This window comes from Lygodium microphyllum, chromosome 5 (assembly GCF_053477565.2).
Source record: "Lygodium microphyllum isolate KBCC chromosome 5, Lygodium_microphyllum_v1.1.10, whole genome shotgun sequence".
Lineage (NCBI taxonomy): Eukaryota > Viridiplantae > Streptophyta > Polypodiopsida > Schizaeales > Lygodiaceae > Lygodium > Lygodium microphyllum.
The window spans coordinates 168,312,652-168,456,830 of record NC_141139.1 but is presented as its reverse complement, the minus strand read 5'-3'; the positions used below and the strand labels follow the sequence as shown (position 1 = coordinate 168,456,830).

At 41.7% G+C, this 144,179-nt stretch overlaps 2 protein-coding genes and 1 pseudogene across 4 annotated transcripts; 2 read left to right on the top strand and 1 right to left on the bottom strand.

The window, feature by feature from the left end:
• Positions 1–43,616: 43,616 nt before the first annotated feature.
• LOC148036669 (uncharacterized) lies at positions 43,617–107,064 on the top strand. 3 transcript variants are annotated; one of them, XM_087678712.1, is made up of 21 exons: positions 43,617–44,254; positions 63,871–64,109; positions 64,509–64,565; positions 99,812–99,839; positions 99,920–100,042; positions 100,214–100,325; positions 100,933–100,970; positions 101,082–101,135; positions 102,364–102,432; positions 102,658–102,774; positions 103,086–103,154; positions 103,975–104,054; positions 104,181–104,309; positions 104,410–104,680; positions 104,762–104,857; positions 104,968–105,147; positions 105,237–105,352; positions 105,602–105,746; positions 105,993–106,126; positions 106,215–106,409; positions 106,536–107,064. In XM_087678712.1, exons 2-21 carry the CDS (start codon positions 63,943–63,945, stop codon positions 106,576–106,578), a joined length of 2,223 nt encoding a protein of 740 aa, XP_087534838.1. In that variant the 5' UTR covers positions 43,617–44,254; positions 63,871–63,942; the 3' UTR covers positions 106,579–107,064. The 3 variants fall into 3 exon arrangements, with proteins under 3 accessions (XP_087534838.1, XP_087534839.1, XP_087534840.1); XM_087678713.1 differs by lacking the exon at positions 63,871–64,109 and having other exon boundaries at positions 43,618–44,254; XM_087678714.1 differs by lacking the exon at positions 43,617–44,254 and having other exon boundaries at positions 64,039–64,109.
• LOC148036670 (uncharacterized) lies at positions 55,166–56,562 on the bottom strand (annotated as a pseudogene).
• Positions 107,065–140,273: 33,209 nt separating the features above from the next.
• On the top strand, positions 140,274–142,216 carry LOC148036668 (uncharacterized). The gene has a single exon (XM_087679184.1). The coding sequence runs from the start codon at positions 140,595–140,597 to the stop codon at positions 141,888–141,890; it is 1,296 nt and encodes a 431-aa protein (XP_087535310.1). The 5' UTR covers positions 140,274–140,594; the 3' UTR covers positions 141,891–142,216.
• Positions 142,217–144,179: the final 1,963 nt, after the last annotated feature.

Below are 144,179 nucleotides of genomic sequence, written 5' to 3'. Positions count from 1 at the left end.
GTAAAAACTAACTAACATTAATAGCTAATAATTTTTATTTAATTAAAAATATATTTAAAAATCGAGAGTCGTAAATCTGATATTTTTCTCAAATTGACAAGGACCGTAGCCACCCTTCACGGAAGTTACAACATGAACGAGACTTATGAGCCATATTAGTCACTAGTATTAATATGTATAGTTTGGATGGTTCAAAAATATTAGATTTTGGGCAAAACTAGCATATTCTAGATATTTTAGACATTATCCTAAAAAGATAGAACTGGATGTCATTTAAAAGAAAAGAAAAGTTATGTTTTAGTTAGTTTTGGAGATTTTATAAAAATAAAAAAATAAAAAAAAGTGATTGGAGAAATCGCCCGCACTGCGATCTCAGTCTATAAGCAGTAGACAACACTTCAAACAAAGAAAAGAAGAAGGAGTGAACTGAGAGCTTTCTAAGCAAGTGTCTTGGAGTTTTACCCCCCTTTTGGAGCCAATGCAACCATTAGATTTATGAGTTAAGCATCAGATCACTGAGTTTTCCAAGAGTCCCTCCACCAAGAACTCTTGTTCTCAGCCTCATCCCCTCCTCTCTAATTCGTTATAAATATGAGGCATGGGGAGGCACAAGGGAGCATAAGGAGACCCCAAGAGACTACGAGAGAGAGGTAGAGAGAAGGATACCCCTCCAAGATATTATGAGAGAGAGCTTGAGAGAGAGAGAGAGAGAGAGAGAGAGAGAGAGAAGAGTTATCCTAAGAGGTTGCACAAGAGAGAGTTAGCTCAATTACCTCTATCTCGATCCTCGACTTAGCCATCTTCTCCTACACTCTCCCATCTCGAATCTATTCAGCCTTCTTAATCTTGAGTCTACTTGCGGATAATGGCCTCTAACGAAGAATGTCACATGTGGATGGCAATCCTACAACCAGCAATGAAGCTTTGGGCAAAGGTATCATTGTCAATCCAATTGCGGTTCCGATCGTAAGTAATGCATTTCTAAAGTGATAGATGCTTGCTTTGATTCTCGCATGAGATACGTTAGGCTCCATACTCTGATGTACAAGAATAGGTCATGGGAAGGGATAGGCCTCTTCTCACAAATTCAGAAGATGGAGTTTGCAAAGAGCATGTATCAAGGGAAGTTCATTGCACTTGGTTGCATATGGCTTATTCGTTGATAGAGCAATTGGTCAAGGGTTATGAATAGCATAATCATAGAAAGAATGACATTAAGAATTGTGCATACAAGTAATAAGTAACTTTTGCATAGAATCGCTCTATGATCGTAAGGGAGAGAGCAAATATGCGATGGAATTATTATCACGTCTATTCTTGTATTGTTTGGGAAAAATACATGTAGTTTTCTTGGGTGATTTAACAACACCCTAAATGTTTTTTTTTTTACAATCAATTGATCATTGCATTGTGGTTTGGATGATTATTCCAACTGATTGAACAACACCCTAAATGTTTTTTTTACAATCAATTGATTGTTGCATTGTGGTTTGGATGATTATTCCAAGTGCTTGTGTTTGATGGTAAATGCATGGCAGGGGTCTGTAATGACAAGTTGCCATGGGAATAAAGAAATGTTTGCCTGGAAGATGATATTAGGGCTGATTGCCTTGATTATGCTTGATTCTTAATTGGTTAATTAAGGAAGGATATTTGCACGACTGAATCATCTCCAAGATCGCACCGCGGATTACCCCGAGAGGGCACTACTCGATTCATGGGCCGAAGGTCGAGTGGTGACAAGGTCAACCACGAAAATGGTATCTCACTCCTAGACTGCTTGTGGGTCAGGTGTGGAGCTCTGGACACCCCTTTCTTGTCCAGAATGGAGTTGGAGATTGTTAAAATACGCAGGGAGCATGGCAGATGCAGAAGCTATGGAGGTTGAAAGAGGAAAAAGAAACTCATGAAGACATTGACCCTAACAATGAAAAATTGTTACACAAGTGAATTAGGTTCCAAGATTAAGCCTTAGACTCATAAACACAATCTTGTGTATCGACAGTGACATGACCCTTTACTGGAAAGAAAGGAGTATTATCATTGCATTAGAAAAAGAGTGCAAGTACAGTGCTTTATAGGAATTGAGTGGTGGTACTTTCTCCTATTGTGCATATGGGATTCTGGTCCTGAGTCCTCACTGCTCCTCACAAAGGGACTAAAGTAGATGTGATTCCAAATATTTCAACACCCCTCCTCAATCACAACCAGAAGTGCAAAATGTATAGAGGCTTTAGTGCAAGCAATACTTGAAAAGTGTGGGCACACCATAAACATGACAAAACTCCAGAGGCTATCGCAGAAAGGCTAAGTGTGGGTACCACAAACATTATGGACATCCAGAAGCTGTAGTAGGGGCCTCACAAAGTGTGCAGAGGCTGTAGTACAAGGCTAGCTGAGGAGTTTACAAGTTTATGTCTAAGGCATAAGGGCTAGGAAATGCAAAGCTAAAAAATTCTATCTGAATAAAAGGACTGATGAGGTTTGTCCTTCTCCTAGTGGTCTTCTTCTTCCTTTGTTCCGTTTTCTTTTTCTTCTTTGACTGCAACTAGATAGGCCTTTTTGGACCTTTTTCTGGCATGGCAGAAATTCTCGGTGTGTCCGGTCCTTTTGCAAAAGTCATAGAAGAGCTAATCCCTCTTGCCTTTGTACTTGTTGCCAACATACAATGCATGTTCATCTCTAGAGATGCTTGGTTCTTCCTTAGTTTTTAGCTTCTTTTTCTCCTCTAACAGTGATGCCTGGATATCAACAAGTTTAGGATTTGGCATGTTGATTAAAGTTGTTAATACATTATTATATTCAGGAGGCAAACTCTTAAGTAAAACACCGATGCAAACATCTTCTTCCATTTTAATGTTGATTCCTGCAAGTTGGGTTAGAAGTCCTTCCATGTAATTTAGATGCGTGGCAAGTGATGTGTTGGACTTCATTTCAAGCCTGAAAAACTCAATTAGGAGACCATACTTTGATGATTTAAACTGTGCACCAAACAAAATGTCAAGTCCCTTCCATGTATCCTATGAGGTCTCACAATTATCCACATGATGGATATAGGTGTCATCTAGCTCCAGTTTGATAATGGCCTAAGCCTTATCATCGTTCTTTTGCCAAGTGACAACAAGATCCACATCACGAGGCTTCTTTTCTTTTCCAGTGGTAATGGCCCAGAGGCCCTTCTTCATCAGGCTGAGTTTGATGCGAGTCTGCCAGGTGTGAAACCCGACTCCTTTGAAGCGAGCAGTTGGAGAGTCTTTGCCCATGTTAGACTTGTGGGAACATTAGCAAATCAAGTTCAGACTTATCAGATTTGAGTAGTAGAAGAGTTGGTTGAGATGTGTCAAAAGACACAAGTGCTAAGAGCACTAAATGAGTGTCAATGGACACTATGTTTCTTCCTCTTGAGTCTTCCAAATCTGCAAAATCCTTCAAGTTCTTTCAAATCCAAATCTTGCCCTTCTCGATTTGATGCTGGGACAGTAGATCAGAGTGGTAGTGGGTTATTCTAGTGGCAGAAGAGAGAAAATGATGAGATTTTTGAGCTTCAATGAAGTTTGGCTATGGCTTCCTAGATTAGGGTTTTGACCCATCCCTAGTTTTTTGCTAATTGTGGGAGCTACATTGGTCTTTTTTTTTAAAAAAAAAATTATCAAAATGAATCTTGAATGATGGGCTATCAATATCCTATAATGATCGTCAACATCGCACCATGTAACGACGATAGCAATAGCACGAACAACAGCAGCGCATTCTAGACAGCGACCACAAATTTCGTCAATGCTAAGCTCTAGAGTGGCCAATGTCAAGGTGTCAGGTGATAAGAATATTCTCCCTAAGAAAAGTAACAACTCTCTAGAAGGAATCTTCCAAATATATGAGCTCTATGATGAGATATGAAAGCTCCAAGTCCAGCAGGTCCTGACTAGCTATGGAGACCACAAAACAAAACCTGAGAAAATTGACAATGTTGAGTAGTGGATGAGGCAATGTCAAGTTTTGAGATGATAGAGAGAAGCATCAGTAGCAGGGAACCCTTTTCCAAAAGGAAGCTTGGTATGATTTGGCCTGTGGAGTGAGATACAAGAGCTTCAATCTGACAGGGTGATGTTGGTTATGGCAGCCATGAAGGCAAGCTTGAAGGTGGAGATGGAAAGTGAGTTCATAGACTAAGACTGAGCTGAGTAGAGATGGACCAAAGGTGAAGATATAATAAAACAAGCTAAGCAATGCTTAGCTACATTCTGATACCATGTTCAAATACGTAGGATCTAGAGCATGGCAGATGTGGAAGCTATGGAGGTTGAAAGAGGAACAAGAAACTCATGAAAGACATTGACCCTAATAAGGACAAATTGTTACACAAGTGAATTAGGTTCCAAGGTTGAGACTTGTACTCATAAACACAATCTTGTGTATTGACAGTGACATAACACTTTACTAGAAAGAAAAGAGTACTATCATTGCATTAGAAAAAGAGTACAAGTAGAATGCTTTATACGAATTGAGTGGTGGTACTTTCTCCTACTATGCATATGGGATTCTGGTCCTGAGCCCTCACTGCTCCTCACAAAGGGACTAAAGTAGGTGTGATTGCAAATATTTCAACAGAGATCTCGTGAGCCCAATATCTGGGACGTTGAAAGATCCTATTCTAGATAAAGCATGGAAATTATGGTGCCATGAGATTTGGACCAGGTACTTCTATTGGACAGAAGGAATACATAATTCTCCTATATGGGCAAGAGACAAAGATTAACTTGAAGATAAGTTGAGGAACTTGTTTGACAAACGGAATGCTTGTTTTGTTTTCATGTCTGTGCTATAAATTACGCAAAACGAACCCTGTGCCCTAAAAGGCTTAATTGATGAAGTTGATTTTAAATGTCGCACATAAATGTGGCAGGATCTAATTAGAAAACTAAAGCTATCAAGGGAAGTAGGTGGGCAGAATCTCCAACAAGTCCGTCCTATGGCAGGGTGGTCCCAGAGAGACTGGGAGGCTTCTCACAAGGATTTATTGTCGTTTGACTTTAGATATTGTTAAGTTAGAACCCAATTCATGCCATTTTAGGGGACCAAAATGGGACTATGCCCTACGGGCAGAGAGATTGAGCGACACATCCCTCTCGTTTCCCATTCTCTTTGAACCAAGTGCGGCATGGGCCTGCTTCGGCTTGGGTATCTCTGCATAAAGTAGGATGTCCAAGATCCGATACTAGAATGCTGTTAGGAGACCTTGGCCTCTAGGAACCCAAATTTTAGATCGATCCTAGTGGGTTCATCCGTGAACGTTCCATTGCGAGGCAGACTCGGGAAACCCTAGGCGGAAAACCCCAAAACATTCCCTGGGAGTGCCGAGCAGTGACACTTAGATTCATTTCTTGATGGACCGCTAAAATGTGCTTGAACAGTCGATAGGCAGGCACGTTACACAAACAACCCCATAGCCTCACAACCACTAGGAGCATCTGGAGATTACACACACTGATTTAACTTAGCCATGCATTCTTATTGTTAATAGTCCAATGAATCCCTTCCCAACTCCAAGCAATTGGAGTTTCCAAACAAATCGGTGTCTAGCACCTTGTATCACATATATAAGGAGCACCCCCTAGAATATTTTTGTGGCCCCACTACGGCTCTTCTACACCTCAAGGATTTGCCCCAAGATGCACCATCCAAACATATAGCACATGCATAATATAGTCCTCTCTTTATATCCATTCTAGGAGATAATTCAATCCTTACAAAATCAGGCCCCAAAGGGAATGAATGTACTATCCTATAGCATGGGACTCCTTACACTCTCAACACATGTCAATGATTGTAACAATCAAGTGTAATGCATTCAGGATTTGTTTTTCTAATACCATGTATATGTAATGCAATGCAAAGGTGAATGTCCTTAAGTGCATAAATATGGAAACTTATAGATCAAATAGTGTGGATTGTGTGCAAGCAATTCTTTTCATGACTTCACTCTAACACAATGCATCGTTACTAAGGCAGCACCGAAGTAATTCATGCTAATGTCCTTCTTTAAGCACTTAAAATGAAAAAATCATATAGGTAAGACATACATAAAAACAAATTTCAATGGATTCTTAACACCCCACCATCCTTTCTCCCTATTGTTTATGGTTTTGCATTCGTTGGTAGGTGTAAAGAGGATCCTTTATAAATTTCTTATATATATAAAGCAATAGATACACACTTTAATATTAAAATGGGGATAGACTAAGGCTAAACCTCATGGCCTAGCCCCACCATACACTCACGAATACATTTATACTTTTTTGTAATTTTTTGGTGCTTAAAATCTATTTTTCTTATGTAAACCTATTTTTATTGATTTATCTTATTACTTATTGTTTATTTTTTCTATTTTCAAACATGTAGAGCTTGCATGAACCAAGATACATCATTATATTTCATATGACCCCATGTGAACCCCAAAAGAACCATGAAAACGCATAAAACCCTCAATTTTTCCAAAATCTCGCAATTTCTACATTCGGGTTTTCTCAATTTTTATTTTAATTATGTGAACATCAAGAACCAACTGAGAATTCTGTTTTTTCAAGCACTAGAAATCATGTGCAATCATTTGAAACCATTTTTCAAATTATACATGGAAGATTCATCATAAAATAATAAAAATGAGTACTTACACGCTTAATTTAATCTGCGATCTTCAATTTATGCTCCATAACACTTCAGCATGATCATGTGTCCAAAATCTATCACTTCAGTCCATCCCTCTCTCACATAGATTGAGCCATAGGAACCAGATGCAAAGAGGAGAGAGAAAGATTGAAATCAGGGATTTTGACTTAGTGCACCATTTTGTGAGTGGTCTATGGCAATACGAAGTGAAGAAATTCTTTATCTCAAGCCCAGACTATTCCTCTCATCTCCAATAGTTGCAAAATCAAGATATCGATGGATTTGAGGGGGCGTAAAAAAATTTGTGTCCCCCTCTCCCCACCTTCACGTGACAAAAAACGTTTTGTATTAAGCCCCTAGCTTATTAAAAGTAAACCGGTTCAATTTTTTCATGTTCACACTTCCCAGAAGTTGTTCTAATGTAGATGAAGAACCAAATGAGTTCAGAATCATGAAGGGATTCGACGCCTAGCTTTGTGGTGTCGAAATCTATCAGTTTGGCCTCCATCGCACTCTTTTTGGCTCCCGGATCCGATAGCTACTTCATAATACCAAACCTTGTGGGGATGAAATAGGGAGTCAAACATACCCCCGATCTATGAACAACGACTTGCATTAGGTTCCTGGCATCGAAATCTATCTAAGAAAACTCCAACTCATCAATCCGTGCTCATTTTATTTTCCATGAAAGTTTACTCTTTTATGCCTCTCATGCCACTTTTGTACTCAAAAAATGGGACTCAAAATCTAGCTCTCACAAAGATTGTAAATGTAGTATGAAAAAGTTATCATGGTGACCATGAATGCAAGTTTATATGCTAGGATATGTCATTCAATGCTTGAGTTGTCAACAAATTAAGGTTGAGAGAATCAAGTTTCCATGAGAGATTCACCCACTCGATATACCATAAATGAAGTGGGAGTGCATCAATATGGATTTTATAGTAGGTCTTCCAATAGTGCAGGGTGGGTAGGACCAAATTCTAGTAGTCATTGATATACTAACGAATGTTGCTCACGTCATTCCTCTAAAGACTACCTTCAAATCATGTGATATTGCTACGTTATTTGTCAAATAAATTTTTTGGCTACATGGGTTACCAAAAAGGATTATCAACAATAGAGGCTCATTGTTCATTTCTAAATTTTTTACTTATCTCTTTCAAGCCATAGGTGCACAACTCTATTTCAGTACCACCTATCATCCTCGAACAAATGGGTAGAATAAAAGAGTTAATTAAGTATTGTGAGACATTTTAAGAGTATATTACAGTAGGGAGCCTAAGCAATGGATAGAATAGTTGCATTTACTGGGGTTTGCCTACAACATCTCATATCAAAAAGTATTGGAATGACTACTTTTGAGGCATTGTATGGGCAAGAATGCTTGTTCTTGCTCAATTTTTTTGACCCAATCTTGAGCATCCAAGCATCCCAAAAAATGTTGAAAGAGATAGAAGAGTAGACCAAGGCTATCTAATAGGATATCAAAGTAGTAAAAGATGAGCAAAAGGCCTACACTTACCCTAAGAGAACTCCCTAGACGTTCAAGGATGAAGACATGGTATTCTTAGTAGTCCAACCAAAGAAGAGTTCTTTATCTCTTGGGAAATTAAAAGAACTCATCCCAAGTTATTCTCGACCCTACAAAATTATCAATTGTCTTCGTAGGAATGCCCATAGACTAGAACTTCCATCTCATCTTAAAGTACATAATGTATTTCATGTAAGCCTTCTGAAGCCCTATCTCCCCAACCCTCATCATATGCTAGATGGTGAACAAATTGTAATGACAAATCAAGGAATTTTAGAAGTTCAACTTGATAGAATCTTAAAGGTCAAGTAAAAGCCTCATAAGAATCATACTCTCTATGAGTGCCTTATCTAGTGAAAGCATTCCTTGAAGAGAATGATACATGGATCGAAAATCCATCTAAAGTGCATGCAACATCTTTATGATTAGCAAAAATATATTTCTTTCCCCAAACAATTTATCTTAGGCAAGATAAGTTATTTTCCCAACCACACCATTTGTCACAACTCATTGAATTACTCATGCTAGGCATAATATCTTGGGCTCGTCAATTTCATTTTGCCTTTGCATGATGAGTACATGCATTGAAGACAAGGGATAAATTCCATGCTCTACATGCAAACTAAAATAATAAAAAATTAATAAGGTTGAAAAAACTTTATAATATTAAGAAAAGGAATAAGAGGAGAGGGGTGGAGCCCCCCTCCCAATATAATTGTAAAAAAATGAAAATTGTTAAAGCCTCTTTTCCAATTATGATATCTCTCCCCCCCCCCCCCCCCATCTTGAGAAGCCGCCACTAGAAATCCCCCCCTCCACATCACCCCCTATTGAAGTGACAACTCTCCCCCCACCCTAAATACAATTTATATACACACATACATATATACAAATATTAATATATAATGAATGTGTATATATATAAATCTCTTACCTCCATCTTATCAATAGTGTAAATAAACCCCCCTCCCCCATACATTCAATTTTTTTAAAGATACAAGGTAACCCCCCCTTCCCCTAGATTTTGGGATAAAAGTATCTAAGAAAAATAAAAAATGTACTCTCCATCACCCTTTAACTAACATGTCAACCTTTCCTCAAATTTTGATATTAATAAATTGGTTAATCCAAAAACTCTTCTTCTCCCTTTTGGATTTAAAAATCCTCCAAAATTCATTGTTCCCCATACACCCTATATCACGTGCAGACTTTTGTATCTAACTCCATGAGTAGGAATCCAATGTAAAAATTATTAATAAATAATTTAAATGTTTTAAAAGGACTATCTTTACTATTTTCATGTTGTTGGCTTAAGAAAACATTAAACGAAATCAGTGTTAAGATATAATTAAGTAATATGTTTTTAAATGTCAAACAACCTGGTCGTATACTATGCTCACAAAGCACATTGGCTAGGCTAGTGTGGTTACTAGTATGGCTAAGCTAAATGCTTATTGAAGTGGGCTCAAGGCAAGCCCAATGATGCCTTGATAAAGTGTCAATGGGCCCTGGTAGGTACTAGAGTAATGGCAAATCAATACATACCTTGAAGGTTGAAGCTATGGCTGCCCACCATGATTATGAACTGCTATAGGTATTTGAATGTAAGATGAGACAATGCCAGGTCGAGCTCAAGATCTTGGGAAAGATGGCCCTAATATGAAGGGAGTGAGCTTGGAGTGGAAGCATGCAAGAAGAACCAAGAGCTATAGTGGAAGGAGCGAGAGAGAGAGAGAGAGAGAGAGAGAGAGAGAGAGAGAGAGAGAGAGAGAGAGAGAGAGAGAGAGAGAGAGAGAGAGAGAGAGAGAGAGAGAGAGAGAGAGAGAGAGAGAGAGAGGATGTGGAAACTTCAACAGTCATAATGTGTGACTCACCTTTCCTTTATTCAAATGTCACTAAAAGAATAAAGAATGAAGTGACGGTGATGGACACTCACCACCTGCAATGTACAAGTGTGCGGGTACTATTAGTGTAGTAATACACGGGCAGCTAGGCACAGGGTTCTTTACCCCCAACAACTCCACCTAGGCATAGGGGCCTTTACCCCCAACAACTCCAATAGTCACAATATGTGACTTGCCTTCACCTATTCTATTTTCACTAAAATAATAAAGAATAATGTGATGGTGATAAATCCTTGCCACTTGTAGCGTATAAGTGTGTGGGTTTGTATACAAGTAAATATAGGCAACAACTAGGTACATGCATTCTTCAATCCCCAACAACCTCCCACTTAAAGGTGAATGTGCCTAAGTGAGTAATGAGAGACGAAAAAGAGAAAAGTACAATATGTTCATAGAATACAATGTGATGAGGAAAGATGTCATCTCATCCTACACCCATTAGCTTCCTAAGGAAAGAAAAGGTTGTATGAAACATCTGATATGAAGGACTTAGGGAATCCATAGCCACATTACTAATATGCACATTATGCAAGATCAAGATAAAAAGATACTCTATTTGTCTCAAAAGAAATACATTGGGAACATGTTGGAGTATTTCCATATGGAGAGCAAGAAGGCTATCAGTGTTCCATTATCTCCATATTTGAAACTTAGCCAAGAGAAAAGCCCCAAGTTAGATGAACAAAAGGATAAAATGGCTAAGGTTCCTTATGCATCTATAGTTGGTAGCTTGATGTATAGCATGATTGCTACATGTCCAAGCATTGCCTATGCAATGGGAGTTGTTAACAAGCCTACGGCAAATGTTGGGAAGCAGCATTAGACAAAAATAAAGAGTATCACAAGATACTTGAATGGCACTAGATCTATGTGTATATGCTTTGGAAGGAATTATTATTTTTGTGTTCTTCACTCTCTTAAGCCTCTTGCATTCCATAGCTTTTATCTCACATCCCACCATTGCTTATCTCTAAATTATGTGTGGTCCCATCCTAACTAAAGTCATCAACATAGCCTCAGGTATAGTTGACACCACAATATTTATTCCTAGACCCCCAACTCCCATATAACCAATTCCACCAAAGGAAGGCACCACCTCAAAATTTGTAGACCTCAACACAAAAAAAGAAAGAGGAACAAGAAGGTAAAGGACAAGGAAAAATATCAAGAGAAAAAGAGAGAGAATCACTCCATGCATGAAACAGATAAGGAAGAAGGGAAGAAGGGGGGAAAATTAAAAGAAAGGATTGATAGATCAAGATAAGACTACAATTCACACGACCATAAAGAAATCTAAAATGAAATGCTAGAGGAAAAAGCTTATCAAGGAGCAAGGGGGGCTAATTTTACTGCCATATTTGTCCATCTCCCTTGGAAGACTTGCACAAAATGGATGAGATCATAGTTGAGAGAGTGGAAGTAGAATTGTCATGACAAGAATAGAAGCTCTAACAAGGATAAGAAGAAGATAAGCTATGATGATAAAATGCAAAAATTTATACAAATTGTGCTAGATTACAATGCTAATTTCTTGAAATGTAGAAAAAAACATAAGTGGTGGAAGTCACTATCACATTATGGGGAAATTGCCAACATTCAACTAAGTTTGCCACCATTGATTCAAGGGAATAGTTTAGCAATCAAAAGATAGAGTAGCTTGAAAAGGCCAATAAGAGGGATTGTGATCCTACCTAGAGCATTTGTGTGAGAAACTCAAAAAATGACAAATCTTAAGTGGTCAAATAAGGATAAGAAATGTAGCTCAAGCTAGATGTAATAGTAGGTATACTATAGCTTACCACCTAAACAATGTCACCCAACAAGATGAGGTATTGCAAAGTTTAAATCATATTTATGGTTCAAAACTTACAATTCTGGGAGACAAACAATTCATATAAGAGAAAGAGCATTTAGCTCTTTTCCCAATTGTTTTGCCATTGACTTTGAACGTATATCTAGGTGATCTATTTTCTAGTAGCTCAAGGGATGGAATCCCTTCGATCCTTTAGAGTCCAATGGATGTAACATTTACCTCCTTTTCTTCTTCATGTGCTATAGCTTGCACCTTAAGTTTAAAAGGCATGCAATCTATATCAGAATCCAAGGAAATCCAAATTTCTAGTTTAAGTTTGTATCCCCTATTCTCAAATCCCAAAGCAAGAGTTTTTCAAGTGATGTTATAAGACAAAGTCAAGGATTGGGGGCATACAATACACCTCATGATATTGCCCTTATGACCATCCTCTTAAGATTTCCAAAGCCTTCCTATAATGTCTTCCAAATGCTCTTCTGCAAAATTTCTACTTAGCCAAGATCATTTATCCTTTATAGAGGTGCTATTTTTGAAGTACACCACAAAGATATGTAAAGGTATAAACCATGATAGTCATGGAATTTTGAATATCCTGAGATATTTTGAATTTAAAATTGTGCATCGTTGTCTTATCTTCAAGAATCTCCCAATCTAGAGATGAAAGACTTGGAAATGGCAAATCCTTGATATATCCATATGTATCTACTCTAGAGGGAGCCACATACTATGCATAATATATAAGGACCCTACCCTCACTAAAAGAACTGTAACATGCCCGCCTATCGACTGTCTAGGCACGCTTTTAGAGGTCTATCGAGAGAAAAATCTAAGCAACACTGCTTGGCATTCCCATGGAATGTTATGGGGTTTGTCGCCTAGGGTTTCTAGAGTCCGCCGCGCAACAGAACATTCGCGGCCAAATCCACTAGGATTGACCTAAAATCTGGGCTCCTAGGGGTCAAGGTCTCCTAACAGTATTCTACCGTCAGATTTTGGACATCCTACTTTATGTAGAGATACCCAATCCAAAGTAGACCCATGCCGCTCTTGGTTCAAAGAGAATGGGAAACGAGAGGGATGCACCGCTCAACCTCTCTACTCGTAGGGCATAGTCCCATTCCGGTCCCCTAAAAGGGCATGAATCGGGTTCTAACTTAATAATATCTAAAGGTCGAAATTGTGAAATATTGTGAGAAGCCTCCCAGTTTTTAGGGACCACCCTATCATAGGACAAACCCGTCGGGGGTTCTGTCCACCCGCTTCCCTTGATAGCTTTAGTTTTCTAATTAGGCCCTACCACATTTATGTGTGATATTTAAAACCACCTTCCTTAATTAGGTCTTTTAGGGAACAAGGTTTATTCGCATAATTTACACCATAGACACGAATATAGAGAAAGCAATCTATTGACAAACAAGTTCAAACAAGTTCATTAACTTATCTTCAAGTTAATCTATGTCTCCCACCCATACGGGAGAAATTATATTTCCCTTCTGCCCTACGGAAGTAACTGGTCCAAATCACATGGCACCATAAATTCCATATATTTCCGACCCAGGAAAAGATACACAAAATTCCACGAGGGTATTCTGCCCACCAATACTCCACCCTTGTTAACTAGTATTTAGGATTCCAGGATCCCATCTTGGGGAAAAGAAATTCAGTCATTACATTCTCGATGAAAATGTGGTATTTTATACGAAGGTGGAGGGGTTAAGGCTATTGATGAATAAGTTGCAGCTATCTGACTCTCTAACAAAATGGATGATCACCTTACAAGAGTTTGACTATGAAATTAGGAGTAAGTTGCTGAAGTTAAGACATCGTTGAATATCTTGTGGTTGGATTTCATGGAGCCGAAGGAAGTCTTAGCTGAAGATAGTGACCTTGAGGATCCATCCTGGTATGCTGCCATAACACATTATCTATCTATAGGAGAAACTAGAGTTGCTTTATTAAAGCCTGAAATGAGAAAATTTAGTCAAAAAGCCTTGAAATTTTCCTTGATTGTTACAAAAACACTATACCGATAAGGTATTGATGATGTTTATCACCACCGATGTGTCCTACCTAATGAGGTCCCATTTATCTTGGAGGAATGCCATGACTTCGCTTGTGGAGGTCACTTTGTTGGACAATTGACTGCATAGAAATCTTTGAGAGTCAAATATTGATGGTTGTCCATTTTTCACAATGCTTTTGTGTATGTCAAAAGATGTGATACATGTCCGACACATGATAGTAGGAGAACAGGAAGTGCCCACTAACTCCTATCATGGCTATACTACCATTTGAGAAGTGGGGCATTGATTTCATTGGATCTATACATCCTTCGTCAACTACACGGAAGCATTATATCAATGTTGAGAGACAAACTACTTTGTAAAGTGGTCTAAATCTTTAGCTACAATGAAGGACAATGCCAAGGAGACAAGTAGTTTTATCATGGAACAAATTGTCTACCCTTTCGGTCCATCAAAAGAGTTAGTATCTGATTGTAGAACACACTCTAAAAATTAAACACAATAAAACTACCCTATATAATCCCCAATCCAATGGACAAGTAGAAAGTATCAACAAACAGCTTGTGCGGATCTTACCCAAGACAGTATTTGAGGGTAAGCTCAATTGAGATCAGAAACTCCATGTGGTTGTTTTTGGGCTTATAACATGACACTTAAGAGAGCAATAGACCACACCCCATTCAAATTGGTATAGCCAGGGGTATGTATAAACCCAAGGCATATACCATTGTCAAGCATGAACCATGTCAATGAGTGCATAATTTCAAAGCTCTTCCAAAAGCATCCGAAATGAAATCCAAGATTGAAGTCGTATCTTGAAGATCAATACTTCATGGCATATATCCAAGACATAGGCCGGAACCAATAGGCATAACCCAAGGCATGTGTAATAGCTTCAGCCCGCTTTTATTACAGCATGAAATGATTGTAAAAATTGAGAAATTTCAGTCCCAAATTAGTGCCAAAATGATGGCATAACATGTGCAATCCATCCCCAAGTCGATCAGCATCCAATAGGCATCAAACCGGTTGACTATGTATGCCTAGACAAGCATAGCATTTACTCTCAATGTAGCATCAGCATAACATGACTGTGAACTACTGTAAATAGTCCCAAACAGTGTTTGAATCAACCCCAAATCAATGTCCAATGCTCAAGCCTTCAAGATCAAGCCATAGACCATGTCAAGAGTGCATTATGAAGCCCAAACATCATGCCAATGACCACTAGGAAGTAGGGGGCTGCATTGTGCTGTACACAAACCACAGGAAATTTGTGCAAACTATCCAGATCTATAGGGGAGGCCTATTGCTCACGTGGCTGAAGTTTGAGGTGTTGGGGGGGAAGAGAAGTCACCAATGGTGGCCCACAATGAGCCCCAACAAGTCTTGTTCAAAGGCAAGTGAGATATGAAGCAAGGGAGCTTTAATGGTGGCTGCCCCAATCTTGTTTACAGCCTGTGAGACTTGAGAACTGAAGTAAACCCTGAAGAAAATGATCAAATACCTTTGCTTGAATACCCTGAGGGTGCCTCAATAGACCGGGAAGAAGCTCGGGAAGCCGGGGAGTGACGGGAGCTCGAAGGAGTCGGATATGGCTGCCGGGAAGGAGACCCAATGCGAGTAGGGAGTCAATGGGAAGCTGAGAATGCCACGAGCCAAGCTCAAGAGTCGGGAACCCGAGCTTTGATACCAGTTGAAAGGTGAGAAGGATCGAAGCTTGCACAGCTATGGCAGGAGAGCAAGAGTAAGAAAGAGAGAGACAAGAAATGGGAACTCCAACAGTCACAATTGTGACCGGGCCTTCCTTTATTCAAACTGTCACTAAAAGAATAAAGAATAAAGTGACAGTGACAGGCGCCCGCCACCTGCAATGTGCAGTGGCGGTGACTGTCAGTGTAGTAATACACGGGCGGCTAGGTGGAGGCGCCTTTACCCCCAACATCTTGGCCTTTTTGAACTCCCTACGATCCTTCTACAAGTCTGCCTTCTCTTGTTTCCTCCTCTCCTCTTCTTGCTTTCTTAGCACAATTTTCTTCTTTATCTTCTTAGCCTTCCCTCGGCTTGTCTGCTCTTCTTGTTCCTTGTCTTCTTCTTTCTCACGCAATGTCCTTTCACTCGACTGCGCCTCCTGTTCCTGGTGAGATGGTGACCTGCTTGGTGTTTCATCTACTCCTTCTCCTACCTCTTCTTGCCCTTATCCCAAGGCTTCCCTGATGATCGTGATGAGGACCCCATCGAATCCAATAGTTGCAACCTTTGAAGACGAAGCTTTTCTTTTAGCCTTGGTGGTAGGAGATTCTCCTCCGCCAGGCTATTCTCATGTTGCCAAAGCCTTTGTTGAGGTTTCAATGGTCTTCCTCACAAAATCATTGAGGTTCACTTCTCCAACGACCTTGGTACGATTCTCTCTAGCAAGGGAACATTAATGCGGCTCATGATGGTGTTGTACCTCTGACTAGAAAACAAGGCGTGCACCATCTTGGCTTGGAGTATATCCGCCAAGCTGATGACATCATTGGTGTGGGCCTTTACCTTGTCCATTCCTAGCAAGGCATATACATCTCTCTTTGGCTTGATCTCTACTTTTTTCGCCAAGCCCAATGCCTTTTCCACCAGCTCTGGGGTCAATTCAATCTACACCTGATGAGCTTCCTCTCCCTCATGCACAGTTACAGTGCCGCAGTTCCTATGGAAAGTCCTCAGAAACTCTGCACAGTGAAAGTAGTCCACCCCCTCCACATATTTCTACAGATTGCATTGCTCAATGATCTACCTCACAGCCCATTCTTCAATGACCACATCTTCTAGGTTGAAGATATGCCGAAACTTGAACTAGTTAAAGGCTCGTGTTTCTAGTAAAAGTCTGTATTTTGCTTGTTCTTCTTCTAAAAAAGGCAATTTGCCAGCCTTTTCTTAGCCTACTATGATGGGTGCATGTCATGGAACCATGTTCATCATTAGTGTTATTCAGAATAATCACAACAAAAGGAAACAATTACATATTTGTTGAATTGAATTGCTCGAGTGCAGAAATCGACTTTTCTTCCAATTAGTCTATTGATTTCAAATTTTATTGACCTTTTTCGCACTCACAAGTTATTCCATCCTACCAATGTGTGCCTCTCCTTTATTGTTTTCCTTGTGTGTTTGGTTTGATTTACCTTACCCTTACCTTTGCCTTACCTTACTCTTACCCCCTTTCCCTTGGAATTGAGAAGAACCCTTCCTAGGATTGAAGGTAAGAGTGTAAAGGATGCATACACATGGATATAGTGCGTTACTTCCGTGGGACTCTTGGACAAACCTGTAGTGAAGGAAATATGGATGTTCCCTTGTTCTTGGGAAGAATCGAAATTTGTGTTTGTCAAATCTTCTGAAGCAGTTGTAGAGCTAATTGCTACCGAGGTTTCCCGCGAACAAGTGCAGTGACAATGCCGCATCACTTCATATGACAAGCGCCAGCCTGTGCTAATGATCAAAAGATAGAAGACTTGAAATAGCTTGCAGCCAACAACTCCCATTTCTTGAAAAAATGGTACACTCTTCGCCTCCAATGGGAGCTCGAGGGATGTTAGGTCATGACAAATGCTGAGCAATTAAAACATCGGAATACGACCCAACTTATGTTGCTCCAACCTCTTATAGAGTATTAAAGACCATTCGTGCCCAACCCACGGAAAAACATATTCAAGGACACCCCTACTTAGATCACATCCTTACCAAGGAGGAGCTCCACATTGCTAGTCACATGGACTCCGATGACTTCTTGCTTGATGTCCTTACTTACATCACCCAACTTGGCATTCAACCTTTCGACATGGACCGGTATGCTCACATGGAATATAATCCAAACTTCTATGCTTGGCTCATGCCAAGCGGTCATTGCTCTTAGCAAGTGACATGAAAGTTGCGTCTAAGCGTCTAAGGCAAGCAATCAAGTCATCTCCCATATTTTCAGTTAAGTCGACCAAAGTTAGAATTGATCACCGCTCATAAGAGGGTCTAAGGCCAGTAGGTGGTTGAGGTTTGATAGAACTAGAGAGTTCAACAGCTAATGGTCACAGCTTAGTTTGCCTCTTAGGTTGTAGCTCGGCGGCATGTTCGATGAGTCTTGTTGTGGTTGTGGTTGTCATGCTACTAGATGTTTCTAAGGTTTGAGAGGTACCATCAACTTCAGATTTGGGCATTTTGTTAGTAGCAAGCTGCGATTTTGGGCGATAGATTGGTTTAGGTACTACTGATCTAGGTTTTGGCAGTTCTATGGACTTGGCGGCCCAAATTCTCTTGTGGCCCGAGTGTCTCTAAATCATTGTTTCGTGTGGCCAAGCTCAAGGGTGGCGCTTGAGTAGGACTTTTGGTTGGTTTGGCTTTAGGGAGCCAAATCCAGGGGTTACCCTCATAGTAGCCTTGCGCTTGCAATAAAGCTTTGGGGACCCATCGCGGATTGCCCGTGCGTCAATGTTTACAGTTTCATATTGGGCTCCTAGGTTTTGAGTGTGAGGCCTTAGCTTCGCAAGGGCATGGGTGTCTGCTTTGAGGTGGTAGTCCTTGACATTTAGGCACCCATTTGAATTGGGGTCTCTTAGCTTCAGTATTGGGTTCAGCAAGTTGCCGGCATTGAGGTTTACTGAGTTGTGACGAGGCACGACCCCCCTTCTTAGACTTGACGGTGGGGTTCTCTACCAGTGGCCTTGTGGACTTGGAAGGAGTCACACTGCCCTCACTAAAAGATGTAACTATTTGCGCGTTGCCTATGGCTAGGTGGATACGTTGCGACTCGTAGTCGATAGTACAACGAGCTCACTTCTTGAAGGTTCATCCTAACAGCGATTTTGTGCATGCATCCTTAGTGTTGGGCAACACATAGAAGATTGTCGGCATGCTTTTAGACTCGATAGAAACTACAACCTTGCACTTTTCCAAAAGTGTGTAGGGTTGGCCTCCATAAGGGCTAAGCTTAGCATTAGTGGGCTGCAATTGCGGTTTGCCAATTTGGGTCCAATGGTCATGGGTTAAGACATTAAAATTAGCTCCCTCATCGATCAATGTGTTGATGGTGCATGTGTGCTTGGCAGTGACCATCATGTTTAGGTAAGTTGGTTCTACTAGTTCCTCATCCTCATTGTCCATCTTAATGATAGTGGCTACTCATACGTGGACAGGAGATGCTAGCATTGGGGGCTCATGCAATGGGTGCGTAGGAGGGAAGTACTTCTTTATGCGGCTGCCACTGAAGAAGTCTATGCCCTCACCCTCTAGGGTTTTGAGTTCCATGTTGCCAGTTTGGTTGATGGTTCGAACCTTAAAAGGTCCTAGCCCCTGAAACTTCAGCTTTTGCTTATGTCCTTTGGCTAAGTACAACAGTACTAAGTCACCCTGTTCGAAGTTGCGCTACTTGACATGCTTGTCAAACCAGCTTTTGTGTTTTGCCTTCTCGCATATTAGCGCATGAGTGGCTAGAAGCCGGGTTTTTTATAAGCGTTTGAGCTCAATTAGGCATTCCGTCCATGCCTTCTTCCCATCCCGTCTTTCTTGCAAGGCTATCCTGAGGCTAGCTATGAAGAACTCCAAGGATAGAATTGACTCCGTACCATAAGTCAACCTAAAGGGGGTTTACTATCTTGTAAGCCATTCGATAGGCCCACAAGGGCCACTATCAACTTGTTATTCCAATCACTGCGCGAGGCAGAGATGACTTTGGTCATGATGTTTACTAAGATTTTATTTGTGGACTCAACTTGACCGTTTTGCTTAAGGATAATAAGGCGAAGATTTTCAATGGATGATTAGGAAGGAGGATAGGAGGTGAGCTATCACTTCATTGATGAAGTGTGTGCCTTGGTCATTGACTAGTACGATGGGGCAGCCGAACTGCGAGATCACCTACTCCCATAAGAACTTGGCAATGGTCCTAGAGTCACTTTTTCTCGTAACTTGTGCTTCTGTCCATTTTATTAGATAGTCAGTGGCCACAATGATATATTTGGCTTGTGAATACTGTGCCACGGGACTAATGGGTCCGATGAAGTCAATCCCCCATTTCTTGAAGGGTTGTCATGCGATAATGGGGGTTAGCTCCATATGATCTTTACGAATAGGGACTTTAGTTCGTTGGCACTCATTGCAATGCTTCACAAATCATGCTACATCTCGGAAGAGAGTAGGCCACCACAATTGGGACTGCAACACTTTTCGAGCTGTCGCATCTCTATTGAAATGTCCTCCTACAATGCCACTGTGTGTCTCTGTCAGTACATCATGCATCTCATGCTCACACATGCATCTACACAGTAACCCATCTTGTCCCAACCTGTAGAGTTGGTCTGCTATCAACTAATAGGGTTGGATCTTCAGGATGAGCCGCCTAAGTCAATGGGCCTTTTCTATTGTTCGTTTTAGTAGTCTGTGCTCAAACACTTGAGCTATGTCATCTACCCAATACGACATCATGTTGGCTCTAAACAAATCTCTTTCGCTGGACAAGCTGAATAGATGTGCGTTTGGTAGTTCATCTACAATGCCTTGCCCAATGGATTCTCCTTAGGGATGCAAGACATATGGTCAGCCATGCAATGCTGCTTCCCTTTACACACCACCACGAAGAAGCCAAACTCCAAAAGCAGAAGTAGCCATCCAGTGATGCGTCTTGTAGTGGAAGGTTTGTTAACTAGATACAACAAGGCTTGATGGTCAAAAAAAAAGGTAAAAAGTGTAGCAAGAAGATAATGCTGAAATTTCTTTATATCAAACACCATGGCCAAGCCCTCTCTCTCCATTTTTGAGTAATTCATTTTAGTCTCAGTGGGTTGTCTACTAGCAAAGCTCACTAGGTAATCCAGGTTGTGTTCACCAGGTTGGTACAACACTGCTCCTACGGTGAATTTCGAAGCATCAATGTGCACATGGGACGTGAGTGCCCAATCTAGGGCTCGTAGAATTGGTGCCGTGGTCACCACCTTTTTTAGTTCCTCATACGCGTGTTGGCATTCCTCAGTCCATTCAAATATGATCAATAGCTTGTATAGAGGTCTAGCAATCAATGTATAGTTCAACACGAATCGTCGATAATACCCTGTATGTCTTAAGAAGCACTGAACGCCCTTGTAATCAGTTGGGGGTGGAAGGTCGACAATGTCCTAGGATGCGTCCATGCTTCACCCAAAACTGGCACTTCAAGCTGTTCAACGAGAGATGGTATAGTCGACATCGTTCAAAGACCTCTCGCAGTCTATCTAAGTGTTCTCTCCAAATAGAGTGAACACACAAGCCATCCACAAAGACCTCTAACTCCTTCCTTAGCATGTCTTTAAATATCATACACATCAGTCGTTGGAAGGTGGCTGGTGCATTAGTCAACCCAAACAACATGACTATGTAGACAAAGACTCCCCATTCAGTGGGGTGAATGAGGTCTTATGCCTATCGTTAGGATGCACTTGCACCTGATTGTATCTAGAGAAACCATCCAAAAAACTATAGGCCTCTTTGCCAGCCACTCTCTCGAGCATGTGCTCGGTGTATGGCAGTGGGTAATTATCTCTCTTCGTAACTGCATTTACCTTCTTGTAATTGACACACACTCTAATCTTTCCATTCTTCTTTAATACGATGACTATGGGGCAAACCCAATCTGTGTGTTCAATTTCATAGATGAATCCTGCTCTCATTAGCTTGTCAATTTCTTCCTTGACAGCGTGGGTGTGCTTTGGATTCATGGGATATGGTCACTGCTTGACCAGTGTTGCAGCAGGTATCATGGGTAGGTTGTGATTCACCACACTCGAATCTACCCCTTTGAGCTCTTCTAGGGACTATATACTCTCGCAAGAGAGTAACGAGACTTGCTTCATCTTGCTCAGTTAAGTCATCGGCTATAAAGACAGGTCGTGGGGTCTCCCCTTCCCTTGCTAAATTGACCTCTTTGACCTTAGTGGGTCCCTCGATTGGTTCGCTTACTTGCCCTTGTCATTTGGCTCCTAGCAAGATCACCACCCTATCTCCCTTTTTAAACTTTGTGAATCACTTTGGCAGGTCTTGCAGCTTTTGCTGCTCTTCTATCTATGTTTCTTTAGGTAGCTTCCATCGTTCCTCCCCTAACCGTCAATGTCTTAGGTGGATGGGTAGGTCCCCCTTAGTGCATCTAGTCTTGGGAGGTCGAGGTATTTCAAGATCACTATCTGAGCTACCTTTCGACTCAAAATCGAACTCTTTGTCTTTGCTAGAAGAGGGGCTCTCTTCGGGTGGTCATAGCTTAGAAGGTGAGTCTATTCGCAGCAGTGGTGCATCACTCGGTTGCATTAGGCCTTCCTGCTCGTAGTTGATTGCGCTTGTGTGCTCCAACCAAGTTCGATCGCAGTCCTATGCATGTCTCCTTTCTCTACTCTAAGGGCGCTCTACTTGTGTGGTCTGGGGTCCACTCATATTTGTTTGACTATACATCCCCCAATTTCTATAGTATCGATTTTCCTTTCACTCTCATCACTGAAGGAACAACAGTCCTTGTATTCATCATCAAAGCCGTCTCTGTCCAGTTGTGCATCATTCTCCAAGTTTTGATATATCTCTTCTTGTTGGTCTAGGATTAAATCCCAATTGTACCTCAAGTTTAAATTGTGCACCTTGGACCATCGCCATTTAGGCTCGTCTAAGAGATCTTGGAGTGGCTTGAGGTTAGTTGCTGGTCAAGTACCCTAAGATCTCCAAGAGCTCTCGTCTATTGTTCGGTACTAGAAATGTAATAGGTTTGGGCCTTCCGCATAGGCTTCTAGTCATCATGTAGACTAGCACTGAAGATGTGTCCTTGGGCTTGCCGATTACCTTGATGACTTGCTCGTATTTATCATTTTTCGAGAATGGTAGGTCGATGATAGCAAGAACATGCATCCAGTCTCGCTCCTCCTCAGGGCATGGAATATACTTGGTAAGGGTCCCATAGGATCTCCTAATATGTCCATCACCCTTCAGCATGGTGGAGATGGCATCTAAGTCAACTGGCATGGAATATACTTGGTAAGGGTCCCATAGAATCTCCTAATCTATCCATCACCCTTCAGCATGGTGGAGATGGCATCTAAGTCAACCGGCATAGTTTTTCAAGTGTCCATCTCTACTCTTATAGCCTCCATTAGATTGCCTAAAAAGATGAGACCATTGCCCCAATCTTCTATGACTATCGCATTGTGCATCCAGGGTCCAGCCTAGCAGGATGTCGTAGTCCACTCCCTTCATGACTATAAAGTCAACATAGAATTGGATTCCTGCAATCTTTACTTTCAACACTCCGAATGATTTCACCTTCCTTCTATTAGCCAGTGTGACGTTGAACCTAGCAGTCTCAACCGATGGGTTACCCCAAGTTTGGAGTACCGCATGGCTTAACACACTCACTCTTGCCCCCATGTCTATGATTCCCTTTCTTCTGACATCCCCCAGAGCTAGGACTGGTAGGACTGCATGCATTTTCGTGCCTTCTCAAAAAGCATTGAAGTGTAAGGATTTAGGCATGGAGTGCAACATCAGACTCGGTATTTGCGTTTTTGCATCGTGCTCAGGCAAGTCTGTGGTAACTAGCTCATCTGATTCCTCAATCCACTATTTCAACTCCTGCCACAGTGTTGGATGTTGCGTAAGCAGATCACCTAAGCTTAGAGTCACACAGGTGGTCACCAATGTATTAAGGAGGTTGCTAGCTGCTTGCCTCTCTCTTAAACTCTGCAGTTCTTGGCCAATGGCCGTGACTGGTTTGCTAGCCTGAAGCATTTAGACTTTGTCTAGGTAGCCCTGCTTATGGTGCCATTAGCTCCTTTGATTTTGGTCATGGGAGAGAGATTGGTGTGCTTATGCTTGAGAGATCATCGATCTCGTCTTCTAGTAGAGGCTCAGCGTCTTTTAGGTGCTTCTGGGTCTCCTTCACCCACTCTTTCACCTTCTTGATGGCTTCAAGTTGGCGCTTCGGTTTAGGACATTCCCCAACCTTAGAACTTCCCTTTTCAGCCATCCGTGGAGCCAACATTTCTTCCTCTGCATCAATGACTTTCCTTTCAAGAGGCAGTGTTGTGGCACTTTCGGTTTTGAGGGTGACCTTAGCATTTGGTCTTTTCTTCCTTCGTCTCTGAATCTTCTTTCCAACTGAGGTTGCATCAAGGTTGCTAAGCCCTGGCAGTGATATGCCAGTCTGCTTCATCTGTATGCAGGTCATGACATGCAATGGGATAGGCGTGGCCTCCCCATTGAGTGTCTCGACACCAAACAACCCCAATGGAACCGATGGCTCGTTTGCCAAGCTAGAGGATGGCCTCCACCTAGGGCAATCGACAAAGAGATGAGTGATTCCACACTCGACGTATCTCAGGTTAGTCTTATCTCTATTTGCTTGCTGCCTCTTGGGGCAACGCGAAGAAATGTGTCCTGGGTGACTGCAAGTCCAACACACAATTAGGTCTTGGGTCTGTGCTCCTAGGCCTCTGCCTCTCCCTCTATTTAATCCAATCATCGGTACTGTTCAGTAGTCCATAAGGATTGTGTTTCCTTCCTCATCGTACGACACATATGGGTTTACATAAGGCTCGTCGCCGCTAGACTCGTCCACATAGTGGACTAGAGTATCACTCGGTGGGTGGGTCATGTATGGTCTAGGTAGTCTAGGGATACCTGAAGGATTTATTTCCATCCTAGGGATGGATGGCTTAGCGTCATTAGATGCCAACATAGCCAATGGGGCTCCCCTTCCAAAGAAGTTCGGTGGCTTGTTCGCAAGGTGGGTTGACCGTAAGGCTGCAGGTATGGGAGTCTTTGAGGTAGTCAACAGTGCATGGCATCATGGCTGAACCTACCACAATTAGCACAAGGTCATGACCTAGGATCCAAAAACTCTGCTGGCAAGTGGTTTCTGCCACAATGCATGCATTGAACATGTGGACGTGTTGATCGTCTCATCATCTCCTGCAGTTTGGCTATGTCCATCTTAATCTCTGCCAGCTCTTGTCCTAAATCAGTGCCCTTCCCTTTGTCTTGCACACTTGGGCTTGCTCTCTCACTCGGTGTTGAGGCCCTCTCGAAACTCCTGGCGTTGGACTCTTCTCGAATCGAGCCTCTAGAGCTTCTTTCCTTGAGCTGGTCATCCACTCTAATAGCTTCTTCAAAGACCCTTGCCATTGCATCTCGCTGTAAGCTCGAGTTGTCGACCAAGGCTTCGTAGAGCTCTTCACTTCGTATTCCATTGATGAATACCATGGATACCTCTCTTTTGATTGGTCTCTCACCCATAGGGATTCTCTTGAAGAGGCTCCTCACATGGGTCACATAATCTCGAATATCCTCTTTCTCTCTCTACTTGACATTCTCAAGAGTCGCACTAGCAGGTTATCAGAATGCCCAGGTTCGGAAAATCTCTTAATAAAGAGATTTTTCAAGCCATTGAAATTGGCACACTCTACAACATCCAAACCCGTGTACCATGTCCACTACTTGTCACCTAAGTATAGTCCGAAAGCTTGGGAGCATTGACTAGGATCAAGACCAGCTCGACACAATATTCTGTTCAGCTCATTCAAGGTCAAGTTGGGGTCTTACAACTAGCCCACAACACTAGACATGTCAAGCTTGTGAAAACATGCTATTGTATAATTCCTAACTGTTCGATTACGATTTCTAGGTCTGTAGCTACTTGTGAGGTGTTCAATGGATTATCCCAGCACACGTGTCACGCTTCTCATTGGCTAGGGTTTGTCAAATTTCTAGATTTTCTCTCTTAGGTTGTGTCTGATTTACTAGAGTCTGATTTTGAAATTTGGACATCTGATTTACCAGTGCCAGATTCTAAGAATCGAACAGGGCCAAGTTCGCGATTGTCACAATCAGACAAGGTGTGTCCAATCGGACGGCTTGAGTTGGTCTGATTGGGATATGTCCGATTCTTAGAATCGGACAGGGGTGCTTAGTCCGATTTGAATGTACATCCGATTGGGCTGGTCATTAGGTCCGATTCTGTGGTCCAATTGTTGTGATCGGACGAGCAAGAGTCTAATCAGACAGGGTGGTGTGTTCGATTTCTTCTCATTTGATTCTCGAAATCAGACGAAGGTGGTGTGTCCGATTATGAGTTGGATTGATTTTCCAAATCGAACGGATATGTTCGATCGGACTGGATGGGCTTATCTGAGTCCAATTCTAGGAATCGAACCGAGTTCGATTCTGGGAATCGGACATTGTAAAAAGCATCGATTCCACCGGCCGAAAATGCGTGTCGATCACGTTTTGCTAAAAATCTCCTCTCTAATGTCGCCACCACCTACAAAAACTTCTAGGAATCAAGCAAGGGTGTAGGCCAAGAGCATCCTATACCTAAATCTTGCTGAAAGCTTCGACACACTCTGATCGATTCGAAGTAGACTCATGACCTACAAGCTCTCTCTCTCTCTCTCTCTCTCTCTCTCTCTCTCTCTCTCTCTCTCTCTCTCTCTCTCTCTCTCTCTCTCTCTCTCTCTCTCTCTCTCTAATCCAGGACTACAAATGAGGCTTTCCCTGGTCACCCAAGACCTTAAACCCTTGTTGTGTACCACCTTAGCCTTCCCGATCACTCCCCTTGCGACTTCGACACAACTGAGAACTTTTTTTTTCCATTTTTTCCCTATTAGTGCCCTGTTCAGGCCTGTTTTACAGCAACGAACCCTAAGCTTTCCACTCTGATTTCTCCCTCCTATCCTACTCTAAATGCAACAAAAATCAAAAGCAAAGTACTGAAATGATTTCTCCTACTCAACTAATCATCAAAAACCAAAATACTTACTTGTAGCACAAATTAAAAACCCAAAACCTCCTATCTATCTCAAGCTCCAGTTTGGGGATGAAACCCTTACTTCGATACTCGATTTGAAGCACGCAAGCGCTGAAGCTTAATCCATCGCCCTGGCAACATAATCAAAATGTAGAGCTAAAACCACCAAGACCCACTGACCACTTATTCTTTCAAGCATTTCAAGCGAGCACTAATGGCTACCTCTCACATAGCCGACGCGCTATCCCTCTCTACGAGTGTAGATAGCTTACCTTAATGCCTGATTGAGTTACTTCCTCTCTCAAGCACTCCGATAGCTCCACAATTCATGATGCACACTCAAGCATCCTCAAGCCTCTTTCTCCAAGCTCCATCCACCATAACCACATGCGAGACGAGAGAAGAGAAGAGAAGAAGAAGAAGAGAGGAGATGGTGGAGGGCTTCACCTCCAAGATCTCTCACCCTCACACACTCACTCCCTCACACTTCCTCCCTCAAGCACTCACAAGCAAGCAATAGAAGAGAAGAAGAGAAGAAGAAGAGTCCACTTTGCCACACATCAAAGAATGAGCTCTCATTCACTTTTTGATCTTTATATACAAAACCCTCTTTCCCTTGGGCGTTCATCCCCTTTTTACATGGCCAGCCATGGCCTAGGTCCTTTTTTCCATTGTTCTCCTATCTTCCTAGCTTCCTTCCTACTGCCCATCTACCTTTACAATTTGCATGGGTGAGATCCCTGCTGGTGCTCTTAAAATAAATCATGATGTACCTTGCACTCTTTTACAAAAGTATTGACTTGCGCTTTTTCTTGTACACCTTTCTCCTTGATTTAGGACTCTTCTACACTTCTTGTGTTTCCATATTTTTCTTGGCATGCCTTCGTCTTCTACTTTAGATTTTCTGGATTTTCCACCTTGTTTGTCTGAGGGTTAACACCTTGGTCCACCAAACTATCATCATTACCAAGTTGCCTTCACAATTAGCTAACATGAAAGACTCAATGGAATCTATCGCATCATGTTAGGTCTAATTTATATGCAGCTTCACCAACACATTTAAAGATTGTAAATGGGTCATAATACCATGAAGATAACTTAGGAACTGGTGGAGACTTTAAACTTCTTGAATGTTGTAGACTACTATAATGTGCCTACCTTATGCATATTGATAGTACATATTTTAGTAGCCCATCAAGAAGTAATCAAGTCCACAGTCCAAAACTTGTTAGAATAACTAGACATTTGTAATCTTGAGCTACTTGAGTCTATCCCATAGGAGAAGCTACATCTCAAACCCATAAGAATTGACTTGAAATCAAAAACCTAACTTAAATGCTATAGTCTCCCATCAGCCATCTAGCATTAGCTTCTGAGGTGATTGCATTGCTATCATCCCTCAAGCCAAAGCAATTCATTGCTGCACTTAGCTCAAAGAGAGCGAGAAATGAGGGGGAGTGATATGCATCAACCCCTCTACCCATAGGGTAAAGTCTCAACTTCGACCCCCTAAAATGGCATTGGTTAAATTCTAAAGATGAAACATTAGGATAGTTAATACTCGACTCTTTCTAGACTTACCTAATCTAGCACTTGAATTGTGATGAAAACCTCTCAATGAACTGAGACCGGCTTGCCTTTGGCAAGATCCCTAGCTACCCTTTCTCTCTAAGGTTTTCCTTAATTTGCTAATTAAGCCTAACATACTTTAATTTGATATATAGAAATAAGATTCATTAATTAGCCCTTTTAAACAATATTTATTCATGTAAATTAGGCACGAACACAAATAGAATTTCAAACAACCCTTTGAAAATAGTTACAAGTAGTATATTTATCCACAACTTCTCCAAGGCACAATGTTACGCTAGCATTTTTTTCCTTACACTAGGACTTATATTCAAAGTACTTGTATACCCATGCATATACACAATCCACCAATCCACCCTTATCTAGCATCAAGGTCTTTCACAAAGACCATCCTAGGCTCATAGGGATTAGGCTCGTCCTCGATGCCCAAGTAATTTACAACCAAAGCTTGCCTAACACCCTTGTCATCTCCTAGCCTAATATCCTCCCTACGGAGAGACCTCACACATTTGGGGCTACTTCTAGCACTCATTGCAGACAAATCTAGCCCTTGGTAAAGGGCTCCACTACTAGTCTTGGGGGAGGTCTAGGATATATCCAAGAATTTGCCCATGTGGACACACTATCTCTTTTCCCAAAATCCACAAACAAGGTACTCCAACCTATTCTCAACTAGGAAATCATCTTTTCTAAGCAAGAAGCATATTTCATGACATTGCATCTGAACCAAAATAGTCTAAGAGCGTATACAATCCACAACTTATTTCTCCTTAAGTTTAATCATATTAAAAAATACTTGATAGTCCCCCTATTGTTTAAGATGCAATACTCCTCAAATCCCTTCATATTTTTCAAAGGTCATGATGCTAAAGTTTCCTCCTCAAGTTAGTATGCAATACTTTAGTATGTATATACCACATTAACACACATGAAAAAGGCATCTACCATTACTCCTAGTAGCTTCATCCTTTAAGGGAATAATCATGATTAGTTCCTAATGGATAATTAATTTTCGTATTCTAAGGATATTGTAAGTTGGAATTGTCTCTAAATGCATAATAATTTAAGGATAGTTAAGGATGCACAAAAACTACTCTTTACCCTTCATTAATGCAAGTAGTAATATTAGCCAACTAATTAATCAATCTACTTAATCAAAATTACTTTCAATCTATCCAATGGCACTTGAGTATAAGTTGGTGCAGATGGGACTTCATTCACACATGTAACTTCTTGTCCCACTCCAACTCTCCATCTCTTCCCATCGTAGAAAGTAAACTTCTTCTAATACATTCTTTGCTTTATCCTTTCATGGACCCTTATACCACCTCTGAATCTGTATGACTTGAAGTAAAATAGGGTGAGGCAAACTAGATTCTTAGAACCTAGCAAAGCAAGACAATTTATAGGCTAGGATGAAGGGATAATCCGAGTATTGTTTCTAGGCTAGGAGGAAAGGATAATTAGAGTGTTATCTCTCTCTCTATTCCACTCATTTTCAACTATCTCTCTTCTCTCTAGCTCTCTCTAACTCCCTCTCTTCTAACTATTTTTCTCCCTTCATACTCTCTCTCTAGCTCCCTCTCTCCCTACCTCTCCCTCTAATTCCTCTATTGTTATCTCTCTCTCCCTCTCTACTTGTATGTGTGTGTCCTCTCTCTCTCTCTCTCTCTCTCTCTCTCTCTCTCTCTCTCTCTCTCTCTCTCTCTCTCTCTCTCTCTCTCTCTCTCTCTCTCTCTCTCTCTCTCTCAAAATAGTACACTACTGAAATAAGCAATGCTATTAAGCCTTAGTAATAATAGGCTTTATATAGCCTTTGGCTAACTCATCACTAGGCATGCTTTGCTTGCTATGTACGAGCTTTGAGGAGACGGATTTGCCACGAGTTTTATGCACATTGCTTTCAAGCTCATGATGTGAGCTTTGTGCATTGACACGGAGGATGATCACGATGACGTAGACAATGTTGAGATGGCAAGCTCAACACATATGGACATTGATGATGGATTGCTTGGTTAGATAGATCCACACATCTAAATAAAGGAGTTGTCCTACTACAAAATACGTTGGCCAATTACCAAATAAAGAATAAAGAGTGTGCCCATAAATTAGGCCATGGATGCACATGAACCTATGATATGACCACTATTAACATTATGACCTCTAAAGGGAGTCTTCCAAATAACTTTGGGATTCATGCACAGCCTCCCCTATCAATTTTGTTAACAAAATATGGCATAAATACAAACTACTCTCAATCTTACAAGTTTGTAAAGAATGAAATGAAACTAATTTACATCTTGGACTAATCTCACACATACTCAACCACAAACAACCTACTGCAAAGCATTAGATGCTTAACTAATTCATGTATTCGACTAAAACCATGAACAGCCCATTGCAATGAACCATTGGCCTAATTTATATGTCTCGAGAAATGTGTGTGGCATGAATGTGCTGAATCATTAAGGTTTGAAACCAAGACCTCTTTGTTTAAATTATAAATTGAATGCTCTTTTGTGTTACTATCACAAGGAACTCATGGTACCAATGCTATATTGTGCTACCCAATGATTCCACACATAGTACATGATCATATCTAAGGATATGCTTAACAAGTGAATCTCTAAACCAAACCTATTTTTAGATCTTATTTATGTATACAATTTGATCTATCATTTCAAGATATAACTTTTTGTTTTTACATAGTCCTTTCATTTCTAGCCTCTTGTGACTTGCATGTAAAGCCTCAAATTCACTCGAAGGAAAATAAAGGATGCTCTTTTAATCAACTCCCAACCTTGATATGTCTCGCAAGTCAATCATGCATAAGAAATTGCAAACACACCAAAAAGAGCACAATGGGAATGGTGTGGGGACTACGCTCGTGCTATCAACACCCACACCCACACATACACATAATCAATGATCATGATAATTAGACACAAATAATATGCAAATGATATTCTACAATATACATCCACTTTGGATATTTCCCCCCTTTTTTAAACCCATACCATTTTTTGTGCTATTATCTTCATTTCTATGTATATTTTGTGATTTGAATGCATGAAACTAGATTTTTATTGTTCAAGAAAAAGGAAACATGTAGTACAATTGGAAACATGCCATAGGATCATATTAAACACTATGAATAATCCACTAATTCAAGAACATGGAGCTTACATGATAAGATCACATTATTGTACTTAAATCCTGTAAGGAGAAGTCATGACCCTATTGACACCTTACACAACTGCTAGCATGTCATGCATTGCTCCATATCCACTTAGACACACTCCATTTCACTTGATTTCAGCCCACCTCTTAACACTCACTTTGTGTGTGTGTGTGTGCGTGTGCGTGCGCGTGCGCGTGCGCGTGCTTGCGCGCAGGCGTGCACGTGTGCGTGCGTGTGCACGTGTGTGCATGTGTGCGTGTGAGATAAAAAAGGAAATTTAGCATCATAAGTCACAAAAAAAGAAAGACATGTGCATGCTTTTGTCCTTCAAAGAGTGGATCTATGTCAAGCTCAATTCTCATCCATCTTTCATGTAAAAGCAATATCATCAATCTCCCATCAAGATGGCACTCGAAAATTACATTTCTTCATCTCCACGCCTCTTTATATTGCATGTTCTTTCATTTGCAACTCATAGATTTGCATTTAATTACATTTATTAATTGGTCCCCTCCATGTTCATCAACTTTTAATCTTTTTGGTATATCTGTTGCATGAATTTAGGCTAAACGCGATGCAAATGATGTGGACTTGACCCAACATTATTGTTGAAATGGTAATGCTACCTTGATTGCTTCTAGAATTAAATTTGGCATAAGTCAGTCTCACCATCTTAAATGAGTGGTTGTCATCTTGCAACTTTTAATCACTCTAGCCTTCAAATAGGTGGAACGGCCTAAAATGTCACTATAATATGTATCGAAGCCTTTAAAATACTCTCCTAAAACGTTGCTTCGTATGCCATAAGAGCTACTTGGTAAAAGTAAATCATACAAGAATAGAATAGCTCCCTTTCTTTTCTTCTTGTAGTAGAGGCCATGCTCTCCTTTTTGACATATAGAGTAAACACTAAAAGAATATAATAGCCCCCTTTATTTTTTGTTTTTTTTGTAGTAGAGGCCATGCTCTCCTTTTTGGCATATAGATCTATTGGTATTACATGCATTAGGTTTTCCATCCTTGAGGATCTTCTTAATGTGGATGTTGTAGATGACACAACAATTTTCTTGGGCAAATATGAGAGCAACTTCATGGCCTTTGTTGCAGCCATGCAAATTTTCAATAGAGCAACTCATGCTTTGATTAATTAGCATGCCACATGGATTTTGACATTTGACACTAGACAATTGCACTAGGAGGCCTTATGAGGACTTAACTTGTGTTGCCTATGGGATGACCTTGAGATATATTGGATGTTATATGGGCAAAGATATTACTTCGGAGCAACAATTAGCATTTCTTCTCTTGAGCATCAAACATACGCTATTGTATTGGAGCTTAATGAGCTTTCTCTAGCTTGGAGAGTGATGGTTGTTGATTGGGTTCTTCTTGTAACCATGTGGGATATCACTTTTTGCTAGGCATTCTCTATGTCATGCATTGGTAAGGTGAAACACATCATCGAGAACTTTATTTGTTCAAGACGAGATGGGAGCTTGGTTAGGACAAAGCTCGCTTGGGATGTTATTATTTAACTAAGATCAAGAGAAGGCTTAAGGATCATATACCTAGATAGCCAAAGTGTATAACCTCATTAGTTAAGCTCGTTTTGACGAGTCCTCTTTAGAGTGAAGATCCTTGGAAGAAACTCTTGCTATGGAGGCTGTTCTTGGAGGACCATAGCAACCTATCATTCACTACAATTTCCAATAGAATAGGACTAGAGCCATGGGAGACCAAAGACTTGGGGAGGAGCCTTGAGGCTCAATTTCAGTTTCCATCATCACCCTTCAATAGAGACATCATCCTTCATGTGGGGGATTTTCCATGCATGTTTCTTTCTCAGTAAGAGACAGGTTTTCTTTCCATGAGCTACTACACGGCTCTAGAGACAAAAACTACAATGTTAGAGGCTATGGAATTGTGATACAAGTAGTATTAAAGGGAGTTCCTCCGAGTGGAGGATGAATACAACCACTTCTTAGACATGGATATGTATTTTCTCTAGAGGGGATATCCTTCTTGGGGTCATTGTGACTGGAAGATGTAGGATCTTCACTTTTGTGGTGGAGGAGAATGGGTAGCTTTAGAGATGAGACTTGGTTTAGACAGGGTTGATGGGCTATTCTAGACTAAGGATTAGAGTAGTGGCACACAACAAGAGGAGATGGTATATAGACTTGAACCCAACCACTTGATTGATTGATGGATGGAGATACAATGCTTATCATAGGAGGCCTCTTCAAAGATTCCAATGGGATCTACAAGAATGGGATTGGGAAGATCTAGTTTAATATGGACCATGTAATGTGGACTTCTTTAGCTATATCACTAGGCTAAGGAGGAGGATTTTGATAAGCAAGATCTTTGTAATACCAATATTCACTCCTCACTTGCATAGACAAGGTATCTTAAATCCCATCTTGTTTGACTTTGGAGGCAAGGCACATATAGGTGTAACATTGTAACAAGTTTGTATTGCTAGCTATTGATAGGACTATAAGTGCCATTATTTTAATCATTTGAGTGATTGTTAAGTGAACACAACCTAGGAGAATGCAAGGAACAAACTTCTACTAGCTAGATGTACATTGTTAGCTTGGGAAAAGGATTTTGGAAAACATAAACAAAGAAGGAGAAAGATGCAACTCATGATGGATACATGGATGCAATACTTTGGTGAATCTACATTGCTAGGACAATTTATGATTGTGCATTTGACACAACTTAGTAGAATGCAATGAGACAACTTTTGTTGGGTGGATGTAAGGGCTAACCTATGCAAGTTGCCAAAGCAAACAATGATTGGTGTGTATCTTGTGGTTGTCTACTTGTATCTCTAAATTTTGGGTTTTGAATAGAGTGCACAAAGCACCTTGAAAAATGGGAGTACTTCGTTAACTAATCACTCCATATCTCTCCTTTGTGTAGCATGCTAGTAGTAGGCTCCACTTAGTTTTGCTAGTACATGGACTATACGGATCCTAGAACAAGTTAATATGATATAAAATTATTGAATAAAGAAGAATGATTATTGGTGATCATCAAACATATTTTTTGCTTCACAAAAATGCAATCTAGATTTACAAATTGAAAAGAACATATGAATTTTTCATTTTATAGGGCCAAAATTTTGGCATTTTGCTCTTGCTATGAAGTTATAGCATGCTTTTAATAGCCTCTAGCTAGTTTCCTTTGTGTTTTTCTCTCCTCCATGCAACTACCTCATTAATCATGAATTTCACATTATCATTTTCCTTGTCTCACATTGTAAAAACTTGAAGATTACTTACTAGCCTTGCAACTTTGAGAAATCATGGAAACTTGATATAGATGAGCAAGTCCAAAGATATATCTCTAAGGCAGAGCTCAAAGTGAAGGTGCTTGAGTGCCCTCATTCATGTCAATGAATCTAGGCTCTCAATTATCAATCTAGGAATGATATTTTAGAATAAGAGAAAGAAAAAGATGACAACAAGCTCATGTGAAGCTACTTCATGTTGGTTATACACCAAATGGTGGATGCCCACTTTGCAACAAGTGTTAACCAATCAAAGAACTTCTTTAGGGGTTGGGCATTCATAATTCTTTACTTGCTAGAGAGGACATGACCTATTGTTTGCCTCCTAAATAGGTGAACTCCCTACCCACTTTTGGACAAGGAGTCTCCCTTGCCCAATTTGTAAAGTGATGGACAAGAGTGCACTTTTTGCATTTGCAACCAATCAAAAAAATTAAGAAACATATTTATTTTTACTTTTTGCAAAATGTCATTTTTGGTATATAAAGACTTCACACCCATGTCTGAGGCCAATTTCAAAAATTGCATGCCCACACTCTAGGTAGAGGTTGGGCATTTATCATTTGGTGTGTAACCAGCCTCGGTCCCTTACTCACATCAATGGACCCATGCTTGGATTCTCATTTTAGGAACAGGATTTTATGACAAGAGATAGAGAAAACTAGGTTGACACATTCAGCTAAGTAAAGGAGCATGAAGTTCCATATGTAATTCTTACATGTTTATTATGTGGCAGTTTTATTGATGATGTTTAGACATATGACATATTTTAAAGTGAAGTACGTTTGTAGATAAGACTCAACATTGTTTAAATACATGGAGAATCTCAAAAGGAGAATATGTATACTTATATAGTTTAAGTCAATGATCATGAGTTTGAAAATTCACTTTTTTTTTGCTATGTAAAGTGAAGTTTCTTCTCTTCAAAAAATAATACTTTTTACATCTTGTTGGATGTCTGTATAGGTTGTTGTACCTTGTCACGGTTGCATTTTTCTTATGGATGGTAGCCTACTCAAAATTCCTAGCCTTGTCTATGCTATCAACTATTACTTCTATGTTAACCTTGAAGTTATCCTCGAACGGGTAGAATGTTTCTATGTCTTTCTTCATTTTCTTGATGGGATTTCTTCGATGTTGTTAGATTCTTTTCTCGATGTTGGTCGCCTATCCTACGTACTCGTTTCCGTTTTTCTTACATCTTATGTTGTAGATGAAGTGCCTGCTTTTGTGTCTTTTGCATTGGCACTTCTGGACTGGCTCATGGGTTTTGATTATAGATGGTGCCAAATGATATGGAAGTACTTGGGTTGGTGGTAGGACTTGTAGTGATTGAGGTTGCAAGCTTGGTACTTGCAGAAGCTTGGTTTCTTCTTGGTTTTCTTTTGTCTGCATTTCTGCAAGAAAAGTTGATATTGTTAGTTTTTTTTTTAAATGTTTGAGAATAAGTCATGTTTGAGAATTTGTATGTTAAGTAGATTATGTTGCTGGATGGATTGTAGTTGAAACTAGGTGTAGACCTCTCTACTCAATCGATATGTAACCTTCTTGATCATTATTGTAGGATTGTCACAATCGTGATTGTAGTGGTTCTTTTTCATGTAATCTTCTAGCATGTCCTTGCCTTCTTTTTTCATGACTTCTACCAACTAGTCAAGTGAGATGTTAAATCCATAGTGCAGAAGCTCAATTGGGTATGTTCTGATGCCGTTCGTTCTTGTATCCAAAAGTGCTTGGGTCGTGCTTGTTCTCGTAGTGGATTGTCAACCGAGTTTTCGTACTCAAGTTCGAGTTTGTTGAGTATGTCTTTGAGGAATCCTACATGTTAAGTGCATATGGCTTAGTGTTGTTGTGTCAATTAAAAATAAAGGTTCCGAAGTTTGTAGGAGGTTGTGTGCTAGTTGCAATCTTGTCATTTGATGCAATACATAATTCATTGTTGAGAATTTGAGTGGATGTGGCCATCAATTTTTGGAGGTCATTGCAGGAGGTTGTGTGCTAATTGCGATCTTGTCATTTGATGCAAGACATGATTCATTGTTGAGAATTTGAGTGGATGTGGGCATCAGTTTTTGGAGACAATTGTACGTTGTGAAGCCATTGACGTATGTTTATGACTTTTGCCTAGTGACTGTGGGAGCTTTCGCTCAACCGCCAAGACCCACGGACCGCTTATTGTTTCAAGCGTTCCAAGCCGAGCACTAATGGCTACCTCTCACATAGCCAACGCGCCATCCATATCTACGGGTGTAGTGAGCTTAACTCCATGCCGTTCGAGTTACCTCCTCTCCCACGCACTCCGGTAGCTCCACGATCCAAGTGCAAGCTTCAAGCAAGCTCCATCCTCAAGCTCCACGCTCCAAGCTCCATCACCGCGAGCAAGAGAAGAGAGGAGAAGAGAAGAGAAGAAGAGAGGAGAAGATGGAGAGCTTCTCCTCCCCACGGTCCCTCACCCTCACACACTCGCTTCCTCACACTCTCACACTCCCTCTCTCAAGCACAAGCTCAAGCAAGCAAGAAGAAGAAGAAGAAGAAGAAGAGGAGAGCCACTTTTTGCCACACACAAGAATGAGCTTCTCATTCACTTTTGAACTTTATATACATGCCCTCCCTTCTTTGGGTGGTCATCCCCTTTTTTACATGGCCGGCCATTGGCCTAAGCCCATTTCTCATTTCCCACCATTCTAATTTATCCTATTCCCAACTAATGCATATAATTTGCACAAGAGCGAGCCTGGCACTCTTTTACAAGGATTCGGGAGTGCTTCCACATTTAATGGTGCGCTTTTACTCTTTTGCTTTCTCGGGGCGACACTGAGACTTTTTGGGGGTCGTGCCCGAACATTTTAAAATTTTAGGGTCTGGTTACCGGTCAAGGTTCCTTTTTCTTCTTTTATCCTGCGTCTTTTTTGCTATTTCCTTTTTTCCATTTTCCCACTCCTCTGCTCCATTTTTTCACTCCTCAGTGCTGCGGTAAACACGGTAAACAGCGACATTTGCCATTCTCATATGGTTTATCGTTACGTACTTGCGATTTTGTGTATTTGTAAGACGGTTCTTGATCTGGCACTGGGTGTTCCTATGGTTTTGAATGTATAGCTGGAACATTTGCATCCATAGGTGAATGTGGTTAGGTCAAGTAATATATTTGTATTTTTATACATACTAGGTATCATTGGATTGTGCGTACCTTAGTTGAAGTCATGTTTGCCTTGATGGATAATGTGTATTTGTAAAGAAGAAAAGGAGGAAAGCACATTATCTATTAGTAGGAGAAGAAAATCATAAAAATACATTAGTATATTAACAAACAACGTTTGAAAGAAGGTTTAGAAGATTGATTTATCACTTGCTACAAGAAGCGTATGAGATTGTTGTGTGATAGAATGTGTTGTGTTTAATCTTTGTTTGTTTTTTGTTGATCTATGTTGTTTCTTTACTTGAGTCATGGTGTCAAGAAAGGTGTCAGAGTGAAGGTTGATGGATCTAGAAGGCCAACAATATGCAAATTTCTTCTTTTAGTTTACAAGGGAGAGCATTACGTAGACTAGTGTAGGCATGAATATGCTTCTTATATGTAGAAGTGCTTTTTGGTTGACTGTAGCTCCTTGCGATTTGTGATTGGTGATTGAGTATGCGAATGTCAATGAGAACGTGGATTTAAGGTACCATTGGTTATTCAATGCCTTGCGTTGGTGCTTGCTACACTGCATGATGAGCTATCGGTTCATTGGTTGGACCTGAATTCTTGATATCATTTTGTCATTTGATGTGTTGATTCGGTTGATCTTATATATCATATTGTTTGTTGCACCTATGGTGAGATCAACGTTCTTAGTTATAATTGCAATTGCCCCAACTACTATCTCCTCTATCTCATGGAAGTTCTTGCCATGTCATCAGGTCTGCAATGTGGGCTCGTCATTTGCATTCATCTGAACTTTGACAGTGTGGATCTATTCGGCTATGTAGTATTTGTGTAGTTCTTGCCACATTGTCAAGTCTACAATGCAGACTTGTTATTTGCATTCATTTGAACTTTGATGATGTGGATTTGTTCAGCTATGTAGTATTTGTACAGAATTTGCTTGTTGTAGTTGTGAACATCTTTCTTGTGTATGTATATGATTGTTGTTTTTCGATTGATGAAATCTAGGACGTCCTTCTTGTCGATCATGCAATGATGTAAGCATTCATGCATCTCTCGCTTTGTTGGACGACGATGCCTGATCACTTGTAGAAACTGTAGGAATGGTAGGTCGAGTGCATGTTGAACTGAGATTTGGAGGAGTGTTAATTTCCATGTGCCCAAGTTGATGAGGAGGTGATGTGACATTGTTCGCATAACTCAGTTTAATGGTTACACTAGGCAGTAATTGTGTAAAATTGCCAAATAGTATCATGAGCTCCTTTTGAATGGACTAAGCAGCGAGCCTTAGCAGATGCTCATTATATGGCACACTATTATATCGAACGTTGTCCTTGTTAACATGGACATCTCATTGGTGATGATTGTGTCAGCTTCTCTTATTGCAATGTAGCATTCATTCATCTCTTGCAACTATATTGGATATTGTTGTGCATATACTGGTATCTTGAACTAATAGTGGATCATGGTGGATAGGCTATGTAGTCTAGTTGTAGCTGCTCTTGTGCTTGCTATTAGCAGTACACTCTTATTCTTGGCAATGAGGTTGTAATTGTAGTAACATATCAGGAAGCTCTTTCCGCCTGGTGTGCCTTTGACGATGTGTAGGCCGTATGTCGCATTGATGAGGTGGTTGTAGACAGCTTGTAATTTTGTTGTTAACGTACTGTTAAGAATTGTTTGAAACGCTTTTGTAAGTTGTACTATCTTTATCCGTATTGATGCAATGCTACTTTTGTAGTCAGAAGCTGGTGGAGGTACTATGAATGTTACTGGGTTGTCTTTGATAAAAGGGATCCTTTGAATGATCATGTTCATCAGCACAGGCGGGTTCGGTTTGAGAGGCGAGCAAGTTTCTTTGCATGTAGTCCATGGTGAACATTTTGAGGTCTTCCTCACTGGCCATGAGACCACGGAGTTGGCACTCGATGTAGCATGATTGTGCCAAGTTCTTAGGGCCTATTAGTTCACTGTCTCTAACCTAAAACTTGTTCATTGTAGTAATATGCTAAAGAAGAAACCTTCAGTTTGGTGGTCTGGGTGAAAATCGTTGAATCATACCAGTCTAGTATGCTACTCCACGGTATTGCCATAAGCATTGCACAGAGTAGGTTTGAGATCTGATGCAATGACGGATTTGGTGATGCTGTAATTTTTGTGGTAGTGATGGAATGTTACGTGCTCTAAGCTAGATGGTCGAACACAATAAAGGTCTATAGGGTGCATGATGATATTCATTGTCCTTGTGAGCTTTTGCTATCGTATTTGTGCAGGGGAGTTGTTGATGCACTCAACAAACTCGCTTCATGTGACTATCAAGATCTGCATGCAATTTAACACTTCTTTGGTATGTGACACTTGCTTACATAATATTATGGTGGAAATTACTTTTTACTCGTTTGAGTCCAAGTCTTGTAGTCCTAGTCTCTTGGTATCTTCTTCATGGAAATTTAACTTTCTGATCGGCTTCTTCTTCATTGCGTATTTGAGTTGGTAGTATGAGTGGAAGAGTTTGTTACTCATTGAATATTCATATGTGCTCCCCAGAGGAGCTGTAGCATTATGGCACAACATTTCGATGCTCATCTCTAGAATGGTTGTAGATATATCATTGAGTTTCAGGGTCTATTGTTGGTTTCGGATCATCACATGAGGCACACAACTTGCATTTACCATGACCATTACTTTTGCTTATGTAGCAAGCATGATGGTACCTACGAATTTGCTTTGCCATGATGAGGGCTCTTAGTTTTATTGTCAAACTACAATGATCATCGTTTGGATGGAATGCACATGCATATTGCTAGAGTCATCACTTGGACAGGCAGGTGCCACACGGTAGGCAGTCGGCCAGCTGGATAGTAATCAGTCAGACTGCACCAGATGCAGCCGACCTATATTTTTTAGGCATGTTTTTGAGGGGAACCTCCAACCTTGGGATTTCCTATCTAGCAGGTACAGGTGCTTCCGATCTTGTTCTTGCAGGTTGGAGTGATTTGGATTGGGTTGGCGATGTGGACCATAGGTGGTCTACTACATGCTATTGTTTTACCTTTGGTGTAGGTGTTATCTCTTGGAGTAGCAAGAAGCAACCCACATTGGCCCTCTCTTTGACTAAGGCGGAGTACCGGGCCGCATCTTCTACCACATTGTGAGATTGTGTGGTTTTGGCGATTGTTGGAGGAGCTAGGCTGCCCCCAAACTCATCCTACTATTCTAAGGTGCGATAAGAGAGTTGCATTGCCTTGGCACGGAATCCCGTATTCAATGCTCGGACAAAGCACATAGAGATCCAATATCACTCCATCAGGGAGAAGCTTCTGGATGAGACCATCGATATGGAATACTGTAAGACCAAGGACAATCTTGTAGATTTGTTTACAAAGGCACTTCCCCAGGCTCTACTTCGTCAACATTCCAAATCCCTTCGTATTATGCCTTGTCTAGGATTTGAGAGGGGGTGTTAGAGTCATCACCTGGATAGGCATGTGCCACATGGCAAGCAATCGGTCAGCTACCATATGGCAACAATTAGTCGGATAGTAGTTGTTTGCAACCGACTTGTATAGTTTTAGGCATTATTTTCTGCCTATTTATAGGCTTTGTCTCTAGCAGTCTTGGTCAGTTGTGTCTCACAGATTTCAGGTTGCAGACAGTGGAGACTGCCCTCGGGGCTGATGGACATTGAGATATTTGAGGTGAAGACATACACACATATTCTCTCTGCACCTATGTATAATTCTACATCCTTATATATCATTCTTCACTACAGAATTTCTGTGTTTCACACACACACACACACACACACACTCTCTCTCTCTCTCTCTCTCTCTCTGTGTTCACTCTTTGTCTTGGTCATTTGCTTCCGCATTGTTTTAGTCTAACACATATCTCGTTTGTCATATTTGCAATGTCTACCTCACATAACCATAGGTTCGCATGTGCATGTAAGGAGCCGCTATATTGGATCTCATACCTAATGACATAGTGTTGGACACACCCAACACAAGTAGCTCTGTTAAAAATGTACTGGTTGTTGAAGAAAAGATGAAACTTGGTGTGGAAGAGGATGCCACACTTAATGGGGCAGTCTTTCCATGGGAATTCAGGATTGAACTTCTTTGCAATTCATTCCAACTTGTTGATCTCGATCCACCTTGTACTGGTGGTAACCTCGTTTGCAATAAACAACCATTGGGATAAGGTCCTTCAAGTTATGCCGATGCGGAGATGGGAATCACGGTATTGAAGTGAAAACATTGTAGCGGAGGATGTGTTTGACAATCTCCTCATTGGAATTGTTATTGTTTGAATGCTCGTAGTTGATGATGTCCCTTTGTAGGCAAGTTGTACTTATGCTGTTCGCAATCAAGACAACCTATTTTAGCTAGTATAGAATCAGGATGTCAGGCTTGTGTAAGGTGTACATAGAGAATAGGGTTGATGTCTACTAAGATAGATGTTGCCATTGTAGGCGTCATGGCCAAGTGGGAATAGGAATGAAAACACTGTATTTTCTAAGGTAATATCTAGGCACAGGGCGAGCTTCTTGCAAGCAAACCATTCGTCCTAAACGTCATTGTTCTTTCTACGAGATGGTTATGATGCATGCAAACTTGTGTTGATAGGCTCTTTGGAATGCTTGTCACATCGGCTTGGCTTGACTATATTGTTGAGCAAACTGTAATCTCCTTCATTCTCGTATTCTACTTGGAGCATTGGGTCGAATGGAGAGCTTTCATGGTGGAGGTCTAGAAAATTTTCAATGGATTGCTTGCTAAGGATGCAAAGCCTTGTCCTTGGATGTGGACGTTTTGCTATAGCCATGTACTTCTGGATCAATGGATTATGTAGTATATTGAAAGCAAACACATTCGCAATATCAGATATAGTCAAGTCAATTCTAGTAGATGGCTACAAAAGCGATGCATCATTCTAAGAGACTAGAGGGTTGTTGAGAATTGATCGATGGTTTAAGGTTCCGTTCACAATCACTGTTGTCGTTTTGGAGACCGAGATGGATGTATCAATGATGCTCAAGAGTTGAAGTTGTAATGGCTTTGCATTGAGAATTCGTTTTATGTAGTTTGGCAATAGTAAGACCACATATTTGTTTTAGTCTTTGTTTGCAAGGCACGATCGGCATTTCGTTATCATCATGTTGACTCCATGTTGTTGGCATGCAAGGATGAGAATAGTGATTGACAAAGCTATTGTTAGTTGTGTTTCTTCTGTAAATGAATTGTGCCTATACCACATGATGTGTACATTATTAATGTACATTATAAATTTGTCTGTGTCATACCAAGTTGCAGCAAAAAGGTTTTAATGATATTTTTCTACAAGCCATAGTTTTTATTTTTCTAGAAGTCATGAAGGATGTCTTGCAACTTTGTTTTTGTGTAACATCTATTGATGCTTATAGGAATAACATATTTTTATCATTCAACTACATTACACTTGTTCATGAAAACAACATACTATACTTCGTAATTACATTTTTTTATTTCATTCAAATTTTAAAATTTTAAAAACTTTACAAAACCAGGTAAGAAAACTAGGAAAAAGATTAAAATAACGATATACTTTGCAAAACCCGGCAAAAAAAACCAGAAAAAAGAAAAGAAAAACGGTGTAAAGATGACAACATTAAGGTATAGCTGAATGTTTCCTCCCCTTCTGTCTCTCTCGTGTGCTGCAAAGCGTTCTTGTGTCTGTGGGCTTTTGACGAGGCAATAAAAAAAGAAAGGAAAAGAGCAATCGAAAGAGAAGATCACGACATTGCTTCGATCTCCATCTCCATACGCATCTGAAGCTCGCCGTGTCTTGCTCACCTGCCCCCTCCATCGCCAGCGCCCTCCCTTCGCCCGCACTCTACTACTCTCGTGGCCCCCATCCCATCCAACAAGTGCTTGCGGATGACACGTCCCTCTGAACGCGAATGGTGACCGTAGACGAAGGCGGAGGCGATAGAGATAGCTCCAGTGACACGGCCTTAAATCCTCCCTTGGCCCTCACAAGTGCCAGATTCGCTCCCTTGGAGTCATGCTCTGATGCACACAGGCTTGCCTCTGTAAACAGATAGGGGACTACCAGATCGCTTTCTTCAAGATGCCTCTTTGTAGGGGTAGTGGAAACCCTAATCGTGCAGGATGATGCATCTTTCCGTTGATGAATTTGTTTTCTACATCCATGGTGCCTTAAGCACACAATGGCCAGTAATCCTGTCGATGGAGGCGCTGAAGCGAGCATAGAGGCTCGATTCGAGTCATTGGAGATCATTGGCAAAGGCTCATTCGGGGATGTATTCAAAGGGTACGTACAACCTCTACCCACATTGATATCTCTAAACCACAATGTGTTGCATTCTCAGATAGGGAAAACAATTACACCTTTCCAAGATCAGTACATTTTTTCATCTCTAATTACTCTGAAAATACACAGTGTTCGGACAACACGTAAGTTTATAGTGAGACTTCAAGAGCTTCAGGCACTGGAGTACAGAGGCAATGTGGAGATCTATGCCATTGTACTACGTTCTACTGCTAATGACCACGAGTTAAACTTGTAGGCGATATCTATGTGTTTTCTAGTCCACGTTGAACTTCTAGTTTCGCTTTAAGACCTTGAGGCTGCAAGTTTTGCTTGAGGTCCAGAGGACCCAGTAACCAACAACATTACTATTTTAAACGTGTACAAACAAACAGATGGATACTATCAGACAGAGAGGGCGATTAGTGGGAGAGGGAGAGGGATAGCTACATATAGGTGTCCAGGGATAGGTAGAGAGTGTGAGTAGTTAATTGGATGGATTCTGGAAGTGGAATTTTCACCCATTGATGCTGAGAACTAGGGAGCATTTTTTGTTGAAATGCAGCTAATTTCAGTACGAAGTCCTTTTTTCCACTAATCTTAGCTGAGCAAGCATATGAGAGCCCTATGTTCTGACTTGTTGATACGGATCTCTTGCATAATGGATTGGGGGAGATTTGCGTGGGCTCATTAGCTCTTTACAACATGTTCAATTTGCAAATTTTTAGCTAGAAAAGCTGGTGTGTTGGACAAGAATGAAATGGTCAAGAAACGACATAAAGTGCTCCTACATGACTCTCTCTCTGAACTGACAGAGTTGGGTAGGATAGGAGTCAGGACAGTTTGACAGAAGGGTTTGTGGTGCCATGCATGGCAATCCAATGAAATCATGTTAATCATATTGGGCCCAATATCATGTGAATCAGAATTCATGCATATTGATTCTGGAATCCTACTTCATGGAATCAACATCGTTTTGCACCCCAAGTAATGCAAGGGCCTTTCACTTTCTGTTTAGATGGAAGAGCTCCAGTATCATGCTTACAGTTTGGAGTCAAAAGTGACTTCTATACCAAAATCTGAAAAGTGGATGATGTGCTAATCAGTTAGGCACTATGGCTTAGGCAATGTGGTTCTATATAGTTGTGTTTGTTTAGCTCAGACTTGACACTACTGCAGACTTTTGAGCAGAAAATAGAAAGAGAACATGTTTGAGAGAGGGTTCGATGGTCCCAAGCTATCCAACGAAGGTATTCCTCTCAGAGTTGGTTAGGTATTTCCAAGCCTTCTCAGCTGGCAACAGCCCTTGTAACATTGGCGACAGCTCGCATGCTGTACCTGATCAGGGCGGCCCTTTCTAGGCAGATTCGGAGCATCACCAACCTTCTGCCAGCTGGATTTTTGCTGTAGCAGAGGTGCTGATGCTATGTTCTCACACATCTGGACCTGTTGGTGCTGCGTTTACCATCTCCTCAATCTGCTGGTTCTGTCTTTTCCCTGTTTGGGACCTGCTGCTGTGGCTGCATTTTCTCCTTCTAGGCACTGCTAGTGCTGTGTTTTCTAGGTTTGGTAGTGCTAAAGGCTATGTTTCTGCAGTCTTTGACCATGTGTACTGAGTTTGGACATCCCCATTGGCCAGCCTGAAGGTCTTGTATTTTTGGGTTGATAGTCCCTTCCATCTTAAGGTGTCTTGTGTTTGTGATACAATGCAGCAAGACATACATGACATCTGTCAAAAGATGACGTACCAGTGAGACAGTAGGGTTTGCGGGGAGGAACACGGAGTGAACTCGGCAAACATGGAGAAGAGAAGAGAAGAGAGACAAAACTCTGATGAATGGAATGATGAAGATCTGAATCATGGAGTGAATGTGATACAAGGGAACAAGGGTGCCGTAGCACAAGGAAGATGATGAAGACAGCCACGAACCACGAACCGCAATGTCCTCCTGAAGGGGTGTGAGGTTAGTGGAGAGGCTGGAGAGAAGAGGTGACGGACTGAATGAATCAGTCGTAAGGAATGAATGAGAGAGTGGCCTATAAATAGGCATAGCCAGTCTAGGATGGTGCCCCTTTTTGGGGTTGCAAACCCTAAACGCAAAACCTAAATGCAAAAACGCAAATTGCGGGTGAAGAGTTTCTCAACACCCCCTCTCAGGCCGAAAAAGGGGAACAAGAGAAGAGTAAGGTGGAGATGCAATGCTTATTTTGAAGAATGCTCATGCAGCAGGTGCGACTTGGATAGTGTCTCTCGTGGAAAAATTGTTCACTTGCCCAAGCGCCCTAGTACAAAGATGATGAAAACATGCAATGCATAGGAGGAATGTCGAACTTTGTGTGGTGCCGAGAACCATAAGGATATGCTTGTTAGCAGATATGAGTCAGCTCATGGTGTGAGTCTGTGTGCAGAGGCTGGGCATTTTATGCAGTATTTTATGGCACATTTTTGTGGCCATTTATGATGTATTTTTTAGCATTTGTTGCTGGCCAACCAGCATTAAATGCTGGCCGACCTGCATTTTATGCTCCCCACTTTTGTGGCTATTTATAGGGCTTCTCCTCCACAGTCTTTAGTACTTCAGCCATCAGTGGAGATCTTTCTGGGAGAGAGGAGCCGGTGCTGAGGAGCCCACGCAGCCAGTGACTCACCGTTGTATGCTGCTGTCTCGTGTTCGATATGGATTCCATTTCCCGAGCATACATCTGAGTTCTCATTTGTCTACTGTGTTCATTCTTTCTTTCTTTCTTCTGTCTTGTGTTTCAGCATTTATTTCAGCATATTCTTCACGCTTCCATTGCTGCACCACTTCTGACATGGTATCAGATTTCAGGCTGTAACCTATTTGTGCTGTGTTTTCTTGCTGATTTCAGGATTTACACCTTTCTTGCTGATCAGCCAGCTGTCCTTCCTGCTGGCGACTGCTGATTTGCTGCTGGCGACTGCTGATTTGCTGCTGGCGACAGTGTTTCAGCATTTGCGTTTTGCGTTTTTCTGGACAGATTTGCGTTTACTGCTGTTCCACTCTTTGCTGCCCGTGTTTCCTTCATCAAACTGCTGGCAACAGTCTTTAGCCCCTGTTTATTCAGTTTGCACCCTGTGTTTTGCTGTTTACAGCATTATTTTTGCCTGTTTTTCTGATTATTCAGGCCGTTTTTGCTGTTTTTGGCAGTTTTAACCTGATTTTTTCACTTTGTGCAGCAGCTTTTGGCTTATTTTGGTCAGCCTTTGGGTTATATTGCATGTGAACTCACTATTTTTGGTGTTTTTGGTTGCGTTTTGGCTGTGCTCACTCTCCCAACGACCCTCTTTTCTTCTACTTCTCTTCTTATCCTCTCCATATGGCTCCTCCGTGCACTTTCTACAAGCTCCCCCCGGAGTTTGATGGAGTGGCCAATGCTATGCGGGCGCAGACATCATCGACTCCTGTCAGTTTTACACATATGACCTCGATGCTTCTTGAGCATGAGGCATCCTTGAGATTCCAGGGGCGGCTTCCGTCACATTATGGAGGTGAGGCTTATGTAGCTTCAGAGAGGGGTGACGGGAAGAAGAAGTCGAAGGCCCAGTGTTACCACTGTGGCAAGAAGGGACATTTGCGGAAGGACTGCAATAAGTTAGCGGCTTCCAGGAAGAAGGAGCAGAAGACGAAGCGGGATGCTGACTCTACCGATGAGTCCTCTCCTTCATCAGACTCCGACTCCGATCCTCCGACCAAGGAGAAGTCCAAGGCGCGGAAGGGATCCTCTTCTTCGGATCGCGGGAAGGGCTTGGTGGCCCCTTCCTCGGGTGCTTTCTAGTGGTGGTGATGCGGTCATCCCTCACGACTCCTCGGTGCCAGAGAGGGAGTGTGAGCGGGTGTTGGTGGGGCTGTAGTGCCTCATCTATATTTTGATACAGGTGCACAGGTTCCAGAGAGGGACGTCCCTGACGCATCGACGGTATCTGGCAGTGAAATCCTAGAGACTGGTGTTGATTTCTGGGTTCATGATGAGCTGTTCTTCTTGACAGAGAGCGAGAGGCTTTCGTCTGGAGCTCACATGAGGGGACGCTTTGGTGGTTTGGCCAAAGGCGGGGAATCCATGGTCACATGTTCAGAGACATGTTTGGCAGATTGGCTTTGTATGTCCTGAGTGACATAGGTGACATTACACAGAGAGCTGCTATGAGTCTTCTCTATTTTCCGGTGTTGTTGGTACGATCGACATCGACATCAGATACTCTCCGAGGCATCTTGGTGGTGGGTTGGCCACTCACCGCTTGGACATCCATGGTCCTTCTGGTGTTTCTTTGTTGTGTAGTTTATGATTCTCCATCATTGTACTATTTTATTGTATCAGATCACACATGATCTGAGAGAGGGTGTTAGCAGATATGAGTCAGCTCATGGTGTGAGTCTGTGTGCAGAGGCTGGGCATTTTATGCAGTATTTTATGGCACATTTTTGTGGCCATTTATGATGTATTTTTTAGCATTTGTTGTTGGCCGACCAGCATTAAATGCTGGCCGACCTGCATTTTATGCTCCCCACTTTTGTGGCTATTTATAGGGCTCCTCCACAGTCTTTAGTACTTCAGCCATCAGTGGAGATCCTTCTGGGAGAGAGGAGCCGGTGCTGAGGAGCCCACGCAGCCAGTGACTCACCGTTGTATGCTGTTGTCTCGTGTTCGATATGGATTCCATTTCCCGAGCATACATCTGAGTTCTCATCTGTCTACTGTGTTCATTCTTTCTTTCTTTCTTCTGTCTTGTGTTTCAGCATTTATTTCAGCATATTCTTCACGCTTCCATTGCTGCACCACTTCTGACAATGCTTGTACTCGATCTTAGGAGGTGGCTCCAGGCTGACCAAGTGACCAAGTCAAGAAGATGTAGAGGACCCCTAAGATCCAAGATTTCCACCGGAAATGGCACCTGCAGTAAAGAACAGTAGACAGAGTGAATTGGAGAACCCGAAACTCAACCTTGGGAGAGAAGCCACTAGCTCTGTGCATCCATGCTGGAAGGAATACGAAGGCCTCGTCACCAAAAGTCGCGGTTGAACCTCCGAGGTCCCGATCTAGGTGGTACTTGAAGATCGTGGGTATCAGTAGAAGAGATGACTGGTCGAAGATAGCCACCCCAAGAAAGTAGAGGATGGGTGAAGAACTTCATGTGGAGTAAGTTCCCCCTCTGAGGTGGGAGGTGGAGGGGCCTCCGCTGAAGTCAAAGAAGAAGTAGATATCCCCTTTGAGGACAAAGAAATAATATCCCACCTCTGAATCCCCCTCTGAAGTAGATACGGAATCCAAAAACTCATGGATCACGGACTCTGAAATGTCTAATGACGAAGGAAGTGCTGTCGGTCGTGTTGAAGAAGGTAGCTGGGGTGCCGAAGAGCTTCCAAAGGTAGCCTCTCGAACTTGAGGAGTTGAGGGAGGGGAAGGGCGGGGCTTAGAAGGAGCAAGAGGTGGGCAACAGTCATTGTCTCTCTGTCACGAGGACGTGAAAATTTGAGGCTTTGCTTATGTTTAATTGACATTTGATTAAAGGATTAATCAAATGTGCAATTAAAAGATGCACATGTGTTGCACATTGCGGTGCAAGCCACTTTTTCACAGTTGAAGGCCGAAGGACCCTGTGAAAAAGATTGGTGTCAAAGGCAAAAGTTGTAACAAGTTACACTTGTTAGATTCTAGGTGAATTTTGGTGTCAACTTGCCCCTAGGACCATTAATTGGCCATTAAGTGTCAGTGGTGACACTAGGGACTAGGCATTAATTAATGGATTAATGCTTGTCCAAGGGTCAATTAATGCATGGGACCACTTTGGGTTGCAAATGGCCTAGCCAATTAATTTTTGGATGGGCAAGGTTAATTTTCTGGGCATGGATTAAGGGCTGAATTAATTTTTAGAATTAATTAATTCTGAAAATTAATTAAATGACTCGAAATTGCTGAAAATGGATTAAGAAAGTTGCCACTTGGCAAAACTTACCCATGCAAGTGGGGGAAATGTTAAATAGGGCTGAAGGGAGAGGGAAATCTCGTTTTTTCATTTTGGAGCTGTTGGAAAGAGGTGTTGGATTGTTGTTGCCAACTTTTGGGGCCAATTCCCAGCCATTGGAACCATTTTGGTGATGGAGATTACATATTCTTGATTCTTGACCTTGGGAAGCTGGCAATTGCTGTTGATGCACTTTCTCCTGAAGATCATAGTCTCTGATGCTCCTATTGTTGTTGGTGCATCCGTTTGGGGCTGGTACAGCAGGGCAGCAGCTGATTTTGATCAGTTCTTCGTGACAAATCTCAGAATTTTCTCTCTTTACAGCATTCTCTCATCTCCTTCAGCCTATGCTCAGCCATTCTCAGCAATTCTTAGACATTCGGAGGAGATCTCAGCCATTTTTGGTGGGCTGATCTGTAATTTTTGCAGTAAACCCTAATTTACAGCAGAAAGTAGGGTTTAGCAGCCACCTTGGGATCCGTGCCAGAGATTGAAGGCTCAAGGGACTGAAATCAACAACTGATAATTGAAGATTATCAAGGGATTTTAGGAGCCAGCCCATCTCGAATTGATTTGGGGCAGCATTTGGCCAAATTGGAGAAGAAATCCTGGGTGAATCAAGGGGCAAATGATCCAAAAGGCTTGCTGGTCATTTATGACAGCAAGAGCAATTGGTTAGCAGGAGGAGATTGAAGAATCTCAAGTTGTACTCCTTCCAGTTGAATGAAAGCTAAAGAAATACCACAAGGGGCGCCAGTTTTGGGGCCAACAAGGAGTTTACTGTCCAAGAATGTTATGGTAAAGTGTGTATTTCATTTTATGTGCATTTATTTATTGCTGTAATTAACTCTTAAATCAGGTTATCACCACCCATTCCAAGAAGGAAGGCTGGTTTCACTCTCAGTGGAGCAGATTGGGTAGTCGAAGAAGAGGAAGGAGTCGAGCAGCCACTGTCTGTTGAAGGAGCAGACTGATGAGGAGACGGTATCAAACAATCACTGTCTCTTGATGGAGCGGACTGTAGAGCTGTAGGTCGTGGAAGCCATTGTACCTGAAAATAGTGGGAGAAGAGTGCCGCTGGCATTGCGACGATCTCCAGGAGGTCGTAGCGCCAATTGATCCTCCATGTGCTCAAAAGGACTTAGTGCACAACGGATGCGTCTTATTGCCTTGAGCATAGTACTTTGATAGCCGATGCAGAACAATCTTTGTGGCCCAGAAAGGAGAGGTGGCACAAGGAGTGCCTGGTGGAAGACGCATGTACTCCGGAGGGGTGGGGAGCAAAGGTCGAAGTCGGTAAGCATCGGTGGTGTGTCCGGTGATGCTGCAGTAGGAGCACCCAGTAGTCTGGTCATCTATTGGTAAAGAAGCCATGGATACCAGTGTGCCTTGCTGAAGAAGGAAGAGGTCAGCCATTATGAACCACGAACCGCAATGTCCGCCTCAAGGGGTGTGAGGGCAGTGTGAGGCACGAACTGCAATGTCCGCCTCAAGGGATGGGAGGGTAGTGGAAGGGCTGGAAGTGAGCTGCCAGTGGAAGGAGGATGTGACCAGCAATAAGAGACTGCAACCAGTAGAAAAATGCAGGTGAGGAGAGAGAAAGACTAAAAACGCAGGAAAAACAGCCTGTAGGAGAGAGAAAGACTAAAAACGTAGGCAATAGGTGAGAGAAAGACTAAAAACGCAGGCAGCAGATGAGAGAAAGACTAAAAACGCAGGTAGGACAGCCTGCAGGAGAGAGAAAGTCTAAAAACGCAGGAAAAAACAGCAGCAGCAGTCAATATACTGAAATCAGCTCCGAATAGTGTGTGATAGGCTGGAAACAGGCGCCAGACTGTTGTAGACAGCAATGGCCAGCTTGGACCGCGATGTCCTCCGCGTTTGGGGTGTGGAAAGCAAGCTGAAATACCTGAGATCTGCAAAAACGAGATTGTTTTCTGAATGGAGAGTGATCAGCAACAGTTGTTCTGCTGTAAACAGCTGCAAATTGCAGGTGGAAGGCTGGAAACAGGCGCCAGACTGTAGATAACAGCAAGGGACAGCTGAGACTACGATGTCCTCCGCGAAAGGGGTGTGGGCAGCAATCTGAAAACACCTGAAACCTGCAAAAACGAGATTTTGATACAGTGGAAGAAGAAGAGAAGTGGATGCCGAATCCGCCACCGGTCTTTGCCTTCACTGGAGTGGAGGATCTTTGCCACTGTTTGAGCAGATTCGGCTCTAATACCATGTCAAAAGATGACGCACCAGTGAGACAATAGGGTTGGTGGGGAGGAACACGGAGTGAACTCGGCAATCATGGAGAAGAGAGGAGAACAGAGACAAAACTTTGATGAATGGACTGATGAAGATTTGAATCATGGAGTGAATGTGATACAAGGGAACAAGGGTGCCGTAGCACAAGGAAGATGATGAAGACAACCAGGAACCACAAACCGCAATGTCCTCCTGAAGGGGTGTGAGGGTAGTGGAGAGGCTAGAGAGAGGAGGTGACGGACTAAATGAATCAGCCATAAGGAATGAATGAGAAAGTGGCCTATAAATAGGCATAGTCAGTCTAGGATGGCACCCCTTTTTGGGGCTGCAAACCCTAAACCCAAACCCTAAACACAAAACCTAAACCCAAAAACGCAAACTGCGGGTGAAGGGTTTCTCAACAACATCTACAGTCCCTTCCATCTTAAAGCATTTTGTGTTTGCAATATAAAGGTAGCAAGATGTACATGACATTTGAGTACTTTCTAGTTTCCAGAGCTGCTGTGTATGCAGGGCAGCAGCAGGACAAACATGTGGTGTTATGCTGCCATGGTAGGCCTTCTTGCATTTTGAGCGTTTACCTCTGTAGCTTATTGTTTGTGTCAATATCTCGTAAGATCCAAATTCAACTAGGAAATTAAGGCCAAGACCAACTGTAGGGTAGCCATCTTGACTACAAGAGAAAGGACTTCATTAAAGTCAACACCATACTCGTGCTTAAAACCCTTTACAATCAATCTAGTCTTATATGTTGGCTTGGGGTGACCAAGGGTACTCTTTAACTTGTATATCCATTTGCATGGCAATGTATGTTTCCCATCAGGCAAGGAAACTAAGTTCCATGTATGGTTCGTATACACCAACAAATCAAACTTAGACCACATAGCCCTCTCCCAAGAATGAGAATCATCTGTACGCATAGCCTCCTCATAATTAAGTGGCTTAGCAGAGTCCATGTACGGTTCTTTTGCAGCAAATCAAACTCAAACTGCATAGCCCTCTCCTAAGAATGAGAATCACCTCTGCGTATAGCCTTCTCATAGATAAGTTGCTTAGTAGAGTCTGTCACCATAATATAATCCATGGAGGGCTCATGGCGATCAGGAGGACGTGAAGCTCTATTAGAGTGCCTCAATGTTGGTTGTGGGGTTTTTACGGCATGCTCTCTTTGTCTAACAACACGATCCTACACAATGGGTAGATCGTGAACCACTATATTATCAACAACTATAACAGATTGCCTCATTGGGATTGGCTGTATGGTAAGTGGAGGCTCCTCTTGAAAGACCACCTTGTGAAAGAACATCATGGCTATGGATAACGTTTCGACCCTACGGATCCCAAAGGCGATAGCCCATCTTATGCTCATCTATTAGCTTGAGTGCTTAATTAGGTTATCTACCACCTTATCCGAAGAGGAAGGCTGGTTTCATGGTTTCATTATCGGGATACCATCAATTCGCTTGACTTGGTGGGCCCGAGGCACAAGGTTTGCTCTAGGGCTGAAATCGTATTTAGCTTAGTATTACAACAAGAATGTCTTCAGATGGTGAGAGGGGATTAAGCAAGAATCATAGCCATCAGAAACGTTTTGTCTTGTTTCATGTTTCGAGGTTTTGTTTCACGGACCACCTCGAGGTTTTAAGATTTCAAAAAATATTAATTATAATAATTAAAATTACTAATTGTACATACAAATTATAAGTACCTATAACCTAAGTCCTATATCTTGACTCTAGAGTCAAAAGCTCAAAGGCTAGAATATGAATATTCATTTCAACTTTGATCGAGATTCTAAATTATACTAATTTAAAGATTAGCATTCATGATTTATGAATCACAAATCACAAATAACACATTCTCTCGAAAAAAAATCATGATAATTTATATATGACCACACATATACAATCCATTTAACATAGTGCAAACTTCAAAATAAAACTGAAAAGACCAAACTAATATTAATGAATCATGACTCATGATAATATCAAAATACATTAGTACATTTTTACATAGATGATAGATGGTAGAACAGAACATAAAGTTTAGACTTAGAAAATGTGAGGAAACAATCAAGAGTCAAAGACTTAAGAGTTAAAGCTCTTGGTTGAATCCTAATACAAAATATAACAAAAATCTAGTGACCAATCACAAAACACATCAATCATAAAGTCGTAAGTATCATGTATGTAGCAACTAGCTACTACTCTTGGCTATCAAAAGAGCCATTGTCATTGTCATTGCCACTAATGGATGAAGTAGCTTGACCCATCTGAGGACTCTGATAATGGTAACATCTCTTGCTTATGTATGAAGCGCTGCGACCATGACTACGGCCCCGATCATTGCCACAACTATGTCTAGGAGCATCCTTGCCTCTACGGACAGTGCTAGTGGAGGCTGGTGTATCATCAGCTACGCAAGGAGAGAAGCTCTGTTCAATGCCATGTAGGTGTGACTTCTCTATCATGGCAGCCATGGAACATGTCTGGGCATGGGTTACGAGTTGAAAGCGTAGCTCATCCTCTCGAAGGAAATCATAGGCAATATTCTCATTAGTACGCCTTTGGATGAAAGCAAGATCAACTACCTCTCCTCGTCGTAAGCCCGCCTCCAGCTTGGCAATGACCTCGTTATCAACCTCTTTTACCTTCCATTGAAGCACTTCTCCTCCCTTAAGATCTTGGCCTTGTAGCTTCTCCAATAAGCGCAGATTGGTATTCACATAGATCAATTTCTCTAGTTGGCTTGTCATTGCCACTAGTGGATGAAGTAGCTTGACCCATCTGAGGACTCTGATAATGGTAACATCTCTTGCTTATGTATGAAGCGCTGCGACCATGACTACGGCCCCGATCATTGCCACAACTATGTCTAGGAGCATCCTTGCCTCTACGGGCAGTGCTAGTGGAGGCTGGTGTATCATCAGCTACGCAAGGAGAGAAGCTCTGTTCAATGCCATGTAGGTGTGACTTCTCTATCATGGCAGCCATGGAACGTGTTTGGGCATGGGTTACGAGTTGAAAGCGTAGCTCATCCTCTCGAAGGAAATCATAGGCAATATTCTCATTAGTACGCCTTTGGATGAAAGCAAGATCAACTATCTCTCCTCGTCGTAAGCCCGCCTCCAGCTTGGCAATGACCTCGTTATCAACCTCTTTTACCTTCCATTGAAGCACTTCTCCTCCCTTAAGATCTTGGCCTTGTAGCTTCTCCAATAAGCGCAGATTGGTATTCACATAGATCAATTTCTCTAGTTGGCTTGTGTTCAACCTGTAAAAGAGGATTTGATATTTGTGAAATTTTAGAAATAAATATCTACACATGACTGAAGTACAAATTCACAATGCATTTAAATTTACCAGTGTAAATATACGAGATTGAAAAAAAAGTTTTTGTTTTTTTTCTTAGTATGAATATCCGCACATATGTTCCAAATACGCTCTGTTGTACCACTAGTCCACTCTTGGGAGAGCATCCAAATACACTTTGTTGTATGACTAGTCCACTTTTGGGAGAACACACGAAGAGCTAAGGATTGCACCTCCTACCGAGACACTGCAAGATGTCTTCTCTCATGCCTAAAGGTGACCTCTTGTGCAAAATAATCATGATTATGCATAAAAAGAATCACCTCATCCTCAATCCCATTCATAGTCCAATAGTAATAAAAAATTAGTTTATACATATAATATATTACATATTACAGTCACCATTAGGCATTTATTAATGATTTAAGTTACATACATAGCAAAAAATTTTAAGTCATAAGCTAGAGAGAGAGAGCTTACGGATCTCTTTTCTCAAACTCAAAGAATCGATCAAGATACTGAGTCCATCCTGACATAAGCTTTCTGTCACTCCAATGGTTCGTATCCTTATACAAAGGATGAAGGAGGTATGAAACAATGTGGATTGGTTTATGAAATCAATCCCATCTCTCGTTGCATATATGGGTAAGATCACCAACTCTATAAGTTGCATGAAAACTCTCATTAGTAGTTTTCATTAGCAGATGGACAAACAAGGTATCTTCCCAAACATCTTGGGTATAATCTTTGTAAGGAGCCATGAAGATCCAAGTTCAGAGCTCAAGTCTTAAGGTGGATGGAAGAGGAGAGAGAGATGGAGAAAAGAGAAGAAAAAGGAGTAGAGTAGATAAACGAGGGAAAAGAAAAGAAAGAAGAGCAGATAGAGGTGTAGAAAGAGATGAAGTAGAAAACGATGGAGGAGAAGGAGAAAGCGATGGAGAAGGAGGTGGCTGCACTTCAAATGGGTTGGCGATTGTTGTGAGACGAAATGGAGCAGAGAGACTCCCGAATTTGGAGAAAAAGTGGAGAAAAAGCAATGTTTCAACGTTTTGTACAACCCTAGGAATTTTCATTACCGCAGGATAGCTTTTTTTCAATTAAAAAATTAAAGCTTAAAAGTTTCGTTCTCTGAAATGAAACAAAACGTTTTGGGGTTTGACTACACGTTTTTTGGTGACTATGGCAGGAATGATGTCTCTCAATTTGAAAATTCACAAAGTGTTGGGGAAAATGCAATGCCTGATCTTGAACAAGGCACATAGCATAGCCAACAAAGTGATAATGTTGGTTTAGACCAAAATGTGGGTTCTTCTAGGCCTTTAGAAGTTGATGATCGGCAAGAGGAAGAGGAATTTGATGATCAAATTAAAGATCAGCTAAGGACAATAGCTGAAATGTTTATGCAATTGGCAAATGATCCTTAATTTTTGTGTGCTTTTTGAACCCTTAAAGGAGGGCAACAAAGGCAAGAAGAGAAAATCGTCTTTAAGAGCTCCGAGACAATAAAATACACCGAAGGAAGAGCCAATACAATAGCATGATGTTCCAAATGCGCGTACTGAGCATAAGCAAATGATGTCAGTGGGGTAATTGATGCATATGCAAGGCCAACTTGGAAATGCCAATCCAATGCTTTTTTGCATAAGGATATATATGCAATGATGGGACAGGTGGTACTTTGGTGGTGGCACTGGTTTCCATGCTATGGTGGATCAAAGACATCAGCATCTGTACAGCCTGCATTTTGGTGCCTCTGTATCTCCTCTTGGTTGGGTGCTTGCATTATTAGGCCGTTTTTGCTGTTTTTGACTGATTTTTTGATTTTTTGCAGCAACTTTTATCTTATTTTGGTGAGATTTTGGATTATATTGTATGTGAACTTTTCCTTTTTGCAATCTGTGCTCGTGTTTTGGCTATGTTTCCTCTCCAAATACCTTCTTTTCTCTACTTCTCTTCTCAATCCTCTACAAATGGCTCCTCCATGCACATCCATTGATGATACGCTACATGGAGATTCCCGTGAGGCTCTTGCAGCTTCAGAGAGGGGTTGGAAGATGAAGTCGAAGGCCCAATGTTACCATTGTGGCAAGAAGGGTCATTTAAGGAAGGACTGCAAAGAGTTAGTGGCTTCCCGGAAGAAAAAGGAGCAGAAGACGAAGCGAGATGCGGACTCCTCCGACGAGTCATCATTTGCCTCAGATTTCGACCCAACTCCTCTGGCCAAGGCAAAGTCCAAGGCGCGGAAGGGATCCTCTTCTTTGGATCGTGGGAAGGGCTTAGTTGCCCCTTTCTTCGTTGCTTTCTAGTGGTGGTGATGAGGTCATCCCTCACGACCTCCAGTGCCAGAGAGTGAGTGTGAGAGGGTGGGGAGATGGGATAGCGATGCCTCATCTATATTTCTATACAGATGCATAGGATCCAGAGAGGGACATCCCTGACGCATTGATCGAAGTCTGGCAGGTACAAATCCTAGAGTTGGGATTGACATCCGGGTTCATGATGGGTTGGTTACTTGACAGAGAGTGGGTGGCTTTCGTCTGGAGCTCACATGAGGGGACACTTTGGCGGTCTAGCCAAAGAAGGGGAATTCATGGTCATTTATGTGCTGCGGCATTGGTGACAGGATGGTCATGTATGCTACATCAGAGGCATTGTTGACAAACATTGAGAGCTACTATGATCAACACTGACATCAGGTTCTCTTCGAGGCACCTTGGTGGTGGCTTGGATACCCACTACTTGGGTATCCATGGTTCTACTATGATGGACATCAGTGTATGTACTATGATGCAACCTTATCATTGTATATTGTATTGTATCAAATCACCCATGATCTGAGAGAGGGTATTAGGAGATTAGTCAGTTCATGGTTGAGTCTGTACATGTGGTATAGCAGGCTGGGCACAGAGATATTTTAGGCATTTTATTTGCCATTATTTATTGTGTTTTGACATTATTTGCAGCCAGCCGGCCAGCATTTAATGCTGGTCGACCAGTCATATTTTATGGCATTTATTTGGCCTATATATTCTCAGGCTCCCTCCTTATTCATTTATCACCTGACAATTCTTGGGAAGAGGGAGCATGTGCCAGTGTCTCCATAGCTGGTGACTCACATTGCTTCTGTACTGTCTTATGTCTTGGTATATGGATTCCATTTCCCAAGCATGCATTGGTTTACGATCAGTTTGGCATAAGTTTTAACCTCAGTTTTGAGACAAAAATTCTGATAAGTTTCAGCTCAGTTTTTGATCAGTTTGAGAACCATTTATGGTCACTTTTGGGATTAGTTTTGCATTAGTTACTGATCAATTTTTGCAATCAGTTTGTGATCAGTTCTTAGATTAGAATGTGATCAGTTTATGATTAGTCGATACTTAATTTTCAATGGTTAGTCGGTTTCATGGTTCGTAAATTCCATTGACAGTTTTAGCCATGGTTTATGCTGAGAATATGCTTTACTATGGTTTTGAAGTCGGAACAATTGAGAAACATGAATTATGGATGCATCCAATGGGTTTTTGGCTATAGTTTTGAGTTAATTCTTAGTATTATTTGATGTTTATAATGGCTGGAAATTTTTAGTAAGGTTTGGGGTATGTGGCATGGTTGGACAATAGTGACCGATGTTGTGACTGTGATGCCTTATGGAAATTCCGGTGTTGTATGCTTTTCCTTTGGCACAATGCAGTGTAATTGAGGACGATTGCAAGGATTTCAAAGGGGAAGGTTTGTTATGGAGATGTAAAATTTTGAGATGCTTTAATCTTGTCAATAACATTTGATTAAGTCATTAATCAAATGTGCAAGGTTGTTTAGCACATGTGATGCACATGATAGTTATTTCATGGTAAGAGGCCAAGGATCTCAAGGGTGCAATGGGTGTCTAAGGCAAGAGTTATAATAAGTTATGCTTGGCAGGTACTAGGTTGTATCCCGTGTGAGATTTGGGCTTAGACCAATTTATTGACTATTGATGTCAGTGGTGATATTAGAGATTGGGTATTAATTAATTAATTAATGCAAGTCCTAGGGTCAATAATTTCTTAGGGATACTTGGGAGACAAATTGACGTAGCCAATTTAATTATTGGTTGGTGAAATTAATTTTTTGAGTACTACAATTAAATGATATTTCATAATTAATATTTTAAAAATTAATTGAATAAGCTAAACAATGCTGAAAAATAGGATTAGAAGGCTGTCACTTGGCGAAACTTACCTATGCAAGTGGGAAAAACGTTTTTAGGGGTCGGTGAAAGTCTATTCTAGCCATTGTGAGAGAGAAGGAGACTGTTTAATAGCAAGGAGAGGCTGTTGATGTGATTTGCAGTCACAAAGAATTAGTTCTACAATACGTGATAGCGGTTTGGAGCCCTATAAGAGTAGGTGATAGTAGTCCAAGGTCCTTCTGGTGCAAATGATACCATACAAGAGGGGGTAGCAGCCTTTCTAGTGGTCCTAAGCTATAGGCGACAACTTTTGTGGCTATCTGAGTAGGGCAGTAGTAGCTTTTCAGTGTGCATGCTTAGAATTGAGGGATTAGAACTTGAATTCCAATAACTGAAATTGAGGAATTTTAGGGAGATTCAAGAGGCCAACCAGTCAAAATCAAGTTTGGGGCTGAATTTGTCTTTCAAGGAGCAGGGTGAAGGCCAATCCTTAAGTAAACCAAGGAGCAAATTGGTTTGGAGGCTTGCTGGTTTTTTTTGATAGCAAGAGGCACTTGGATTAGTGGAGGAGATCAAAGGATCTTAGCTATATTGTCATCACGTGGTGATACTTTTTGCAGTTGTTTTTCTTATTTACTTATATAAATATTTTATTTTTCTTTTCTTTAGTTGCTGTTGCTTTTTATACCCAGAGGTCTCTTGGATTAAGCCAGGATCTTTGCATGGCCAGAAGAGACAGCCATTGGGACAAATTGGACTAATGGTTTATGTGAGCCTTAGGACGGGTTCCATATTGAATGGACACTGAAGAATAGAATGCTAGTGGTTTGGGACTATGTGCTTAGTCACTGGAGATGGTACACGACAATGAGCCTGGCAAAGATAGAAGATGCACATATGAGAATGCTCACGGAATAAAAGTCATCGTAATTGAGCCACATTACACTTTTTGATGTGGTTGCAATGATAAAAGTTGCTTAGAACAACTTGAGGAACGCAGGGTTCGCCATTCCTAAAATTCAGGGAGTTACTATTTTTGGACCCCAAAATCAGTTCGTGTCATTATCTTTGTTTTTGCACGAGAATTAGTTCTCTGGTTTGTGCCAAGGTCAAATTTTGCATCGATTATGGAGAATTTTAGATCAGAAGGTTTAAACGAGAAAATTGTTACATATATGCCATGTGGCACAAATTTCAGAGAGAGAGAGAGAAGCATTAAAAAAACGTAATAGGCATGAGAGGTAGATTTGAGAATGAAGTTTTGAGGAGCTGAGGGTAGATTGTTGCAAGTTCATCAGCTATGGAGAGTACTTCTTCGTCTCTGACTCATGTATGGAGGTACAACTTGCTCCCTCTGGTCAACTCTCTCTCTATTCTCAAAGGAAATGCTCTGCATGATGGATTGATTCCATCGAATGTACAGTTTTGTATTTTCTTTGCGCTTTTGCTGAGGCAAGAGCCTCACTGTCTAGGTTCAGGAGCAGCTGTTGGCTTCTCCAATGCATGAACTAAAAAAAGTGATGACCATGCTACACAGGAATAGGGTTTTTCTTTAGTGTTGTTTGTGGGACTGTTTTACTACTGAAATGATACTAGGGTAAAAGGGATGTTGTTTTGGATATGCTGGACAGTAAAAACAGTAAATACAGAGTTCTGCAGACTGCAATTCTACACATGAATCATTGAGTTATGGTCACAGAAAATGCTTTCCTACAAGGAATGTTATTCTGGATATGTTGGATAGTAAGAATACTAAATACAGAGTTTTGCAAACTGCAATTATGCACATGAATCATTGAGTTATGGTCACAGAAAATGCTTTTCTAAAAGGGGTGTTGTTTTGGTCATGCTGTACTCTCCTTATGGAGCTGGGATTTACTCAGAAAAGATGAAAACCAATTGTTCACAGGTTATGTATTTTGGAACATTTCTTTTTTGTAACTTTCCATCTTTTAATTGATAAAGAAATACTGAGAGGGGCGCCAGTCTTCGGGGCCAATCTGGTGTTGAGCAAGGGAGTGAGGTCTTTGTTTGTGTGTGTGTGAGAAAAGACCAGGTATTAATTGAAGGAACTACCGCTTTATGTGAGTCATAGACTAGTTTCATATACTCCTTCCATTTGCAATATAAGATAAAGAAATACCGCAAGGGGTGCCAGTTTTGGGGCCACAGGGTATCCAATGTTTAAGATTTAAGTGGTAAAGTGTGCATTTTCAGTCTATGTGAATTTTGTGATTGTTGTGATTAGTGCCTAATCAGGTTATTTAACACCCTATTTGAGGAGGAAGGCTGGTTTCATTATCCCCATTGTATCAATATTTTTCTTAGTCAATTTAGTATTTTTTCTTCATCTTTTGCTTTCTCTCTTTCTCTCTCTCTCTCTCTCTCTCTCTCTCTCTTTGCTTCTCTTTGTGTTCGTGTTTCTCTTCTGTTGCGCACTCTTACAGCATCACCATATCCAAGCTATGGTGATTGTCACAAGGATGTGAAATTTGATGCTTTGCTTAGCATTTGATTAAGTATCGATTGAATGTGCAAATGTAGGTGCACATATGATATGTAAGTTAGTAATTTGACAATGATGGGCGAAGAACCCTAAGAAGTCAATGGGTGCCAAAGGCAAAAGTTGTAATAAGTTATACTTGAGAGGTCAGATTTTGGCCTAGATCAATTTACTAGCCATTAATGTCAATGGTGACATTAAGAACTAGGCAATAGTTAATGAATTAATACCAGTTTAGGGGCTAATAAAATGCTTAGGAATACTTGGATGACAAATTGGCCTAGTTGGTTTAATTGTTGGTTGGTAAAATTAGTTTTAATAATTAATTTTTAAAATTAATATTTTAAAAATTAATATAACATTGCTAAAAAGTGCTTGAAACTGCAATTAGAAGGCTGCCACGTGGCAAAACTTTCCCATGCAAGTGAAGGAGAGGGTATTAGAGCCTGGTGGAGGGTCATTCCAGCCATTCAGTGTATTTTGGAGGTTGAGAGACAAGGAGAGAGTGCTGTCCAAGTAGGTACTCGTAGGTTTTGGCCATTTCTAGCTAGGCAGGAAGGCTCTTATTGCAGGCAATAGCTCCAACAAGGAGGGCAGCAGCTGCAGATTCACTCAGGTTGGGTGTGATCCATATGAGGCTTCTAGGCTGTTGGGCAATAGCATTTACTGCTGGTTCACAGCAGACATCAGCTGGTTCTAACATTTTCTCCTAATAGAAATCAGAAATTTCTCTCTCCTCAGCATTCTCTCTCATCCTCCAACCATTTCTTGAGTCTTAAAGTTATCTCAGCCAATTTCAGTCATTGGAGGTGAAGAATTGAGAGATTCACTGTTGTAAACCCGAATTTACAACAGAAATTAGGGTTTCACAGCCACCTTAGGGAGCATGCTCAGAATTCAGGGTCTAGTACTTGCAATTCAGTAGCTGATTGGGGATTTCAGAGAATATCAAGAGGCTAGCCAACCAACATTAAGTTTGTGTCAGAAATTGTCTTTCCAAGGAGCCAATTGAAGGCCAATCCCTAAGCAAACCAAGGGGCAAATTGGTTTAAAAGGCTTGCTGGTCATTTATGACAGCAATATCCATTGGAGAGCGAAGGAGATTGAAGCAATCTTAGTGTATCTCATCCAATTGCAATAAATGATAAATAAATACTGCAAGGGGTGCGATTTATGTGGATTTAATACTTGCTGTAATTTGAGGTAAATAAGGTTTATACCACCCTTGCCAAGAAGGAAGGCTGTTTTCAGTGATGGTGGTTGTATTGGCTTTGGTTGCACACTGATGGATGCAGTCCTGTTGACCTGTTTGGTCTTTATGCCTCCAGGTGTTTTGATTTTCGTCTCCATGCCCTTGGATCTTATGTTTCACTCCATATTTTTCTGTTTTGACAGCATCAAACACTTAAATGGAGTACTAGCATGGACTTGATGGTTCACTAGCTTGAACCATTGTATATCAAATTCATGACACATACTGCCCAATCCTTTGCCTTGCAGCTCAACCAAAATGTGGTGGATGACTTCAATAAAGATGGATTTTTGCTATCCAATCTAGTCGTAAGACATGCCCTATTGATGGTACCCACCATTGAGATGTATCTTGGAAAGTCCTTTGCGTCAGTGCATTTCAAGTATGCAGCTTACATGACATTATATTGATGTGTTAATTTTTTGTTTATTGAGGCTCTAGTGCACATATTGTGCTTATTGAGGCTGTAGTGCATGTGTGTGCCTAATCTGCACTAACCATGTTAAGTAGAGTAATATTTACTGTATAATCATCTAATAAAGACCACAATATGAATATGATGTAGACTGTGTATGCATTTTAACTCTATGTGAGATCTCAGCGCTTTTATAAGGAGGCTTCTTGTTTATAGGAGAAAAGCAAACACTTCTAACCAGCCTAGGTAGCTTCCCATTCTCTGATTATGAGGTTCAGGATTAGTGTGACTTTATTATGGTGTTAGATTTACATGTCTGTTTGAATCACATGCCCATTTTGTTTACTTTTTTTGCCCTTTTTACAGATTTGATAAAGAGCTTAACAAGGAGGTTGCCATAAAAGTTATCGACCTTGAGGAAGCGTGGGTGTTCTCAACTTTTTGCAAAATGTTGTCCACATTTTTTTTGACAATGTCTGAATGATAGGTGCAGGTTGAGATAAATTGTTGTTTTTAAAATCTGTGTATGGGCCCATCTGCTTATAACAACCTTGTGCACGCCAATAGGTCCTGTGTTGCTAAGTGCATCAACTAGTCGAGGGACTTGTTTTCCCACCTGCATGGTTGCATTGTTAATCTAGGTTTATCTGATAGGAATGGTTTTGTGTTGTTATGGCAGCATCCTTAATGCAATAGCAATGTAGGTTTTCAGTTTGGGGTCTCAGCAAGAATTTGTGACATATGCAGCCAAGGGGCAAAGCTTCATATCATCGAATATGCCTCAAGCTATGTGGAGGCTACCAATATCTCTAGAATTGTTCTATCTGTACCTTCCCCCTTTTGAGTGTGGTGTTTGATTTTTAGTTGCATGATTTTGATTTGTCATTCGACTTGTTTTCCTAGACAGAGCTTCATATCATTGAACGTGCCTCAGGTTATGTGGAGGCTACCAATATCTCTAGAATTGTTCCTTCTGTACCTTCCTCCTTTTGGGCATCATGCTAAGTTTGCAATGGATTTTCGGGCGAGATCAGCCTGGCGCAACTTTTAGTGTGATATGTCAAGCAAATGATGACATAGATAATGACGATGGTGATGAGAATGCATGTTGTTGAAGACAATTACACTTTTTCTTTTCTTTTCTTTTTTAATCTCTTCTTTAAAAAATATTATAAGGACATTATAGATTCACATAAATAAATGCCCATAATCGATGGTAGAAACTTGTTACGTGACCTTAGAAGTCATTCACTATACAAACAAGAATGTTTCCTAATCCATCTGGTGCTTCTAGCATGGTAGGTATACATGAGAGGCTAGTCAATTGGATGCAATGTTGCATATTAGTTAAGTTGGAATTGCAGTAGTGTGAAAGTATAAAGCATCACAATGCTTAAGGGGAAGAAAGACATATGATCTAGTGGAGGTTTGAGGCAAGTAAAGTTAGAGGTAAAGTTTCCATATTCTTCTTGGTAAAAATTCAACATTGTTTCACCAACAGATGCAAAATGGATGGAAGAGGATAACTTGGTAGACCATTCTGAGTTGTTGCAACTTTATTGAGATGCCTTTCAGTTAGAGCTGATGGGCTCAGTTAGGTTCAACAAAGCAGGGGTTCGGAGCATTGTGTAATGCTCAAGGGGGATGTAGCACTTCCACTCCGTCAATTGTGAACAACTCTCTTATGTATTGGATCTCGGTTGTATTTAGCATGCATCCAAGGTACTGTGCTGACAGTATGTCTACCATGAGGTCAATACTTAGTGTACTAGTCATTGTGAGATGTATGTAGATGAGGATGAGTTTTACCTAGGCACTAAAACTATATTTTTGCATTAGTTTGTGATCAGCTTGACATAAGTTTTAACCTCACTTTTCAGACAAAAATTGTGATCAGTTTCAGCTCAGTTTGAGAGCAGTTTATGGTCACTCTTGGGATTAGTTTTGCATTAGTTATTGATCAGTTTTTACAATCAGTTTGTGATCAGTTTGGGATCACATTTGTAGCAGTTTGTGATTGGTTCTCAGATCAGCAAGTAATTAGGTCATGATCGGTCTACACTCGGTTTTCAATGGTCTATAGCTGATTTCATGGACATCAATCTATTAGTAAATGCCATTGACAATTTCAGCCATGGTTTATGTTGACAATACACTTTACTATGGTTGTTAAGTCAAATAGTTGAGAAACATGAGTTATGGATGCATCCAATGGGTCTCTAGCAATTGTTATGGACTAATTTTCAACAGTTTTATGTTATGTATATGTTGGCTGGAAAATTCAACAGGTTTGGGACATATGGCATGGTTGGACAATAGTGGCCAATGTTGTGACTATGATGCCTTATGGAAATTCCAGTGCTGTGTGTTTTTCCTTTGGCACAATGTAGTGTAATCGAGGATAATTGCAGAGATTTCAAGTAGGTGGTTTGTAATGAGGACGTGAAATTTTATTGCTTTGCTTAGTATTTGATTAAAAGTTAATCAAATGTGCTAATGTGACTTGTACATGTAAGGTGTAAGTCAATTATTTCAATGTGGGACCCAAGACCTTGAGATATCAGTCCGGTGCCAAAGAAAAAAGTTGTAATAAGTTATGTCAAATAGGTACTAGGTGCTACACAGTGCCAAATTTGGGCATAGACAAATTTATTGGCCACTAATGTCAGTAGTGACATTAGAGACTGGGCTTAAATAATTAATTAATGCCAGTCTAAGAGTCAATAATTACACAAGGATACTTAGAAAACAAATTGGCATAGCCAATTTAATTATTGATTTTTGGAATTAATTTTGTAATTACTTGAATAATTATCAATGAGTTCTTAACACTAAATCATTACATATGTAAAAGTTAAATAATAACTTACTTGTCTTGGGATAAAAAGCTATTGCAAAGCAAGGCCGTGCCAAATTTACCTAGATACTTGTATAAAAGTTCCAAAGCACTCCCCTCCGTATGAGTGATGTGCAAATACAATAATAGGAGTGAGTCTTTTCACCAATGCCGACCCAACAACCTCATGTGATGACGAATAGAAGCCTTGGGCAAAGGCTTTATGAAAAGATCAACCACATTGTCCTTTGTGGGACAATGGTCCAGTGCTAGCTCGAAATCCATGATCTGCTTGCAAACATAGTGGTACTGAATCTCAATGTGCTTCGTATGAGCATGAAACACCGGATTCTTGGCCGGAGCTAGAGCACTCTGGTTGTATATGCGCTCAATAGAGTGCTACTTTTAATGTAGTGCAACAACTTCGTAGGTCTTGTTTGTGGAAAGCCAATCTCGGCCAATATATGATGGAGCCAAACTATCTCCATAGCGATGGAACATAATGCACGATACTCAGCCTTTGTAGAAGAAAAAGCCACAATAGGCTGCTTCTTGTCGCTCTAAGAGATAGCTCTTGATCCAAGGGAGAAGACATAACTTGTAGTGGACTGTCTTGAATCCACATCACTTGACCAATTAGAGTTACTCCATCCAAAAAGAGTAACCCTCTCCATACATGATCCCCTAGGATCAAGTCCCCTGTAAATACTGAAGAACACACAAAACTGCTCTCCAGTGATCTTGAGTAGGAGTTTGCATAAAAGAAGACAAAAAAGCCACCACAAAAGAGATATCCAGTCGAGTGTAGATGAGCTAGATTAGGGAACCAACAAGACACCTGTAATGGGTGGCATCTGTAAGGGAAACTCTTGCTATTACAAGTTTGGACTCGGGGTCCATGGGGCAAGAAATAGGCCGACACTCGGCCATACCAAACTCTGAAAGTAACTCGGAGATATAGCTGTGCTAGGAAATGAAAATGCCCTATGCCATCTGATAGATCTCTAAACTAAGAAAGAAGTGTAGGATCCTAAGATCCGCCATGTTAAACTCTTGTCTCGAAATGGCTCTAGTACGATCAACCTCTGGAGCATCGCTCCTTGTAATGATGAGATTATCCACACAGAAAATGACCAAAACACATGTCCACCCTCAACCTTGAAGTATAGGTTGGGGTCATGTTTTAATTGATGAAAGCCATTCTCTGAACAAAGAATTGATCAATCCTTTGGTACCAAGCTCTAGGAGCTTGCGTCACGCCATAAAGGGCCTTCCACAATTTGTAGATATGGTACTCCTTCCCCATGCACAAGAAAACCTGGATGTTGTGAGACATAGATCTCCTCCTCAAGGATGCCATTCAAGAAGGCGGACTTGACGTCTATCTGATAAATAGGCAAGCGGTGGTGGACTGTAAGAGCCAAGATAGCTCGAATAGTAGACATCCAAGCTGTAAGTGCAAAAGTCTCAAAATAGTCCAAACCTGCCCTCTGAGTAAAACCCTTGGCAACAAGCGTTGCTTTGTGCTTGTCCAAGGAACGATTTGTGTGGTACTTGGCCTTATAGATCCACTTCACATCTATCATCTTTTGCTTTTGGGGATGTGGAAGCAACTCCCAAGTTTGAGTTCGCTCGATAGAGTTGAGCTCATCTTGCATAGCCCGTCGCCAAACATCCTGTGTAAGAGCCTCATCAATTGTAGTAGGCTTTGAATCCTAGAGAATTTGTGACATAAGGGCATAGTTTACATAGAGTGAACTATCCCATTGGGCTTGTAATCGGGCTGATTTGTATGGACTTGAAGGAGTAGCAGGAAAGTGAGTAACATTTGAATCTTGCACGAGTTGCTTGTACGAACGAGGAATTTGAATAGACTCTTGTTGCTGCAAGGGAGACCGAGTAGCCTCTGGAACCTGTAAGGCACTTGTTTGTGTAAGGGACTCCCCCTCAATGAGGGAAGGTAGATCCTTCTCATCTACAAAAGGTGTTAGAGATGCCATTCCCTGGATAGCCAAGAGTGTTGTAGAGCAGCAGGCAGTACAGCCAGTCCACCACAGGAGCCACGTCAGCAGTCGGATCAGATGCCATGTGGTAGGTGCAGTCGGACTGGCAGTAGCAGTCGGACAGTTTTTTTATGCAGTCGGCTGCAGCCGACCTGATGCTGGCTATTTTTCGTGGTATTTTTTCTGCTATTTATAGTAGTCCTGTCCAGCACTTGATCACTGGTATGTGACAAAGATAGCTTGTTAGTGCCAGACAGCATGTGGGCTGACTGAGATCAAGGTCCTCAAGGCGGAGACATATGCAGATATTCTCTTTGCACCCATGTATATTTCTACATTTCTATACAACATTCTTCACTGCAGATTTTCTGCATTTCACTGTCTCCTCTCCCTCTCTCCTCTCTGTGTTCACTTTCTCTTAGTCTTGGTCCCATGCTTCCACATTGTTGCACTCTGACATGGTATTAGAGTAGTGAAATCAAACTAACTAAGTCAAGAACCTACCTGAAGAAGAGATTTCAGCGTAACTCAAGGCTGCGTTTCCAGCATTCGAGGGCGAGCAAGAGGGCTGCGCACCGGAACAAGACTGAAGCGAGCGTGGGCGTGTGGGAAAGGAGTCTAGTTGATGAATTTGCTGCAGGTTGTTGCTGTTTGAAGGGCAGGAAGGTTGCATTTTTGGCCTTCCATTGTAGATTTTACCTTTTCATCGCCTCCAGCGGTTGAAGAAGGTTTGGGAAGCGGAGGAAAGAGCCCTAGCAGGCCGTGTCTTCACAGTTAGAGGGGGTTGCTTTTGTGTTTGTGCAGGCATTGCAGGTGAAAATGTCTACAGAGACCGACTTGGAGTTCCAGGCGATCATGGACCGAAAGGTGTCTGCTGTCCTCCCGGCTCTTCCATCAGATCGGAAGCTTGATGGTGACAATTATCTTATCTGGCGTGTGATGATGTTGGCCATTTTAGAGTCTTATGATTTGGCAGAGCTTGTGATGGAGGAGAAGGAGATTAACTGGCCCTCTGTGAGAGATGAGTTCAAACTCTCTTCCAATGCTCATGTGGAGTTGACCAACCTAGTCTCATTGGGACAAATTGAATGCCTAGATTCATTCTTTTCTTTTTTTGTCTTGTACTACAGCCGTGATAGCTTACATCGAGCACTTGACGGTGACTCGAGAGATATGACTGGAGCTTGACCAGATGTATAACTGGATGACCCTGATGAAGAGGGTTTCTTTGGAGGTGCAGATGCGGACCTTGTCCGTAAGTAAGTCTTTTTCACTTCGAGAACACATCAACAAGCTTCAGCAGCTTTAGATGTAGGTTCAAACTGCGGGGAAGCCTATTTCCTCTGAAGACATGGCAATCACTTTATTGTCCCAATTGCCGCCACAATTCGATACTTTTTATTCCGCTCTTATTGCATCAAGGTGGGAGTCGACTATTCTCCTATGATCTTGGACTAAGAGGAACAATTGAAGGGACAAAATGCTTCCAAATCGGAGACATTGGTTGGTCAAGTCTCTTAGAAGAAGGGGAAGGACCAAAAGAAGGAGGACAACAAATCCAAGAAGGACTTGGAATAAGGAATCGACTTGCCATGTTTGTGGTAAGACCGGTCATTGGAAGAAGGATTGCTCCGACAAGGACAAGGACATCAAGAAGGACTCCAAGGATTTTGGAGCGGTGGTTGTACCCTCATCAGCTGCTTTTCTATACTTAGCAGTCATTGAGGACCCTACACTGAAGACTTCTGATGCTACGATGACAGCTCCCCAGGCTCAAGAGTGGATTGTGGATAGTGGTGCCTCACGGCACATGACTCCTTGCGTTGGTGTTACCCATTTGTGACCTTTGTGTGGGCAGATTCTCATTGGAGATAACTCTTGTGTGTTTATTGCTGCACAAGTTGAGATGCAGCTGATTCTAGATGGACGTGGTGGTACCCACACTTTCGAGGTGTTGCATGTGCCAGGTTTAGGGTATCGTTTGCTTTCGGTCCATAAGATTTGTTCTCTTGGTCTCTTGGTGGAGTTTGACAGCGATGCTGTTCAAGTTCTTGATCGTGGATCGAGGAAGGTTCTCTCTTCAGGGTATGAGGAGAATGGCATTTGCAAATTGAAGTCTTCTACAGCTCTTACCTCTCTTCTTCTTACCTCTCACTCACAGTTCGAGCTATGGCATGCTCAGTTTGGCCACTTGAACTATGAGTGGAAGGTGTCGCGAGGATCATTTGCTCGAGGTTTGCCGAACATAGTGGTGAGCCAACAGCCATGTGTCTCCTGCATTCGTGGGAAACTGCATAGGGATGCGATTCCTAACAAAGCTTCGAGGCTGTCTACTTCACCTATGGAGCTTGTATCTACAGATCTTTGTGGCCCAAGGAGGACGAAGTCCCTGAAGGGGAGCTTGTACTTCATGTTGATCGTAGATGACTACAACAAGATGACATGGACCTATTTCTTGATGTTGAAGTTAGATGCTTTCTCCCACTTCAAGGATTGACTTCTCTTCGAGGAGAACCGATTTGGCCGGAGACCGAATACCTTGCGATCAGACAAGGGTGGTGAATTTGTGTCTAATGAGTTTACTCGTTTTTGTGCAGATAGGGGAATTTACCAGGAGTTTGCTAACATCAACAGTCCTCGAGAGAATGGTATTTTGGATCGGAAGAACTGAAGTGTGATCGAGATGGCACGCACCATGATGGAGCACCGATAGACACCTCAGTTTCTATGGGCGGAGGCAGTGGCTATGGCAGTTCATATCCTCAATCGATCTCCCACTTTGGCCGTTGCCAGGATGACACCTTTTGAGGCTTACTTTGGGACTAAGCCTGATGTCTCATATTTCATGATCTTTGGGTGTGACGCCTCTGTGCACATCCCGAAGATGCAGCGTGACAAGTTTGAGGTTGCTTCCCGACGATAGGTTTTTGTTCGTTATAGCTCCCAGTCCCAAGGTTATCACTCGGCAGTTCACATTCTCAATCGGTCTCCCACTTTGGCCGTTGCCAGGATGACACCTTTTGAGGCTTACTTTGGGACTAAGCCTGATGTCTCATATTTCATGATCTTTGGGTGTGACGCCTCTGTGCACATCCCGAAGATGCAGCATGACAAGTTTGAGGTGGCTTCCCGACGATAGGTTTTTGTTCGTTACAGCTCCCAGTCCCAAGGTTATCACTCATTTGATCCCGTCAAGCGGGATGTCTACACGAGCCGAGATGTGCGGTTCATGGAAGTTTCGGCCACAGAGGGGGGTGAGGAGCACCCCGTCCTTGGAGATCTAGGGGAGAGTTGGGCTCTCGAGACATTTCCTTTGGAGCCAAAGCCTCTTGATGGAGATTGTTCTTCTGATTCAGCGTCTTCCCTTCCACCAACCACCCCAGTGGAGCTTCCGCTGGTGGATGTACTCGAGTCTTCAGTAGATGGAGAGCGACGAGGAGAGATCCGGTCTCCTCCTTGTTGGGCTTGTGACACACTCCGAGATTCAGGGATTGAGGGGGTCCTTGAGGAGTGGGAACCACAAGATGGACCATGGAGATCACGGAGGAACCATGCACATTCTATGGAGCTTGTTTGCTCTAACTATTGTTTGATGACCCGTGTTATGTAGGATCGAGAGCCCACTTCCGTGAAGGAGGCTTTGCAGTTTGACCATTGGCGGGAAGCTATGGAAGCGGAGTTAGAGGTTATTAAGAGGAATGGCATTTGGTCCCTTGTGCTTCATTCCTCTCACAAGAAGGTGATTGGCGTCAAGTGGGTCTTCAAGACCAAGTACCCTAGTGATGGTTCTTTGGACAAGCACAAGGCCCACCTTGTTGCTAAAGGTTTTACTCAGTGCCTAGGCATTGACTTCCATGATACTTTTGCCCCCATTGCTCGTATGGCAACTATTCGAGCTGTTCTTGCCTTGGTTGGCCATAGGAGATGGCCTGTCTATCAGTTGGATGTGAAGTCGGCATTTCTCAATGGTGACTTGAAGGAGGAGATCTATGTAGAGCAACCTCTTGGCTTTGGATCCTTGGATGGGAAAGTATACAGGTTGAAGAAGGCCTTGTATGGCCTAAAGCAGGCTCCGCGTGCATGGAACGAGAAGATTAACTCGTTCCTTCAGACAAAGTTGGGATATCGGCGCTCCAAGGCCGATCTGTAGCTTTATATGCACACTTTCGAGGCTGGTCATGTGTTGTTTGTGTTGTATGTTGATGATTTGATTCTTACAGGGTGACCATGCGCAGAAGGTCTTAGAGACAAAGACAACTTTACATCAAACGTTCGAGATGATTGACTTGGGGCTTCTTCATTTCTTCTTGGGTCATGAGATTTATCAGTCTCAGAGGGGGTTCATCTCTCAGTAGAGATATATTCAGGAGCTCTTGGTGACTTTTGAGATGGAGACTTGTTGGACCATTTCTACTCCTATGGATTCGAATTGGAAGGCCACTTCACACTCAGCTTCTCCCTTGACGGATGCTTCCCGCTACCGTTAGCTGATTGGATCCTTGATTTGGCTACTCTACACTCGAGTTGATCTTTGTTTTGTTGTGGGTCTTTTGGGTTCATGAGTGAACCCAAAAGGTGCATTAATAGGCTGCCTTGAGGATTCTTAGATATTCACGGGGGACCTCTGACTTAGGGATTTCTTATCCCGTAGGTACAGATGTTTCAGATCTTGTTCTTGCAGGTTGGAGTGACTCGGATTGGGCTGGCAATGTGGACCACCGATGGTCTACTACAGGCTATTGTTTTACCTTGGGTTCAGGTGTTATCTCATGGAGTAGCAAGAAGCAGCCCATGGTAGCCCTTTCTTCTACTGAGGCGGAGTATTGGGCCGCGTCTTCCACCACATGTGAGGTTGTGTGGCTTCGAAGATTGTTGGAGGAGCTTGGTTGCCCCCTGACTCGTCCTACTCTTTGCGGTGTGACAACAAGAGTTGCTTTGCCTTGGTATGGAATCCTGTATTCTATGCCCAGATGCAGCACATTGAGATCCAGTACCACTTCATTTGGGAGAAGCTTCTGGATGGGACCATTGATGTGGAGTATTGCAAGACGGAGGATAATCTTGCAGATTTGTTCACGAAGGCGCTTCCCCAGGTTCTTTTTCGGAGACATGCCAGATCCCTTAGTCTTTTGACCTCTCCAAGAACTGAGAGGGGGTGTTAGAGATGTCATTCCCCGGACAGCCAGGAGTGTTGCAGATCAGCATGGAGTACAGCCAGTCCAGTGCAGGAGCCACGTCAGCAGTCGGATAAGATGCCATGTGGCAGGTGGAGTCGGACTGGCAACAATAGTCGGACAGTTTTTTTATGCAGCCGGCTGCAGCCGACCTGATGCTGGCTATTTTCGTGTTATTTTTTCTGCTATTTATAGCAGTCCTGTCCAGCACTTGATCACTGGTATTTGACAAAGACAGCCTGCTGGTGACAGATAGCATGCGGGCTGACAGAGATTGAGGTCGTCAAGGTGGAGACGTACGTAGATATTCTCTTAGCACCCGTGTATATTTCTACATTCCTATACAACATTCTTCACTGCAGATTTTTTGCTTTTTACCGTCTCCTTCTCTCTCTCTCTCTCTCTCTCTCTTCTCTGTGTTCACTCTCTCTCAGTATTGGTCCCACGCTTCCGCATCACTGATAGAAGGCTCCCCCTTTGACGGCTCAGTGGTCCTAGAAGACTCTTGAAGAGAGGCTGACGGGGTGGAAGTATTTGATGAAGTAGTCGCTCCAAAGGTGGAAGGGAAGCCGATATAGAGGGTGAAGAGGGAGGAGTGGGAGGGGGAGGAGCCAAAGACGAAGGAGGGGTGCTAAGAGGCAATCTCGAAGGAAGGAGAGGAGCTGAGGGTTAGTTGATGATGAAGAATCACTTGCAATAGAACCATCAAGAGGATCTTCAGAGGCCGCAGCCTTATCAAAGATCACATTTTTGCTTACCTCAATCTTCCATGTCATCAGGGTCATAGAGCCAAGATCCCTTCGTGGTAGTGCTATATCCCATGAAGATCAGCTTCCTCGACTTGGAGTCGAGCTTTATTCTCCTCTTCTTCTTGTTTACATGGACATATGCATCATGCCCAAAGATGCAAAAATGAGACATGGAAGGCTTCTTTCCAAAGAAAGCTTGATTTGGAGTCATGTTCTGTAAGGCAAAAGTCGGAGATCGGTTATGGATGTGAACCGTAGTAGCCACTGCCTTACCCCAAAGAGAACGAGGAATACCCCTAAGCTCCCACATCGATTGGGCCATCTCTAGCATGGCCCGATTCTCAAGCTCCACCGCACCATTCTCTGAAGGTGTGTTCGGATGAGAATACTCCGCCTGAATGCTGTGATCCTTGCAAAATTGAGAAAAGAGGTGAGAAGTAAACTCAGCACCATGATCTACTTATATGCCACGGACTTTGGAAGTAGTCTGCATCTCCGCAAACACCTTCCATTCATAGAATCGGGAGTACGCCTCGCTCTTGTACTCCAAAAAATAAGGCCACACATAATGACGGAAGTCGTGTACAATTAACATCAGATACTTGGCCTTCCCAAGGGAGGCCATGCCCATAGGTCTACAAAGGTCGGTGTTCACCAACTCTAGCGGTGTAGAGGCCCTCCTAGTGGCAACTTGTGGGTGGGGTTGCCTATGTTGCTTGCCCTTCAAGCAGCTAGGGTGCAAAGTGTGAATAGGAGGGAAATCAGGAAATCCCTCCACCATCTTCTTTTGAGAAGCCCACTAGATCACATCAATGTTGAGATGGCCATAATGAGCATAGAAGAATCCTCCACTATAACTGTTGTGAGAGTGCGCAACAGAAGAAGAAACACGAACACAGAGAGAGAAAGAGAGAGAGAGAGAGAGAGAGAGAGAGAGAGAGAGAGAGAGCAAAAAATGAAGGAAGAAATACTGCACTGATTGAAGATGAATGCTGAATACAATGGTGTGGACTGATCAGTCCTTGCGTGCAGCCCAAGGTGTCAGTGAGGGCACCAAATTAGACTGAGATGATGGTAGCACCAAGTCGGAGAGTGTTAGGGAGCTAGCGTGTGCTGAAATCTGCAAGGAGTGGTTAGCCAAGTGTGGGTTGTGGCTATATGTAGCCAAACTCCTCTTAACTGGCTGATTGCTAAAAAGGCCTCTAAGTCTGGCCGACCTGCTGAAATAGGTTATATGACTGCAATAAATGCAGTCTGACTACACATAAAAAATGTGCTCCTTTATAGAAGGAGAGTCATCAAGACTGAGCATCTGCAACTTCTTCTCAAGGGAAATCTTGTGGGAAAATGTCTTGTGTTGTTACAAAGCCGCTAGCTTACTCCACACTTCGGCTATGGTCTTCAACTTGTGAACATGCACAAGGAGAGAATCTTGCAAACTCAGAGAGAGCAAGGATCTTGCTTGAGAATTGAGTGGATACCATAAGGCTGCACCATCCAGTTTGTCTTCTGTGGGCAAGGAAGGTAGAATAGACACCTAAATAGATGGAATCAAGGAAGGCATCTTCACTTCGGACAGAGCCTTCACTTTAGATGGGGCTCTCTATGATAGATGAGCAGAAGAGGGATGGATTCGAGGAGACTCCTCTCGATGACGATAGTCATTAAACTCCCGATAAACACGTCTCCGCTCAGAAGAGTGGCTAGACAAAAGCTCCTCATCCGAGTAATCAAAGCCTTGAAACTAGTAAGGCATCCTTGTTGACACCCACCAAGCTGATGAAAACTTGCAACAAACAGAAAAAACAACTACAATTGCCTCTGTATGCAGCCGCCTTGTCAGAAAACCTGCTGCCTGGAGCTGATATGCTGTCGCCTACAGCTAGATGATGCTGCTGTTGCAGTGGAGACTGCGTTTGCAGCAAATGCAAGGCTGGGAGCTGTCACCAAGCTGCAGGGAAGGTCGCTTGATAGGAAAAAGGCTGTGTTTGCAGGAAATGCAGGTTTTGAGACTTGCGTTGGCAGCTGGACTGATTGAATTTGCAACAATCTCCACTTTGAAGAAGAGTCTCAATTGTGTCCTCACTTAGGCGATGATACCATGTGAGACTGCGCAATGGAAGAAGGAACATGAACACAAAGAGAGAGAGAGTAGACAACAAGAGATGAAGGAAGTAAAATATTGCACTAACTGAAGAAGAATGTTGGATACAATGATGAGGACCGATCAGTCCTTGCATGCAGCCCTAAGCGTTAGTGAGGGCACCAGTTCAGGCTGAGATGATGATGGCAGCACCAAAGTCGGAGAGTGTTGGAGACGGAGTGTGCTGATGAAGACAATCTGCAGAAGAATAATGTGCCCAGCTAAGTGTGTTGCTATTTATAGCAGCACAGCCAAAATCTGGCCGACTGCAGCTGTTCGACTACATTTAATGTAGTGGCCAGTACTGCAATAAATGTGCAATGTTGATGTGGCAGTCCTAGAGTAGTTGCAATGCCGTCGTGGCCATCCTAGGGCTGGAAATTGGCAAGAAAGGCACACTAATTGTGCACAAATAGAAGAAATGCATGGAAATGCACACTAAATTGTCAGAGCTCCAATGTCCCCATCAGACTTTGACAGGAGCTCACTGTTAGATATGATCAATGCCCCACCCTCATTAGGTGCCACCAATGATCCATGGTGCTCAAAGTTGTAAGGCCCCCATTATGAGGAGAAGCCAAATGTGAGCCCGGACATTGGTTGAGTCCTGACTTGTATATCAGATGAGGTCTATGTGACCGGATGGCAAAAAGGTGACCATTGTGGGTCTAATCTTTGGGTTAGATGGAGTGGTTAAGCTTGTAGCAACTCGAGGCGATGGTAAAGGGACTGGAATATTCCCTGGCCGACTAGTGGAGGCTCATATGGTAGGTCGGTCAGGCCGACCTAACAGCCTTCGCGGGCTATAAAAGCTAAACCCCTTCACAGCCATCGATCACTCATCTTTCACCCAGTCAGAGTTGTTGTTCCAGCTAGCCTTAAGCTCTTCACCTATCTTCTGTCTAGATCGCCATCTAAGCTTCACACAGTGGAAGCGCACGGGTGGACAGAGCCATCTTTGTATCAGTTGTTTGGAGTTAAAGAATTTACTGATTCTCCTCTTATCTGTTGTGTACTCTCTATCTCTTTCTCAGATTCTGTTCGCTGCGCCGTGTAATATTTTACACTCACAACTAGGAGATGATAGATTAACGTGACTAGAATAGGTAGGCTAACATTATCAACCCCAAATCCCTTCAACCTCAAGATGTGGGCATGAATACGAATAATGGGGCCACCATTCCATGTGTGGGAATAATATTTGCACTGCATAGTATGCTGTCCATTCTTCAATTTCTGCAGTTCAGTGACAAATTGCCACTCTTTTCCTTGCTTTTGAACCATGGTGAATTGTGACCTGAAAAACAGAGATCAGAGAGAGAGAGGATGGGGCTGAGCACTCAGCAGTGAGCACACTGCAGCATGTACATGCTGCTCTGGTTCAGCACAGACTGATGATTGAATCTTGCTGGTTGCACATGTGCAGACTATGCAGGCTGCATACGCAGGAAAAGTGCAGAACACGGTGATGGAAACTGCTGTAGACAGGTTGCCAGGCAAAAAATGTCAATTCGGGGCAGTTGTGGGCTTTTTAATTATGACTAAAAAAAAGTCAAAATGAAATGTTATTTCATACCTTATCATACGAGATGTTAGCATGAGGAGCCTCAAGAGGCATAGGCTCCAAAGGCACTAGCTTAGAAGTACAGGATGCTCAATAGCCCCCTTTGCAGCAAGAAACTCCACGAACCAAACATCTCGACTCGCATAGACCTCTCATGAAACGGGATCATAAAGCTTGTGTCCCTGTGAATGCGAGCTATATCCCACGAACACTTGTCGTTTGGGAGCTAGCTCGAACTTCTCTCTCTACTTCTTCAGTATATAAACATAGGCATCACACTCGAACACCTCAAAATAAGACACATCCAATTTTAAGCCAAAGTAAGCCTCAAAAGCTATCATATCAACCACGGCTGATGTAGGTGACTGATTAAGGATGTGGATAGTGGTAGCCATTGCCTTAGCCCATAGACACTATGGTGTTTGCCAATGCTTCATCATAGACTGTGCCATCTCAATCACACTTTGATTCTTTTGCTCCAATAGGCCATTTTCTTCAGGTTTGTTTGTGTTGGCAAACTCTTCGTGAATATTACAATCTGTAGAAAACTTGGCAAGCTCCTTGGAGATGAACTCTTCTTCTTTGTCGGATTGCATGGTCATGAGTTTCCTATGAGACCTGTTCTCCTCAAAGATCAACCAATCCTTGAAATGTGAGGATGCTTCAGACTTCTACTCAAAGAAATATGGCCACGTCATCCTGCTAAAATCATTAACAATGGGCATAAAATACACACTTCCCTTAAGGAGCTCCGTTCTCATTGCTCTACATAAGTTCATTGAAAAAAGCTAAAAGGGCTCCTTTACCTTTCATGAAGCCTTGTTGGGAATCGCATCTCTATGCTATTTGCTACGAATGCAAGATACACATGCTAGGTGGCTCACCCTATCACCACCCTATCTTCGGCAATTCATGAATAACCTATCCACGAGCTGCCTTTCCAAGGTACTTGTAGTTGAGGTGGCCGAACAGAGCATGCCATAGCTCGGTCCATGTTTAAGAAGAAAGAAGAAGAGAAGTAAGAATTGATGAAGTCCATATCTTGTAGACACCATTCTCCTTGTGTCTTGCACAAAGAATCTGTCTCAAATCTTCATCAAGAACTCGGAAGGAGTTCTTATCGAACTCAACCACAAGGCTAAGTGTACAAATTTGGCTTTCTAAAAGTAGATGATATCCCAAGCTTGGCACATAAAGAACCTTTGATGTTTGAGCACTTGAAACCAGCCTTCCTTCTTGGAAAGGGCGGTAATTCCCTGACTAAGCACTTAACTACAACAATCAACAAATGAATATAACTTGAAATGCACAAATTACCTTAATAATCTCGGACATTGGATACCTTGTTGGCCCCAAAACTGGCGCCCCTTTCAGTATTTCTTTAACTTGATTGCTAATGGAATGAGTACAAGTTGAGATTCACAATCTCCTTTGTTGTTCCAAAAAGCCTCTTTATTGTAGCAACAATCAACAATCAATTTAGGCCGATTGCCCCTTGATTTTTCACCTAGGACTTGCACAAATGGAACCGCCAATTGGCCGAATGCTGTCCCAAATGACAATGAATGAGCTGGCATCTGAATAACAATTACATAAATTTGAAGTGTTGAATTGAGTATATGATGCCTTCACCAATTGGCAGGGGTCTCAAGGTGGCTATCAAACCCTAAATTTTGCGGAAATTTAGGGTTTACAGTAGAGACCTTTGTGCTGTCCACCAAATTTAGTTGAAATCTTCTCAAAATAGCTGAGATCTCTTGAGAATGGTTTGAAGAAGTTGAGGAAAAGCTAAGATGAGAGAGAAATCTGATTTTCTTCGTGAGAAAACCCTAAATTTTGGCATGCACCAGCTTGGATTTAATGCAATCACCTATTGCCAGACACCTCCAAAATGCTGTTACTTGATTAACGAAGCTGTTGCCAGCCCCTAGAAGGTGACTCCTTGCTGTCCCTTGCTTGTTGAGGGCCCCAAAATGGCTGTCTTTTGCAGCAAATTGTTGTTCTGCGATTAGAAAATGGACCAACAGCTCTCTCTCTCTCTCTCTCTCTCTCTCTCTCTCTCTCCCCCCAGTTGTAAACTGACTTAATGGCTGTGACCCAGCCCCCAAAAACGTTTTCTCAGTTTTGCATGGGCATTTTTGCTAAGTGGCAACCTTCTAAACTCATTTTTCAGCATTATTGAGCCATTTAATTTATTTTCACTATTAAATAATCTTGAAAATTAATTTCACGCCTTCTAACCTTGCTCAAAAATTAAATGTGACCATCCAAAATTAAATTTGCTAGGCCATTTGCAACTTGGAGTGGTCCCCAACCTCTGTTGACCCTTAGATTGACATTAATTAATGCTAGTCTTTGGTGTCACCACCAATACTTATTGGCCAAATAAATATCCTAGCGTTTGGTCAAATCTGACACCAATTGACCCCCAAAGCCTAGTTGGTATAACTTATCATAACTTTTGGCTTTGATACCCATTGCATCCTCGGGGTCCTTGGTTTGTTACCATGAAATAATTGCCATGTGCATCGCATGTGCTAAACAACCTTGCACATTTGATTAATAACTTAATCAAATACTATTAACAAGATTAAAGCATCTCAAAATTTCACGTCCTCGTGACAGTATAATCAAGCCCATTCGGAATTAGTTGTATATCACCTTTGCCTTTGATAGGGATTGAAGAGCTGGCACCAATGAGAATTCGATCATGCATCAGATGCATACGGGCAATGCCATCCATAGAAGGAGTTGTGTGGTATGAAGCACCACAATCCACAATCGACTTACGAGGCTGTGGAGCCATCATCGTTGCATCAGAAGCCGTTGGTGTCAAATCCTCAAATACCTCCAAATGGAAAAAGGCTATTGATAAAGGAGCAACCACTGCTCGAGTCCTTCATAGATTTCTTCTTCTTGGTGTCCTTCCTTGTCCTTGTCAGGGAAATCCTTATGTGAGAGTGTGCAAAGGAGAAAGGAACTCGAACGCAAAGAAAGAAGACAATAAGAAGATGAAGGAAGAAAGAAATCTGCAGTGACTACAATAAATGTTGAATACAAACAGATGGACTGATTAGTTCTTGCATGCAGCTTGAGGTGCCAATGAGGACACCACATCTGGCTTGAAATGATGACGGCAGTAGCATCATCGGAGAGAGAGGAGTGTGCATGCACAGGAGATGGAGGAGTGTGCCTGCAATTGGAGGAGCAGCTTGCAAAAGATAATGATGAAAGTGTGGGAGGGGGCAGCTATAAATAGCTAGAAACCCTAAATGTGGCCAACCTAAGAATAGGGGCCAAAATATTGCCAACCTATTGGAAATAATAATAGGATCGTAATAAACGTAGTTCGACTGCAAAAAAAATGCCATAAATAATGTCATGATAGTTGGGACAATGTGCGGCCGATAGAAGATGAACTTCGATTGATTGGCATAAGAACTGGGCCTAAAACAGAGAAATGCATGCTAAAATGGCAGAGCTTCCATGTCTCCGTTAGACTTTGATAGGAGCTCACAACTGGGAGATGATAGGTTGACCACTAAAAGTGACAGGCTAATACCTTCTTCCAATAGCCTATCTTGCCACAAATGTCACAAGTAGACTCCTAGGCTTTGTCTTATTTGGTTTTCTTGCCCTTCTTCCTCTTATTGTTCTCCTTTTGTTGGGGCTTGTCGATGCCTCTATCTTGGGAGCATTTTGTCCTTTGAGTTGTTCCTCTTGATCTAATACTATAGGAACTAACTCCTTCCACTCAAGGGTGTCTGTCGGCCTTGAAGCAATGAAGGTAGAGTAAAATGCAGTAAATCGGGGCGGTAATTGTGAGAGATGAGCTATCGCTATGTCCTCTAAGGTAAATTGCCTTCTAGGTGTTCTGGAGTTGCATTTGCAATCACCGAAGCTTATTGACATGCCTCTGTATGAAAGTGGACTTTAATGGGTTCATCGTTTGCATTTGTACCTATAGAGACACTTGCTTCACACTCATTAGATTGTATAAGTAATCCAATTCCAATCATATCTCCCGAACAATGGTAAAATGCTCTATGTGGGCTATCGCTCATTAGATTGTATAAGTAATCCAATTCCAGCCATATCTCCCGAGCAATGGTCAGATGCTCTATGTTGGCTATTACGACGAGTGTGCTTAAGAGAAATAGGAACAATTGGATGTGGGCATTCAACTGTTGAGAAACCCTTCACATGTAGTTTTGTGTTTTGCATTTTGCATTTTGCATTTAGGGTTTCGTGTTTTGCATTTAGGGTTTCACAATGGATAGCCCCAAAAAGAGACTGGGCGTTCACAGTGTGGCACGACCCTAGACAGCTGACACCCTTCCTCCAAGCGCCACCCTAGATAGTCTCTTGCCTATTTATAGGTTGCCTCTGTTACTCATTATATATGGCTGATTCATTCACTCCATCACCCCTTCTCTCCAGCCTCTCCACTGTCCTCACACCCCTTCAGGAGGACATTGTGGTTCATGGTTCGTGGCTGTCTTCATTATCTTTCTTGTGCTACGACACCCTTGTTCCCTTGTATCACATTCACTCCATGATTCAGATCTTCATCATTCCATTCATCAGAGTTTCTTCTCTCTTCTCTTCTCTTCTCAGTGTTTGCCGAGTTCGCTCTGTGTTTCTCCTTGCAAACCCTACTGTCTCATTGGCACGTCGTCTTTTGACATGGTATCAGAGCTGGATTTGCTCAAATAGTGACAAAGATCTGTTAGCAGATTAGTCAATTCATGGTTGAGTCTGGACTTGTGGTTTAGCAAGCTGGGCATATAGATTATTTAGGCATTTTATTTGTCATTATTTATTGAGGTTTGGGCATTATTTGCAGCCAGTCGGCCTGGCCAACCAGTCATATTTTAGGCATTTATTTGGCCTATATATTTTCAGGCTCCCTCCTCCACATTTATTCATCACTGGACAGTTCTTGGAGAGAGGGAGCAGGTGCCAGTGCCTCCACAGCCGGCGACTCACATTGTATCAGTACTGTCTCATGTCTTGGTATATGGATTCCATTTCCCGAGTATACGTTTGAGTTCTCATCTGTATTGTGTTATCTCTTTCTTTTCTTTTGTCTTGTGTTCAGCAGTTTATTTCAGCACATGTTTATGCTTCCATTGCTGCACCACTTCTGACATGGTATCAGATTTTGGGATTTGTGTTTTTGCTGTGTTTTATTGCTGATTTCAGGACTGTTTTCCCTCTTGCTGATCAGGCAACTGCTGCTCCCATTAGGCGACCAGTTTTGCCTGCGTTTTTTGCTGATGTCAGCATCCATACAGCTTGTGCATTTGTTTCAGCCTGTGTTTTCATCATCAGGCTGCTGGCGACAGTTCCCTGCACCTGTTTATGTAGTGTGCAGCCTGCGTTTTGCTGTTTTCAGCACTCTTTTGGGCTGGGCGATTGGCATAACAGGCCGTTTTTGCTGTTTCTGGTAGTTTTGAACCAATTTTTTGACTTCTAATACCAGTTTTTGTCTTTTTTTGATCAGATTTTGGGTTATACTGTATATGTGAACTCTTGTTTTTTGCAATCTGTGCTCGTGGTTTGGTTGTGTTCCCTCTCCCAATCCCTTCTTTTCTCTACTTCTTTTTTCAATCCTCTCCAGATGGCTGCTCCATGCACATCCACTGATGATACGCTATATGGAGGTTCAGGTGAGGCTTTTGCAGCTTTAGAGAGGGGTTTGAAGACAAAGAAGTCGAAGGCCCAGTGTTACCACTGTGGCAAGAAAGGTCATTTACAGAAGGACTGCATTGAGTTAGCGGCTTCCAGGAAGAAAAAGGAGCAGACGACAAAGCGGGATGCGGACTCCTCCGACGAGTTCTTATTTGCCTTAGATTCTGATTCTGATCCTCCGGCCAAGGCAAAGTCCAAGGTGTGGCAGGGATCCTCTTCTTCGGATCGTGGGAAGGTCTTAGTAGCCCCTTCCTCAGCTGGTTCTAGTGGTGGTGATGCGGACATCCCTCATGACTCTCTAGTGCCAGAGAGGGAGTGTGAGAGGGTGGTGAGATGGGGCAGCCGTGCCTCATCTATATGCCTATACAGATGCACAGGATCCAGAGAGGGACATCCTTGACGCATCGACCGAAGTCTGGCAGGTACAAATCCTAGAGCTGGGATTGACATCCGGGTTCATGATGGGCTGGTTACTTGACAGAGAGCGGGTGGCTTTCGTCTGGAGCTCACATGAGGGGACACTTTGGCGGTCTGGCCAAAGAAGGGGAATTCATGGTCATTTATGTACTGTGGCATTGGTGACAGGATGGTCATGTATGCTACATCAGAGGCATTGTTGACAGACATCGAGAGCTGCTATGATCTTCTCTATCTGCAGGAGTTGGTATGATCGACACTGACATCAGGTTCTCTTTGAGGCACCTTGGTGGTGGCTTGCATACCCATTACTTGGGTATCCATGGTTCTACTGTGATGGACATCGGTGTATGTATGATGCAACCTTATCATTGTATATTGTATTGTATCAGATCACCCATGATCTGAGAGAGGGTATTAGCAGATTAGTCAGTTCATGGTTGAGTCTGTACATGTGGTATAGCAGGCTGGGCATATAGATTATTTGGGCATTTTATTTGCCATTATTTATTGAGGTTTGGGCATTATTTGTAGCCAGTTGGCCAGCATTTATTGCTAGTGGACCAGTCATATTTTAGGCATTTATTTGGCCTATATATTCTCAAGCTCCCTCCTCCACATTTATTCATCACTAGACAGTTCTTGGAGAGAGGGAGCAGGTGCCAGTGCCTCCACAGTGGGTGACTCACATTGTATCAATACTGTCTCATGTCTTGGTATATGGATTCCATTTCCCGAGTATACGTCTGAGTTCTCATCTGTATTGTGTTATCTCTTTCTTTTCTTTTGTCTTGTGTTCAACAGTTTATTTCAGCACATGTTTATGCTTCCATTGTTGCACCACTTTTGACAAGATCCTCCACTCCAGTGAAGGCAAAGACTGGTGGCGGATTCGGCATCCACTTCTCTTCTTCTTTCGTTGCATCAACATCCTAATTGGCAGCCGCTCCCTCTTGCGTTTGTTTGCATAAATTTGTTTGTCTTGATCCGAAATATATAAATCTGCCATAAACCGACTGTACATTGCTTGTCCCTATCCAGGGGATGACCAAATCTCCAAGAGATAGGGGCAAAGAGCATGAGCTGGAGATTGTGTCGTTCTTCGATGGATCTCAACACGCAGCAGACAGCCTTTGAAGATGTCCAACAGCATACTCAATGCAGTAGACACAGTATGGAAATAAAATATTGATCTTTGAACTCGTGTCTCTATGATTGGGCAAAGAGTATGAGTTGGAGGGTGTGTCGTACTTTGACGAATCCCCGAAAGGTAGCAAACAACTTTTGAAGATGTCTGCAGCAGCAAACATGGCTCTAAGGAGGCTGAATCAATGGACAAGGCAGAATCGTAGGAAATCAGCAATGCAGGATGCTGTGATGAAATGGCAGCCAAGCAACTGTCGGGAACAGCTAAACACAAGCTGCTGGTGATGTGGCAGGCCTGACGGCAGCAGATGACAGTAAACAAAAGTGCTGCAGCTGATGTGGAAGGTGGAGACAGCAAATCTGGTATAAATGGAGGCTGAGAAGTGGACAACAACAGTAAAAGCAGCAGAATCAGGTCGTACAACAGGCTGAAATTAGTCACTAGCAGGTAGGAAGAGGTTGGATAGTAGGCGGGATGTGTAGACATTAGCTTGAATTGAGATATCCTTCACAAATGGGGTGTGGATAGTAGAGACAGGTGCTGGCAATTCGCAAAACAGGATTAAGGCCGAGTGGTGGTGAAACGCTCCCCTAGGATCCAACTTGCACACATGACACAAACCATATCCACAAATAAAAGTGATTGGATATCAAACTTTAGGCAAAACGGACTCACCCCCGAGCCTGGAAGCTAGCAATATTCCGGGTTGTGACATCCCAAGAGTTGGTGAAACCAGCCTTCCTCCTCCGAGAGGGCACTAATGACCTAATTAATCAACAATTGCAACAATTATAGAATTCACATAAATTGAAAATGCAAAGGTTATTACTTAATTTGGGACATTGGACAACTAGTTGGCCCCAAAACCGGTGCCTCTTGCGGTATTTCTTTAACTTGTATCACCAAAGGTTGAAGTACATTGAGATCTAGCATGATCTCCTTCAATATTCGATATATCTTGTTGTCCATAGCAATTAGTATGTCTTCAAATCAATTTGCTCCTCGGATGACAAATTTTGCCCCAAACTTAATGTTGGCTAGCTGGTCTCTTGAAATTCTTTGAAAATCCCCATATTTCACCTACTGAATTTCAAGTCGTAGGCGTTGAATTTTGAGTAATCTTTCCAAGGTGGCAGATAAACCCTAATTTTTGCTATAAATGAGGGTTTAACAGAATAAATTCGTCAATTGCATTTGTAAGATATACTACGGTTTGCACGGAGGAAACATAGAATGTATGATCACGGCTGAAACTCAAAGACTTAGACAGTGATAGTAGTAGAAATTCTTTAATTGCACCCTCTATGAAGATATGCTAGGGTTTGCATTGAGGAAATATAGAATGATGATCATGATTGAAATACAAAGACTTAGACAATGATGTACAAAACTCAAACCCTAAATGCAAAAATCAAAACTCAAAACGAAAAACGCAAACACAAATGGAGTTGAAAGAGAACTTTGAAGTGAATGAATCAATGTTGTAAATGAAAGAAAGAATGTTCAAGATGCTTAAGGCAGAGTTGTTCAACAACTGGCAGCTTTTGTGGGAGTGGATTGAGGGAGGTGTTGATATTGTTGTCCCTTGGAGATAGATCCGGAGTGCAGTGACCACCGGTTGGAGTAGATACTGATGAAGAAAAGTGTTGAAAACACAAAAACAACGTGCTCAAGATGATGATAGCTGATGACAGGCAACAGTGAAAGGTTAGGTGATGGTGTAGACTATGTAGCAGTAGTCCTTGGGGACTCGACAACTAGTGCAAGAGGGTTGATGATTGAAACTTGCAAGACAAAGATGTGGTTGAATGTTGGGTAGACTGTCTATTTATAGACGTGAAAGAATCCTCCTAAATTAGGGTTTTGCATGTGGGACATAAAAACTCTCCAAAATTGCTCCCCATTTAATGAGATTTTTAGTAGCTTATTGTTTTGGGGATGTTTTAAAGAGCTGAACAGTGGGTAATGAGTTTTTAGCTGAATACACCCTTGAGGCCCAAAATTGAAACCAAGAAGAGATGTGAAGAAAAGCTCAAGCCCATTTTTACCCCAAGGCGTCCCATCCCAAAGCAGCTAGGGTATCAGACAAAGGGTGCATGTTGGCTGCCCAATGGTCTACCAAGACTATAGAGGCGATAATTATCTTACCAAGTGAGTCGAAGTAGTCACCCTAGGGAGGACAGGGCATTGGACAAAGGGTGCTTGTTGGTTGCCCTGTGGTTTACCAAGACTTGCAAAGGCAAATGGAACCACATTGAGACACACACACACACACACACACACACACACACACACACACACACACGTGTGCGCGCACACATGTATGTATGTATGTATGTATACACACATACATATGTGTGTGTGTGTACGTACATGCATACATACGTACATACTTATATGTGTGTGTGTGTGTGTGGGGTGATAATAGATATGGGTTGTGGCTTTTCAAGTAACTATGGCCCATGGGGAGAATGCAAGGGATGATTATATCTAGCACATCACAAAACAAACAAGCTAACCTAACCACTTGAGGGAGTCGATGAGGAGGGGAAGGGTTGAAGTGTAGTGAGGTGGTGAAGTGGTGGAGATATCAAGATCCACCTGCTACATGATGCGAATGTGCATGTAGTATGTGTCACTTGGACAACGTCCCTTGTGGGAAAATTATTCACTTGCCTATGCGTATGTGTCACTTGGATAATGTCCCTTGTGGGAAAATTGTTCACTTGCCCAAGCACCCTTTACAAAGACGATGAAATCATGTAATGCAAAGGAGAAGGTACCACAAGGGGGAAGGTCGATGTCGAAGAAAAATGGTGGATCCTATAGAATATCATGGGTAGGAACCCCCTTTCATCCTTGGATGTTGATGCTGAAGGAGGAAGAGGAGCTTGATGTCGGTCTTCCTGTGGTGGCAAGAACTGTGATGATGAAGATGAGGATGAAGCACCCTAATTATAAGAGCAAGGTAGAAGTCATTGCCACGATAGTATAAAGAGAGATGTTTCACGATCCACCTCGGAAGGAGAAGCCTCCATGTTGGTAGAAAAGCAAATCCCTCAGGAAGATGAAACCATGAAAGGAATGGTGCACAATCCATGTCTCCAGTCTAGGAAGGGCCGGTGCAAATCTGTGTGTTAGCTCTACATTGAATACAAAGCCTTGCAAAAGAGATCAGAATCTGCAAGACATAGGTTTGTACCGAGATGCTCCAAAGCAAAACAAACATAAAATGAGGGCTAAATGAAAAATATGCAATGAGTGTATGTATGAGTGAATGCATCGAAATACTGCAGAAGGAAAAACTAAGGATGTGGCCACCATCGTGTATGTCCATCCGTTGCCAATGAAACGCTTGACAAGATGGAGAAGTGGTCCTAGTTGGAGGTGTGAATGATGACCTAGAAATGGATACAAAGAGTGCAATGGGAGAGGAATTAGCAAGTCAATCAGTTGATCCGTTAAGGGTAGTGAAAGATATGGGTTGGTGAGTCTGTTCGTGTGCCACATGTCGAACGGTAATTGGGCTAGAAGGAGTAGATGGGGTAGGAGCAGGAGGCGTTGCCCTGCCAGACTGTGGAATGAATAAGAGAGGAAATCACATAGGAATATCCACTGAGATTGCTGAACTAAGTATCCAATATACTTGAGACTGTTGCCAAGATAATATTGCAAGCAACCAAGATTTTTATAACAAAGGCTTTTCTTCCCATTTCCCCCCCAGCTAAGGGCATATCATCAATGCACAATACAAGAATGACGAATATTATCCATCATATCTAATGTAGAGGGTGCTTTTTGCTAGAGATTTTGGAAAACAAGGCCAATCAAGCAGGATTGTATCTTTTCATACAAACTGTATGGAGCCTGTGTCAAGCCATACAAAGCCACATGCAAGCGACACACTTTTCTTCTCGACCTTTTTGAATGAAATCAAGTGGCTGAGTCCTCTTCATGTGAATCCACATTCAAATATACTAGCTTAACATCCAAGTTCTAAAAACAGCCCCAAAAAGATTATTAAAAAAAAAAGACATTTTAAATATTGGATAGGACAAATGACTCAACACTGCTTTAAAAGGGTGGTTTATGGGTTGCCACTTTCTATCCATTATTCACATTCTTCATTGCCATGATTATGTGGTGCAAGTCATTGCCACTAGAGAGATCTGGTGCTGAGCATACTGGTTCATGTAGAGATTTTGTTATTTGGGTCATGCTCATGTTTGAGATCTGTCTTGGGTATGCCACACCTTGCAGCTGTTTCCTGTATCTTTGACGAGTCCATCTGCTCACCATTGATGTTGAGAGTGCACAAGGATCGAGATAGAGTGTAGCTAAGATATGCACAATTTGATGTCCAGAGTGTGCGAGGATTGAGACAGTGCTGCTGAGATATGCACAGTGAGAGAGGGAGAGTGAGTGTAGAGTAGAGAGTGTGGAAGAGAGTAAGAGCACGGCACTCAATGTGGGTACAACGACTAAGTATACCACTTTAGGTTTTGATAATATATATAAAGTACATGGGTAAGGGTATGTGCACACTCAAACACGGTAAAAGGCACGGTGAGCCTTTATTCCCAACAACCTTCCACCTAAAGGCAACGTGCCTGAAGGTAAGAGGAAAGAATCAGCTAAGTCTATGTATGTACAAAGCTGAAATACTCATATACTATCCAACCCCCATCATTTGGTGGCAATGAGCAAACCACTCTATTGGAAGGCCCTTCATGATAAGGTTTGTAGGGTTATCATCTATATGTACCTTGACAAGCTCAATGTTGTTGTTGTCAAGTACATCCCTGATAAAATGATACTTCACTTGTATGTGCTTTGTCTCTGCATGAAAGACAAGATTTGGTGCTAGCATGATAGCACTTTGACTATCACAATGGAGGATAGGAACCTTTGTAATGCCAAGCTCTCTTACTAGACGTGAAAGCCGTAAAGCCTCCTTGCATGCCTCAGTGGCAGCCATATACTTTGCCTCTGTAGCAAACAATGCAACACACTTTTGCAGCGTGGATATTCAAGAGATAGCTCCCCTAGTGACTGTAAATACATATCTTGAGGTAGACTTCCTGTAGTCAGGATGACTAGCATAGTCTGCATCGGTGAAGCCAACAACATATGACTTTTGTTTTCCAAATCAGATATACAAATCCTTTGTGCCCTTAAGATATCTCATGATACCCTTCACTGCTTCCCAATGCTTTTTGCCAGGATATGCCATGTACTTGCTAACCACTCCTAGTGCAAATGCAATGCCAGGATGTGTAGCAACTATAGCATACATCAAGTTACCAACGGCTGAAGCATAAGGAATCTTGGCCATCTTAGCCTTTCCATCATTAGACGTAGGGCTGTCATTTGCACTAAGTTTCACATATGGAGGCAACGGTATACTAATGGCTTCCCCCCCCTCCATATTGAAATGCTGCAAAACTTTAGTAACATACTCCTGTTGTGACAGATAGAGAAGACCCTTCGATCTGTCCTTGAGTATACACATGCCAAGAACATGATTGGCCTCACCAAGATCCTTTATATCAAAGCTATTGTGTAAGCTTTGCTTCAAGGAGTCCAAGGCATAAACATCCCTACCTGCAATCAACATGTTATCCACATACAAAACCAAGAGAATAAGGTTGCCATTTATTGCCTTCTTGGTGTATGAACAATGATCAACTTGAGATTTATGGAATCCCTGAGATTGCATGAATGTATCAAATTTATGATACCATTCTCATGGTGCTTGTTTCAGCCCATACAAACTCTTATTGAGTTTACATACCATGTGCTCTTTCCCATGTGGAACAAAACCCTTATGTTCCAGCATAAAGATCTCCTCATGCAAATCAGTCAGTCTAGGATGGTGCCCCTTTTTGGGGCTGCAAACCCTAAACGCAAAATGCAGAAACATAAAAACGCAAACTGCGGGTGAAGGGTTTCTCAACACCCTCTCTCAGGCCCAAAAAGAGTAAGAAGAAGAGAAGAGTGAGGTGGAGATGGAATGCTACATATTGAAGAATGCTCATGTAGCAGGTGCCACTTGGACAGTGTCCCTCGTGGGAAAATTGTTCACTTGCCCAAGCGCCCTAGTACAAAGATGATGAAAACATACAATGCATAGGAGAAATGTTAGACTTTGTGTGGTGCCGAGAACCATAAGGATATGCTCGTACTCGATCTTGGGAGTTGGCTCCATGCTGACCAAGTGACCAAGGCAAGAAGAAGAGGAGGAAGAAGATGTAGAGGATCCCTAAGATCCAAGATTTCCACTTGAAAGCTAACCTGTAGTAAAGAACAGTAGGCAGAGTAAACTAGAGAACCCGAAACTCAACGTCGGGAGAGAAGCCACTAGCTCCGTGCATCCATGCAAGAAAGAATACGAAGGCCTCGTCACTAAGTCGCGGTTGAACCTCCAAGGCCTTGATCTAGGTAGATCCTCGAGATCCTAGGAATCGATAGGTGAGATGACCGCTCGAAGGAAGCCACCCCATCCAAGGGTAGAAGAAGAAGATAAAAGGCCTCTGTCACAGTGTGCGAAGGATTGAGCGGGGGGTGGGGACTCCCTTTGAAACTGGAGGAATAGGAGTCCCCTTTGAAGTCGCAGTAGATGTAGATACCCCCTCAGAAGGCAAAGAAAGATAATCCCCCTCTGAATTTCCCCTTTGAGGTAGATAGGGAATCCAAAAACTCATGGATCATGGACTGCGAAATGTCTAAGGATGAAGGAAGTGCTGCCGATTGTATTGAAGAAGGTATCCGAGGTGGTGAAGAACTCCCAGAGGTGGCCTCTCGAACCTAAGTAGGTGAGGGTGAAGGGTGGGCTTACATTGAGCAATGAGTGGGCAAGAGTCGTTGCTTCTCAATGGAGCGGACCAGGAAGCCGAAGAAGAGGAAGGAGTTGAGCAGCCAGTCTCTCGAAGGAGCGGACCGACGAGGAGACGGTATTAAACAATCACTGTCTCGTGATGGAGCGGACTATAGAACTGCGGGCCGTGGTAGCCACTGTATCTGAAAATAGGTGGGAGAAAATTGCCGTTGGCATTGCGACGATCTCTAGGAGGCCGTAGCGCCAATTGGTCCTCCATCTGCTTGAAAGGACTTAGTGCGCATCGGATGCATCTTATTGCCTTGAGCATAGTACTTTGATAGCCGATGCAGAACGATCTCTGTGGCCCAGAAAGGAGAGGTGGCACAAGGAGTGCCTGGTGAAAGACGCATATACTTTGGGGGGGGGGGGTGGAGAGCAAAGGTCGAAGTCGGCAAGCATCGGTGGTGTGTTCGGTGATGCCACAATAGGAGTATCTAGTAGTCTGGTCATCTATTGGTAAAGAAGCCATGGGTATCAGTGTGCCTTGCTGAAGAAGGAAGAGATCAGCCATGAATCATGAAGTGCAATGTCCGCCTCAAGGGCTAGGAGGGCAGTGGAAGGGCTGGAAGTGAGCTGCCAGTGGGAGAAGGATGCTACCAGCAGTAAGGTTGCAACCAGTAGAAAAATGCAGGTGAGGAGAGAGAAAGACTAAAAACGCAGGTTGTAGGAGAGAGAAAGACTAAAAACGTAGGTAGGACAACGTGCAGGAGAGGACTAAAAATGTAGGCAGGATAGCTTGCAGGAGAGAGAAATACTAAAAACGCAGGCAGTACAGCAGCAGTTCTGTGCAGGAACAACAGTCGGTTGACTGGGATCAGCTCCAAACTGCGAGAAGAGGGCTGAAAATCAGGCGCCAACTGATGTAGACAGCAATGGACAGCTTCGGCTGAGATGTCCTCCGCGAACGAGGTGTGGGCAGCAAGCTGAAACACCTGAAATTTGCAAAAAACGAGATTTTGATGCAATGGAAGAAGAAGAGAAGGGGATGTTGAACCTGCCACCGGTCTTTGCCGTCATTGGAGTGGAGGAACTTTGCCACTGTTTGAGCAGATCCAACTCTAATACCATGTCAAAAGATGACGTACTAGTGAGATAGTAGAGTTTGCGGGGAGGAATACGGAGTGAACTCGGCAAATATGGAAAAGAGAAGAGAAGAGAGAAGAAATTTTGATGAATGGAATGATGAAGTTCTGAATCATGGAGTGAATGTGATACAAGGGAACAAGGGCGCTGTAGCACAAGGAAGATGATGAAGATAGCCACGAACCATGAACCGCAATGTCCTCCTGAAGGGGTATGAGGGTAGTGGAGAGGCTGGAGAGAAGAGGTGACGGATTGAATGAATCAACCGTAAGAAATGGATGAGAGAGTGGCCTATAAATAGGCATAGTCAGTCTAGGATGGCGCCCCTTTTTGGGGCTGCAAACTCTAAACACAGAAACGCAAAAAATGCAAACTGCGGGTAAAGGGTTTCTCAACACCAAAGGCATCTGTTCTTTTTGAATTTGTGGTACATCATGGGCAATATCTTGGTGATCATTTTCAGCATTATTCCCTGCATTTTCAAGGACATTTACAATGGGTATTTAATATTGTTTGGCGGGCATTCTTTGCCATCCTATCGGTATATCTTTCCGAAATACGATCCTTCTAACCCCGTTTGTCTTTTTGGGCCGTTTGTGCATGTGATCTTCTCCGAAGATAATATCATTGCTGTGTACTACTTTTCTTTTCTCAGGATCTCATTATCGATACCCCATTTCACCCTCGTCACCATATCCTAGGAAAATACATGTATAGGACTTTGGCTCCAGTTTGCTACATTTTTCCTTGTGAATGTGCACAAAAGCAGCCAGACACTTTTGAGTGAGCATATGAAGTTGGCTTGTACGACCATGCTTCTTGAGGTTTCTAAAAGACCTGTTTGGTGACCGATTAGTCAAGTGTACGGTTGTCATACCAGTCTCTGCCCAAAATCCATGAGTTAAAGTAGCATGTGACAACATGGTATGGACCCTGTCTTGAATGGTCTTGTTCATATGCTCTGCAATACCATTTTGGGGTGGATTGTGAGGAGTGGTGAGCTCTCTTTTAATTCCTTTGTTGTCACAAAAGTCTTGAAAGGCTTTGGACACATGTTTTCTACCATTGTCAAAGCAAAGACACTTTAATGTCTTATTGATTTGACTTTTAGTAAGTGCTAGGAATTTTTTAAATTTATCCAAGGCCTCGTCTTTACGATGGATTGGATAAACCCATGCTTTGCGTGTGGCATCATCAACAAAAGGAGTGAAATACTTCTTTTTTCCTAGAGATAACCTTGGCATTTGACATACATCTGAATGTACCAACTCTAAAGGTGAAGACTTTAGAGAAAGAGATTTTTTATGTGACGTTTGAGTATGCTTACCATAAATACAATGATCACACTTCAAAATTAGCATACCTCAAAGACAACAAATAATCCAAATGAGAAAGCACTTTCACTCTAGTTTGACTCATGTGTCCCAATCGGCTATACCACAAAGAAACACTTCGCTGCTCAATTATGGTGACTACATGGTCACGCATGCTAGATATATGCAAAGGATACAAAGTATCACTTTTGGAGCCTCTTGCAACAATGCGAGAGCCCTTACAAATTTTCCATTTGCTATCTCCAAAGGTGGTGTGATAGCCTTTGTCATCTAGCTGCCCTGTGCTTATCAAGCTCTTCTTGAGTTGAGGTACATGCCTCATATTATGCAAAACAAACACAGAGCCATGCTGAAATTCCAATTTTACACTGCCAATACATGCAATTTTACATGCATAGTTATCCCCCAAGTGGACAACACCATGTGCACCACCATTGTAGTTAGAAAAGTACTCATGATGGGGTGTAACATGAAAAGACGCACTTGAATCAAGTATCCAAGTGTGCATGTCATCCTTAGAATCTGCAATCAATGTATTTACACTCAAAGAAGAAGCAAGAAGTATATCACCGTCAATGTTGTTCTCACGAGTGACTACATTGCTCTTCTTTGCAGGCTGGCTTTCCTTTTTCTCAGCCTTGTTGTCTTCAGTGTTTTAGTTTTTGCCTTTCTCTTTCTTCAATTGAAAGTAGTCCCATTTGTAGTGCCCTTTCCTTCCACAATGATGGCACTCCACATTTTTTCCACAAGACTTGCTGTATGCTCTATTTTCAGAACTACTCTTTTGCTGAAACTTGCCCCAGTGTGCAATGCATTAGAAGACTAGTTTGCTGAATTATTTTGCCTATTGAGTTCTTCCATCAGCAAAGAACTCTCCACATCAGAATATAACAGATGAGCATTTGAGTTACTCAAAGTTGTCCTGAAGGTGTCCCAACTTTGAGGTAAAGTGCATAGCAAGAAAGTAGCCTTGAACTCATCATCAATATGGAAATCCAAAGCAATCAGCTGACTGAAAATTGAGTTGAATTCGTTCAAATGTACAAACATGGCTGTACCTTCCTTCATGCGAAGGTCCATCAACTTTTTTAGCCAATAAACCTTGCTGGTTGTACTTTTTTAAGCATACAATTCTTCAAGTCTTTGCTGCATTGCATATGCTAAATTCAGCTTCTCAATGTTAAAGAGCAAGTTGTTTGACACTAAGAGCTCAATGGTAGAGTATGCAAGCTCATCCAAATCATCCCACTCTTCTTGTTCCATACCTACTGGTCTTATTCCCTTCGCTTTGATGGGCTTCACCTATTTCTTCTGCACCAAGACATTGTAGCATTGTTTTTTCCATATTGCAAAATTGTGTGCACCCTCAAGCTTCTTGATGTGCACAAGGTTGTTGTTATCACTGTTTCTAGCCATGATTTGTAGCACTACATTGACTCAATCAACAGATGCAAGCCCAAATGTTACACAAATGACCAGGGTATGTTGCATGTACCAACCAGTAGTGAAAATCAAGAAATTGCAGAAATTTCAGATCTGCAAATTGATTTCCAAAATTAGAGAATGTCTGCTACTGCACTTCACAATCAATTACAGCTAGATTTATAGACCAGTGCACTAATTACATGTGAAATCCCCAAAATTCTGCTGCAATTTCAATTCCAAATGCATTTTCGGGCACAAATTTGACGATTTCGGTTAAAAGGCCCAAATTTTCAAAGGAAAATCCGCCCAAATTGCATCAATACACATACCCAAGTGCATATACTAGGCAATTCTTGCACAAATCAATGAGATTTTGTAAAAACCCCAATTTTCTTGGGTTCAATGTGTACAAATTTCAGTGAAATTGAATTTTTTTCAACTAAAATGTGGAAATCCCCAAAATTTCGTGGGCAAATATGCACTGAATTTATAATTTTTGAGTTAGATTGTCATGTTCTACATCAAAGTCCCCAAATCTTGGAAAAGCCCCAAATTTTTGGGTCAAAATTGCACATTGTGCTTGGGCATGTGAATGCCCGTCGGTGGGAGAAGAAAAAATTGCAGGAAGTTAGAAAAAAAGATGAATATTGTCTGTCAAATTAGTGCCGTGATGGTGTTGACTTGCTGCTTGTTGCTTGTCGCCCGTCGCGTGCTACCTTGTGGCCTAATTGTCGCAGTCCGTCACTTGCGCAGGCCTGTTGCGCTTGATTGTTGACCTACCCCGTTGTCTACTCAACTGCGCCCACGTCAACTATTGACTCTGACTTGCGCCTGTTGAATACTGACGATTGCCTGACGATTGTTGCCGACATGTCACGCTTGAGGTCACTTGACTAGCTTGTGCTTGTCCAACCTTGAGAAGCATGCACTCCTTGTGCTCTCATACCAGTTTGATGTTGAGAGTGCGCAAGGATCGAGACAAAGTGCAGTTGAGATATGCACAGTGAGAGAGGGAGAGTGAGTGTAGAGTAGAGAGTGTGGAAGAGAGTAAGAGCACGCCACTCAATGTGGGTACAATGACAAAGTGTACCACTTTAGGTTTTGATAATATATACAAAGTACATGGGTAAGGATGCGTGCACACTCGAACATCGTAAAAGGCATAGTGAGCCTTTATTCCCAACAACCACCAGTGCTAGTCTTGAAGATCTGGAGGTGAGTGTCTCCTTTTTTACTTCTCTTCTTTTCTGTAAACCCTTCTCTCATCAAGCATTTATCAAATGATATTGTTGTGTGTTGCACACATTGTGTGCTTTATCTTCTTGCCCTAGTTTTTCCTTATAGACCTATTGTGAGTACTCAATCGATTGGAAGAGTGCTCATTGTGAAGAAAATACTGTAACATAGAAACACAAATAACACCGTACGACAAAGCACAGGCTGATAGAAGAACATAGTTAGGGTTAGGGTAACTTAAAGACAATGAACACAAAGAATGAATGTAGTGATATGACTACTGAATATGCAATGCTCATGTAGCAAACACACTATGGAGTGAATGAATATTGAACCTTGAACTCTTGTATCTCAAGGATCAGAGCAGGGCTAGAAAGTGTGTCGTACTCCGAACGGATTCCAAATCGCAACAAGGCAGCCTCCAAGTGTCGAACAATAGTAAACACAGCCTGTGTGTGGTTGGACCTAATGCATACGGCAGTCTAGAGAGAGTGTGCTGTAAATGCAGGCTGAGGAGAGAGAATTTGCAAACGCAGTCTGACATGATGGTGACAGCTGGAGGAGAGAGGAAACCGCAAAACGTAGCAGGGAGGAGAGAGAAGACAGCAGCTACAGCTGAGAGGAGAGAGAAATGTGGCAGGGTGGCAGTTGGGGCCTGCAAACACAGCAGTATGTTGACATGGCAGGTTGTACGAAAGCTGGATGGGTGGTCAAAACCTGCAGTTGCTTGGTTGGAAATAGCAGCAAAATGATGATGGATGGTTGGAAACAAGCACCAGATGAGTGAAGACTGCAATGGCCAGCTTGGACTGCAATGTCCTTTGCCAACGGGGTGTGGGCAGCAAGCTGAAAACACTTGAAACCTGCAAAAACGAGATTAAGATTGAACGGAGGGTAGCATACCTATTTATAGAAAGTTTGGGCCCTCCCAAGTGGGTTTGTGCTTATGGGATATAGACACTCTCTAGGAATGCATTTCTTTTAAATAATCAAGGTTTCTTCCTTAATTAAACATTTTTTGGGGCTGTTTAAGTGAAGCTAATGCATTTTCAGCTCAACACTTATTTGGATATAGTTGCTACTTATAAATTAGTTTGTTGTTTTGAGATAGTTCCCTCAAACAACAATGTTATTTTAGGCGGGAATGGTTATATCTTGATGACCCAGGGTAGGATACCTAACTAGGGTTTGAAATATGACTTGAGGCTAGTAGTGGGCTATAATTGGTGCACATTGGAGCTATTAGTTTTTGGAACTGCCCAAAGGATTAGGAAGCCTATAAAAAAGACCCTTGGGGTTATTTGACAAGAAAATAATGCAGGCCCTAGGATAAGCTTGTCACACCCAAGCAGGGTGTGGATTGGTGGTATGGGATGCCATCTTTTGAGGCTTGGAAGCTGACCCCATCATGCTACTAAATTCGAGATCTTTTCTTTTTTTTTGGGGAGGGGGTTTGAGTGGATGTGGATATATGTATAATGTCTCATAGGTGACCCAAGTGCTACTTCTTCTCAGTTCCTAACTTTGTGTTTGCTCACTGTTATTTAGGGTTTTTTAGGCTTATCCATAAAGTGGTCCTTTGTAGCTTTTGGTCTTTTTCTCCTCTCTTCCCTCTTCCATGGGTACATATTTGAGCTCCTCAATTGATAGCAGCAGTCAGCATTGTCACACATAGGTAGCTCCTTTACTTCACTTATCCTTTTCAGAAATGAAAAAGTTTCGGTGCGCACTTTGCACAAGCTTTGTATTACTGGCCTTTTTATCAGCCTCATTCATAAGAGGAGAAATCAAAGGTTCTGAATACATGCCATAATTGGTGCACAGTTTCCATTTTCACTTCTGTTAGTTCCTTCTGTATGTTAAATAGAGACAATCCTTTTCCATCCTCTGGTTCAATTTCCTTAGTTTGGCTGCAGAGTTGAGCATTTACTAGTCAATGTTGTTTTGTTAGCTTATCTCATATGGGACTCTGTTGATTTTACAGGGAGGATGAGGTGGAAGATATTCAACGGGTAAGGGTGCATGCTCAGTGTAATTTTTGAATGCTTTGCTTCTAGTGGCTCATCTCGTTTAACTACCTATTATATTGCAGGAGATTTCAGTTTTAGCTCAGTGTCGCTCCCCGTATATCACTGAATACTATGGTTCAATTTTGAACCAGACCAAGTTATGGATCATTATGGAATATTTGGCTGGTGGTTCTGTATCTGACTTGGTAAGGTGACATGCCTTGTGAGATGGGTCTTAATTCTGCTAAAGAGATCAAATGAAGACTTTTTAACTATGATTTGATGGACTGTACCTTGTCAAGAAAATGGGAGCGTCCGTCTATGGATGCTCTCTTGAATCACATTGCCCAGCTGATTAGTGAAGCCTCTTTGAGCAGTTGCACACAGGACAACCTTTGGATGAAGCATCAATAGCATGTATCTTGAAGGACCTATTACACGCTCTAGAATACTTGCATAGTGAGGGAAAAATACATCGGGACATTAAAGGTGATTGCTGCACCCTTTTTCATCTCGCATTCATTTTACACCCTCTATTTTTGTGAGAGGCTGTTGTGTTTACACGTGTATGTGCATACATGCATGTATACACACACACACACACACACACACACACACACACACATACATACATACATAACATATTTACATGCATACATGTATATTTGCTTGCTTGTATGCACACATATGTGCATGTATTCATATACCCAGACAGGTGCAGTAATGGATGTAGACAGAAACGCACGTGCATGTGGATGGTATAACTATGTGTGCATGTATATCCATGTCCATGTTCACATCCAAACACACTTACAGTACATATACATACAGTACACCACAGAGATGCATTGTAAATCATTCACAATTACTTTCAAGTTTCACATGCACTATCCACAATCATACTTGTAATAATCTTGCCCATAAACACATCTATTTTCATATCCATGTGCACATCTATGAACATAAGTTTGCATGTATCCTATGTAGTATATCTGTGTGTATATGCTTGTTTATTAAGGACAAATGTTGCTTATTGTGAGTAAATTGACTGCACATCTACCAAAAAGCTGTAGTGAGAAGTATTGCTCTTTTGCAGCGGCGAACATCCTTCTTAATGCAAATGGAGATGTGAAGGTAGGCTAATATGTCTGAGCCTTGAGTGGGAAAGCTAGTGATTAGGTTGTCTGTTTATGAGTTTGTACTTTCGGCCAGCAGATCTAAGCAACAAGTCAAAAACCCCTGCAGGTTGCAGATTTTGGTGTGTCTGCTCAGCTGACGCGAACTATGTCAAAGCGTAAGGTGATTCTCTCTCCTCCTCTCCCCCCCCCCCCCAAAAAAAAGAAGAAGAAGAAGAAGAATAAGAAAAACCACCACCACCACACACACACACACAGTAGGAGCAAATCGTAAAGTATGATGAATCAGCCAGAGTCGAGGTTATTTTGTTTCATGGCGCAAGATATAATTGGCTGATCTGTATCAAGAACAATCTTAAACATAACTGGGCTTTGTTATGCATGACCTGGAGAGAGAACCAGATCCATTGCTTCTACTGATATATTCTCTTTGTTCTTATAATATGCTCCTCATTCTGTATATATATATATATATCCCATGCTGCATACTCCACAAACAGGCGGCTCTCTAAGGATGCCTTCAGTTCATTCATTTCTCATCTATCTGAAGAGTCATGAGGCTGATAACACAGGCACTCATTGTGGTGTCTGGATAATGTTCTCTTGTTGGATGGTGGTGGTAGTGTTCAGAGAGTATTACTTGAAATTGCTGCTTCGAACTCTGCTTTCACAATTTCAAGAGGCACAAGTAATTTGCTTCAGAATTTTGCCTGTGACTGTCACCCCATTTTGTCATGATGGCTGTGGCTGTACAAGCAGAAAGTGAGAAAGTTGCAGGGTCAAAGCCAAACCGATAATGGTCTTAGCTAGCAATGCATTCTGATAATATGATCTCTCATTGCCCATCAAATCTAGCCTTGTCGTCTTTTTGGTATCAAATCTATACCTCACAGTAGCCTTTGAGCTTATGCTATAAAAAGGGTACATTAGAGGTGGTAGCATAACAGCAAAGCTTTATATTCAGGATTTTACTAGCTTAATGGGTGCAGATCAGGAAGCCCTTTGTTCTTCTCATATTTTGTGGTCTCCCACTTGTGAGTAAAATCCTTTTCAAAGCTACTGTAATGTATTCATCACCTGATACATATGCAAGTGCATATGGGCCATTGAGAGCTGAGGATTAATTACCATGTTAGATACTTGGAAGAGATATGTGTCTTTCAAATATTTTCTTTGGTTTCCAGTCCATGGCAATTTGATCAGTGCAGTGTGTGTGAATATTTCCTTTTCAACCCTTATGGTTGGGGTTATTTGCTTGTTTAGGTTCTATTGAAATTTGAAGTTTTGTTGAACTTACTTTCAGTTAAACCTTTGTCTTTTGCAGAACATAAAATCATGAAACAATGCAGCCTGTTTTTTTAATTGACAAACTCTAACATTACTGCATGTAGACGTTTGTTGGTACTCCATTTTGGATGGCACCAGAAGTCATTCAGAGCTCAGATGGCTACAATGAGAAGGTGAGTTCCATTAAAGTTTGTCAGGAATTAGAGTCATCAGGCTATTAGAACATAATCAACACAGAACTGTTTGAGCTTAGGTGTGGAGTCAGACTTTAGTTGTTGGTAGGAGAGTGTCATTTAAGTGTTTCAGGGCATAGTTATGTGCAGGTTGTTTATGAAAATGCAAATTTCATTCAGTTGTTGTCTACATGTGTCCATAACGTTGTAGTTTCATTGATGCAGGCTGATATCTGGTCACTAGGTATCACTGCCATAGAAATGGCGAAGTGTGAACCTCCGTATGCAGATCTCCATCCTATGAGAGTACTCTTCCTAATTCCTAAGAATAACCCGCCACAGGTTAATATTTGTTGTTTCTGGAAATATATGTTTTTTGTTTCCCCAAAAAAAGACACCCCCGGCCACCATTCCTTCCCCCCCCCCCCCCCCCCCCCCCCGCCTCCTTCCCCCCTTTTTTTGTTTGGGGGCTGCTGGGGGGGGGGGACTTGCTTGGGTGGGGCAAAGCCTGGATGTTTGCACTTGTGGTTAAACAAAGATTCGGGATCTGAGAGTGGGGTTACTTAAATGGTTTTCCAAAAGTCTCTGTCCTGTGTGATACACCTTTGACGACTTGGAGGAACGAAAACTGACATGAATCAATTTTTATGCAGCTTGATGATCATTTTTCAAGGCCAATGAAGGAGTTTGTCTCATTGTGCCTGAAGAAGAACCCAGCAGAGGTGTGCAGTGTTCCATATTATGTAGGAGTACTAGGAATTGAAACTGGTTATAAATTTCTGATCATTTTGTTTACATATAGATGTGTTGCTAAAGGGTTAATTGCCTTTGTAATTAATTTTGAAATCATCTGTGGGTCTACTGCTGCGCTATCCACATCAGCAACCTTTGCAAATGCACAGGGCAGATTGGTGCACACATTGTCAAATTTCAATGTAAAGAGAACAGAGAGAAAAGATGTGTAGATCCTGCCTGCTGAATACACCGAGTCATTTAAAGTTCTGGACTGAAAGCAGAAAGAACTGGATTGATTATTGCAACCTTCACATGAAACATACAAGTCACAAAGAATGATGCAGAGGAAGACTATACATTGTCTTGGAACTGTTTGCTCGCCAAAATGCTAATCAGGGGGTAGCTATAAATCTGGAATGTAAAACACATATTTTGTTTTCCAGAGGAGAGAAATTTCTATCAATGACGGTAAAATATATATTGCTTGTGCATCTATCCAAGGTCTAATATTTTATGAGAGCTCAGTCTCTGGCAAGAAAGAGATTGGATTGAGGAATATCTGTTTGGTTTTGTCATCACTCTAGCTGATGTCATGCTATGCTTTTGGACACCTCCTATCCCTCGTTTTCATAGATTACAGGCTAACAACATTGTATTTGAAGGCTAGAGTGATCTATGTTTTGGCAATATCTTTAACATAGTTGCAATGTAGGCATTTATGCCTTGAATTATAGTTTTCTTCTGAATTTGATAGGTCATAATATTTTACCAGTGGCTTTCTTGTATTACACATTTCTCTCTCAGCAGAGGCCAAGTGCAAAGGAGCTTTTAAAACATCGCTTCATCAAGAATGCACGCAAGAGCTCCAGGCTTATTGAAAGAATTAGGTATACCCACAAAAAAAGGTGTTTTGTATGGCCAGTAATTTAGGGATTTTGTTGGTGCTATGTGAAATTATTTTTCAATCACCTTCAACATGTGTGTTTTTGTGCTGCTACTCCCCTCTGTTGCAGAGAACGTCCAAAAAAGAAAATACAGGAAAATGATGAATCATCAGTACTAGAACATGCGCCATTCGAACAGGTCACAGAAAAAAGGAAGGCTAAGAAAGAAATGGAGGAGGTAGAACCCTTCTTTGCCAAGTGAGTGGTTTCTTTGAATGCATGTTGGAGTTTGCTTTGCTATGAGCTCAAACTCAGCTTGGCTTCAGTTGGATCGCAATATTTGGAACTGTTTTGACAGGCGTAGTGAGTCTGTTATGAACTCCACTTGGGACTTTGGCACTGGAACCATTAAGAGCACAGGAACTGTTCGCAGTGTAAGACCTGCCATTGGTGCAGATTCAGAACATCTGAATTCAGATGCAGCTTCTAATCAGATTGCAAGGTTATTACCTGATGAAGATAGAGAATGGAATATTGTCTCTAGCTCTCTGAGTCCATTGAAGATTCCTGCTGCCAACGGTGATTCAAATGAAGGAACAATTGAAGGCAACACGCTAATTGTTGAAGATGTGGGTAGTTTATTGTCTTCATTTTTCAAGTGCAAGGAAGATTACCAAGCTGAAATTCACAGCAGACGTGTGCCAATGCAGGCACTACAAAACAATATCGATGCTGATTCTATGACTCCAAATTCACTGGATGACCTGCAATCTCAACCAGTTTTATTTGAACGAAGTCCCTCCCCTGTAAGTCTATGGTTGTTCCTTTTTCCAACATTAAATAGAGCAATGAGTTGTGGGGCATGACAAACATACAGTGCTGAAAAAATGCATCCGCCATGTTTTGAGAGAGACAGGGAATCGCAGTTACGGCCTCCACACTGGATAGCTCAGGGGTCTCATTAAGTGGCACTATAGTCCGACATAGACATGATGGATCATCTTCAGCTTCTGGTACACCACGATCAAAGCCAGTGAGTCAGGACAAAGCTTCACCATCAATTTCTAGAGAGGACAGTGCAACTAATCTTGCAGAGGTGAACTTTAACACTCCGGCAATGTATTTTCTGTATTGCTCTCCAAGTTCTAGTTAAAGACAAATGCACCTTCTGTTTTGATGTTTCAGGCAAAGGCTGCTCTGGAGGCTGGATCAAGGCGTAGTCGTCATCCCCCATCCAAGCTTCGGAATGAGGGACAGTCTGTTAGGATGGTTGAAGCAGCTACTAGCTCGGAGTCTTTGAGGTAGGAGCTTCAGTCATGTAGGCTGGGTTAACAAGAAAGCTGATGCCAATGTTCTCCACAGATGCTCCTTCACTTTAACATTCTCCGCAGATAGTCCTTCGGTTCATCGTTTCCAATTGCAATCAGTTGAAATTTTCCACCATTGATTAGGGTTTATGTGTGGTTATTTCAATGTCGTGAGTGGGCATCTGACAAGTACACGTCTTTGCCCTCGATGGTATCAAAATTACATGTGATTGTTTTCTTCAGAGATGTGCAAGATGCTCGTGAAATACCAAAAGTACCAACAAAATCAGCTGGTCGTCGAGGGAGTGAGGATGAAGATGCTGCTCGAGCAGCTGCTGCAGGATCATCTCCAGCACTTACTCTACTGTTAATTCCTGCATTAAAAGAGGTAGCGTGCAATGCATGTCATACACAACATTCTGTTTGTTGATACATTTTAATTTGAATATGCTGAACAGTTGGGCTGTACTGAATTTAGATAAGATGGACACAAGGCGAAAAAGCTTCACACAAGAAAGTGCCTGCTTATGCTTAGTTTAGCCTTCAGGAGGCATCCACACCCACACATGCACATGCATGCATGCATGCACAAATAAAAACCCAATTTTTGACTTAGATGTGCTTGTTTGAACAGACAGCAGCAGAGCAGTCAGAAGGTCCTGCTCTTCGGGCAGCTGCAGATGCAGCAGATTCGTTGATGGACTTGGAGCGACTTGCACCAGGTGCCTGTGAAGTTCTTGTCAGCAAACTTCTTCAGCGGTTGGGAAGGTATGCATGATTTAGCAATTTTCTGTTTTTTACTCAACTAATTTTGTAGTGTATATGCCAACAGCCTACTAACCGTTCTATTTTCCAGCACTAAGGAGCGTTCTGTAAAGAGACTACAGGAAACAGCACAAAGGGTGCTTGTTCCTAAACAAACATCTCATTTACCATCAAAAGATGAAGGTCTAGGTAGCCGCCATACCAGTGTACAAGGAAAAAGCCAGCTTAAAATCGATTCTCCTGAAATGTCTGGCTTGAGCCCACTAGCTGGCTTCTTACTGTCAAGGTACATCTAGCAAATGTTTTGATGCCTACACCTTCACGCTCAACCATTTGATTTTGTTTCTTTGTTGTATGTTTTTTGGTGTCTGAATATGGAAGCTCAAGTATTTGATTTGTTTCATTGTTGTAGGTGGCAAACACAAGTTACACGAGATGTTGGGACACACCATTAGTATTGGCTTTACTTGGAGCAACCGAGTGGCAGCCAGAAAATGTGTCATGTTTGTAATGTAAAGTTATTACGAGTATGTGGGCAAACATTGCAGTGTAGTATAAATCCTGCATTCTTGCGGCTTGTGTAGGTGTCAAAGGTAATTTTTTCAGGTGTTTCTAATCAATCCTTGTTTGTTATGGATCTTGCCTCAAAATGGCAGGCTGGGGTTACACATATATTTATTGGCTTGCTGGTTCTTAAAATCACTGATGACATAGCTGTGTCTTGGCACAGTCTCCAAGTTTTCTAAAGCAGATCAGCAAGATGAGAGTTAGGATGCGCTTCTTTACCTGTAAATTTATTCTTTGCAAACCAGTCACCAAGGTGAAAACTTAAGCTGTCTGATGTAATGAGAGATTTGTTGTGTACAACGTTTGTATTTGCAATATCAGGCACTTTGTAACTATGGTTTGAGAATTATGCGTTTAGACTATCAAAGCTGGCTGATTTCAGTTTACTCGTGTCTCCATATTTGTTTGTAATACTGGAAGTGGATGAGGTGCTGCATGATTTATTTGATCTGATTTAGTTTGCGTCATTGAGTGGGTTCCATGCAATTTAGAGGTACAGAAGTTTGACACAGATCAAAGGCTCTGCTGGTCCAGAAAATGTTGGAAGGATTTTCTGTTAGTCCAAAAAGCCATTGGAAGGTAGCTTATCATTGGCTATAGTTGCATTCATATTATCTTGGTCTTCTCTAGTTAGAGGCAGGATCGCAGAGAGGTCCAGTCTTGTGAGGTAAAAGTCAGATGGTGAGAAAAATTTGAAGAAGAGCTCTTCCTAATGTTGATTCACCATTGGTTGACCTGGTGCGAAATTACTCGTGAAAAGCATCAGTGCAAAGAGCATTAGCAACTTGTCTTGTCCATTGAAAGGCATCGAAAGCTATTTGTTACACAGTCGGTCCTAGCTTGTAACTAATTTGTGGGCATTCAAACTAGGCCTGTTTGATGCAACAATAACACGCCCTAGATATATTATAGTAGCATGAGACATTTGAAGATGTTGAAGGCAGTGTTGAGGAACAAACTTTTGGTGTGATCAAGGGACATTGTGCTTGTCTTGTTTGACAAGCATGGCTATGACCACGAGAACTTTACATGATATCACAAAGGATGAGAGGTGGTGTATGCCTCTCAAATATCATTAACATTGGTGTGTGAGCTGAAATTCGGTAGTGTGTTGTGTAATGATTTCCACATAGCTATGACAAATTGACCCTATGGTGTGGCTTTGCCCTTATCAATGTTTCCATCATATATTTGCTTGGTTACATATGCCCATTTGCTACGAATTATATTCTTATATGTGGTCCATCAATGAGTTTTCATGTATAATTTGTCTTAATATCATTGAACTCTTCCTTCGTCGCATCGACATGGGATCTTCTAAACCTTCTATATTGAGAAATGCATACTCACATGTATGATCTCCATGTCTCGTACTCTCTTGAGCTCTCAAGCACTTGGCATGTTCACTTAGCATTAGTTTGGTGGAGGAGGCATTTGAGGGGTTGGAGTTGATATAGGAACAAAGAGCCTCATGAGCCACAAAAGAGATGGTTGCTAAAGTAGTTCCTACATGCAATGGATTTGTTCTCATTTTTATCATTAAGCCATTTTAGGCAACAAGTAGAAAGAGTATGACATATTTATCATTGGTGGGTTGATTCTTGCATCGATGTCAAGATAGAGTTTAGGAGCTTTCTTTGCCAAGATGGATCCATTTAAAGCAATTTAGAAAGAAGACAAGATGTCCTTAGGTCATGAGATATGTTCGGACAGGATGTTGGATAGAGACATTTGGCATCTTTGGGAAGTTTCACCTACCATGGTTTTGGGGGTTGAAGGCCATCTCAAGGCAATTGATGGATCAATTTAAAGTTGTTTAGAAAGAAGGCCATCTTATACCTAACATGCTTTTTGGGGTTGAACACCATCTCAAGGCAATTGATGGATCAATTTAAAGCTGTTTAGAAAGAAGAGCATGAGGTTCTTAGGTTACAAGATATACGTTTGTACATGATGTTGGGCAAAGACATTTGGGATCTTTGGAAAGTTAAACTTACCATGCATTGTAGGGTTGAAGGAGCTACCAAATATCCATGGTTATGGATAGTAGGTTGGCTTTTCTTATTTCTTTATGAGCTATAGCACTAAGAGGAAAATACTTTGCTATTAGTGTTGAGTACATCTTTTTGCTTTGGAGTTGCATATCTCAAGGTTTTTGGGGGTGCTAGGCATGCCAAGCCTTGTCTTTATGAATCAAAGATAAGCTTTGTAGATGGTTGAGATGTTTTCAATGCAAGTTTGGTACCTAATTTGATAGGGATTTTGACTACAAAGATTGGGAGCACTAGTTATAAGTTGTGAGGGAGATCAAAGTTGAAGATGATAAGTATGTTAGGACTTGATTATGAAGTCAAGTTTCTCCACTTTTGATTGTAGGTCATCATTGTCCATCTCATGCATGTTAAGTGGCATTAGGGGCATATTTGAGGGAGCTCTTAGGGTTTGAATGTAGTATCTTCCTTTAGAATCCCATTAACTAGTAGTTGGTTCTAAAGGAGTAGGTGTATTTGTGGGAGAGGGTACCAAAAGCTTATCTTTCCATGAGAGGTCAAATTAGTAGAGAGGCTACTTTGGGAGGCTCTTGTTGAGAGGTTTGTCGTGGTATGGTAGGGTGGGTAATGTTAGCTTGATCTTAGTTGTCTTTTGGAGATTACTCCCTTTGCTAGTACTTATTTTGCCTTCACATAAAGATAAGACAATGTGAAGTAAAATTGTGTTGGAGAGTATCTTCAAGGGATTGTAGCTTGATTAGGAGAGTGGCATCAACATCCTCTTTTTACTTCCTAAATAGATGAAAGGTGTTTAATGCATTAGGTTTGGTGGGCTTCTATGCATTTGAACATTTTGTACATAAATCCTAATGTAGTAGAATAACTAGTAGGGTATCGATATAACTTGGAATGTTAAGTAATGGTTCTTATCCAAAACTTGGGTAGAGCATCACTTAAGCACTTAACATGACTAACAATCTTAGAGATCAATGAATTGATGCCTCCACACTTGGAAAATTTATGTACACAATATAATTAGTATTAGTGTTAGAATTACAAGGAAATGTATTGGCAATATATTAAATGCATGTGCTAAAGAGCATATGATGTATTATGAATGGCATCACCTCTACTCAACTGTATGTAGATGGCATCAAGAACTAGCTCCAAGCACCATAACCAAATGTAGTTTTCATTTGACAAGTACTAAGTGCAGTATGATGTAGGTGTCACCCTAGTACACTACAAGAGCCACCTTTGCATAATCTAGGGATTGAGGAATGTTCTTAGAAAGCATGCCATGGGCAAGGAGTTGACATCAAAAAGCAAATTGTGGAGGTATTTGTCCTTTGAAGAAGACATTGATAATGACAATATATGTAGTTCATTGTATCATACTACGGAGGGTAACACACTAGAGTATTGAGTGGAAATAGGAAAAGGGACTAAGGATGTATTTGTCTATTTGACCACGTATGCAATCATGGATATTCTAGACTATCTATAGGGTCCAAATCTTATGTTTGCACTTAAGATATTCAAGATGGTTGCCACCTACTACTAAATTTAAATCAAGATAGTGACTCATTCCAAGAAATTGAAGTTTTGCAATCAAGGCACAAGATTAGCTCATCCATGCAATCTCCCTAGCAACCAAAACTTTATTGCATATGACTCGAGATCCAAAAAAATTCATGAAAGAGCTGATAATGATGGCATTGACAAGTCGAAGCTCAATTGGCATTGGGTTGAAGTGGTCCATGATACCTATTAGAAATTGAAAGGAAAGACCAAGAGATTAAAAGAAGAGGAAGAAGACTCCACACTAAAGGAAATAGAGCATTAAAAGTTTTGCTTTACTTGAAGAAATGGACTCACCATTGGCTCTTGGACGAGCAAGCTTGCAACAAGCAGAAAAGGAAAAGAAGAAAGCGAATGAGTAGAGTTGGCATTGGCTAAACTAAGGACAAAAAAAGTAGCACCCCATACTAAAAGGTAGAGACTATATAAAAGAAAGGGCAAAGAAGCATTACTTAAAGTAAAAGAGAACCAAATGCATAGAAATACTTAAAAGTAAAACAAATGTGTAACAAAGTGATCAAGAAATCCAAACTACAGATAGATGTTGCAAAAAGAGCACGGGAGTTAGAAAAGAAACAAGTAGATGGCACAAAGATGCTATCTTTAGAGGAAATCCAAAAGAGAGAAGAACTATGAAAGAGACCATGAGGACAAATCCCAACAAACTCAAAGTTTCCTTGATGTTCAATCCAATAAGGCTACCTCCAGTAAAGGAAAATATCCTAAAATGGTCATGTAGCGAATAACCTTTCAACTCTGTATATAGATCCAAGACTTTATTGCCAAATTAGCTCATAATATTGCTTAGATGTAGCAATATGTACTTGAGTTGAAAACAAACTATAATGGTCTGTCAATGTATCACATAGAACTATGTGAAATAGAAATAGAGCATAATGGAAGATAACAATGAACACAAGCACAAGAGAGAATATGAGATAATAAAATAATTTTTTCTTTTTCTTTAAAAGACCAATATGATATAACTAATGGATGAAGGCTCTATCCATCCTTGTACTGCTACAAGCTATGCAAGTATAATTATCACAATTCATGATTTTTGCCTCTTTGACCCGAACTCCCATGTCTCCCAAAATCTTCCTTCAAATTAATTCACAAGTAGAAAAGCATGCTATTGTATTTAGCTCTTGTAAAAGATAAGACCAATGTAGGTTGCTTTCTTGTTGGTTCAAAAGAAAACTCTTGATCTAAGTGAAGTAATATCTAGTCTTGATTTTCTAGAATCAATATCTATTGCCCATTCTAAATCAGAGTATCCAACTAAGGTATTTCTTGATTTGCAGATGATGCCATAGTGTATTGCACCCTTCAAGGACTTCATGTGCATCCCCACTCTCTAGTGGTTCTCTTGGGGCTAATTTGAGAAGTTTCTTAGGACTCCAAGATTAGGCCTACTATTTTATAGAAAGTTAAGGCTTCCCATATAGTTTTGATACTAGGCTGATGTCCATAGATGGTGATGCATCCTCAAAGGATACATTGGCATTTACTTTTATGGAGGCAACCATTGCCTTATAGTTGGTCATCCCAAATGCCTTTAGAATCTCCTCAGCATACATTCATTTGTAAATGAAGGTTTTGCCAAGTTCTTGCGACACTTCAATGCCCAAGCAAAAATGCACAAGTCCCAAGTTTGTCATTTCCAATCAAAACTTAGCATCTCCCTAGTCTTTTGACGCACCCTCCTTGAGTTGTTCATTCAAGAATCTAGATTTTACATCCATATGAAAGACTAGCCACTTCTTATAAGCATCCCTAGGGCTAGTACTGTGTGACTTTCCACTTTGGATTATCCATAGCTTCATCCAAATTTATTCACTCTACTTGCAACATCTTAGCCAACAAGATCATATTGATAATGCATTCAGAAGTCATTCTTTGCTCCTTTGCCCTCTTTGACCTTCGATGTAATATCTTCACCCCCTCCATGCATGAACACACGCTTGGGGGGGAGGGATTTTAAAAGGTAAATTAGCATCAATAAATTATCTTATATATAATATGTAAACCATTTCATTCATTGGCCTATAGTTGTCATCTTAAATGTTGTCACCTCAAAAGCATCATTGAGAGTAATAATCACTAATCAATGCTGATCATCATGAGAATATCCACCATGCATCAATGAATTGATTGTCATCTTGAGGCTTCACCTCAATACATGAAACATCATGATGACTAACGCGTAGCGGAATAGTCTATCACCCGAATAAGGTTTTATAAGCCTTGAGGCCATAGCTAAAAATTTCCTTTGATTCGTGTCTTTTTCATTACATTTGTGTTCTTAAAATGATATTTTTCATTACATTTGTCTTTTTATAAGCCTTGAGGCCCAAATAAGGTTGAGAGAGAGAGAAAGAAAGAAAGAAAGAAAGTTATATTAACGTCTTCTAAAGACCAAAACTGGCCTATGAGACAAACTGTGATACAACTGACGAGGTCCAGCTATCCAAAATAAAAGTGCTGAATGAAAAGCTAAAAACTGGAAACTGAAAATACGGTGCTATGAGTGTGATAGGTGTCGTGTATGTGTATGTGCGTATGTAGCTCTGGTACTCCAGATAATGGCTACAAAAGGGGAACAAATGTCGGCTGTGATAGGGGAACAACTGTCGGTTGTGATAAAGTGGTGCGATGTGTATATGTAACAGATGCAGGGAGATATACTATCCTGGGATGTAGTAGCAGTCGTCGAAGTCACTAATAGCAGGTGATCCCTCCTGGATGCAGGATGTGGTACATCGGCGGTGGAGAAAGAGCAAACTGGAGGTCTGAGATCCAATGTGTCGAGTGTCGTCGGATCTCAGTCTGCTGTCAATGTAGATCAAGAATCCTCCGGATCTCCTGTCGGTGTGGTTGTGGGGTCCGAAACCCATGGATCCTCGTGCGGCGTCGGGTACGCTAGTCCTCAGCCTGCTGTAGTGTGAGCCCGGAGGTCTGGCTGGAGGCTGGTACAGTAGCTCTCACTCTGTCTGTCTGAAAGAACTGTGTAATAGTCGTCTGGGTGGGCCCCTCTCTGACTGGGACCCGCTGTGTGCTCTACTCTCTGATGTGCCATGCCTCTCCCAGAAAACGGCCAAATGATCTCTGATCCATATTATTCATACATCCCTGAAGTGAGCTGCTCAATGTGTATCTAGATCTCAACTCTGAGTATGCCGGGCATCTGAGAACAAAATGCTCCTCATTCTCCACCTCTGATCTGCAAAGGGGACATATCCTCTCCTCCCGTGGGATGCCACTGGCTCTGCCACTCTCAATCATAAGCTGATGTGATGATACCCTGAGCTGTCCAATAAGAGAGAGAGAGAGAGAGAGAGAGAGAGAGAGAGAGAGAGAGAGAGAGAGAGAGAGAGAGAGAGAGAGAGAGAGAGAGAGAGAGAGAGAGAGAGAGAGAGAGAGAGAGAGAGAGAAGCTCTACTCCCTTCTCCATCTATTTATCTTCTTTGAGTTATATAGGCCCAAAAAAGTTGAACAACCCAAGAGGAGTCCCCTGATAGTTGCATTATTTTGGAAATGACCTCCTTTGTTGCTTGCTTATCAAACAAGCTTTACATATTTGATGCATTTCACCAAAGTTAGGTAAGTGTGCAACCATCCTAGAAATTGCATTTCTTTGAGCATAAGAAAGTCAATTATGGACATATTTCTCATGTCAAAACTTACCAGTATATTCCCCAATGGTGGTTGTAAGAGTTATGAGCTCATATAAGTTGTCTCATCTGAGTTCTTTGTTGACAACATTACCAACACCATTAAGAATATTTGCTCCTATATTGCTCAAGACAAGTTTAAGACCAGGATATGTATTCAAGGTTACATATAGTAGCAAGTTTTTCTTGATTTGAGACACACATATTTAATGTTCGAAATGAAATAGCACATGCTCCTTGAGCTGTGAATTTTTCATTGCTCTCAACCACCATAGTGATGGATTCTCTTAGAGACCTTAGAGAACTATATCATTATTTCTTACTGGTCATGTGGCGAGACACTCCAGTCTAGCTCCCGAGATTTTTCTACCATTGAAGTTAGAGTTGAGGAACGGACCTCCTCCATCACTGTGAATTGCTCTAGCTTAGCTTCAACAATGTTCACAAAGTCTTTGCATTTGGAAAGAGACCTTGTAGAGAATTCTTTTCATCACTCTTTTTTTTTTTGCATTCTCTTACCATGTGACCACTCTTTCCATAGTGATGACACTTTCCTTTGAACCTATTCTTCCCATCCTTCTTCTTATTCTCACATTTAGCTTTGATATTTTCCACAAATGCAACATCTTCATCATTGCTCCCATTACAACTCTTAAGCCACATCTCGTTCTCTAGTAACATGGCATTAAACTCCTTAAAAGTAAGAGCATGTTAGGCCATGTGTGAGACATGCATGAACAAAACTCCTATTGGTTTAGGAGCTTCAATGGTCTCGTATGCAATTGCCTCTCACATGGTCACTTACACTCTCATTCTTATGGTTATCCATTTTCATCTTGTTCTCCCAAGTAAGAAAGAAGAAATAATAGAAGCTTATAGTAGGCTCACTTTCTTACCTTTATATGACGATAAAGGCTACATGATCTAAGTGGCACTCCTTTGGTTTTCTCCCTTGGCTTTTTTGTTGTTTGTTGATCAACTTCTTGGGTTCTCCATGAAGTTGAGAAGATAGAGAGGATCTAGGAGATGGAGTAGAGCTTCTTCACTCTCAATCCATCACTCTCTACCACAATTCCTCACACAACCTTACTCGCATCACTCTCACTATGAATAGAAAGAAGAGAAGAAATGCAAGAGAAGATGCAAGATTTACTCTTCCAAGTTTCTCACTCACACTTTCTCTCACACTCTCACTCTTCACATTTGCACAAGAAGATGGATGGAAGCCAAAAGAAGAAGAAGACTCAAGTTTGCATATATTTGAAGTGAGCTATTCTATTCACTTTTTAGCTTTTATACATGGACATTAGGATCTAGGGTTCCACCCATAAATTGAGTGTCCCTTTCACTTTTTGGAACTTGATCAATATTCTCCTTTATGGACACACTTTAAGCTATTTGGAGCAATCCCTTGAAAGTGAATGAAAGACTAGCATCGATATCTTGTTATGGAAATGGGTCTTCCTATCTATTTCAGGCTGTTTATATTTACAAATTGCAGAGAAGTGAGCCCTACTCTCAAAATAATATAATGTAATTGAAAACCTATGTCTTTTGAGATACTTTTGACACTTCACATTTGTATCTCTTTGCTTCATTTTGAACCTACATCATTTTTCATGTGCATGGGTAACATTAATTCCTCCGAGATGAGTGCTAGTTCCATAGCACTCATCATTGTTGGTAGTATGTATTAGCATGCACAAAAAGTGTGGAATTATCAAGACATTAGGATGTTGACCTTGGTGAATTAGTGGTACTTGTTGATGAGAGATGTTGCTTGGTACCTAGTGGTTATGGTTGCAAGTGTTAATAGTGGTGATGTTTACGAAGAACTTATGGTTGTTGGTAGTGCTTTTGATCAATAGTCCCCTTGGTTGGATAAAGCTTGCATAAGTGTGGGCTTGTGGGTTGTAATGAGTGGACATTCCTTGATGAATGGCTGATAGCATAGAGTTATTAGAATCTTTTGGACTTGTTGCAATATAGAACCTTGTGTGTGCGCTCTCCCTAGGGAAAGTGCAAGTCTTCATCTCATGCTACATAGGACATATTTTGATTCATTTGGGAGATGGGTCAAACTCCAAGAAATCTTGGAGTGTTGTCATACACTTGAGGACCCAAAACATGAATAGGCTATCGTGCGAATACTTCAGTGTGAGTGCATGCGCATACTTAGGCAAGTAGCTAGCTAGAAGACAACTCTATTGGTCTTGTTGGTGAGGTCAATGAAGCAAGGATGCTTCAGAGTATGGATATCATTACTAAGGAAAAATGGCGCTTGAAGAAGGTTAGGGATAGAAGCCATTAGATGGTTGATTATTACTATAGAGCAGGGACTCTGATTCATGATTGTGAGCGCCTTTGTGAATAGTGATTTCCTTCTCAAGTGCCCTTTTCACTTTGCTTCTATTGTTGAGTTGATTGGTGGCAGAGAGAGAGAGAGAGAGAGAGAGAGAGAGAGAGAGAGAGAGAGAGAGAGAGAGAGAGAGAGAGAGAGAGAGAGAGAGAGAGAGAGAGAGAGAGAGAGAGAGAGAGAGAGAGAGAGAGAGAGAGAGAGAGAGAGAGAGGGCAAGTTACTTAGGGAGACATGTCTAATCGTAGGGCAAGTTAGACTCCCTAGGTATATCTTGCCCTTGATGAACCTTGGGTGAATTGAGGGGATAGAGAAGAAGGGCTAATAGATTAGGGACATAGTGGACGGATTGAGGCAATCATACATATTTAAGTTGAGGATCCCTAGGTGTGATGTAGTGATTATACATTGCATTTTTTTCTTGTTTCTTTTTCTATTTAGAAAAAAGGATGTGTACATAAGTACCATATAATGACGTTTCTAGCTTTACAAAATAAAATGGGAAGCATAAAAAATTGTGAGACTAATCATGAGGACGGTTTACCTCATCAGATTGTTATACATTGGAGAATGTGTGAATTGAATTTGAGCGCACCATCGTGTGAACTGCAAGCCTCATTTATGGAGCCACTAATATTGGTGAAAAACCTTGAATACATGTAGAATTTGATTCTTTGTGTGCACAATATAGGACCTTGATGCTGATGGTTCCTTATGTGCCCTGAGGGTAGTAGAGGATCCTAAATGTTTTTAGTATCATGGACGCTTTCATACTTTGAAGCTCTACTAAAAAGATTATTTTGCCTAGTTGCTTCATCTCCCTTAGGCTCAAGTGTAGTATTTATCATTTGTTTTGTTCTACACTTGATAAACTCGAGAGTACATGAAATTGATTCTAGCTTTAAAAATAAAAAGGATTTTAGCTATGGATTAGACTTCCACCACATTGCCTATACCTTAATTTGTAGCTCATTTTGTGGCTCTCATTTCAAAATGCCTACCCCCCCTTATGCAAAAGTATAGTGCTTCCATGCACTACAAGGGTTGGGTTCTCGATTTGTAAATTTTTTTAGAATAATTATTTATATAGCATAATGAGACAATTTTTTTATTTATGGTCAAGTGGTTGGCTATAATGTGGTGTCACTCCTCTATGGAATAAGCCAATTATAAAAGTCAAGATTGCATTAAAGTGACATGTCAAGGAATTGTGGGACTTTGTCAAAGAGCATTATGTAAGTAATAAAAACTGTGTACTACATTTCCTTGGCCCAATCAATTGGCCACATATAATTCCTCCTCTATGAGAATTTTGTTGATAAGAGGGTGCTCGAGGATTTGTTCATGTAGTTTGACATTGCATAAAATTACAAGTGCTCGATGGGAGATGAGAGCTACATATGCAAGATTGATTGTGGCATCACAACAACTCATCTTTCCTAGATGATGGCCATTAGGCCATTAGTCGATGCCCTAATCTTGCAACATAAGCCCTCATGGTGTACCATTTTTGGTCAAGCTTGCTATGTCCTTTTGCCTTTTGTTCTAATCCTTGGGCTTCTTTCATGGTTTGGTTATGATTCTTGGTACGGAAGGAGGGAATCAAGAGAAGATCCTCAACTATGGCCTTAGGCATGTGTTCCATGAGGACATGCAATTTTTGAGATATTGCTTACAAATGAGTTATTGCTTATCCCACAACAATGACAATTCTATAAGCTGTGTATATTCTCTAGCAAGATTTCCCAAGTGAGCATGAATGGCTACATGCATTATCAAGTTTATCTTTTATCAATTTCTTTGTAGCACCTATTCACTAAGAGATTCTTGGTCTATTACTTCATGATAGATCTTTCTATCCATTTCATCTTTAATTTCATTGGAGGGTCTAGACAAGAAGAGCATTTTTCACAAGGGCTGAATTGGTAATGCTCTCAACATGTGCACTTGCATCTCATTTTTTTGAGGCATGACAGGCTTGTTCTTGGGTGGAGTTGATTGTTTGTCTCATTCCGAGGTGCAATTGTTTGGTTTCCACTTTGGATTGCGGAAGGCAACTACTAAAGAGGATCCTAGGATGGCTCAAGAATATTTTGGGGTTAGGTTGATTTGGAAGCATGGAGGACAACACGTATGGATTCCTTTTGCTGGGCATCCACCAACTCGTTGTCTCTCTCGTTAGGATCCATGTCAGTGGTCTTAGCGGTAACATGAGGTTTCTATTGTGGTATGCCTTGTGAAATAGATGACAAATGGTTTGGACTTGGGAGAATTGGGGCTCAATGGAATTAGCAGCCATAGTTGTCATTGATCTCCTTGGTAGCTATGTTTGCTCGTATACAAGAGCTCTTTGGGATTCCCTTGCATTTGTGTTGTGATCATACTAGTGCTAATACACCATATCCCATCATAACTCCACAATTAAGCTTGAACAATATTGGGATGGATGATCTCTCGAGAAGTCCTGGTGCTGCACCCTTTTGCATGCTTGTTTCGAGGATGGAGATGGTCTTGTGGGTGGTTTAAAAGCAAGTACATCCATCGGTTTTCCATAGTACCCTTGAACACATAAGAGGGTTTTAAGTTCCCAAAACCTACTTAGTACTAGCTCTTCTTAGATATTTGCAACATGCTCACGGTCACCTCCTTCTTTTCATAGAGTTCTAATTATTTGGTTGGGCCTATCTTAGAGGTTGTTTGTGTGCTATTAGGAGTATTATCTATGCTATGCCTTGGGGGGAGTTGTACTAATTGGTTCATGTTTTTCTCATTGTGCTTTGAGCAACTCTTCAAGCACTTTCTCACTCTCCTTGCTAGGGTTTGTGTTGTATTTCGAAGGTGGTCTCTTGCCCTTCCCTTGGGAGTAGGCAACATCACCTTTACTAAAAGTTGTGATTGTCTTGAATCTAGTAGTGCCAACTATATTTGTTATGCCCATTAGACTAAATTACATATTTGAAAGGTCATTCGACAGAAACTTCCTTGCATCCTCCTGATTGGGTGACACATAAAACATGATTGGTAAGCTTTTAGTATCAATGGTTATCATGATTTTACATTTGCCTAGGAGGGAAAACGGAAATTCTTCGTAAGGAAGGATTGTAGCATCTATGAGCATGAGGTCTAGCTATTTGATTTCAGCCCACATATTGTAGGTGAGTACATTTTAGTCTACCCCTTCATTAGTGAGAGCATCTATGATATGTTCTCCCTTCACAACTAGTTTGATCCAAAGATAGACAAGCTCTTTGCCATCGAGATCAACATTTGTGGCTTCAATTTTTTGGACTACAATGTTATGTCATATTGTTCCTACTGGAGTATTATTGGTTTCTTAATGCTAAGAGTTGTCCCGAGATGTGCGAATGCTATCATGCTCATAGCACCTTGGCTCTGCCTTCCCCATGTGCAATGATTCTTACTTTCTGTGTCTAGGTTGATTACAACTTAGATTTTTTAGAGTTTTGTTGGGATGACCCTTTCTTCTTCTCCTCCCTCACTTTCTCTTTTTGGCCACAGTGTTGCTTTTCTCATGGCTCACGACCAAAGTGTTTTTACTTTCCACCACATTCATTGATGGAATACGTAGTTATAACATTGGTGGAGTAGGCCCTATGGGCCATTGGTCCTAAGCTAATTGAAGAATCAATCTTGTGCAAGGGGCATCTTCTAGTTTAGCTAATTGGGACTCTTTCATGATTTGTTTATTGAGTTGACTTCTTGTGGGTTCATTTTCATAGTTGTGGACCATCCATGGGCATTGGTTTGCTATTTAAAGCTCTTGGCCTTTGTGTGCCTAGTGGGCTCTCCAATATCCTTGCTTTTAGATGTCACATGTTTCTCCTCTAGTTGGTGTCCCTTTTCTAGCATATTTGTACTACTTTGTATAAGCTAAATTGGATGAGCTATGTGTACCAATATTGCTACATCTAGAACTATCTAAGAAGCATATGAATGTGCTTCATGTCCAATGAGCCAAGAAGTATGGTTTTAAGAACTATCAAGTAGTTCTCTATTATTATGCAAGAGTTTTTTCTTGGCAAATTAGAGCCTAAATGGAATGGACCTTATAAAAGTAATGGAGTTAGGGAATAATGATTCTAGCTAAACTTCAAGGTTGTAAATTTTAGAATAAAGAAAACCTTGAGAAGATTAAAGCACACAAGATATAGCTAGGCCACATTGAGAAACGTTAGGCAGTTTTCTCCTTAGAGTTGCATTGTGGAGCAATTTTGTGATGCGAGAAGAGTCAATGATTTCATCATATAGTATTAAATGAGACATTTTTCTCCTTATAGGTGCATTGTGGAGTAATTTTGTGATGCAAGAAGAGTCAATGCTTTTATCATATAGTATTAAATGAGACATTTTTGTCCATTCATGTGCATTGTGGTGTAGTTTTGTGATGCAAGAAGAGTTAATGCTTTTATCATATAGTATTAAATGAGACATTAAATCCCTTAGTTAGTTGAGATGGCAAGCTTAACATGGGTGGACATTGATGATGGCTGTTTGGTTAGATAGGTCCACATGTCTACACTTAGCACATCAATGATTATTATGATCCTCATATGGCCACCAACTTATCATTTAGTATATCTGATTAGTTACATCTACCTATAGTTGGTATAGTTATAGTGCTAGTTGACTATTAGTAGAGTTAGTTATGTACTATTTGCCTTAGTAGGTCACTTTCCTTTATGTTGCATCTTATATACACTTTGTGTACATTACATTGTGTGAGGAAGAAGGAAAAGAATCTAGTAAGAAAACTTTTTGATATCCATCTCTTTTCTTGTGTTTTTGAGCGAGCTTTCTCTTATGTGTAGTGTGTGTTTGGTACAATAGCTCAAGAAGTTTCCCCACCATGCAATTCGTGACATGATATTGGAGCATCGCTAAGAGAGATTGGTTTTGAAAGTTGAAGCGAAGGATAAGGAGTAAGGATGGAAGCATGCAAGCAATCGGTAAGAAGATCTCCCATTCTCTCTCTCTCTCTCTCTCTCTCTCTCTCTCTCTCTCTCTCTGCCTTGGATAGTGCACATGGAGACATTGGAAGTAGGGTACAACAAAAACTTCAGATTGTTGTAAGATTTGGTGTAGAGCAAAAAGCTCAGATTGTTGTGTTTTTGGCTGTATGAGGCCATTTTATGCCCCGTTCTAGCTCCACAGGGTTATGGATAGTAGCTTTAGAGCATATTATAATTTTGGATGTGTTGATCGTTCTTCAATGCACAAGTTACATATTTTGATAATGTATTTTTTGGGTGTTTATCAAGAAGAAAAAATAAGATTTATTTTCAAGTTGTAGATGTATGTATTATTTAGCAATTAGTGAGAAAGGCTACTTGGTTTATTGTTGTGTACATCTTGGGAAGGGTTGCAAAAGTTTTGCTTATTGTTTGGTACTTAGTTGTGTCATAATGGTTGAGAACATTTGGAAATCCAATTATTGAGAAGCTAGATAAGAAAAACTACCCATCATGGAAGTTCCATGTGACAGACTTCCATATTGGAAAATGTATCTACGAATTTGTTTCAGGTGAAAAAAGGAGAAGTGGAGCTAAGTAATCATGCGACTATAGAAGAATTGAAGGTGTAGAAAGAATGGAACATAAAAGACAAAAAGCTAATGTGTTGCTTGTCTGTATCTTAGAAATACAAAAATGTCACATACAACTTGAAAAATCTTTGAGAATATATTTTTAGTAAATATAAAAGGTGAGATATCTTGTTAGAAGATTTGGTTTTAAGGGTCATGCAACTCACCATTATACTTACATGGTAAAGGTAGTTGAAGATGTTGACCCTAGTTGTTTTGAGGAGGTTATTGGTCATGCTCATTGGAATGCAGTAGTGGATGAGAAAATGGCTACATTAGAGGCCAACATAACTTGGAATCTAGTACCATTGCCCAAAGGAAATGTAGTGGGAGCTCACGCTCAATTGCCAAGACCCACGGACCTCTTATTGCTTCAAGTGTTTCAAGCAAGCACAAACGACTATCTCTCACCTAGTTGACGCACCTTGGATCCTTTAGAGGTGTAGTGAGCTTACCTTGATGCCCAAATGAGTATCCTCCTCCCTCAACAAGCAAGCCGGTAGCTCCATGATTCGAGATGCGAGCTCAAGCAACCTCAAGCCTTTTCCTTTGAGCTCCATCCTCCATAGCCATGTGTGAGACAAGAGAAGAGAAGAGAAAAAGAAGAAGAAGAGAGGATATGATGGAGAGCTTCTTCTCCAAGATCCCTCACCCTCACACACGCACTCCCTCACACTCCCTCTCTCAAGCACACATAAGCAAGCAAGAAGAAGGAGAGAAGAAGAGACCACTTTTGACACACATTGAAGAATGAGCTCTCTCATTCACTTTTCACGTTTATATACAGGCCCTAAAGCCCTTTGGCACTCATCCCCTTTTTTACATATCAGGTATCTTGCCAAGGTCCTCTTTTCCTATTCCCTTCTAGTTGCCTTATCCCTTCACCTATGTCTGTTTAGACTTTACAAATTGCACGGGAGGGAGCCTCGCACTCTTATAAAATGAAATACATTGCACCCTGCACTTTCCTTGTGAGAGCCCTTGGAGGCTCTCCTTCATCCTTGAGAGAGCATCCTTGATCCTTGAGAGGACCTCCTTCATCCTTGAGAGATCCTTGCTAGAATATTCGGTGTTCTCCCACTTTTTTTTTTGAGCTTGCCTTCTTCTTCACTTTTCGTGCTTGGGCAGAATGAGCTTCTTCATTCACTTTTTGACTTGGGCTTCCTTGGTCTTCCTCTACTTCTTTTTGGCAGCTGCATGGTCCGTGTTTGTGACATGTCTTGATGGGAAAGAAATCTATTGGTTGCAAGTGGATCTATAAAATAAAGCATAAAGTGGATGGCTGTAGTAGTAGGTATAAGGCCAAGCTAGTTGCAAAAGGCTATGCATAGACATATGACATAGATTATGAAGAAATATTTAGTCCAATTGCTAGGATGTCAACTATCAAATGTGTGATTACTTTGGTAGCAACCAAAGGTTGGAGTTTACAACAAACCAATGCGAAAAATGCCTTCTTGCATGGTCATTTGCAAGAAGAGGTGTATATGGAGCAGCCAATAGGTTATAATGATTTAGAGCATCCCATAAATGTGTGTGGGTCAAAGAAGGCACTCTATGGGCTAAAACAAGCACTTAGAGCATGATCTAACAAGTTCGGAGAGTATCTTGTCAATATTGGCTTTTGTATTTCAAATGATGGAGATAACTGATTTTATGCAAGGAAGGGTGATGTAGGTTCGATTGTCCTAGTCATCTATGTGGATGACTTGATTATTATGGGTGTTATGATGGGATTACTAATGTCAAGGGTCTTTGGAAACAAAAGGTTGAGATGAAGGATCTGGGTGAGCCAAGGTACTTTCTTAGTATTGATTCTTTATCAAAATCTCATAAGGTTCTCCTAAAGGACCCAAATTCAAAGTTACATTACATAGAACCACAAAATATCATTGTCAATTATGGTAGTACACTCACTCAAGTCACATATAGTATCTCACATTGTTCTACCTTTGCAAGACATCATGCTATCAATGTTTACGAACTTGAAAAGATGGGGGAGAGAGAGGAAGCTTGAGATCTTACAAGACACACAACATACAAAGAATGCACACAAGATGGGAAGCTAAAAAAACCCTAGTGTTTCTCCTTCTTCTTCTCCACTATCTTAGTCTACCAAAACATAAGAGAGTGTACAACATACATAATATACAAGTGGTCCATAATGTGAACACACTACGTCAAAAGATAACTAGATATATACCTTGTAACTTGCATAGGTGGACTAACTGATGTCCAATTGTAAAGTATCACTAGAATGATATGCCGATGTAGGTACCAACCATGTCAAATATGAATGCAAAAACAACCAACTAGGTATGTGAATGATAGCTAGTGTTAGATTGATATCTCAACAAAACCAACCATAGGAGGCTAGAGTGTAGCAAACTAAAGTGGGATCTCTAGGCTGGTTGTATGAGAAGCTTAGAAGAGATTTTGAAGCCATAGAAGTAAACTAGGATCTTTGAAAGAGATTGAATGAAACTCAAGAAGTGTATAGAAAGTTCTTAGTTGTGTCTAAAGACCGAGTGGTAGGAGCTCTCCTTTAATTAGCGCAAGAAAAGCTGAAACAACCTTGCATGAAAATCACATAAGTGAAGATGAGTTGGCCAATGTAAAGTTGCATACACAAGATTACAAGAAACCATAATTGCTGGCTTGATAGGGGTTGTTTGCTAAGTGGAAAGTGAAACACAAAGATTATATGAAACAACCTTGATGAAACTATCCAACAACCTAGGTGGAGTATTGCATAATGAAACCAACATAAGGTGCAATTGGAAGCATATAAGTTTGGAGTAAGTTTGTGATGGCCAAATAGCAAGAGCTATTTAGAAAAGAAACATTTTTATCCCACATCCCAATATGAATGATCTTGAGGAACTTAAGGCATAACTAGGGGTGATCTCAAGTACCTTGGGGAGAGCATGTAACATGTTAAGGAGACTAATCTAATGAATGAGGAACTGACTAAGAAAGACCTACTTTGCTACCTAGGGAAGAAGGGACATAAAGAGCATGAATTGAAGGATATAGGTTTCCTATAACCTAATACACCCCTATCAATCTTTCCCATCACTCTCAAGTCACCCATAGACATGACACCCTCTATGGACATGGAAGAGCTACCAAATTTTGACATAGGGAAGTAAAAAGAGTACTCAAGAGAAGAAGAGGAAGACTGAGAGTGGAAGGAGGTGTACATAGTTATGATACAAATCTTGAGAGCCCAATCATAGAATGTAGTAGATCATCCCATCCAATTTGAACTCCTACCATAGGAAGAGAAAGAAAATCTAGAGGAAACTATGCAAAGATACAAATAGAAGTAGGAATTCAACAATATAGTAGTGTTTGATTTTAAAGTTAATGAAGAGAGCAACTTGAGAAGGCCACTTTGCTTGTGCATGATATGATTATTCATACTGACAACTAAAAACATTACAATGAAGTAGCTAGACCTTGTGGATATCATAGTCTATCAAAAATCTTGTGTAGAGCCTAAGGAAGCATAGCTAGGTCTACCAAGATGGTGGTACCCTATCCTAGTGAATAACAAGAGGACATGGGAATCCTTTTGTTACTTGTAAGGAGAAGAATGGGTAGATACACTCTATTGTGTATATCCTTTGTGGCATGGCAAGGACTACCAAGAGAATGAACATGTAGACATAACTTTTTGAAGATTCTCAAAAGCCACACATGCATATAAAACCTGCATGTTCTAGCTTGTACCTAGTGCTCTCCTTTGGTTATTTTATAAAATAATTTACAATTTCCATGATCCCTCTTTCATCACCACTTGCAATTATCTTAAGCTCCTTATTACGCTTTTGCAACAACTAGTAACACTCTACGAATATGGACTTCCACCAACTATTATTTGGTATAAATGCATATATTCATCAAGGGGCAATGGTTGGGCTTTACCTCCAAGTCCTACTACTACCAGCATCTATAAAAAATTACTAGAAGACATGGTGGATAGTAGGTTTTCCATGTGCACATAATCCTACTTGAAGTTCCTGATAACAAGGAAGTGAGATTGAAGGCAAATGAGCATGCAATTGGATTGAGAACAAGGTGAGCCAACACAATGAGTACAATGTGGTAACCATGGGTAAGCTCATTCGCCCATCACTAGTCATGGATTTGATACATGAGTAGACTAGGTGAGAGCTAGACATGGATTTGATGCATGAGTAGGCTAGGTGAGAGCTAGTCATGTGCTTCATGTGTCAAAGATCTTAAAAAATAAGAGTGTTTCCAATGGTCTTGACGTCAAGCTTGTAGAGTGTAATAGTTGTGCTGGCTAATTTGTTATATTGTGATTGTTTGTAGTGATAACTATAACTATTCTTGATCTCTTTTTTGACAATGTCAAGACATGTAGTTCTAATCATGTTCGTACTAGATGCTTTTCATTTAACAATGTTAGGCCATGTTAGAATGTATGATACTAGAGATAGTGCTAAAGGCACATGTAATGTATGATAAATTATTGAATCCCATTAGCAAATAGAGGGAAGTGTCTCCTAGCTAAAAAGCTATAAAAGTATGTACTTGGCACAACTATCAATCAATCAAGTCTTTTTCATGGCTTCATGAATCTCTACTACTACTTCTTCTTCTTTTCCCCATATCTCAATCCCATTATTTTTATTAAACCATGTTTTGTAACATGGTATCAAGCCTCATTTTATCCTTGAGGATTATGAGATAGAGAGGCATCCATAGCTATGCATGAGGCCTAACAAGTTCAAGCATTAGAGGTGCTATCCAAGAAGCTTGTGGTATGAAGTTTGAAGGTTTGGGAGACACCAAGCTTATTACAGAAGACAAGAAGGTCATGAGCCTTGTTGGATACTCCTTCATTGTGTCCATTATCACTCTCAATCCATCCTTTGAAGGTTTCTTGTTATCAAGAAGAAGAGAAAGAGAAGTTATTGGAAAGGTTTCACAATATTTATTTGTAAGAGGTTTGCACTATCTACCACTTGCAAAGGGGGCATCTAACTATTGGGGGTAAAGGCACCTATGCCTAGCCACCCATATTTTAGTTATATTGATAGTATCTGACACCTATACATTGCAGGTGCGGGCACCCATCAGTGTCACTTCATTATTTATTCTTCTAGTGACATTTGAATAAGGGAAGGCTGCCAAACATTGTGATTGTTAGAGTTCCCATATCTTGCGTCTCTTGCTCTTGCTCCTTCCACCATAGTGCTTGCTTCCACTTAGGGTTCAATCCCTTCAAAAATTGGTACAAAAGTTGAGATTGAGGAGCTCTTCCCCTTCAGTTTACTTTAACCTAGATTTTAAAAGCTTCAGCTCTTCAACAATGGCAACCATGGATCCTTTACCCCAAGGTATGCATTGAGTTTTAGCTTCTGCTCGGCTTGTTCCCTCCACTTGAGGCTTGCTCCAAAGCTTGGATAGCCTTTATTGAGCTTCACTAATTGCTAAAAAGCAATCATTAGTCGCCACAAGACCATCAACAACATCAATGTGAATTGTTTTGTTTCAAGCTTGGTCCTCCCTGCTTCTCCTATAGACATTGGTAGCCCTCTTCTAGCGCCTGTGGCACTTGGTATTTAGTAGGCATTGTTTATTTTCCTCCTTGTCATTGGTACTTAGTTTGGAGTATTGGTTTTGAGCTTGAATGCTTCAGCTATTTACTATCTAAATAGGGCAACATGCTATCATAAAATAGAGGCAACCATTACTTCATTGTTTGAGCTCCATTGATGTTGCTCATACACCTATGCATTAATGCTAGGATGCTTGGTACATGCCCTGAGATGCTTGTTGGATAGGTGTGAGCTCTCTTTGTTCAGTTTGAAGCAAGGTTCTTTGCTGTATACACAATGGCTAGCAAGTATTTCACTTGAAAGCCTTATGCATTGAAGTCTTACATGCTCTCAGGATGAGAAATGCTAATGTACATACTTGGCATTGATGTATGGGCTTGGATATGTCTATGGTGACACTTGAGGCTTCATTTTGAGCTACATTGGATACTTTGGCACTCTGGTCTTATGCTTCAAATATATTTTTCATTGACCTTACGAGCTTGAAGAATGTGTTTGGTTTTATGCTTTTGATGTATCTTGGATGCTCGGATGTCATGTATGTAGTGTATTGAGCTTGCATTACTCATTTCAAATTTGACCTTTTATTCAAGTGGGATCCACTACTTGACACTTGGATATTGCATAGAGCACTTACTATTTGTAATTGAGCTTGAGTGTATTACATTGAGACAGCGGGACTCATTGTGCCATGTACATGCTCTCTTAATATGTATATGATGTAGTTACTCTATCATGAGATGCTTTGATCTCTTTGCTTGGACCTGGCACGTATGTCTATTAGGGTGTTGCTAGTGGTATTTATATGCTTGTAGGATATGAAAAAGGTTTTTCAATGGATTATGCATTTGGCAGTTCTCATCATTTACCCTTCAGACCTACCATGTGCATGATGTATATGCCTATTGCATGCATGAATACTGACACACTATAGTTTTGACAATCTTTAGTGCCAATTGTTCCCGACTTCTTCATCTTAATTGCTCATAGCGGGTTGTTACCTATTGTTGTAGCTTATTATAGTAGCTTGTCATTTCTGATCCATGCATTCTTTATGAGGGCTGTCACTTGTACTTGACAATTTCCTAATTGCAATATGTGTATAACTCATTATCTTGGTAGTTTTTCTTCTTTACGACTTGATTTTGCAGTGGTTTTGGGGCTGATTTGTAGGAAATTACAGTAATCTATTTTGCCATTTTGTGCACTTTCTTGGTCTCATTATGGCTAGTGGTTTTGATGATATTTCTATCTTCAATATTGAAAAACTAGATGGGACCAACTATAGCTATTGGAAGAAACAGATATGGCAAATCTTAGTGCAGAAATTGCAAGTTAGACCACTAAAAAAAATGAGGCTATCAAACTCAAAAACATTGAGGTTGAGGATTGGGCTAAACTCGATGAGCTATGCAAGTCCACAATCATTTAATTGCTCTTTAAGTAGGTTCATTACAATGTTGTGATTGAAACTGGATGAACATTGAAGCCGAGGATTGGGCTAAACTGGATGAGCTATGCAAGTCTAGTTCACTACAATGTTGTGGCTGAAACTGGATGAACATTGAGCCCGAGGATTGGGCTAAACTAGATGAGCTATGCAAGTCCACAATCACCCTCTAAGTTGGTTCACTACAATGTTGTGATTTGAAAATTAGACCGATATCAGCTTTGGACACATATTAAGAATCTTCATGGTAAGCAGAGTCCTGGATCCCAAATGTATTGGCTAAAATAATTGATGGACCTTCACATAAAGAAAAAGACTTCTATGTCTACACATTTGAATGAGTTTCACTCCATCATCATCCATCTAAATTTGTAGGAGATTGAGTTCAAGGATCCTTTGCATCCTTTATTTATGCTTGACACTCTACTTGAGTTATGGTACACTTTTCATATGGCTCTATATGCTAACACCTCAAAGGATGGGCTGAAATTGCAGGATGTTGAGAGTGCCCTCTTGATGGAAGAGGTGAACAGAAAGAATGTGGATGCTTCCGGTACATCACATGCATTGGCTGTGAGAGGCTGGCAACAAAACAGAAATGGCCATGGTAGAGACTCTCAAAGGTCTCAGTTTAGGACACATGGATAGTCTCGCGGTAAGTCCCATGGCTATAAGTCTAGTCTTCCTTGTCATTATTGTGGAAAAGCAAGTCATATTCGGCCACAATGCCATAAAATGCATGGACACAAGTGCAAGGAAAAGGAAAAGGATAAAGTGTAGGAAAAGAATAATGATTGTAGCATTGTGCCTAGCAATTTTGATGTGCTGTCTGATGATCTCATATTGGCAACTTCTTCCTTTAATGCCTCACATTTGACTCATGCTTTGTCAAGTTATACTTAATGTTGGTTGATAGATTCAAGGGCTTCCTTTCATATGACCCCTCAATGAGAGTGGTTTCACTTCTATTGCATAGTATGACTACATCGGTTTGTTTGGGTAATGACATAGCATTGGAGATAAATGGTATCGGTGATGTCCAACAGTACTTTGGCTCATGTAGCATATGGATGTAAAAACGGATTTTCTACATGGGGATTTGCATGATGAGATTTATATGCAGTAGCCTAAGGGCTTTGGGAAAAAAGGTAGAGAACATCTACTGTAAGTTGAGAAAGAGCCTTATGGCCTTAAGCAAGCACCCAGAAATGGTACCGCAAATTTTGATGCTTTTATGCATTCACAAAGGGATATAGCCATAATGCTATGGATCTGTGTTTATACACGAAGAAGGCTTGTGATAGCAACCTTATGATTTTGGTACTCTATATAAATGATATGCTTATTGTTGGAAGAGTTCATAATTAGCTGGATGTCTTGAAAACTTGGCTCAAGAAGAGCTTTGAGATGAAGGACATGGGATATGCCTCACATATTCTTAGGATGCACATCACACAATTGTTGTGAGGTGCTCCTTTATCTATCAACATAAGGAGTATATCCAGAAAGTCCTCGAGTGGTTTCATATGTAGGATGGTAAGCCTCTTGGCTATCCTCTACCTTCTCATGTGAAGGCTACTAAGGCCGATTTCCTACAATCAGATAAGCAGAGGGTTAAGGTGGCCAAGATCCCTTCTGCATCCGCAGTGGGAAATTTGATGTATGCCATGATCACCACTCATCCTAACATAACATTTGCAATGGGAATCCTGGCATGCTATATGGCTACACCTAGAAAGTGGCATTGGGATGCCATGAAAGGTATCATGAGGTACCTGAAGGGCACATTAGATATGTGCATATGTTATGGGGGACATGATATAGGAGTCATGGGATACACTAAATATGATTATGCAAGAAATGCAAACAGTAGGAAGTCCATCTCTAGCTATGTTTTCACCTTTGTTGGATGTGTTGTTTCTTGGATGCCCAGGGTGCAAAAAGTACATTGCCCTCTCTATTACCGAGGCTGAGTATGTTGCAGCCATTGAGGCTTACAAGGAGACTCTTAGCTTAGCCTGCAAACCTTAGTATTACTAATGTGGTCTCTACACAGAATTTGGATTCTGCGAGTGCTATTCAATTGGCCAAGAATTTGATCTTCCATGCAAAGGCAAAGCATATTGAGGTGCTTTACCACATTATCCAAGAGGTCATTGAGGACAAGTCCATTGAGCTTATCAAGATCTCAACTACTCAAAATCCTGTAGATCTACTCACTAAAAGTCTCTCAACGAAGCGTTTTTGCCTTCCTAAGGAAGTTAATTGACATGGGATGAGATGATGTCATTCCTCGTCCTGTTATACTTTATATACATTTATACTTTATCACTTTTTCTTGTTCTCTCCTCACTAGGGACGCATTCACCTTTAAGTGGGAGGTCGTTGGAGGTAAAGACACTTATGCCTAGGTACCCATGTATTAGTTACATTGACAGTACTTGCACATTTGTATACTATAAGTGGCGGACACCCATCATTGTCACTTCATTCTTTATTCTTTCAATGATATTTGAATATTAAGGGAAGGCCAATCATACATTGTGACTATTGAAGTTCCCACATCTTATGTCTCTTGCTCTTGCTCTCTTTCTCCTTCCAATATAGCTGTTGCTTCTGTTCATGGGCGTCCACTCAGGGCTCACTCCCTTCATCAACCTTATTATACCATGCCTTGGGAGCTTGCTTCAATCCACATAAGCTCTTATGGACCTTGTATACCTTGCCTTGCACATAAAACCCTTCAGCTATTGCACATACATATCCTCATGTAGATCCCCATGCAAGAAAGTTATCTTGACAATATTTATAAGCTTCATATCCTCGGCAACCAATGAGCTCACTATATAAAGGGTGGTCATCTTGACTAATGGCAAGAAGATCTCATCAAAGTCTATCCCCTTCTCTTTCTTGAATCCCTTGGCTACCAATCTTGCCTTGTATTTAGGACATGCTTGGGATAGAGAAATTTTTAGCTTAAAGATCCATTTGAATAATAATTCATGCTTTCCCTTAAGCAAAGGGGCCAACTCCCAAGTAGCAAAGTCCATCATCTCTAACTTCGTAACCGTCTTATATTTATCATTATTATCCTCAATCATGGCCTCAACATAACGTGAAGGCTCTCCAAAATTTATCATCATAATCAAAAGACAAAGTGCACATCTCTAGTGGTCAAGAGACTCCCATAGATAATCTCAAAATTGCATCAACCTAAGCACTTTGGTGATTTCAACTATCTATCCTGATGTATGTGAGGATGCCCAGACGGCCATGATACATCCATTACCACATTTTCTCGTTGTCCAACCCTTGCATCACATGGGAGATGTCATATATGCTACTTATATGGTTGTTGTCCATCCTCTTGAAATACTACCTTGTGTATCCCAACTATCTTGCTAGGCTATGCATGTTCTCTTCATTGAGGATAAAATCATGGTTATAAACTATCTTCTTAGCTTTAGGATCTCAAATATGGCAGGCCATCTCACGTAAACCTCCATATGCAAGAAAAATTCGTTTTTTAGATTTAGGATCAAGCTCATTCTACTTATCCTTTGAGATATGCATATAAACCTCACATCCAAACACCTACAAGTGAAAGCCAATTTTGTTCCAAACTACCTTGTCAAGAATCATGCAATCCAATGGCTTGCTAGGTGTTTTTTTAAATCAAGTGGGTAGTTATCTTAACAATGTCAACCCAAAAGACATAAGTGAGATCCACATTAGAAAACATACTCTAAATTGTTTCATATATGGTCCTATTCATCTTTTTAGTTACCCAATGTAAGCTAGAATTTTCAAGTTTAGTTAACTCGATCTTGATGCCATGCACCGCACAAAATTTTTGGAATATATGAGAAGTATAGTCTCCACCATTATTAGTACTTAAGAATTAAAGCTTCTTGTTAAATTGATTTTTTGTATACGCTAAAAACTTTTGAAATGCATCGAATAAATGGCTCCTCTTCTTATGAATAGGATAATTGTGTACTTTTCTAGTAGCATCATCAATGAATGTAATAAAATAAGGTGCTCCTAACAATGAAACTATAGGCATTATCCCATAGACACATCATTATACACAAATTCCAATGGTTTGGATTTCCTCATACCAAGACCCTTCTTATGTGAATTTTTAATTTGTTTTCTATACATGTAGTTTTCAAAGTTAGAGAAATTGGCAAACAAAGAAGATTGCATATGAGAAAGAACTTCCATCCCAATCACTAATATATTGCCCAAATGTCAAAGAGACATAGATGGATAGCTATAATGTGATCATTTACATTACAAACAATGAGTACAAAGTGCTAACCTTTGGCCCTCTAGCAACAATAAGTGACTCTTTGCATATATTCTAATAGTGAGTTTCAAGGAAAAACATAGCCTTGATTGAGTCCTCAAATGCAATATTTTGTCTAAAAAACTAGCTAAAGATAGTGTTGAACTAATTTAAGTGCTTGGACACAGGTGTCCCCTTCTCCATACAAAAGGACAATGAGTTTATTTAAGTCATAGACTTCTAATATTTTTTTTTCTCGCACCAAAAGTTGCATAACTTCTTTTAAAATCCATATGCACTACCAATATCATTTATAATAAAATAAAATAATTTTGAGATATTCAAAATACTAGTAGATCATGCATCTCTATCCATGCCTACAAGCATCTCCCATTTGCATTTAATAGCCTTGACTTGCTTCATTTACTCTTTATGAATGTTATTTCCAAGGTGAGAAGTTTGCGCCATTTAGCTTCTCAATATTAAAACATGCATTTCCTAAAGTAGAAGAAAAGGCCATAACCACTACAATATAAGTAAGTTGTAAATTTAGTTCCACTACACTAGCCAAAAAATGACCAATGCAATGCCAAAACATCCCAATTTTGATGCCAAAATGATGTCTAGACACTCCTCAATGCACAGTATGTTTTTGGTGTTTTTTCTACAAAATTTTAGCAATTTTTCGAGCATAGAAAAGCCTCCAAAAACTTGCATAAAAACAACCTCTTTTTGACCTTAAAAATGACTAGTTCTTCTTCTTATTGTGTGAACATTGAACTCTTGTCAACTAAAAATATATAATTGGATGATGAGAGAGAGAGAGAGAGAGAGAGAGAGAGAGAGAGAGAGAGAGAGAGAGAGAGAGAGAGAGAGAGAGAGAGAGAGAGAGAGAGAGAGAGAGAGAGAGAGAGAGAGAGAGAGAGAGAGAGAGAGAGAGAGAGAGAGAGAGAGAGAGAGAGAGAGAGAACGAGCAAGAGCTTTAAGCAACACCTTGCTTTAACAATCTCAAACTCTAAGGAGCGATCCTTTGATATGCCAATGAATATAGGCCTCCTTGCAAGTTGGATCTCTCACCATAAAGCTAGAACCATGATATGCACAAATTGATTTGACCTATCCAAGTCGATAGAGTTATGACTTACCAAAGTATGTTTGCTCCAGCCATGTTGATTTTAGCCATTGTGGGCTTGTTGGGGAGTTTATCACACATCGGCCCTCCCATTAGTATCTCATGATCAAAGCCATCTTCTCTCTCCTCTTTCTTGCTTTCTCATCGACTAAGGCAAAGGAACCACTAAAGTGACACCCCATAATTTGGTAAATGCATCCCACCTCAATTAATGACAATTTTATACAATAGATGCATCTTGTTTGGCCACTTAAAGCTGTGATACAAATTCTTATGTATAACATATAAGAGTTTATGAGTCAAACAATTTGAGCCAATGAGTTTTCCTAATATTTGGATTTTGTAAAACCTTTAAACAATGTATCCTTGAATGCCACTCTATTCACCCCATGATTGTGAGTCTTCTGTGGACCCTTCATACGTGTAGGCCTACTTAACAAAAAAAGCAAAATGGTCCAATTTCTTTTCTTCACACGATGTATATTCTATGTAGTCTATTAATGCAATGTTCAAGTGCAATTACAAAACTTCCTCGGAAGATAAAAATCTAATGGGAAATGTTAGATGCCACTCTATTGGTCCTGTTCCCCTATAATGTGCATAGTCAGTATAGTTGTCGACTTGTGTGTGTCTTGGTCATTATAGGGGAGGTACCCTACTCGAGGCTTGGCTCTCCTTGGGCGCGTCGCGGCGTGGGGCCGTAGTGCGTGTCGCTTGGGCATGGTTAAGTGGCTCGGGGCTTCCCCCAGGAATAGGTGAGAGGGGATGGTGAGTGCATTCAGTGAGTGAGAGGGGGTATGGGTAGTCTTTTTCATGGGGTGAGAGGTGAGTGGGGTGTTAGTCCGAAGTGAAGGGTTTCATGCATGAGCCCTTGCATAAGCACCAGAAACTTTCAAGTGCCTTGGGAAAAAAGCTCCTTGCCCATGGGGGGGAGACACAATGGTGGACTGTGGAATCATGTCTCGTTACCGTGCCGTGTCGCACTAAGACGTCGTGTTGAGTTGAGGGACCATGCCGTGTTGTGGTGCCATGCTGTGCTGTGGTGACAAGTCGTGCCGAAGTGCCGTGTTATGTTGGGGAACCATGTCGAGTTGTGGTGTTATGCCATGTTATGGTGCTATGCCGTGTCGAGATGGACCGTGTTATGTTCCGTGGGGCGTTGCGCGTGATGGGGTCCGAGATGGATCCTTAACACTTGGTATCAGAGTCGGACCCCCGTGACGCATCGGAGACGTCCTGAGGCGGGGGAGGGACAAAAAAAGGCAAAAATCCAAAAAAATCGTAAAAATTTCAAAAATGCATAAAAATTCAAAAAATGGGAAAAAGCAAGAAAAGTGGTAAAAAAGTGAGAAGTGACAAAAAAGAAGAAGAAAAAGCACGTAACAAAGCTGAAAAGCTGAGGATTGAGAATTTGTATGCTTCTAAGAACAAGGTTTTGGCTCAATGGTTTGACTGCGAAGATGAACGGAGAACTACAAAGGTAAATTGGGTGCAAAAAGGATACAATTTTTCTAAAGAAGAAGAACGGGATTTGGAAAAGAGATTATCCAGAGTGAGAGACAAACAAGGAGACATCAAAACACTACTTCGAGCGGTGAATGGAAAAATCAATGAATGGGTTGAAGAACATAGAGGCAATGCAAGAGTTGATTTGTTACTTATAGAGCGGGAGTTAAGAATGGAAATCATTGAGGAGTATGGGGAGGGGGTAGCTGGAGATAAGATGCCAGATGAAAAAGGAAAAGCTGCGAAACCCCAAGCAATTCAGGCGAAGTCATGTGCTCAAAAGATAAATCCTAGTAGTAAGACTAAGATGAGGGATGATGGAGGAAACAATATCTATACCACTGTGAAAAGTCAGTTGGCTAAGGCTGAAAAGATGTTATCTAGTGGACAACTGAGTATAGAAGAATGCAATACGTTACAACAGATGATGAATATATTGAAGAAGGGGCTGGCGGAGCGCAAAGGTCAATATGGGAAAGGTGCCAAGCTACCAGAGGCCATGAGCGACTCGGGAGACGAAGATTCAGAGACCGGGGAACTGGATACATATGAAGAGGAGCCATGGTTAGATGAGAAATAGATTGGGAGGCCGAACTAAGAATCCGCCAACAGATGCTAAAAGAAGCAAGTCAAAGAGAAAGAGAGAGGGCCATGCTAGATGAAGATTCAGGCCAGTTTGATGATGCATTGATGGAAGAAGGGTGTGAGGGGAGTCACTGGGATGAAAGAGAAGAGTGGATGGCAAATGTGCCATACCATGATCATTTTGACGAACCTGAAATAAACTACATGTATGAGGAGTCTTTTGAAGATCAGTATGCTAGATACGAGGACTGCACATGGGAAGAGAAAGGGCAGCAGTTGGAAGGCTATGGGGAACAAGGGTTTGATCTAGAATATGAAGCCAATTATGCGCATGAAAAGTCGACCTGGAAAGAGGACGGAGGCTACCAAGATTATTATGAAAAACCTTTCGAACCAGGGTACGAAGCAGATGCGGACGAGTGGCAAGGTGGAAACAAGGGGGCCTACGGGCTGTATTATGAAGAGAATGACCACATGTTTTATTCAAAGCAACCAGTATGGGCAAATGAGTCTAGTTTTGTGTTTGATGAGTGCTGGTGAAGGAGTGCGCAGAAGAGAAGACAACCTGTGGGTTAGATCTATTACCGAAAGGGGTGGTTCTTGAAGAGTGGACAATGGGGGGCGAGGCAAAGGATGCTGAGCCCCAAACAGATGATTCTTTCGAAGGCAAGTCGGATGGATTGGGTGATGAGGAGATTGAAGATGTTGGCAGGGATGAAGGGGAAGACTCCTGTACTTGGAGGGAGGATAAAGAAATCGGGACAGGTATCGAAACTCATGCACCTGGGGGGACTATAAATAATCCGGGACAGGTGGAACCGCATCTTGTACTGAAGAGCGGGTTGAGCCCGATTATGTTGTTGAAGAGATGGTAGGGGAAGTGGAAAGGAGCGGAACGGGGCTAGAGGCGCTTTTAATAAATGAAGAGGGCGAGTGGCCAACTCTGGAAGAACTCATGAGCCGCGAGTATAAACGAACGGTCGAACATGATGAACTTGTGGAAGACTCGCGAGCCGCGAGTCTAAATGAATGGCCGAACATGACAAGCTCGTGAGCTGCGAGGATAAAGAAACGGCTGTGTGTGGAGGAAGGGATGGAGGTGAAGGCATAATAATCGTGAGCTGCGAGGATAAACTAATGGCATTAATGGCCGGCACAATACTTGTGAGCTGCGAGGATAAAGAAACGGTCGTGTGTGGAGTGGAGAATGAAGGAGAAGGCACAATACTCGTGAGCCGCGAGGATAAACTAACGGTCGGCACAATACTCGTGAGCCGCGAGGATAAAGAAACGGTCGTGTGTGGAGAGGAAAAGGATGGAGGAAAAGGCACAATACTCGTGAGCCGCGAGGATAAAGAAAAGGCCGGATGTGGAGAGAAGGATGGAGGGAAAGGCATAATACTCGTGAGCCGCGAGGATAAACTAACGGCCGGCACAATACTCGTGAACCGCGAGGATAAAGAAAAGGCCGGATGTGGAGAGAAGGATGGAGGGAAAGGCATAATACTCGTGAGCCGCGAGGATAAACTAACGGCCGGCACAATACTCGTGAGCCGCGAGGATAAAGAAACGGTCGGGTGTCGAGAGAAGGATGAAGAAGATGGCACAATACTCGTGAGCCGCGAGGATATACGAATGGCCGAGTGTAGGGAAGAGGAGACAGGAGATCAAAAAGCGGTGGAGGAGGATGGAAAGGAGAGGAGTGGAGCGAAGAAGAGGACAGAGGACGAAACCCACGCTGGGGAGTGGGCTGAATCTAATGATACCTCGAAACACAAGGCGAAGGGTGAGACAGCAGAGTCGATCCCGGAGCACTGACAAACCAAGTCAGCTAGCAGGGGAAGGCATGTACGCTTCAGCAATGAGCTACATGTGTTCTCTTACGAAACTGATGAGGTTAGAGATTGCGCTCAAGTGGCTGATTGTGAGGGAAACGAGCCCTCATGCAGCAAAGAAGATGGGGGTACTGGGGTGCCCCTTGTGTGGACAGATAGCGGCGAGTGGATCTTCTGGAATGGGACTCAAGTTGCGGAGGTGCATGAGGCTGGGGACCTTGTACTTCGGATGAGAGTGTCTTTCAAGGAGTCTGCTTCAATCTTGAAGTCTACTTGCGCGTTCAAACCCATTCAGTCTCAGGGCCAAAGGGTTGCAACCTGCTTGGTGACGTCATCGTGGTCGGATGGCTTCATGATCAAGTCAAGCAAGTTGTGCGGAGGCTTCACCCTCCAAAGGATCAAAGACAGATTCGGCTCAACAAGGAGCCTAACTCATCTGCCGAGGCCAAGTGTGAAGGCTTAGTCTCAACATGTGTCTATAAGGTTTATCTCGACGGGAGAAGGCCAACGCTTACAGCCAAAGAAATGGACTTGGCTATGAGGGCAAGAGGGTATGCGGCAACCCCGCGTTTCGACTTGTGCAAGCTATTCTGTTCTTACTTGCAAAATCAGGCCGTTCGGGGCAATGTCGAGGTGGACACAGCGAGAGAGATGGCCCTCGCGCTGCAAGCTAGACGGTTTGATGGCTTTCATCAAGTCCATCTAACTTACATGGAGGTGACCCAGCTCAATCTGGCCAAGCAAGGCCTCTTAGTGCAAGCTGGCACAGTATGGCAACCTTGTAGCAATGGCCTCTGCATTTATTTGCGCATCACTGAGATAGATCAGGCCAGAGAGGGCCAACACAAAAGGCTTCGGCAGGCGTGTGCGCTTAAGTCGGATCTGGCCAAGCAGGGCTCAAAATGAAGAAGGATAAAACATGCGGGGACAATGGACCTCGCCAGGAGAGCGCGGCGACATGTAGCTCCACAGGTAAAATCTGAGCGCTTTGCAGGTAAAACCCCGAAGATTCGTGCCAGACAGGGCACTTCAAAAAGGAAAAGGAAGACAAAGTATGATGCAGCTAAGTGGGATCGGGCATTCCGCGCAAGGCGACACACAGCTTTTGCAAAGAGACGGTCTACCGCTGAAGGAGCCGCAAAGTCCAATACCCCATTCATACCACGAAGAACTAAGGCACGGGGTGGCGGGCTACTTCACACCTGAACAATGGATAGAGCGAGGTGAGTGAAGAGGTACGTGGCCTTCCAGCGCATCACCACGACTTCCTCCAACAAGGCTTCAACGGAAGATCCAGCTACAAAGAGCACAACGAACAAAGGAGCTTGTGAACAAAGGGGCATTTGTATAGTTACCTTCACTTTTTTGAAGTTAGGTATGAGTGTTGGGTTTACTCTTGTAAATAACAAACTTTTAGTACCTACTCAACTCGAAGTGGGCTTCCAGTTTTTTGTAGGGGGGTGTGTATAGGGGAGGTACCCTACTCGAGGCTTGGCTCTCCTTGGGCGCGTCGTGGCGTGGGGCCGTAGTGCGTGTCGCTTGGGCATGGTTAAGTGGCTCGGGGCTTCCCCCAGGAATAGGTGAGAGGGGATGGTGAGTGCATTCAGTGAGTGAGAGGGGGTATGGGTAGTCTTTTTCCTAGGGCGAGAGGTGAGTGGGGTGTTGGCCCGAAGTGAAGGGTTTCATGCATGAGCCCTTGCGTAAGCACCAGAAACTTTCAAGTGCCTTGGGAAAAAAGCTCCTTGCCCATGGGAGGGAGACACAATGGTGGACTGTGGAATCGTGTCTCGTTACTGTGCCGTGTCGCGCTGAGGCGCCGTGTTGAGTTGAGGGACCGTGCCGTGTTGTGGTGCCATGCTGTGCTGTGGTGACAAGTCGTGCCGAGGTGCCGTGTTATGTTGGGGAACCATGTCGAGCTGTGGTGTTATGCCATGTTATAGTGTTGTGCCGTGTCGAGATGGACCGTGTTATATTCCGTGGCGCGTTGCGCGTGATGGGGTCCGAGATGGATCCTTAACAGTCATCGTCATCGTCCAAGAAACAAACGTCCCTTGTGCAAGTCCATCGACCTCCGCGCGGGGGATGGGCTCCTAGCACAACCACCAATATTCCACGGGCATATGCCCCATACATACTCATACTCGAGTCGTGGAAGTCGGGGGATGTCATGTGAAAGCCGCGCGTTGCATGAAGGGGGTCGTTGCTCGGGAGTCGGCAGGCGTCTGCGGGGACGATCAACTTGGAGAATTCAGCAAAACCAAACGAAGCACGCAAGGATTCCATTGAGCAAGAACAAAAGAAGACGCTATGGCGGCGGCCTCGCGTCCTCCACCTCCTCCCCCGCCAGCCCCTCCCCTCTCCAGTTCCGGTCGCCGACCCGCACGTGCCAAACAATTGTCCCATCGGCAACCCGCGGGGAACAGGCGCGTATCCAGATCAGCAGGCGGCGGCGGCGGCGGCGGCTTCGACCCCCACCGGCAGCAGCGCTACTACGGCCGCACGTCATCCAACGTGACGGACTACCTGCGCCAGGTGGTGCCAAGCCACGCGTGCCACTCGGCGGTCCGGGACCAGGCCCCGCCGGCCTTCCACCGCAAGGCGAGCTCCATCACGGGCTACATCGAGAGCCAGATTCGCGGGCCCCGCCCGCCACCTCTGCAGCAGCGCCGGCAAATGCGCCCGGTCACCGCCCCGGACCCCTACTTCGGCCGGCGCTCCTCCAACGTCACGGAATACCTCCGCTTAATCCCGCCGGCCCATCTGGGCCTGCACGCGGCCGCCAAGACGCTCCCCTACTTCGGCCGCCTAGCCACGTCGGTCACCGACCCCTCCAAGTTCGACGACGACGGCGACGCGGCCGGCTCCATCACCGCGCACTGGTCGCAGAGCCGCCCCGGCAGCGCCCGCCTGCCAACCGACCCGCAACACGTCAGCAGGGAGGCTCTGTTCCAGGCCCTGTCGGCCCGCGGAGAACGCGGAGCCGGCGTGGACCCTGGCGGCCGCCGCCCCACCTCCATCGGCTTGCTGCTTAAGCACCAGTTTGCCGGCCTCGCTGACTCGGAATCTGACGTGTCAAAGCAGCCAGCTCACCTCCGCCCGAGCACGGCCCCGGCGCCGAAGGTCAAGCGCCTGCCACTTGGCGCCACGGCGGCGTCCTCGGCTGGGCCCACCCCACGCGCGTCAGCCCGGCCCGCTTCCGCCCGCAGCGCCACGTCGGACCGCTGCAAGAGGAGCGCGACCAGCAGCAAGCTGTCGTCGTCCGCCGGCCACGACGGCCCCACGACCAAGACGCAGAGGACGGAGCCGCGACACGTGGAGGGCGGGGAAGCGGGGACGGGCGCGGGAGCGACAGCTGTCAACGATCTGGGGGACTCGATGGCGCAATCGACGCTGTGCGACGACGAGTCGTCGGAGGCGGGGTCGCAGCTGGCGTCGGAGAAGCTGGAGTTTGTGAGCAAGTGGGTGGAGCAGCGGCCTCCCTCTGAGTGGACTGGCGGCTTCAAAGATGAAGAGAGACATAAGGCCTGGCCCAAAGCCGTGGACAAGGCTGTCGTCGATCACTCTCGCCGCGCCACCTCCATCACCAAGTACAACGTCTGGTAGAACAGACGCTCCCCTCTACGTGCTTCCTTCCTTCTCTCTCATCGAGGCCAATCTTCCTCCTGCACAATATATTGAACCTGTTGCTTGTGATGACTTTTGCCTTGCAACCCACCCGGATGAGTTGTACATTATAAGCCTAACACCCTTAAGTACACTTAATCTCTCGTCGTGCCCTCATGTAATGCCCTAAAAACAAACAACACTAAAACGATTATCCAATTCATGCATTTACCAACATTGTGGCATTTTTATTTTCATCAAAATGGCATTGGTCCATTTGATGCACTTGCTAACATTATGATTTCATTTATCCAAATGTAAAGAATAGCATGTATTTTCATTAAAATGTCATCGTTGAAAATGGTGCTATCTTCTCAAGATAATGTAATGATAGTAAAGTCATTCTAAGCACAACCACTTAGTTCTAGCACTTTACATCTTTTGTTTAGATGCATAAAGTGCCTTCAGCATGTTTTGAACTGTATAGTTCCTTTGCAGCTCGTATGGAACCTTATCCTTTAAGTTTTGAGACTATGATTGTCATTCTAGTGCATTTTTTCGGTAATGAGTCATAAGACTATATCACTATGCATGTATGCGATTGGACATTGCTTATGAGCTACCAGCATCTTGCTATTCCCTTACAAGTGGTTTGCATAATTTGTACCAAAGCACATGTTCATCATGGCGTTGAACTCCTTTCCACACAACAAACATTCTAGCACCATGAACCATGCAGACAAAATGAAGAAGCAAAAGAAATAGGCAAAGCTATGTGCAACACATCATGATGAGCTTCGAATTCTAAGGCTTAGCCCCATTTTTGCAAGCCTTGGTCTCCCCACTTGGGCAACACACACCTTGTGCATGCACATATAGGAGGACTATGCATGGTCATGCATAAGGATATAATAGGACCATTTTGTATCCAATGATAGAACAATAAGAACTAGTGTTTCACATATTAAAAGGTCATTCATGTGTTGTACCTCTCAAAAGCCTTTAGTCTTAAATACTTTTGTTTCTTACAATAGGAAAATATACTAGATATTTTAAGATTTGTATGCAAGGCTAATTTGCAAGAGTTTGTACATAATTTTTTGTTAATATGCTTAAGAGCATGCTTACTCTTCCACAACTTTACAAAAGCAACTTCGAAAATATTCCACTTGGTAGGCCATCTTTCATGTTCAAAAAGATGTAGCTTTGTTCAAAGATTAAAATTAGGATTTAGTCACAAAGTAATTTATAATCCCATATTGTCATGTGGTGGGGTTTTTAAATTTGCCATGGCCACAAGTCTGAAATCCCCTAAATGTGGATTGGAATGTTCTCTTTTAAAAACCTATAAATGTCAAGTGTTATTAGTACCTTATACACAAACTCAAAGAAGTTAAGTCTAACATGATTCCAAGAGTGCAACCACTTGCTCACACTTTGCATTTTAATAGACTTACATTTAGTCCTCATTTTCTAATGACCATGCCAAGTGTAGAGTCTTCTTAGAAAGGAATATGAAGATGCAAGGAATTTCTTCTCATAGTATTAAAGAGAAATCAACTTGAATCTTGGCACCCAAAAAAAAAATACCACTCTCGAATTGAGAAAAAGTTGATATTTTCTACTTTCCATTAGATAGCATTCATGGTCATCCTTACCTAGAAGATTGTATATTGATGGAAAACTTTTGAAAAGGGTATGGTCATGTGGTTAGCATGTGTGTCATCTTGCATTGAGCTATAGTGGTGATTATAGTAGTGGGGATTGTACAGTTGAATTGACCCTCCATCTTGCATATAGAGGGAGTGCGGGAAGTGATGTTTGGAGAAACCCTTCCAAGCCTTTCTAACCATAGTAAGAGTGCTAGCCTATCAAGAAGAGCACCCACATTCAATGACTTCCAAACAATCAATTAAGTGTTGCCAATATGAACAACCCTAAACAACTACGTATTTCTTGAATACATGACTAATAATTGTAGAATTTGATTTAAACAGATGTAAACTTGGCACCTCTCTTTCCTCACTTTACCCCTAGTGACAACCACTTCTGCAACACGGCTCTATTAGATTATATCAAAGCCTTGCATCATGTTCAATCGATATGTGTCAAGATATCCCATGTGTTGCAATGTGGAAAATGTACTGTCTCATGTGTCAAAATCTGGATAACATTTAGAAGGAAACAAAAAAATTTTAAGAAATTACAACAAAAGATATGAAAATTGCAAACAAAAAAAGTTATGTGAATGTTCACGAAAAGCATACTTTATGACACATACAAAAATCT

Excerpts from the sequence above, each read along its gene's own strand:
- LOC148036669 (XM_087678712.1), top strand. The coding sequence starts at position 63,943 with ATGACACATACTGCCCAATCCTTTGCCTTGCAGCTCAACCAAAATGTG. Across the intron at positions 104,681-104,761 it reads ACACGCTAATTGTTGAAGAT|GCACTACAAAACAATATCGA; the intron begins GTGGGTAGTTTA and ends GTGCCAATGCAG. Across the intron at positions 105,353-105,601 it reads ACTAGCTCGGAGTCTTTGAG|AGATGTGCAAGATGCTCGTG; the intron begins GTAGGAGCTTCA and ends TGTTTTCTTCAG.
- LOC148036668 (XM_087679184.1), top strand. The coding sequence starts at position 140,595 with ATGGCGGCGGCCTCGCGTCCTCCACCTCCTCCCCCGCCAGCCCCTCCC.